Source organism: Coregonus lavaretus (assembly GCF_964263955.1).
Source record: "Coregonus lavaretus genome assembly, chromosome: 32".
NCBI lineage: Eukaryota > Metazoa > Chordata > Actinopteri > Salmoniformes > Salmonidae > Coregonus > Coregonus lavaretus.
In genome coordinates, this window is record NC_140019.1 from 35007871 (window position 1) to 35152049 (window position 144179).

At 44.3% G+C, this 144179-nt stretch overlaps 9 protein-coding genes across 11 annotated transcripts in view; 4 read left to right on the forward strand and 5 right to left on the reverse strand.

Annotated features, from left to right (window-relative positions):
- Positions 1 to 2158: 2158 nt before the first annotated feature.
- On the reverse strand, positions 2159 to 12385 carry LOC311107513 (uncharacterized protein). Its single transcript, XM_084150012.1, has 4 exons — positions 11995 to 12385; positions 4310 to 4896; positions 3394 to 3550; positions 2159 to 2901 (listed from the first exon to the last, which is right to left on the reverse strand). Exons 1-4 carry the CDS (start codon positions 12224 to 12226, stop codon positions 2816 to 2818), a joined length of 1062 nt encoding a protein of 353 aa, XP_084006138.1. The 5' UTR covers positions 12227 to 12385; the 3' UTR covers positions 2159 to 2815.
- A 16853-nt stretch (positions 12386 to 29238) lies between these two features.
- Positions 29239 to 38899, reverse strand: LOC311107577 (uncharacterized protein). The gene is made up of 4 exons (XM_084150084.1): positions 38830 to 38899; positions 37995 to 38020; positions 37110 to 37720; positions 29239 to 29828 (listed from the first exon to the last, which is right to left on the reverse strand). The coding sequence occupies exons 3-4, from the start codon at positions 37509 to 37511 to the stop codon at positions 29562 to 29564; spliced, it is 669 nt and encodes a 222-aa protein (XP_084006210.1). The 5' UTR covers positions 37512 to 37720; positions 37995 to 38020; positions 38830 to 38899; the 3' UTR covers positions 29239 to 29561.
- Positions 38900 to 40998: 2099 nt separating this feature from the next.
- LOC311107996 (uncharacterized protein) lies at positions 40999 to 45310 on the reverse strand. The gene is made up of 2 exons (XM_084150628.1): positions 45046 to 45310; positions 40999 to 42682 (listed from the first exon to the last, which is right to left on the reverse strand). Exons 1-2 carry the CDS (start codon positions 45233 to 45235, stop codon positions 41400 to 41402), a joined length of 1473 nt encoding a protein of 490 aa, XP_084006754.1. The 5' UTR covers positions 45236 to 45310; the 3' UTR covers positions 40999 to 41399.
- Positions 45311 to 49718: 4408 nt separating this feature from the next.
- LOC311107265 (germ cell nuclear acidic protein-like) lies at positions 49719 to 68576 on the forward strand (the record flags this gene model as incomplete). Its single annotated transcript, XM_084149745.1, has 6 exons — positions 49719 to 50178; positions 55633 to 55810; positions 65552 to 65702; positions 66054 to 66189; positions 67228 to 67432; positions 68122 to 68576. Coding segments are annotated over 6 exons (1362 nt in total), but the record flags the coding sequence as incomplete, so codon positions are not given.
- A 7239-nt stretch (positions 68577 to 75815) lies between these two features.
- cetn2 (centrin, EF-hand protein, 2) lies at positions 75816 to 79821 on the reverse strand. The gene is made up of 5 exons (XM_084149966.1): positions 79483 to 79821; positions 78593 to 78754; positions 78182 to 78310; positions 77447 to 77584; positions 75816 to 76686 (listed from the first exon to the last, which is right to left on the reverse strand). The coding sequence occupies exons 1-5, from the start codon at positions 79483 to 79485 to the stop codon at positions 76597 to 76599; spliced, it is 522 nt and encodes a 173-aa protein (XP_084006092.1). The 5' UTR covers positions 79486 to 79821; the 3' UTR covers positions 75816 to 76596.
- A 418-nt stretch (positions 79822 to 80239) lies between these two features.
- Positions 80240 to 91504, forward strand: LOC311107903 (sterol-4-alpha-carboxylate 3-dehydrogenase, decarboxylating-like). 2 transcript variants are annotated; one of them, XM_084150501.1, is made up of 8 exons: positions 80242 to 80280; positions 80486 to 80544; positions 80709 to 80870; positions 81036 to 81182; positions 81387 to 81515; positions 82202 to 82344; positions 85934 to 86036; positions 90478 to 91504. In XM_084150501.1, the coding sequence occupies exons 2-8, from the start codon at positions 80524 to 80526 to the stop codon at positions 90808 to 90810; spliced, it is 1038 nt and encodes a 345-aa protein (XP_084006627.1). In that variant the 5' UTR covers positions 80242 to 80280; positions 80486 to 80523; the 3' UTR covers positions 90811 to 91504. The 2 variants fall into 2 exon arrangements, with proteins under 2 accessions (XP_084006626.1, XP_084006627.1); XM_084150500.1 differs by having other exon boundaries at positions 80240 to 80544.
- An 8753-nt stretch (positions 91505 to 100257) lies between these two features.
- Positions 100258 to 130702, forward strand: LOC311107266 (uncharacterized protein). The gene is made up of 15 exons (XM_084149746.1): positions 100258 to 100334; positions 100652 to 100769; positions 101073 to 101183; positions 103384 to 103434; positions 105455 to 105546; positions 107246 to 107474; positions 107752 to 107811; positions 110863 to 110931; positions 118295 to 118354; positions 122436 to 122504; positions 124439 to 124462; positions 125244 to 125300; positions 125947 to 126075; positions 130239 to 130344; positions 130586 to 130702. The coding sequence occupies exons 1-15, from the start codon at positions 100325 to 100327 to the stop codon at positions 130682 to 130684; spliced, it is 1284 nt and encodes a 427-aa protein (XP_084005872.1). The 5' UTR covers positions 100258 to 100324; the 3' UTR covers positions 130685 to 130702.
- Positions 130703 to 131606: 904 nt separating this feature from the next.
- Positions 131607 to 135793, reverse strand: LOC311107321 (alpha-(1,3)-fucosyltransferase 11-like). Its single transcript, XM_084149806.1, has 7 exons — positions 135694 to 135793; positions 134952 to 135320; positions 134488 to 134662; positions 133968 to 134173; positions 133574 to 133720; positions 132591 to 133066; positions 131607 to 132380 (listed from the first exon to the last, which is right to left on the reverse strand). The coding sequence occupies exons 1-7, from the start codon at positions 135700 to 135702 to the stop codon at positions 132227 to 132229; spliced, it is 1536 nt and encodes a 511-aa protein (XP_084005932.1). The 5' UTR covers positions 135703 to 135793; the 3' UTR covers positions 131607 to 132226.
- A 532-nt stretch (positions 135794 to 136325) lies between these two features.
- Positions 136326 to 144179, forward strand: part of LOC311107646 (ras-related protein Rab-9B-like) — an 11793-nt gene continuing 3939 nt past the window's right edge. Inside the window, exons 1-4 of one of the 2 annotated variants that reach the window (XM_084150176.1) lie at positions 136350 to 136383; positions 138698 to 138725; positions 140538 to 140871; positions 141410 to 144179. The exon at positions 141410 to 144179 is cut by the window's right edge and continues 3939 nt beyond it. In XM_084150176.1, the coding sequence (XP_084006302.1) occupies positions 140722 to 140871; positions 141410 to 141871 (612 nt within the window). In that variant the 5' untranslated portion in view covers positions 136350 to 136383; positions 138698 to 138725; positions 140538 to 140721 and the 3' untranslated portion in view covers positions 141872 to 144179. Of the gene's footprint in view, positions 136384 to 138697; positions 138726 to 140537; positions 140872 to 141409 lie in introns of both variants that reach the window. The other variant, XM_084150175.1, reaches the window with a different exon arrangement.

Consider the following 144179-nt stretch of genomic DNA (forward strand, 5'->3'; position numbering starts at 1 on the left):
GCAAAGCTCCACAGCGGAGATTGGAGTATATGACCACTTTAAGCCGTACACTCCACAGAGCTGGGCTTTACAGAAGAGTGGCCAGAAAAAAGCCATTGCTTAAAGAAAAAAAATAAGCAAACCTGTTTGGTGTTCGCCAAAAGCAATGTGGGAGACTCCCCAAACATATGGAAGAAGGTACTCTGGTCAGATGAGCCTAGAATTTAGCTTTTTGGCTATCAAGGAAAACGCTATGTCTGGCGCAAACCCAACCTCTCATCACCCCGAGAACACCATCCCCACAGTGAAGCATGTTTTTCATCGTCAGGGACTGGGAAACTGGTGAGAATTGAAGGAATGATGGATGGCGCTAAATACAGGGAAATTGAGGGAAACCTGTTTCAGTCTTCCAGAGATTTGAGACTGGGACGGAGGTTCACCTTCCAGCAGGACAATGATCCTAAGCATACTGCTAAAGCAACACTCGGGTGGTTTAAGGGGAAGCATTTAAATGTCTTGGAATGGCCTAGTCAAAGCCCAGACCTCAATCCAATTGAGAATCTGTGGTATGACTTAAAGATTGCTGTACATCAGCGGAACCCATCCAACTTGAAGGAGCAGGAGCAGTTTTGCCTTGAAGAACGGGCAAAAATCCCAGTGGCTAGATGTGCAAAGCTTATAGAGACATACCCCAAGAAACTCACAGCTGTAATTACTGCAAAATGTGGCTCTACATAGTATTGACTTTGGTGGGGTGAATAGTTATGCATGCTCATGTGTTCAATTTTTTTGTCTTATTTCTTGTTTCACAAAAAAGAAATTGCATCTTCAAAGTGGTAGGCATGTTGTGTAAATCAAATGATACAAACCCCCCCAAAAAATCTATTTTAATTCCAGGTTGTAAGGCAACAAAATAGGAAAAATGCCAAGGGGTGAATACTTTCGCAAGCCATATACCACAAACCCCCGAGGTGCCTTATTGCTATTATAAACTGGTTACCAATGTAATTAGAGCAGTAAAAACAAATGGATACAATTGCAAGCTGTTTGACAGCGGACTTCCAAACCAGGAAGCGCCAGAAGCCTCGCCCAACACGAGAGAGTACTCTTAAATGAATTATACAAACCTTTACAATTTCAGGGGTTAAAGCAACAACAAAAAATCCCATGACTGAAACTTAAGTGAGATCGATTGTCTGGGGCAAAGTTAACCTCCCCTTTCATCTAAGAAAGTCATGACCATCATGCTTTTAGGGAAAGAGGATCATTTGGTACATGCATACAGTATGAAAATGTATGCACTCACTAACTGTAAGTCGCTCTGGATATGAGCGTCTGCTAAATGACTAAAATGTAAAAAGTAAAATGTATTAAACTGAGTTTGACCAATTCCAGTCTCCTTGCTTTGGGGGTCCGGGGTCTTCCTCCCCAGAATCATTTTTATGTAGAAAGACTGAGAAGCTCAGTTCTGGTGACTTTTTAAAAAAGGCCATTTTACTCCAAAATGAATGACAATAAAATATGCCGTCACCATCTAAAATATACTTTCCACCTCCAGAAATGGGCCAAATAACATATTGGTAAAAATTATGCCTAATTTTTTATATATATATTTTTAAGATATTGGACCATGCATATAGCCTAGGCATGGTCCGTCTATATTATCAGATGTACCATTAGCAATTAGCATCATCACCTGTAGCCAACTGATGAAGCATATAAAAATGGACATAGGCTGAAGCATGGAGTTTATAATCTGCATTTATCCCCATTGGACCAAACATCCTGATTGTTATTATTATAAATTCACTTGAAATTTTTGTTGTTGTTTCTATTAAAAAGGTATGTAATTGCCTTTTAAGAAAACATTGCCCCTTTAAGAGCTCTGTTGCACAGCTGCACCTCAACCATGCTTGAAACTCTGCATTTGTTAAACGATGCCACACACGCAATTGAAGGAGTACAGAAATAAACGTGGTAGCAATGTAAAATTGGGTTCCCCTCTATTTTTAAAGGCCAAAACTGCTTTCAAAAGTGTTCTCTCGCGATTGCATTAAGAATTGTTGCACATTGACTGCTTGTCAGAATACATGTTTCTCTTCTATGGCTCTCACAACTTGAATGCACCTCGAGAGGAATATTTATCTTGCATAGAACACACAACAAGCAGTCTAGTTAAATAGATCAACTATTCTACTATGGAGTTTTAATAACAACATTACATGGCAAGAATAGTAGCACTGGAAAGTTCCATCCTGAGGGATAAAGTCTAGGCTTTGAAATACGTTTCCAGCAGCTACAAACCGCTGTCTGAGTTGAGCTGCGCATTATAGAGACTATTTCATTATGTTCATCTGAACATCAGTGTCATTGTTGTTTATAAAGAATACTGCTAATCTTTGCTGTGAGACCAAGGAGTCCGCTTACACTGTACTTTGATTATAAAGGTTTATTTATATCACAAGATTTCAGCATAAGTTTACAGACGTCTGCAGGCATCTGGAGAACAATGACCCGAAAATAATATGTTGTTCTGACCTCCTTTGTCTCAACCAAGTATTTATAATCTTTACCATGATATGGGTGTTTTCCCCATACAGACCAATCCCATGACTCCACACAACAGACTTCCTCTGTCTTATGGGGTGCCCCTATAAAACTGCTCCCCAGATGCTTCCCTAAGCTGAATCAACATCCTCCAAGATACCATTTGAAAACGTTAGCAAAGTCATAAATTCCTCAGATACCACATCATCAACAACCATGCATGTCAGTTCAGTGCATTTTTAGTGACGGGCGTGCAGCTTAGTCACATTCCATCTCATTCTCACTGTAGTCAGACAGATGTCCTCTCCTCAGGATCTCCCTGCCCCCCCCCCCAGGCAGACAGGTCAAACTCTTCATCCTTCACACGCAGCATTTCTACACAGACAGAGAGAGAGCACATAATGCATCAATATACTGAAGCAAATTCAGGGGGAAGCCACGTCCAAGACTCGAACCTGGGTCCAGCGACTGTCAACCCAACATCTTAGCCATTAATTACGTAAAGAGATTCAAAGGCTTCAATATTGTAAATTAATAAAAAAGGCACCCCCTCCTTTTGGTGAGGTTTGGTGGTTGCTTGGGCGCTGCCCATGCTAAAACAAACTATGGTCCAAACGCACCCTTTCTCTATGGACTCGCCCTAGCCTAACGGTTAAGACCGTTTGGCCAGTAACCGAAAGGTCGCTAATTCGAATCCCAGAGCCGACTAGGTGAACAATCTGTCGATGTGCCCTTTGAGCAAGGCACTTAACCCTAATTGCTCCTGTAAGTCGCTCTGGATAAGAGCGTCTGCTAAATGACTAAAATGTAAATGGAGTCAACTGAGCATGGAATGGACTCACCCTCCATCTACCTCTATGGACTCACCCCGAGCGTGGACGTCACACTGCCTGAGTCTGCACTTCTGTCTGATCTTTTGGGGTCCTCCAAACTTCTTCATGTCTTTACAGAAATCACACAGAGCGCAGTCCTCAGTCCTCCTGCACGGCTCACACGCCCCACACATACGGATCGAACGCCTCACCTGCACACACATGGGAATCACACTGGAATCACACTTCAGGGTTTTTTCTGCCTAGAAAAGGCTTGGGCGGGTCATAAAAATATATATATATATATATATATGGAATGGACTTAACTATGGCAAAATGCATAGAATTACAGGAAATTTGCTTTAAAAACTGCAACATTTTCTCAGCTCCATGTCAGAACGTATAGGATTGCAGGAAATTTGCTTTAAAACACAAAAATACTCTACGCCGCCAAGATCAGGTCTCAAAAGTGTTCTTGCCCAGGACTTGGAAAGAATTCAGCCGTGCCGACCCCCCAGGTCACTAATGGGGACTCTTTAAAAAAGGACAATCTACTTTAAAATTATTTAAAATGAAATTGTCAACACCATGTGAAAGAATTTTCCCTTTTAAAGAATGATAACATGTAGACCAACTGATGCAGCATAGCTGCGTTTAATAAATAGACTGAAGGATGGGGTTCCCCATCTGCATTTACCCCCAAAAACTCAATTCATTAAATATACATTGCAACTTAAAAGTGCATCTCGGCAGAACTAATATATGCCGCCACTCCAAAATAAAATCGTACATTTATTTGGATTTTTTGGAGTGGCGGCAACTCTGCTAAATGAATATAGGGGTTAACCCTGTACATTCTGTGGAATTGATGTATTTTCCACACACACACACACACCGGCATTCTTTATCCTGTGTGTTTTCCATACATATTAAATAAAGAAAACATTTGACACGAAAGTCTTCCTACACACCTTGCAATAATAAGGAGCAGCAGCCATTTGACTAGATGATGTCAAACAGGGAAACATGGTCTCCGTCCTGCCTCCAGCACTGGTATGGAACCTTTCTCCATTCTTTGTCTGTTTTGTCATTGATTTGAGTGTCTTAGACCCTGACAGTAGTCCTCCTCTCTCCACCTCATCATCACTTTCCCTGTTTTCACTCTGAGCTGCAAAACAGTCTGGATTTACTTCAGAGAGGGGCGGAGAGTCACTGGTTGGTTCTGATACTCTGTAGTCCTCTCCATCTGGTTCTGTTTTGATCTCTTCAGTTGTGTAGGTGAGTAGAGAGTCCCTCTCTCTGTCCTCCACAGTTTGGGTTTGGTGAAGATGTGAGGGCTGAGGTGGGTCCTCCTGATCACAGTCACTTTCCATAAAGGGAGAAGTGAATATGGAGCCTTTGGTATCAAAGGGCCCATGAAGCTGCTCTTCCTCCTGACTGGTCCGGAGTTCCTCTTTATTCAGTGTGGGCCATGGGTCCTCCTGCCCCAAACTGGGGCTCCAGTCCTGCTTCTCAGGGGGAACCTCTTCAGATATGGGGAGAGTGAACTGCTGGGGATCTGATAGAGAGAAAAAAAATATATAGGAAATATAAAGTTGCTGATAATTCAATAAATATACTTTTTCAATCTTCTCTGGTCCCTGAAACATGCAATTACAATAAGTTGAAAAAGCTAGCTAGCTATTTTATCATTTCTGTTTAATTGGATTTAGAACCGCTAGCTAAAATGATTCAACAATACAATTGTAGCTATGTAAAATTATCTTCACAACATTAACTTGCTATCCGTTTGATTTATGTAAGTTCAGCTAACACTAACTTCCTGACTGATGTCTTGAGATGTTGCTTCAATATATCCACATAATTTTCCTTCCTCATGACGCCATCTATTTTGTGAAGTGCACCAGTCCCTCCTGCAGCAAAGCACCCCCACAGCATGATGCTGCCACCCCGTGCTTCACGGTTGGGATGGTGTTCTTCTGCTTGCAATCTACCCCCTTTTTCCTCCAAACATAACTATGGTCATTATGGCCAAACAGTTCCATTTTTGTTTCATCAGAACAGAGGACATTTCTCCAAAAAGTACGATCTTTGTCTCCATGTGCAGTTGCAAACCGTAGTCTGGCTTTTTAATGGCGGTTTTGGAGCAGTGGCTTCTTCCTTGCTGAGCGGCCTTTCAGGTTATGTCGATATAGGCCTCGTTTTACTGTGGATATAGATACTTTTGTACCCGTTTCCTCCAGCATCTTCACAAGGTCCTTTGCTGTTGTTCTGGGATTGATTTGCACTTTTCGCACCAAAGTACGTTCATCTGTAGGAAACAGAACGCGTCTCCTTCCTGAGCGGTATGACGGCTGCGTGGTCCCATGGTGTTTATACTTGCGTACTATTGTTTGTACAGATTAACGTGGTACCTTCAGGCGTTTGGAAATTGCTCCCAAGGATGAACCGGACTTGTGGAGGAGGTCTACAATTTTTTTTCTGAGGTCTTGGCTGATTTCTTTTGATTTTCCCATGATGTCAAGCAAAGTGGCACTGAGTTTGAAGGTAGGCCTTGAAATACATCCACAGGTACACCTCCAATTGACTCAAATGTTGTCAATTAGCCTATCAGAAGCTTCTAAAGCCATGACATCATTTTCTGGAATTTTCCAAGCTGTTTAAAGGCACAGTCAACTTAGTGTATGTAAACTTCTGACCCACTGGAATTGTGATCGTGAATTATAAGTGAAATAATCTGTCTGTAAACAATTGTTCTCATGGTCTGAGAGTCCTTTAGGTGCCTTTTGGCAAACTCCAAGTGGGCTGTCGTGCCTTTTACTGAGGAGTGGCTTCCGTCTGGCCACTCTACCATAAAGGCCTGATTGGTGGAGTGCTGCAGAGATGGTTGTCCTTCTGGAAAGTTCTCCCATCTCCACAGAGGAACTCTGGAGCTCTGGAGCTCTGTCAGAGTGACCATCGCGTTCTTGGTCACCTCCCTGACCAAGGCCCTTCTCCCCCAATTGCTCAGTTTGGCCAGGTGGCCAGCTCTAGGAAGAGTCTTGGTGGTTCCAAACTTCTTCCATTTAAGAATGGAGGCAGGCCACTGTGTTCTCGGGGACCTTCAATGCTGCAGAATTTTTATTGTACCGTTCCCCAGATCTGTGCCTTGACACAATCCTGTCTCGGAGCTCTACGGACAATTCCTTTGACCTCATGGCTTGGTTTTTGCTCTGACATAAACTGTCAACTGTGGGACCTTATATAGACAGGTGTGCCTTTCCAAATCAATTGAATTTACCACAGTTGGACTCCAATCAAGTTGTAGAAACATCTCAAGGATGATCAATGGAAACAGGATGCACCTGAGCTCAATTTTGAGTCTCATAGCAAAGGGTCTGAATACTTATGTAAATAAAGGTTTTTATTTGTAATAATTTAGCAAAAAAATTTTTTTTTTTAAGAATACGGCTGTAACGTAACAAAACGTGGAAAAACTTAAAGGGTCTGAATACTTTCCGAATGCACACCAGTATTGATGCATGGACCAGTTTGAGTTTTTACTTTAACGGCATTTGAATGTTTGCTTTGTTACATGTGATGCGCTACTCTGCACTGGTGTAGTACACACCGCAAGGTATTACATTTTAAAACTGCATTAAGCTTTAAAACTGCAATATGGCAGTCTCATGGCAAAATGTGTAGAATAGCAGGGAATTAGGTCAGGGACTCTTGAAAGTCAGGAAATACATGTCTGGCAAGGAACATTTCATGTATACATTGCATTCAGAAAGACGCTTTCACTTTTTCCACATTTTGGGTTACAGCATAATTTTTAAATGGAAGAAGAATTAAGAATCTCAAATATAAAATACATTGATTTGTTTAACACATTTTTGGTTACTAAATGATTCCATGTGTTATTTCATAGTTTTGATGTCTTCACTATTATTCTACAATGTAGAAAATAGTAAAAATTAAGAAAAAACATTGAATGAGTAGGTGTGTCCAAACTTTTGACTGGTACTGTATGTGTGAAATTTGTTTTGATTTAGAATTGACCATTATCACGCACCTTTATCGAAACAGGGTCAGCGGGAAAAAAATACATGTCATCTATGCACTTAAATAGCAAATGGAGGATGCTTTTCCCCGTAGTTTAGTTTCATGCCAGCCAGGTAGGCTATACCCCTGTTGTAAATATAAGCAATGTGCTTAATATTAGGAAAGTTGAGAAATAAATAGTAGGTCTAGCCTATAGAAAGCTGATCATCCTATTTTTAGTAGAGGCCATCACTCTGTTTTCTCGCACAATTGCATAGCCTATTGAAATGTTGCACAACATGAGCTCTCATTAAGTGTTTGATTAGATTTCCAATGACATTTGCATTGATGTCAGAGTGATTAGAGGAACAATAGAGTGCTGAGTACCAGGCAGTTAAGCAAGTTTGGTAGGCTACTAATGACCAGCAGCATCAGAGCTTGGAGAAGCCTAATTACCTTGACTAAACGGTCACGTTGAATTTGACTGCCTTCATGAATCATGACCGCCGGTGTGGCTGTAATACGGTCACCGCAACAGCCCTACATACACCTGTCTATATAAGGTCCCAGAGTTGACAGTGCATGTCAGAGCAAAAACCAAGCCATGAGGTTGAAAGAATTGTCCCTAGCGCTCTGCAGCATTGTAGGTCCCGAAGAACACAGTGGCCTACATCATTATTGGCTACCCGGCCAAACTGCGCAATCGGGGGAGAAGGGCCTTGGTCGGGGAGGTCACCAAGAACCCGATGGTCACACTGACAGAGCTCCAGAGTTCCTCTGTGGAGATTGGAGAACCTCCCAGAAGGACAACCATCTCCGCAGCACTCCTCCAATTAGGCCTTTATGGTAGAGTGGCCAGATGGAAGCCACTCCTCAGTAAAAGACATGACAGCCCGCTTGGAGTTTGCCAAAAGGCACCTAAAAAGGTCTATGACCATGAGAAACAAGATTCTCTGGTCTGATTAAACCAATATTGAACTCTTCCGGCCTGAATGCCAAGCGTCACATCTGGAGGAAACCTGGCACCCTCCCTATGGTGAAGCATGGTTGTGGCAGTATCATGCTGTGGGGATGTTTTTCAGCGGCAGGGACAGGGAGACTAGTCAGGATTGGGGAAAGATTAAAGGAGCAAAGTACAGAGAGATCCTTGATGAAATCCTGCTCCAGAGCGCTCAGACTGGGGTGAAGGTTCACCTTCCAACAGGACAACGACCCTAAGCACACTGACAAGACAACGCAGGAGTGGCTTCGGAACAAGTCTCTGAATGTCCTTGAGTGGTCCAGCCAGTTCATCCAATTGTTTTGATCTAAATCGCAAGTCAAATCGCAATTGCAATATTTGGTTAAAAATAAAGCCTAGATTTTTTTTGCCCATATCGTGCAGCCCTACGTGGCAGTGTAGAAATCATCTCAAATGAGGAAATGCAGAAATGTATGAAAATGCTGAAAATAATTGTTGAAGTTTGATTGAACCTTATAAAAAAATTAATCAGAATGGCGAAAGCAAGCCTAATTGAAATCACGTAGAATGTATGCGTTTACAACTTAGGGTAATGTGCTACTCATAAAGCAAATATAGAACTTTTACTATATAAAATATTGCTATGATATTTGGGCCATGTCACCCAGCCCTACCACCAAAAGCACACCACCAAAAACCCTGTTGTGGCAATAAATCACTGATGTCTATTCGGGGGAAATCTGGTTGTACAGGCTGCTGAAACTAACAAAGAAACATGGAAACTGGATATATATTTTTTAAATTACTGGTTAGAGAACAACCTGCAGAAGACAGTGAGCTACATTTTGTAAATGCATTTTGATTTGGGGGTTGCCACAACACTCATTTGTCAACAACTCAATTTGATATCACATTGAAATCAATTGCAGGAGAGGGGAGAGATGAGGTTGCACGTCCTGTTAAAACCAACATCTCAAAAACCACACGGAATCTGGGATTAATGTGTACATCACTGCTTTGTGGACAATTTATTGAAGACAGCAAGCTACATTTTGAAGTGCTGCATTTTGATTCAATGCAGTAAGTGTAATTCAACACTTTGTTTGGGGTTTAGCGCTGTTTAAACTAACACTATTCAAAGGCCACACGGAAACTTGGAATAACCTATACATGGTTGGTTCGAGGAGAACTTGTAGAAGGCTTATATCTATATTTTGGAATGTCGGATGTTGATTTCGGGAGGCTGCCATCATGGAAAAGGTAACAAACTACTTTTTCTGTAGTTAATTTAAACGAATCAAGGCGCGGCATAGGATATCAACAGTGACAACGGTTGGCTGCTTTTTAAGCGATAGTTTGACTGTCAAATTCATGTATTGAGGCCAGCGACTTTTAGATAGACCGCCATTTCATTAAAATGGTGCTACGCATAGGATTTGTATAAACATTTTGCATTGTAATTTCAGAAAATATACATAATATATCTGGCGCTAATAGTGGAATGATAGTTTTTCACAATATTACTTACCCGCCAGTGTTGTGATTAGCTGTGATATTCAGCGACTGATTTCTCCCGTAGGAGCGGCATCTGCTGTCAAACTGGGAAAGCTGTTCTAACTTTGTGGCTGTGTTATCGTGGAAATCGATCTGTTTAACCCTGGTGGCTAAAATTCTACACTGTTCACTCAATTTCTGTTTGTGAGAGAAAACAAGCATTGAATACTGTAGGGAATCATTGTACCATCTATATAGCTGTGAAATGTATTTTCAATAACATAAAATAAAGTTTTTACAGCTGTTTGAAGCTGGTGGACCAAAACGAAAGTTACTTTCGGTTTTGGTCCACCAGCTTCCGACAGCTGTAAAAACAGTTTTTTTGTCATTGAAAATGCACAACATTACCAAAGGTATGTGGACACCTGCTCGTCGAACATCTTATTCCAAAGTCAAGGGCAAAAATATGGAGTTGGTCGCCCTTTTGCTGCTGTAACAGCCTCCACTCTTCTGGGAAGGCTTTCCACTAGATGTTGGAACATTGCTGCGGGGACTTGATTCCGTTCAGCCACAAGAGCATTAGTGAGGTCGGGCACTGATGTTGGGCGATTAGGCCTGGCTTGCAGTTGGCGTTCCAGTTCATCCCAATTCATCTCAAAGGTGTTCGATGGGGTTGAGGTCAGGGCTCTGTGCAGGCCAAGTTCTTCCACACCGATCTCGACAAACCATTTCTGTATGGACCTCGCTTTGTGCACGGGGGCATTGTCATGCTGAAATAGGAAAGGGCCTTCCCCAAACTGTTGCCACAAAGTTGGAAGCACAGAATTGTCTAATGCTGTAGCGTTAAGATTTCCCTTCACTGGATCTAAGGGGCCTAGCTCGAACCAGGAAAAACAGACCCAGACCATTATTCCTCCTCCACCAAACTTTACAGTTGGCACTATGCATTGGGGCAGGTAGCGTTCTCCTGGCATCCGCAAAACCCAGATTCCTCTGTCAGACTGCCAGATAGTGAAGCGTGATTCATCACTCCAGAGAACATGTTTCCACTGCTCCAGAGTCCAATGACGGCAAACTTTACACCACTCCTGTCGACACTTGGCATTGCGCATTGTGATCTTAGGCTTGTGTGTGGCTGCTCGGTCATGGAAATCCATTTCACAAAGCTCCCAACGAACAGTTCTTGTGCTGACGTTACTTCCAGAGGCAGTTTGGAACTCGGTAGTGAGTGTTGCAACCAAGGACAGACGATTTTTACTCGCTACACGCTTCAGCGGTCCCGTTCTGTTAGCTTGTGTGGCCTACCACGTCACGGTTGAGCAGTTGTTGATCCTAGACGTATCCACTTCACAATAACAGCACTTACAGTTGACCGGGGCAGCTCTAGCAGGGCAGAAATTTGACCAACTGACTTGTTGAAAGATGGCATCATATGACTGTGCCACGTTGAAAGTCACTGAGCTCTTCAGTAAGGCCATTCTACTGCCAATGTTTGTCTATGGAGATTGCATGGCTGTATGCTCGATTTTACACACCCGTCAGCAACGGGTGTGGCTGAAATAGCTTTTCCACTCATTTGAAGGGGTGTCCACATGCATACATACATATATATTTCACAGCAATTTAGATTGTATAATGCACCTTTAACTCCGGGGTCTAAATCCTGCACAAACCAGAACATGTGACAAAATCAACTGTACAAAACCAAAGATATTGATAAGTTAAGCAATCAATCTTAGGTCATCGTGATGACTAAACTTGTATACCAACACCACCAATGAGGTAAAAGGGATATGTAATTCCACTCAATTTTATGGGGTGAAAATGCAAGCTTGTGTAAGGTAGTAACACAAACTGTCCAAATTAGGGAAATTAGCGCAATATCGATAATTGTATATGGAATAATAATTCAACATGTCAATTTAGGATGATAGTATATGTTCCCACTCACCAACTATTGCAACAATGACATCTATTTCTCACTCGGCGATCTAGACTAGCCTCCATAGAGTCTGTGCAGCCTCAATGTTTGACGTCCCTAGTTTTAGAATTTACATTTTGAAGTATCGACTTAACAGAGACTCGAGAGTTGGAGGTTCATTAAAAAAAACTTTAGTCTGCGTTCAACTCCGTGTGAGATATTTGGCTAGCTAATTACAGTAACTGGTCAATACAAACCTGCTCTGTGTAACTTTATCTCTGGTTTCAAAACCAAATCAAACCACTTTCGTAGACGGCCGTTCTCCTCCTTCAAACGGGAGATTTCTTCATTCAAACGGGAGATTTCTTCATGCAACTCTGTTGTGTCTTTGGCTACGGAGATCTCTCTAGCAACCGCTGTTTGTGGTTCAGTAACATACTCGTTCAGCAACTGTAGTTTAGGCATTTTGAACGGAATGAAAGTCGACATGTTCGTATTATTCTGTTCCGCCTGTAACGTTACATTTGATATGGACGAACAATTAAATTGAGATAGGCTATATAAATAGCGTGCAAAACCAAATATTAGCTTCTTCCTCTCTGGCAAAACACGTTTAAACGGTAACTCTCAACCCCACCTTCCGCATTTGCCTTTGCCCAAGCCCTTCATATATATATAAACAAAACAAATTGTGGGTGGGGGCAATTGCTCATTTAAAATTCATTTTGGGAGTGGGGTAACCGTAGTTGTTCCTGGGCCACATTCAGGTGCCAAACGTTATTGAACGTTGCAGATAGAAATGCCATGAATAGAGCTGATGTGATTCCTTATTCTACATGCCAGAGAGCTATGTTTGTTCTACATACGCTATTTCTATCTGAACGTTCCAAGACGTTGCGTCCTACTGAACGCAGATCCCAGATCCCAACACTTTCTCACTAAAGCATACTCACCAGCAGTCCTCGTGAACAAATGCAGGTCTGGACAGTTAGTTCACAGTGGTAAGGCGCCATTTTCCTGACGTCTGCAAAAAAATTGATGAATTATGGACTCACATTTATTGCGGTATTGTGTTTGGAAGAAAAGTGCACTCATCACCTTGAAAATGAAGATTAGGGGCTCAATTCAATCCAACCCGCATTGCAGGAATTTACGCAGTAGCTCTTTTTCCAATGGTCAAATTAACTCACAGATTGGTCTCGGGTACTGTATTAAAAAACGTAGAATTTGGTAATATGCGGAAATGTGCTACCTTGTGAATTTTGTGTAACGTCAGTAGTCTATTCAAGGAAGCATCATGCAAAATATATTGGCACGCTCCACTTACCAAGATTATTGCCAAATAAGGCGCCTGCAGTTTATCCTAAACCAGCAGCTGCTGCTAGTATAATTGACGTGTTTTACTATAACTAAGCCTAGAAACCCGCACACTGCTGTTGCTAGTATCACTGCTCTTTATTAAGCTTTGTGTAGCCGCCTCAGGGCCTTTGTGAGTGTTCATAATTTGCACCCTTATTTTACATTTTAGTCATTTAGCAGACGATCTAATCCGGAGCGATTTACAGTTAGTGAGTGCGTACATTTTTCATACCCCTTATGTAGACATTGCTCCACCCACATCCGTTCAATGCATCGAATGAGGTTGGATTCGAGGGAAAATAAAAGTGTTACCAAATATAACAATGTGCATTTCATAAGTATTCTAATAAAGTGTGTAGATAAAACGTATTAAACACGTCTGTAAAACCACAACGAGGATATCGACCTATCAAGTAAGTTTTCATAAATCATTGGGTACAATGCAAGAAAAAACGTCAGTCATCTGAAGTGGTGGCATTAGTTCATGTTCACATTTAACGTTACAACATAACATGCACGGGCATTTCATCATTATGACCTTTTGGGAATAATGTCTGGAGGGTGAAAATCCCAAAACATAATATTTTGCTCAGAGTAATATTTAAATCACCTCCCCTGTTTGATATCTTCACTTTCTCTATGCCACAACATCTAAAAGGTAGAAATGTCATGTTTTTGGTCATTAAAATGTACCGCGACTGTCGTTTCTCCTGATTTTAATTTTTATGTTCACTAATTATCTGTTTGAGAGAACGAGAGGTTTAACCTAAATAACACAGCCCACATGGACATTGATCTGCTGGGGATTTGATAAAGTAAAAATAGATAGTATAAAGTTGATAATAATTTAATAAATAATTTGTCATTTTCCAATCTAAAACTGATTACAAAGTTCTCTTCACTGGGCCCTAAACCATAGAGATATGAAATGTTAAAAAAGCTAGCTAGCTATCATTTCCATTTTACTGATTAGAATAGCTCCTGCTATAGTAGCCATTATCATGACTCCAACTCCATTGCATTGCTTTGGGCCAAGTATATTGGCACCCTTGCACTTCTCTTAAAGAATTCCCTATTTCTTCTAAAATAAGTTGAAATTGAAAGTAACTCTTGGTCTCCACACATTGTTATTGGATTTTCAACATTGCAGAGCCAATTTTTAGTTTACAATTTTAATTGAGAAATTAAAGACAAATGGAATGGACAAAATTATTGGCACCTCTGAGCTAGTACATGGTTGCACAGCCGCAAACTGTTCTAATTCTTTAATGTTTGGGGTGCGCTCCACCAACTGCTGTTTTCAGATCTCGCCATAAGTTATACCTGTGATTCAGATCTGGACTCTTCGCTGGCCACTCCAGAACCGTCCAGCATTTCTTCTTGAACCATTACCATAAAACATGTTCCAAGGTCAAATAAATGCCCCAATGCAAATCAGTGTACATGAAATCCATATTGGCTTATAGAGCAAAAACTATTCTAGATGTAGCAGTAAAAGTATGGTAGGGAATACTCAGTAGTGTCTGTAGAATGTATATATGGCGTCATGGGGCTCTGAATTATACGGAGTGTTGCTGGACTTTTACTCCATCCATTCCAATGGCAATACATGCTGTCACGCAGCATAATTAAACATTTGATTTCCAATTTTGGGATGTTGCCAAAACTTTTCAATGGCCAACTGGAACGACCATTGTCACTAATCGTAGTGTCAAAATTCTTAGGAATATGTGGAACAAGAATATAAGTAACATTCAAAGTCTTGTTAATCAGATTGAGGTACAGCTTGAGTTGACCAACTCTTTGAGCCTGTCACCCATATGTGATGAGATTGGAAATGAGGGTGACAGTACAAACTGAAGTCAGAGCAACACAGTCAAAGACAGTACACTAATTGATAGAAAAACACCAATCAAACAGAGAGTGGGGAGGAGACACCAGGCGGTGTCTGAGGAAGTCCCAAAATATTTCCAAACACTCCAGCCACCCCAGCCATGGACCATTCTCTCAGCTACTGTCCGTCAGGCGGTACCAGAGCATTGGGTCTCGGACCAAAAGGCGCCGAGACAGCTTCTATCACCAAGCACTGAGACTTTTGAACAGCCAAAGACTCCAGGCACTGAGACTTTTGAACAGTAAATCAATGGCTGCCCACCCTCACCCACAGTCTATCTGCACTGACTATATGCCACTCACGGGTCTCTACCCACACACTCACACACGCCTATACTGACACTCTTGCACATACACAGACACACACACACACACACACACACACACTGACACCAACACACATACACTCACATACAGGGGCGGTGTGTTCAATAGGGCGATATGGGCGACGCACTGCCAAACGGGAAAAGGAAGGGATTTTTTTTCTAATCAATTATATCACGGCAACAGTAGTTATCAGTGTTATAATCTAGACGTCTGATCTGCCACAGTGCCACTAAATGTCCAATCAGGCTAAAGTCGTGCTTCAAATGGCCCCCCCCCCTTTTGGGGCGATTTCAGTCAGGTTGAAAATCGCCCAGAAGTCTCTCATAGACTCCCATGTAAAATCTATTTTTTTCAAATATCAGAGCTTTCAATACAATCTCTATGGGTTTCTGAGGGCTTGCACTTACGCGCTTTCGTCATACGTAACGTAACCATGAACGTAACTAAGAAAAGAGCGGGTAGCCTCATCAATCAATTCACGTACTACTATCAAGATGGCTATAGCGTTCAGTGCAACTCGATTGTCTCTTTGAAATAAGTTACTTTTTGTCGGCGAACAAATCAAGATAAATTGGCAACGAAACAATTAGGACCTCCCAGACCAAATTTAATAATTCAACAGGTTTCTACTAAAGGGGGGAAGTCCTACACCCGAGGATTTTCCAAAAATTGGTACGAACGAAAAACCTGGCTAGCAGGCTGCGATGTAGCTAATGCAGTCTTCTGCTACCCCCTGCTTACTCTTTCACCCTGAAGGCGGCACGGCAGACAGCACCGCTTGGACAGCGACTGGTGTGTAACGGACATGCACCATCTTTCAGGAAAGATTAAGAAACATGAGCTGTCAAAGACCCACATGGATAGCTGTTTGAGATTGTCTGCTTTGGGGAGAGTGAACATTGCCACTCAACTGGATGAGGGATACAGGCTAGCTGTCCGCCGCCACAACGATGAGGTTAGTGTTGATAATCACAAGTTTACTGGAGAACTGAAACTGACAAGGCTGACAAGATAGGACCCTTTTGTCCATTGTTATTGGATAGGAACAGAACTTATAACCAGCTCCTGACCTAAATAGATCTTAGCACAACATTTTACTCAACATATCATATTCCATATTCACTATAACAAATATATTTACTACGACATTAGCAAGAACCGCCACATCCTCAGCCGGCTAATCCAGTGTGTGAAGTTTTGCGGAGTGTTTGAGTTAGCTTTGCGAGGCAAAGATGAAACTGAGGGCTCCACCAACCCTGGTAAGCCAACACTTTTGAGATCAGTCAATAAATGCTTCTGGTATTGACTTATATGCTGCCCCTGTCTTCATGTTGTTGCTGGACATATCTTTTTAAAAATGTGTGTAGGTCACCTAAATCATCAGAAAAATTGCCCCCCCTGAGAATTTTTTCAGGAGCCGCCACTGCTCACATACACACACTCATCATCACACACACACCCACCACTTATGCTGCTGCTATATTGATGATGATTATTATTATTATTATTATTTATCCTGCTACCAGTCACAGTCTCCTTACCCCTTCCTGCACGTACATATCTACCTTAACCACTCCAGTATCCCTGCACATTGTACATTTGGTACTGGCACGGACCCTGTATATAGCTTACTTTCTCATGTTTTTCTTATTTCTCGTGTAAAAAACAACAACTTTATACTATTTGATATTGAATACTGCATTGTTGGGAAAGAGCTAGCAAGTAAGCATTTCACTTCACTTGTGCATGTGACAATAAAACTTGAAACTAATTTGAAACTTCGGTGTAACTGTTGATGATCAATTTGATTAACTAACTTCCTTGTTATTCCTGTTATGAATAAAGTATAATTTTTTTGGAACAAATTTACTTGCATCTCTCTTGACTTTTTGAATAGACACATTGTATGTGTTGTATTTTTTCCCAAAGTGTTCACCAGAAGGAAGATTGTAGGATATTTGTCTTTTACATTATAAGGTATTTTGGAATGAAAATATACGAGTCCGATGACACAGTGCCAAATTTGAACCATACAACAGTAAAAGTCCAGCAACACTTCCTTTGACTTAGCTTTAGGTTCAAACTCACCCTACAGAGTCTTTTCCCACCTAACTTTAGCTGAGATAGGTGCTAGGCGGTCCAATACAGGGCTATGGAGGGGGAGGAGTTAAAAGCCAGCAACAGTCTGTAGACACAATCCCCTTCCAAAACTAAACACATTTGGTTAGTAGAGACCCTACAGAGTCTTTTCCACCTAACATTTTAGCTGAGACAGTTAGTAAACTTTTCCCTCTACAGGCCAGTATGCATTCCATATACAGGGAACTGCATTGTTCTGTTGCATGGGTATATAGTCACAAACTCTGAATAACCTAATAATTTGTATTTATTAGCAAAATATAGTAAGACAACTGCTGTGCACAGCACATAGCGTTATGGTTTCACAGAACTAGGATAAGATACACTGAACACTAATATAAACGCAACATGTAAAGTGTTGGTCCCATGTTTCATGAGCTGAAACAAAAGATCCCAGAAATGTTCCATACGCACAAAAAGCTTATTTCTCTAAAATTGTGCGCACACATTTGTTTACATCCCTGTTAGTGAGCATTTATCCCTTGCTGAGATAACCCATCCACCTGACAGGTGTGGCATATCAAGAAGCTGATTAAACAGCATGATCATTACACAGGTGCACCTTGTGCTGGGGACAATAAAGCCCACTCTAAAATGTGCAGTTTTGTCACACAACACAATGCCACAGATGTCTCATGTTTTGAGGGAGTGTGCAATTGGCATACTGACTGCAGGAATGTCCACCAGCACTGTTGCCAGAGAATTGAATGTTCATTTCTCTACCATAAGCCACCTCCAATGTAGTTTTACAGAATTTAGCAGTACGTTCAACCAGCCTCTTGTATGGCGTCATGTGGGCGAGCAGTTTTCTGATGTCAACTTTGTGAACAGAGTAACTATCCAGCAACTTTGCACAGTCATTGAAGAGGAGTGAAACAACATTCCACAGGCCACAATCAACAGCCTGATCAACACTATGTGAAGGAGATGTGTCGCGCTGCATGAGGCAAATGGTGGTCACACCAAATAGTGACTGGTTTTCTGATCCTTTTTATTTAAGGTATTTGTGACCAACAGATGCATATCTATTGTATTCCCAGTCATGTGAAATCCATAGTTTAGGGCCTAATGAATTTATTTCAATTGACTGATTACCTTATATGAATTGTAACTCAGTAAAATCTTAGAAAATTGTTGCATGTTGCATTTATAGTATTGTTCAGTATACATGAGACTAGAAGCCACTAGAGGGAGTTACTAGGATAATATACATGTGGCTATAGCTCAAGCAAACAGGAAATACATTTCAACCGTGATAGAATCTTTAACAACCAAGAAACAATTTTAAGCATAGCACCAGTCATATACATAACATGAAATGACATTAAAAACATAGCCATTTCTTAATGTGCTCCAACTTATAATCTTTATAAAATAGTAATTCTCTTTAGTTTAAATTGTTCGCTGATGTAGTAACAATTTTGTAACATAATTTTAACATTATGCACTATGACTATGCAAAGCCACCAAAAAATATTGATTTCGTATCCTACACATAGCGTTTTACCGCACTTTTATTTTATAGGCAAAATCGGAAAGCCGGAAGTCTTAATGTTTCTGCCGTGATGCTAATTTGAAAAAGCCGTCCGGAAGAGACATGTTTCCTTTCTCCAAATGACAGCTTCCGCTTCGCCAGTTTTAAATCTGCCGAATGTTTTTGTCCGTTGGCGCCATCTTGTAGTCAAACTAAAGTAGTCTCTATTGAGCATCATTGTAAGTCTAAACTCCAATGTTTCTTTTTCTAAATACTATACGTTGTGTCCAACCTCTCTTACACCAAATATTTAATCTTCAAATAGTGATGAATAGCGAGATTACAACTTTTATGTTGAGTGTATTCATGTTGTTTTGTTTTATTTAAACTTTTATGTGAAACGGCAACAGCCGTAATTTATGTGCCAAACAACAAATTTAATCTCGACACATTCACATTGGAGTCAAACTTGAATAGGTTATTTATTTTTAATTTTTAAAAACATACCCTGGAAAATAAAGGTTCATGTTTTTGAAGCGGCAATAAGCAATCTGTAGCCTAACCAACATCTTCCCAAGATGATACAAGCGTTAGCAAAGAGAACTCGGTTGAGAGACTGTTGACTGGCTGAAATGTCCTTTGTGTCAACCTGCAATGAATGAGCAAGAACTCTGGCTGCTATTTTTCATTCAACCTTTATTTATACAGGTTATTCTCACTGAGATAAAAATCTATTTAGCAAGAAAATAAACAGAACATGTAGTCCTAAACAGAAATGCACTCGTGTATCCAGAGTAGGGTTGTAGAAGATGTAATGAAAATATATAAACAACAGGTAGACTGTAGATAACTCCCACATGCTGTGCTCCTAAAGAAGACATTTATTGTATAGAAAATACAGTGCATTCGGAAAGTATTCAGACCCCTTCCCCTTTTCCACATTTTGTTACGTTACAGCCTTATTCTAAAATGGATTAACCAAACAAAAAAATCCTCAATCTACACACAATACACCATAAATGACAAAGCAAAAACAGGTTTAGACTCGAAATTGAGCTCAGGTGCATCGTTTCCATTGATCATCTTTGAGATGTTTCTACAACTTGATGGAGTCCACCTGTGGTAAATTAAATTGATTGGACATGATTTGGAAAGGCACACACCTGTCTATATAAAGGTCCCACAGTTGACAGTGCATGTCAGAGCAAAAACCAAGCCATGAGGTTGAAGGAATTGTCCGTAGAGCCCCGAGACAGGATTGTGTCAAGGCACAGATCTGGGGAATGGTACCAAAAAATGTCTGCAGCATTGAAGGTCCCCAAGAACACAGTGGCCTCCATCATTCTTAGATGGAAGAAGTTTGGAACCACCAAGAGACTCTTCCTAGAGCTGGCCGCCCGGCCAAACTGAGCAATCGGGGGAGAAGGGCCTTGGTCAAGGAGGTGCCCAAGAACCTGATGGTCACTGACAGAGCTCCAGAGTTCCTCTGTGGAGTTGGGAGAACCTTCCAGAAGGAAAACAATCTCTGCAGCACTCCACCAATCAGGCCTTTATGGTAGAGTGGCCAGGCGGAAGCCACTCCTCAGTAAAAGGCACGACAGCTCGCTAGGAGTTTGCCAAAAGGCACCTAAAGGACTCTCAGACCACGAGAAACAAGATTCTCTGGCCTGAATGCCAAGTGTCACGTCTGTAGGAAACCAGGCACCATCCCTAAGTACAGAGACATCCTTGATGAAAACCTGCTCTAGAGCGCTCAGGACCTCAGACTGGGGGCGAAGGTTCACCTTCCAAAAGGACAATGACCCTAAGTGGCCCAGCCAGAGCCTGGACTTGAACCCGATCAAACATCTCTGGAGAGACCTGAAAATAGCTGTGCAGCGATGCTCCCCATCCAACCTGACAGAGCTTGAGACAATCTGCAGAGAAGAATGGGAGAAACTCCCCAAATAAAGGTGTGCCAAGCTTGTAGCGCAATACCCAAGACGACTCAAGGCTGTAATTGCTGCCAAAGGTGCTTCGGCAAAGTACTGAGTAGGGTCTGAATACTCATAGTAAATGTGCAAACATTTCTAAAAACCTGTTTTTGCTTTGTCATTATGGGGTATTGTGTGTAGATAGACCATGGCACTTGCCTACGGAGCTGTGAGGGGAACGTCACCTCTGTACCTTCAGGCTCTGATCAGTCCCTACACCCAAACGAGGGCATTGCGTTCATCCAACTCTGGCCTGCTGGCCCCCCTACCTCTGCGGAAGTACAGTTCCCGCTCAGCCCAGTCAAAACTGTTCGCTGCTCTGGCACCCTTAATGGTGGAACAAGCTCCCTCACGACGCCAGGACAGCGGAGTCACTCACCACCTTCCGGAGACACTTGAAACACCACCTCTTTAAGGAATACCTGGGATAGGATAAATTAATCCTTCTACCCCCCCTTACCCCACCCCAAAGAAGAAAAAAAAAAAAATGGTTGTAAAGGGGTTATCCCACTGGCTATGAGGTGAATGCACCAATTTGTAAGTCGCTCTGGATAAGAGCGTCTGCTAAATGACGTAAATGTAAATGATTGATGAGGTGGGAAAAAAACATTTTAATCCATTCTAGAATAAGGCTGTAACATAACAAAACGTGGAAAAAGTAAAGGGGTCTGAATACTTTCCGTATGCACCGTACATGTTTATCTGTCATGTAGAGGAACGGATCATGTCAGATTTACATCATCCATCTGCAGGATTAACTGTACTCCACTCTCAGATGTTCTCACTCTTGTTAACAGTCCTCATGTCTTTTACAATTTGCATCATACCCCATCAGATATGCTAACCTCTCACCATTATAATAACAGGGGTGGTTAGCTATAATATCATACCCCCCAAGATATGCTAACCTAAATAATAATAATAATATGCCATTTAGCAGACGCTTTTATCCAAAGCGACTTACAGTCATGCGTGCATACATTTTTTTTTTTGTGTATGGGTGGTCCCGGGGATCGAACCCACTACCTTGGCGTTACAAGCGCCGTGCTCTACCAGCTCTCACCATTATAATAACAGGGGTGGTTAGCTATAATATCATACCCCCCAAGATATGCTAACCTCTCACCATTATAATAACAGGGGTGGTTAGCTATAATATCATACCCCCCAAGATATGCTAACCTCTCACCATTATAACAGGGGAGGGTAGCATTTTTGGGGGGCTGATATTTATGCGTCTAACTTTCTCACTCATTGTTCACAATTCATTCAGGATTATCTGTAATAATGGTAGCATCCACAATGTACAAGTGTTTAGAAACATATTCTTATTTACAATATAAGTGACTCCAAAATGACACAATACATTATTTACCATTCATTTCTATTGGGCACAAAATAATCTGAAACACAACCAAAACAAAACAGCAAATGTATCCAACAAATTTGTAGATTCACAAGCTTATAGTCATTGCATGTTAGGAATATGGGACCAAATACTTTTTACTACTTTAATACACATAAGTGAACTTGAATTTGCCAATATGATTGGTCCCCTAAAATGGGGGGGACTATGTACAAAAAGTGCTGTAATTTAATTTCTAAACCGTTCCCCAGATATGGATGAAAATAACCCTCAAATTAAAGCTGACATTCTGCACTTTAATAACCTCAGTCAATGTATCATTTCAAATCCAAAGTGCTGGCGTACAGATCCAAAACAAACAAAAAAAATGTCACTGTCCCAATACTGTTGGAGCTCACTGTATTTAATGGTTTATCTGTCAGGAAATAAAAGAGACGGTGACTTCATATGATTGGTCTAAAACCCTGTCAGTCATAATTACTTTAGACATAAGGTAGTAACACAAACTGGAATAATAATTAAACACGTCAATTTAAGATGATAGTATATGTTGCCCACTCACCAACTATTGCAACAATGACATCTATTTCTCACTCGGCGATCTAGACTAGCCTCCATAGAGTCTGTGCAGCCTCAATGTTTGACATCCCTAGTTTTAGAATTTACATTTTGAAGTATCGACTTAACAGAGACTCGAGAGTTGGAGGTTCATTAAAAAAAACTTTAGTCTGCGTTCAACTCCGTGTGAGATATTTGGCTAGCTAATTACAGTAACTGGTCAATACAAACCTGCTCTGTGTAACTTTATCTCTGGGTTGAAAACCAAATCAAACCACCTTCGTAGACGGCCATTTCTTCATGCAACTCTGTTGTGGCTACGGAGATCTCTGTAGCAACCGCTGTTTGTGGTTCAGTAACATACTCGTTCAGCAACTGTAGTTTAGGCATTTTGAGCGGAATGAAAGTCGACATGTTCGTATTATTCCTCACCCTACCTGTAACGTTATATGGACGAAAAATACAATTGAAATATATAAATAGCGTGCAAAACCAAAGATTCTCTTCTTCCTCTCTGGCAAAACGTTTGGGGAATTGCTCATAAATATTCATTTTGGGGGTGAATAAACGTTGTTGTACCTGGGCCACATTCAGGTGCCAAACTTATTCTTCTTCGATGGGGTTTAACGGCGGTTGGCATCCAATGTTAATGGGGCATTTTCATTTCCTTCTTCTTCCTTTTCTTCTTCTTCTTCTTCTTCTGTGGGTTTTATGGTGGACTACATCCAAAGGTTGTATTGCCGCCACCAACTGGACGGTTTGAAACCACAAAATATATACTAATTTACTCCACCCTAATAAAAATAGTACATTGTCAAAACAAACAAAACTCCCATTTCTTCCTTCTTTTAGTTCTCCATATCCCCCTTCTCAGGCTCTAGGACCTGATAGAGGGATATGGCTTTTGCCAATATTCCATGTAACAAAATAAATTCAATACATAACAGGGAAACTAACTAAATCCACCCAAATAAAACAGTACATTGACAAAACAAAACTTCAATTTCTTCCTTCTTTTAAATCTCCATATCTCCCTTCTCAGTCTCTAGGGCCTACGATGGTGGTACAGTTTTTGACAATATTCCATGTAACTCTTTTGCCGAGAAATCTTTCAGCCCCAGGAACCGTTCCACCGCAACCACAATTCATTCTATCTTCCTAGATCTTTTCTCCACCTTGGCAGTGCCATTAATCACAATTGCAATAATGGCCACAAAGTCCACCTTTTTAACCTTTAAAATGTCAGGATCATCTTGGTGAAAGGCAACCCCATGCAGCTTGCATTGAAGGCCTATCCACCACCAAGGACTCTTCAGGAGCGCCATTCAAACCCTTTTAACCGCTGCTGCACAGGAAATGATCTATAAAACCCTAACTTTGGCCACCTCATTTTCTTTCACCCTTGTTGGGCATTCAAAAGACGTGGCTTCATGGTTCCCAACACAATTGCAACATTTCACTTTTTCATCACTTTTATAACACATTAAATGATATTTTCCATAACTTGGACATCTCGGTTTCTCCCTTGCGCAAACCCTTGACACATGACCAAAAGCTTTACAGTGATCACACTGCATTGGTTTTGGGATAAATGCTCTGACTTTGTAGTTTATATACCCCAACTGCACAAAAGAACAGATCAACTATTCACTTTTTCATAATTCACCACTCGATTCATCCGATGTGCATCAATCACTCCAGGAATATTTTTCATCTCTTTAACATTGACTTCCCACGAGACTCCAGATATTATCCCCTTGAGGGGTGCCCTGTTCCGAAGAGACACACGACACGTCAAACTTTTCAAATCAGGAGAGCCTCAACACACATTCCTTCTGATCCACAGAAGTACAAAAAATCTAAACAAACTTCCTCTCGTAATCCTCACATCCTTCACTTTACCAGTGGTGGAAAAAGTACCCAATTGTCATACTTGAGTAAAAGTAAAGATACCTTAATAGAAAATGACTCAAGTAAAAGTGAAAGTCACCCAGTAAAATACTACTTGAGTAAAAGTCTAAAAGTATTTGGTTTTAAATATACTTAAGTATCAAAAGTAAAAGTATAAATCATTTCAAAGTCTTTATATTAAGCAAACCAGACGGCATAATTTTCTTGTTTTTTATTAATTTACGGACAGCCATGGGCACGCTCCAACACTCAGACATCATTTACAAACGAAGCATGCATTATAGTAGCATTTGCTACATTGTGTGTTTTGTGGTAACTGCAGATGGGAGACCCCATGCTTCAGTCTATTTATTTATAGCAGTATTTTGCCATGGCTAAGTTTCCACTGAAAGTCTTTTTCCATCCCAATAGTTTTTGTTGTTGTTGCACTGTTTGGATTTAGGGGGGCCCAAAAAAACCTGCTTAGGCAGCCCACCCAAAACTTGTTGTTATGTAGAAAAAACCCTGCAGTGTGATTCTAGTGTGATTCCCATGTGTGTGCAGGTGAGGCGTTTAACCCGTATGTGTGGGGAGTGTGAGCCGTGCAGGAGGACTGAGGACTGCGCTCTGTGTGATTTCTGTAAAGACATGAAGAAGTTTGGAGGACCCCAAAAGATCAGACAGAAGTGCAGACTCAGGCAGTGTGACGTCCGCGCTGGTGGTGAGTCAATTCCGCGCTCGGGTGAGTCCATGGAGGTAGATGGAGGGTGAGTCCATGGAGGTAGATGGAGGGTGAGTCCATGGAGGTAGATGGAGGGTGAGTCCATGGAGGATTATTATAATAATACATGGGACTTTTATAGCGCTTTTCAAGGACACAAAGTTGCTTTGCAATTGTAGAAATGAAAAGAAAAACTAAAACTGGAGTCAAAACATCAGACTAAACAAAAACATGAATAAAGAGAGGGGTGGTCTCAAAGAAGGGAAAGAGTGTGATGTATCAGTGGATGGGGAGGGATGGGGTTTGGATACGGACCTGGTTAGGGGTAGGGTTTGGTTTAGGTGCTGGTTGTCAAAGAGGTGGGGCTTTAGGAGGGACTGCTGAAAGTTGGTGATGAACTCCGAGTCACAGATGGCTGGAGGGAGGGAGTTCCAGAGCCTAGGAGCAACCCTGGAGAAAGCCCTGTCACAGGCACTCTGGAGCTTGGACCTGGGGATGACAAGGTGGCCTGCTGTGTGAGTTGGTAGGGGAGAGGAAGGTCTACCCCCTGTGTATTTATATGTATACAGCCTCCCTACTGTTATTTTATTTTACTGCTGCTGTTTTCTTTTCTTGAAAACTGCATTGTTGGTTAAGGGCTTGTAAGGAAGCATTTAACTGTAAGGCCTCTTGTATTCGGCGCATGTGGCAAATACAATTTCATTTGATTTGATCTGGCAACGATATTCTTCCCTTCTGCACACACTTGACACATTACCAAATCTTTTACATTTATGACACTGAAGGGGCTTGTGCACAAAGGCTCTTACAGGGTATCTCATGAATCCTAACTTTATATACTCCCGGCTATCTACCTCTCTGTCAACCGGACAGGACCTCCTAGAGTCGACACGGAGCCCCGCCGACCCATCACGACTGGTCTGCCGATGTAATCGTTTGTGGTTTCAACAGGCTTCCCGTTGCGATGACCGCGAAGATCCATCTGCTAGCCCCGGCCCGCTAGCACACGCAAACAACAGCCGTGCTTCCTGCTCGCTGTGCTTTAGCACCAATTCGAACTGCTCTCGGACTCACATATTGCTGTTCACTGGACCTTATGATCACTCAGCTGCACAGCTGATGCCTGCTGGACTGTTCCTTTACACGGTACCCTGTCCTGTTTATCTGTTTAGCCTCAGCCCAAACTTTCATCACCATTACCAGTTGTTGTCTTAGCTCTCTCTAATAACCCCTGTGATTGCTTTATGCCTCTCTCCCATGTCAATATGCCTTGCCTATTGCTGTTCCAGTTAGTTCTTATTATACAATTTCAATATAGAACCCCAAGTCATTCTCAAACTGCCTCAAATAGCTCCTTTGTCCCACCCCCCACACACGTGGAGACCGGCTCAATCGGTGCCTCCAGTGATGCTATCTCTTTCATCTTTACCCAATGCTTAGGTTTACCTCCACTGTACTCATATCCTTCCATATCCTTGTCTGTACATAATGCCCTGAATCTATTCTACAACGCCCAGAAATCGGCCCCTTTTCTTCTCTGTACCCAACGCACTAGAAGACCAGTTCTTAAAGCCTTTAGCCTTATCCTTATTCTACTCCTCCTCTGTTCCTCTGGTGATGTAGAGGTTAACCCAGGCCCTGTAGCCCCTAGTATCACTCTTGCTCCCCAGGCGCTATCATTTGTTGAGCCTTGGTTTCTTGCATGTTAACATCAGAAGCCTCCTCCCTAAGTTTGAGTTATTCACTGCATTAGCACACTCAGCCAACCCTGATGTTCTAGCAGTGTCTGAATCCTGGCTTAGGAAGGCCACCAAAGATTCTGAAATGTCCATTACCAACTACAACATTTTCATTCTAGATAGAACTGCCAAAGGGGGCGGAGTTGCAATCTACTGTAGAGATAGCCTGCAGAGCTCTATCATACTATCTAGGTCTGTGCCCAAATAGTTTGAGCTTCTACTAAAAATCCACCTTTCCAGAAATAAGTCTTGCTACAGACCCCCCTCAGCCCCCAGCTGTGCCCTGAACACCATATGTGAATTGATTGCCCTCCATCTATCCTCAGAGTCCGTATTGCTTGGTGACCTAAACTGGGATATGCTTAACACCCCGGCCGTCCTACAATTTAAACTAGATGCCCTCAATCTCACACAAATTATCAAGGAACCTACCAGGTACAACCCTAAATCCGTTAACATGGGCACCCTCATAGATATCATCCTGACTAATTGACCCTCTAAATACATCTCCGCTGTCTTCAACCAGGATCTCAGCGATCACTGCCTCATTGCCTGTGTCCGTAATGGGTCCGCGGTCAAACGACCACCCCTCATCACTGTCAAACGCTCCCTAAAACACTTTAGCGAGCAGGCCTTCCTAATTGACCTGGCCCAGGTATCCTGGATGGATATTGACCTCATTCCGTCAGTAGAGGATGCCTGGTTGTTCTTTAAAAGTGCTTTCCTCTCCATCTTAAATAAGCATGCCCCATTCAAGAAATTCAGAACTAAGAACAGATATAGCCCCTGGTTCACCCCAGACTTGACTGCCCTTGACCAGCACAAAAACATCCTGTGGTGTACGGCATTAGCATCGAACAGCCCCCGCGATATGCAACTTTTCAGGGAAGTCAGGAACCAATATACACAATCAGTTAGGAAAGAAAATGCTAACTTTTTCAAACAGAAATATGCATCCTGTAGCACTAACTCCAAAAAGTTTTGGGACACTGTAAAGTCCATGGAGAATAAGAGCACCTCCTCCCAGCTGCCCACTGCACTGATGCTAGGGAACACTGTCACTACCGATAAATCTACGATAATCGAAAATTTCAACAAGCATTTTGCTACGGCTGGCCATGCTTTCCACCTGGCTACCCCTACCCCGGCCACCAGCTCTGCACCCTCCGCTGCAACTTGCCCATGCCCCCCCCCCCCCCAGTGTTAATACTAAATTATAATTGTAATTATTTTGAACTCTGGCCTATTTATTGCCTTACCTCCATAACTTACTACATTTGCACACACTGTATATAGTTTTTCTATTGTGTTATTGACTGTACGTTTTTGTTTATCCCATATGTAACTCTGTGTTGTTGTTGTTTTTACCGCACTGCTTTGCTTTATCTTGGCCAGGTCGCAGTTGTAAATGAGAACTTGTTCTCAACTGGCTTACCTGGTTAAAGAAAGGTGAAATAAAAATTAAAAAATTAAAAAATTGCAGTATTGTGTTAGGAAGAAAAGTGCAATTATCACCTTAATAATGAAGATTAGTGGCCTTTTATTGTCCCCAGCACAAGTTGCACCTGTGTGATGATCATGCTGTTTAATCAGCTTCTTGATATGCCACACCTGTCAGGTGGATGGAGAATCTTGGCAAATGAGAAATGCTCACTAACAGGGATGTAAACAAATTTTAAACATTTGTAAACATTTTAGAGAAATAAGATTTTTGTGCGTATGGAACATTTCTGGGATCTTTTATTTCAGCTCATGAAACATGGGACCAAAACTTTACATTTTGCGTTTATATTTTTCTTCAGTATAATTTTTTCTTGAAAAAAAACATTAATTCAACATTCATAAAACCGAATAATTTTTTTTCTTGACACCTAAACTATTTCTCCCCTGTATGAGTTCTCAAATGACATTTAACCCTTAGATACCCAGACCCAGTTTTCCTTGCATGACAATTAAACTGTGATTAGGACTGCCCAAGAAGACCCAAATAACATATTACATATACTGTAACATATTTCAACAATATGTCTCTTAAATACAAAACACAGAAAACACTCAGTTTATCAAATCTTACAGCTTTATTTAAATGTGAACAAAGTATAACCCTGAGTTAAATCCTGAAATGCAAAAGAAATGTCAAAATCTTCATAAATACACAAAATCTCAATAATAATTCATATAACATATTTTACTCTGATAAAGACAGAAGACAGAGAGAGTGTGTGTATCAATGTGTAACATTGCGCTTAAATACAACAATAGCAATACAATGTAATAAAACCATTGAAATGTAAACATTCATTATGAAGCCTAACTCATTACTTCTGAAACCCAAGTTACATTGAACAAGTTGTTTATCCTGTCAGTGTGCCATTATTTCCCGCACTAAGGCATGTGGTACAACTTGTAGCAATTCCTCTCAAAGGTGAAACACAGTCTCACGTCACATTTCTGGCAGAGGGTATTTGTTACATTTTTCTGGCAGACTTTGCAGCGACCCCGGGTCTCACACTTCACTGGCCAGTGTTCAATTTGATCCGTGCGGACTTCATCACTAACTCCAGTACGGAGCACTTTGGGTGGCTTTGGAGGGTCTATGGTGTCAGCAGCTGGACGTCCTCTTGTATTAGCTTGGTTCAGGCCTGTGGTGACCTAACAAAACAATCATACAATATTATTATTATCATAATTAGTTACTATTATTATTAGCAGTCAATCAATGTCGTCACCAGTGATGAATGCAAAAGCGAGTTTCTTGGGCAGCATGCTGAAAAAAGATGAACACATATGAAATACAGCCAGCCAGAGTACACACACACACACACACTACTTTTGAGATGGTCATTGTTCAACCAGTCTGAAAATGCATTGCGTGCGCAACAAATGATTGGGATTTATCAAACTGTCGCATGCAACATATACACGTTTTCATTGATAAATCAGAGCCATACTAATTTTCTGTATGATATGGAGATGTTGGAACTGGGCCGTGACAGTTTCTAAAAGAAAACGCAATGGCAATTTTGATCACATTTCTGTAGTTTTTTTAAATCAAAAAATGCATGCTGCCTATAGTTAGTGCCAATCACTGGCTGCGCATTCTGCAAGACTGATTGTATATTTGAACAATTTAAGAGGAAATGCTACAGCTCACACTTATGAAAAATACAAATTGTTGTTCAATATTTTATTCATCAATACATGATTGTGTTTCTATCTCCTGCCTTGGCATAGGCTCTGAGATTAAATAGGCTCCTATTGCAGAACAATGCTGTAGCATATCCATACGGTCAAATATTTTAAATAGGCTACGGGTCGATTTACTTTCGAGCATTGTTGGCTATTGAATGACCCACTCCAATTTGCATACCACCCCAACAGATCCACAGATGACACAATCTCAATTGCACTTCACACTGCCCTCTTCCACCTGGATAAGATTGGACAGGGTAGGCAACAACACCTCCGCCACGCTGACCCTCAACACAGGGGCCCCTCAAGGGTGTGTGCTTAGTCCCCTCCTGTACTCCCTGTTCACTCACGCACAACTCCAACACCATCATCAAGTTTGCTGACAGCACGAAGGTGGTAGGCCTGATCACCGACGAGGCAGCCTACAGGGAGCAGGTCAGAGACTTGGCAGTGTGGTACCATGACAACAACCTCTCCTTCAATGTCAGGAACACCAAGAAGCTGATTGTGGACTACAGGAGAAAGAGGGGAGAGCACGCCCCCATCCACATCCACAGGGCTGTGGTGGGGCGGGTCTTGGCGTCCACATCACTAAGGACTTAACATGGTCCACACCAGAGGATGTAAGTGGAGTGGAGCGAGGAGCGTGTGTAATTTGGCTGGAGCGTGGAGTGGATTTTAAAATGTGGAGAGCCTGTCCATTCCAATTTTGCTCCGGTACAGCTCAGCCACGAGCTCTGCGCATTTTTAATTTCCTTCATCACGGTTCTTTTCATTATTCTGTTGTATTTATTTAGCCTACACCACCACTAATGTGCAGAGATGTTGATATGAGTCCACCGAGAAAAAGGTCACAGCCTGTGTAATATATAGCAAGACAACCAATAAGCCCGTACAGCAGCACTGGAGACGTTTTGATTTCTATAAAAGCCTGTTGTTAAAAAAGACAAGTCTACGTTTGTAAGAATTAAAAAGTTGTCCATCAACTGTAAAATGTGAGCGCAACAGAGCCAGTTACAACTGAAGTATCTGAGCTTCAATTGATAAGAGAAAATGCCAGTTGTTTTGTTGACACAGCGGTCTCATATCATCATGTAGGTCCTGGTACAATAGCCTACATGTTGTTGAAATGTTGAAGCTTCTTACGATAGCCTGTTTAAAAAACAAATGGTGTATATAGTCACAAAAGTAGATTGGGTGTTTGTTAAATTATATTTTTAAACAAAAGATGGAGTGAATTTGTGAAGGCCGTTGTAGCGGTTTCAGGGGTTGTGGTGGTTTCAGGGTTTGTGGTGGATGGACGTTATGTGCCTGCGAGGTTTCTTTGTTTTTTGGCTGCCGGGACCCACGGACAGCACTGTGAAGTATTCCCCAGAGGCAGGACCACAGACAGCACTGTGAAGTATTCCCCAGAGGCAGGACCACAGACAGCACTGTGAAGTATTCCCCAGAGGCAGGACCACAGACAGCACTGTGAAGTATTCCCCAGAGGCAAGACCACGGACAGCACTGTGAAGAATTCCCCAGAGGCAGGACCACGGACAGCACTGTGAAGTATTCCCCAGAGGCAGGACCACGGACAGCACTGTGAAGTATTCCCCAGAGGCAGGACCACGGACAGCTCAGGGGAAAACTTATAGACTGCAGCAGAACAGCCACACCTTTCTCCAGTTGTAATCAGAGCCAAACTGCAGACAGGTGAAACCAATCAGGGCCTCTACTTAACCGCGCCCTGGTTTGTCTTTTCTTTGACCCCGGCAGGTGAAGGAGGTTAGTGAGGAGACAGAACGTATGGTGGAGAAGGAGGATTAACGGAAGAAAGGAACTTATGAACCCCCAAAGAACAAGATTGGAGGACCGTCCACTGGTGACGAAGTGTTTACTCTGTCTGTTCTGAGTTTGGTATATCAGGAATGCTGCTGAAACCTGATAGTAATAGACCGGTTGAACCCTTCACTTGGACTGGTGGTGTGTGTTTGTGTGTAAACCCTGCCTTACAAAGATCTTGGCGCCGAAACCGCCATACCATTTTTTGTCTCTCCTGTGAGCGCTGAGCGATTTTTACCGGAGCAGGGGAAAGGAAGTTGAGCGCCGGAGCGGTGAGCAAAGACTGCTCTGTGAGCAATGAGTGGAATTTCCAACCGCTCAACTCCGTTCACATACTCCGGCCCACACACAACCGCACTTGTGAAGAGGGCACGACAGCGTCTGTTTCCCCTCAGGAGGTTGAAACAATTTGGCATGGACCCTCGGATCTTCAAAAAGTTCTACAGCTGCACCATCGAGCATCTTGACTGGCTGAATCACTGCTTGATATGGCAAATGCACCACCCTCGACTGCAAAGCACTACAGAGGGTGATGCGGTTAGACTAGTATATCACTGGGGCCGAGCTCCCTGCCATCCAGGACCTCTATGCCAGGCGGTGTCAGAGGAAGGGCCGAAAAATGGCCAAAGACTCCAGCACCCCAAGGCATAGACTGTTCACTCTGCTACCGTCCGGCAAACAGTACAATATCATAGGCTCCGAGACAGCTTTTACCCCCAAACCATCAGACTGTTAAATAGCCATAAGAGTGCTAAATAATTAATTAATGGTTACCCTGACTATCTGCATTGCACTGACCCCATCTTGCACAATGGAGGCTGGTGGGAGGAGCTATAGGAGGACGGGTTCATTGTAACGGCTGGAATGGAGTAAATGGAAACAGTATCAAACATATGGAAACCACATGTTTTACATTCATTCCAGTCATTACATTGAGCACGTCCTTCTATAGCTCCTCCCACCAGCCTCCACTGATCTTGCACTGACTATGCACACTCACAATAGTGATGTGCAGTTCGCAAACGATTAGTTATTTTTGACCGTCTCTTTTTACTGGCTGGAGAGTCATGATTCGTTTTTCTGAGTGACTCGTTCATTTTTGTCGTTCGTTTGACCTGCTGGCTGGCCACAATGAATTCTACGGCAGAATGAATACATGCTCCTCCAAGTCAGCGGCTCCAGAGACGTGTTCCAACCAACAGCGGTCTGTCATATGTGCGCGCAGAAAAATAGATGATGTTGCAGGCAGCATAGAGAAGACAAATACATGTTTAGAACGGATTGATCGCATGGTTCAAGAATTAATGCGATTACTTGATTATTGAATGTGATGGCCACATCTTTGTAGAACCAAAACATACACACAGCCTTTGCCTAACAAACTCGAACTCGAGAACTAACCGTTTGGGGTGCTGCAGTTCACAAACGATATTATGCTTATCACCCGGCAGTCAAGCAATGCATTCTGCCAAGAGTCTTACACAATCTAGTCCGGTTGTGGCCACAACTAGACCTCGTTTCACAGCCTGGTCTCATTGACTAAACGTAACATATTAAAATGTAAATCCAGGACACTCAAATTAGTATGATGTGTTACGTTTGGTACGGTACAACACAAACGTCTAGCAACCCAAAGGTTGCGTGTTCGAATCTCATCACTGATAACTTTAGCATTTTAGCTAATTAGCTACTTTTAAACTACTTACTACTTTTTAGCTACTTTGCAACTACTTAGCATGTTAGCTAACCCTTCCCCTAACCTTAACCCTTTAACCTAAGTCTTAACCCCTAGCCTAGATAATGTTAGCCAGCTAGCTAACATTAGCATTACATATGTTTTGCTAATTCGTAACATATTGTACTACTTAGGCAAATTCGTAAAATATCATACAAATTGTAATTTGAAACATAGTATACGAAATGGATGCTGGACATCCACAAATGAATACATACCATAAGTAACGTATCATACTAAATGGAGTGTCTCGGATTTAAGTACAGAATATTACAAAATGCTCCGAGACCAGGTTCTGTTTCAAATGTATCAAGAAATAATCGTATTTGTATGCCTAGCAATCAACAAAAGTACATTGCTTAAAGCACACTTTTACAAGTCTCAGTCACAAATGACAGCGCCAATAAGCCCCTTATGGTGAACAACGTTAACAAGAGTTTTCAGTTCATCGTTCGCTGGTAGGGGGTCCTGTGTGCTCTGGGCATTACTGACTCAAATGAACAAAATTAGTTGAAAGATTCATTATTTTGACTGAATGAGTCAAAGATCAGAGTAAGTAAAAAGAGCCCCTTCCCATCAAACTCACAAGACTATATACACACACACACTACATTGACACGCTCACACAAAACACACACATTCACATGCACTACATACGCACACACGCATACCGACAAAACACACGCACACTTTTACACTTACCATATACTGCTCCTCTTTATTATTATCTATCCTGATCCCTAGTCACTTTACCCTGTACATATCTACCTAAATACCTTATTATTATCTATCCTGATGCCTAGTCACTTTACCCTGTACATATCTACATAAATACCTTATTATTATCTATCCTGATGCCTAGTCACTTTACCCTGTACATATCTACCTAAATACCTTATTATTATCTATCCTGATGCCTAGTCACTTTACCCTGTACATATCTACCTAAATACCTTTTTGTTATCTATCCTGATGCCTAGTCACTTTACCCTGTACATATCTACATAAATACCTTATTATCTATCCTGATGCCTAGTCACTTTACCCTGTACATATCTACCTAAATACCTTATTATTATCTACCCTGATGCCTAGTCACTTTACCCTGTACATATCTACCTAAATACCTTATTATCTACCCTGATGCCTAGTCACTTTACCCTGTACATATCTACCTAAATACCTTATTATTATCTATCCTGATGCCTAGTCACTTTACCCTGTACATATCTACCTAAATACCTTATTATTATCTATCCTGATGCCTAGTCACTTTACCCTGTACATATCTACCTAAATACCGTATTATTATCTATCCTGATGCCTAGTCACTTTACCCTGTACATATCTACCTAAATACCTTATTATTATCTATCCTGATGCCTAGTCACTTTACCCTGTACATATCTACATAAATACCTTATTATCTATCCTGATGCCTAGTCACTTTACCCTGTACATATCTACCTAAATACCTTATTATTATCTACCCTGATGCCTAGTCACTTTACCCTGTACATATCTACCTAAATACCTTATTATTATCTACCCTGATGCCTAGTCACTTTACCCTGTACATATCTACCTAAATACCTTATTATTATCTATCCTGATGCCTAGTCACTTTACCCTGTACATATCTACCTAAATACCTTATTATTATCTATCCTGATGCCTAGTCACTTTACCCTGTACATATCTACCTAAATACCTTATTATTATCTATCCTGATGCCTAGTCACTTTACCCTGTACATATCTACCTAAATACCTTATTATCTATCCTGATGCCTAGTCACTTTACCCTGTACATATCTACCTAAATACCTTATTATTATCTATCCTGATGCCTAGTCACTTTACCCTGTACATATCTACCTAAATACCTTATTATCTATCCTGATGCCTAGTCACTTTACCCTGTACATATCTACCTAAATACCCCTGCACATTGACCTGGTACTCCCTGTACATCACTCCATTCTATTCCTTTTCAATATTATTTTTTAAGTCTGCATCGTTGGGAATTTCACTGCATGTGATAAATTACATTTTATTTTTATTTGATGAGCGATGGATAAAACCTAATATTAGTTGTGTAGCGGGAATAAACCAGTCATGTCAGAAAAGGAGAGACATGTCCTCCAATATGATTATGATTTAGTCCTATATAATAGAGACATGGCCTCTAATATTATTATGATTTAGTCCTATATAATAGAGACATGTCCTCCAATATGATTATGATTTAGTCCTATTTAAGAGACATGTCCTCCAATATGATTATGATTTAGTCCTATATAATAGAGACATGTCCTCCAATATGATTATGATTTAGTCCTAGATAGACATTTCCTCCAATATTATTATGATTTAGTCCTATTTAATAAGAGACATGTCCTCCAATATGATTATGATTTAGTCCTAGATAGACATGTCCTCCAATATTATTATGATTTAGTCCTATTTAATAAGAGACATGTCCTCCAATATGATTATGATTTAGCCCTAGATAGACATGTCCTCCAATATGATTATGATTTAGGCCTTTAAATAGTAAAAGTTAATTCAATATATGATATACCAACAGCAAATGCATCGGTTTTATCACTAGGACTACATTTTCTTTTTATCAGCCTTCAATTATTATAATTCTCATCAAACACCCCCATTTCCCCAAAAATAACAACATTTGCTTGCAATACAGTTGATCAACCACTAGAAGTTGTGTATATGCATGGTCTGAGATTTGGGTGGAGATTAGCACACTAAGTTCAAAATGGCCAAAATTCCCATTAAGTTCAAAATTGATAAATGCCAACCTTTGCGGGAAAACTGGTGCATGCTAGGTTGAGTATTTCTTGTGCTCACAAACTTTGATAAATGAGGCCCCAGGTGTTTAAAGACACTGTGCCATGTCACACCAGGTGTTAACAGGTTAATGTGTACTTTCTGTGTGTAGTATTTCCTACATTGCTTACGCCGATATGATTTGGCTCCTGTGTGACTCCTATGTATTTTGAGATCACTATTCTTAGAGAAACATTTGCCACAAACATGACAAGAAATGTTTTCTTCAGTATGAGTTTGCAAGTGACCTATCATACTTTCTGTAGAATTTAAGCCTTTTCCGCACATAATAAATTAAATAAAAACAGACACGAAAGTCTTCCTACACACCTTCCAACAATAAGGAGCAGCATCCGTTTGACTAGATGATGTCAAACAGGGCAACATGGTCTCCGTCCTGCCTCCAGCACTGGTATGGAACCTTTCTCCATTCTTTGTCTGTTTTGTCATTGATTTGAGTGTCTTAGACCCTGACAGTAGTCCTCCTCTCTCCACCTCATCATCACTTTCCCTGTTTTCACTCTGAGCTGCAGAACAGTCTGGATTTACTGCAGAGAGGGGCGGAGAGTCACGTGTTGGTTCTGATACTCTGTAGTCCTCTCCATCTGGTTCTGTTTTGATCTCTTCAGTTGTGTAGGTGAGTAGAGAGTCCCTCTCTCTGTCCTCCACAGTTTGGGTTTGGTGAAGATGCGAGGGCTGAGGTGGGTCCTCCTGATCACAGTCACTTTCCATAAAGGGAGAAGTGAATATGGAGTCTTTGGTATCAAAGAGCCCTTCAAGCTGCCCTTCCTCCTGACTGGTTCTGAGTTCCTCCTGTTCCTCTTTAATCAGTGTGGGCTCTGGGTCCTCCTGAACCAGACTGGGGCTCCACTCCTCCTCACAGTGCTGCTGTTCCGGGAAAACCTCCTCTTCAGATATGGTGAGAGTGAGCTGCTGGGCATCTGATGGAGAAGTATAAAGTTACTTAGACATTTTAAATCTAAAACTTAATCAATAGTTATCTTCTATGGGTCCTGTCTAAAACATGACATTAAGACATTTTAAAAATGCTACTTAGCTATTTGATCATTTCCATTATATTGATTAGAACAGCTTTATAGATTCAACATTACAATTTAATCTAATTTCTTGTATTGACTTGCTATCCGTTTGATTCATGTAAGTTTAGCTAATACAGCGGTAGCCAGAATAGATTCCGACCCTCCACTTGCTTACAGCTGCACTGGGGTAGGACAGGCTTCCTGAGGGACAAGAGATAGACATGAGAAAACAAGTTATGATCAGTCATGGAAATAAATGTGCTGAAAACTAATTGGCTCCCTTTTTAAAAAGAAGACGGAGAAAAAGCTATGAAGGAAAAATACTGGAGTTTTGGTGAAGGTACGGCCAACTAGCGCAAAAATAATATTGCTATATTGTCAAAACGATGCGATATAATAAAACAAATATTGTGATATGTAACTATATCTATTTTTTCCCCCATCACTAACGAATTACCAACTTAGTTGGATCCTTCATTTATTTTTGCACTACACAATAAACGTTTGAGAACGGTCAGCCCTTAAATGCTAGCTAGCTAACGTTAGCTTGCAAGTCAGAGTTGAAACAAGCTAGCTATCTAACGTGAGTTAGCAGGGATTTTAGGTGTCTGGTGTATTTGGTTAGCCTGCCAGCTAGTAGCCAATGCCATGGCAAGCAAGGTTAGGAATTAAACTAGCTAGCTTGCCTGTTATGTTAGTGATGACGCTAACCGTTTAGCTAGCTAGCTAGCTAGCAAGCTAAACATTTGGCTACCTGGCCGCGGCAAGCAAGGTTAGGAATTAAACTAGCTAGCTAGTCTGTTATGCTAGCGACGACGCTAACCGTTTAGCTAGCTAGCTAGCAAGGGGTAACGTTAGTTACAGCGTGGTGATGGTGAATTTAATGTGTTCTTCAACATCTTGCTAGCTAGCTAGATATCTTGCTAGTTGTAACCAAAATTGGCTAGCTAGCAACATTACATAATTTCTACATTCTAGAGGCAGTCGAAACGCAATTCGAGTTAGCCCACCTCGGGTTGACTTCAAAGTGCGAGGCTTTAAATAATGCAGTTTTCCCCCCTTGATTTCGAACAGAGGTACTCTACAACAGGTTTTGCTCTTGGTTTACGCTATTTCTATTGAAAGAACACCACGCCATAGACCAGATATAGAATTTCCCAGATTTTCCCCAAAACGGATGTCCCGCCCCGGAAGCGAGAGACAGGCCTATGGCTGCTGTTAGCTAGCATGAGGATGAAAAGGGCAGTCTACTTAACAACTAGCAGTATTTCAATCTTCTTGGTGTAACAGCTGGGATAATGGGACAACTCGGAGTACAATGCTTTTCTCATCCCTGAACTGCGATACATTTCCCGAGCCACATCTCACGCCGGCTCTGTGGGGTCTTAATCTAAACAAGAAGCCTGTCCTACCCTAGTTCTTGAAAACCCTTCTTATTACCTTCTTATTATCCACAGGGTTTCAGCGGTTAGCTTTGCACACAGTTGGCTGTGTGTGAACTACAATTCCGACACTGTGTTTTAACGTTTAGAAATTTCAAAACATTGCTTACAAAACGGTTTTCGAAACATATGCTTATGCCCCTTATCTTTCATGATCTGCAAGAAATCATATTTGTAAAAAAATATACACTTACTGTAGCAGTTTTGCACAGATCCATACGCTGTGTGCGCCTAGAGTTGACAAACTACATTTCCTTCTCAGTTATGCATACACACAGGTGTTTGGACCACGCTAGATAGCACAGGTGGCCGACTATGTCTTCCATCTGTCTTCTGTAAACAAGCGCTGTAACATGGAGATATGGCCGTGGGAACACTAACCCCAACCCTATGGTGTATAGTAATTTTGGAAATTATTTATTGTTGATATTAAAGATACGTTCCTTATGTTTCCAAAACCGTACCGCAAGCGATGCGTTTTAATGTTAAGAACGAGAGTCAGGGCTCTTATTAACAAAAGTCCCCTGACCAGAAGATATTATCATCAATTGGGCTACAGCAGCAGTTAGCGTCTTGGGGTAGTCCGACCCAGCGCAGCTTTAAGCAAGTGTAGGGTCGGAATCTGTTCTGGCTAATACAGTAGCTAGTCAATACAAACCTGCTTTGTGTAACTTTATCTCTGGGTTGAAAACCAAATCCAACAGCCTTCGCAGACGGTCATTCTCCTCCTTAGAACGGGAGATTTCTTCATACAACTCTACTACTGTTCGCTCGACCTCCACGGATATCTCTGCAACTGCCGCTGTTAGTCGTTCAGTAACATACACGTTCAGCAACTGTAGTTTAGACATTTTGCCCGGAAATAAAGTAGACAAGTCCGTATTATTCTGCTCAGCCTGCAACGTTACATTTCACATAGTCAAAATGTAGCAAGGAAGCAGCTGCTTATTGTTATTGTTCTTGTTCTTCTTCTTCTTCTTCTTCTTCTTCTTATATATTATATCAAAGACAGTACAGTATGAAGACTTGTAGGCGATGTCATGGCGACGTTGGCTAGCCAAGCTCATGCGCAGAAACACATCATTGGGTCCAACCAAATATTTGTATAACTAACCCAAGATAGACTACAGTCTGTCGTTTCCAATGGGAGCAAAATGAAAACGCGTCAGTTTGTCACTTTCACGAGGTTGGAGTAATAACATGTTCCACTACTTGTCTCGAATCTAGGTTTGCCTTTGGATTTCGAGAAAATTAACTAAGGAATAATTTTTCACTTCTCTCATTGCCTTTTCAAACCTCGGCCTGGTCTGCTTGCGATGTTGCGCGTCTGGGTTTAGAAACTCTTTGATTATATCCTGCAAAACACGTTAAAAAAATATTATCCGGAAGAGATATCAAATCTCTCACGTTTCCTTTCTGCAAATGACAGCTTCCGCTTCACCGAATGGCTTTGGCCGTGGGCGCCATCGTGTGGCCACACAAAAGTAGTCTCTACTGAGCAGCATTGTAAAAATCTAAACTCCAAAATATGATTATGTGTCTAATGCTATATATACGTGGTACCCAACCTTTCATGTTTTTGAAAAGGTAATAACCAACATCTTCCCAAGATGAAACAAGTGTAAGCAGAACTTGGTTGAGACTGTTGTCTGGCTGAAATGTCATTCATGTCAATCTGCAATAGATGAGCAAGAACTCTGATTGCTTTTTTCATTTAACCTTTATTTATACCGGTAATTCACATGGAAATACAATTAAGTTTGCAAGAAAAGAAACAGAACATTTTAACAGAAATACACACATATCCAGAGTAGGGTTATAATAATAATAATATGCCCTTTAGCAGACGCTTTTATCCAAAGCGACTTACAGTCATGTGTGCATACATTTTTACGTATGGGTGGTCCCGGGGATCGAACCCACTACCCTGGCGTTACAAGCGCCATGCTCTACCAATTGAGCTACAGAGGACCACGAGTTGTAGAAGATGTGATGAAAATATGATGTAGAAAACTCCCACATGCTGAAGAAGAAATGTATGGAAAATACATGTTTATCTGTCATGTAGCGCAGAGCACGGGATCATGTCAGTTCTATACATTATATTTTATATCTGAAGGTTTTATGCCACTCCACTGTCATATGTTCTCACTCTTGTGAACAGTGTTCATGTGTCTTTTACAATTTGCTTCATCAGTAAAGCATATGCTACAGTAGCTGCAATAATAGGATTTCTCTCTTCTGTGGATCTTTATATGTTTAGTCAGGTTTCCACGCTCAGTGAAGCATTTCCCACATTCTTGGCACTGATGTGGTTTCTCCCCTGTGTGAACTCTTATATGCCTGCTCAGGGTTCCACTTTCAGTGAAGCATTTCCCACAAGTTTTACACTGATACGGTTTCTCCCCTCTGTGGATCATCATGTGATTGGACAGGGTATTCTTCTGTGTGAAGTATTTCCCACATTCTTTACACCTAAATGGTTTCTCCCCTGTATGAGTTCTAATATGATTTTTAAGGTGTACTTTCTGTGTGTAGCATTTACTACATTGAGTGCATTGATATGGTTTCTCTCCTGTATGACTTCTAATATGTGTTTTGAGATCACCACTTTTAGAGAAACATTTGCCACAAACATGACAAGAAATGTTTTCTTCAGTATGAGTTTGTAGGTGACCCATCATACTTTCTGTAGAATTTAAGCATTTTCCACACACACCACACTGGCATTCTTTATGCTCTGTGTGTGTCTTTCGCACATGATAAATTAAAAAACCGTTTGAAACAAAAGTCTTCCTACACACCTTGCAACAATAAGGAGCAGCATCCGTTTGACTAGATGATGTCAAACAGGGAAACATTATGGCCGTCCTGCCTCCAGCACTGGTATGGAACCTTTCTCCATTCTTTGTCTGTTTTGTCTTTGATTTGAGTGTCTTAGACCCTGACAGTAGTCCTCCTCTCTCCACCTCATCATCACTTTCCATGTTTTCACTCTGAGCTGCAGAACAGTCTGGATTTACTGCAGAGAGGGGCGGAGAGTCACTGGTTGGTTCTGATACTCTGTAGTCCTCTCCATCTGGTTCTGTTTTGATCTCTTCAGTTGTGTAGGTGAGTAGAGAGTCCCTCTCTCTGTCCTCCACAGTTTGGGTTTGGTGAAGATGTGAGGGCTGAGATGGGTTCTCCTGATCACAAACATTTTTCACACAGGCAGGAGGAAATATGAACTTTATGAGATCAGCCTCCCCCAGTCCTTGAAGCTGCCCTTCCTCCTGATTGGTCCTGAGTTCCTCCTGTTCCTCTTTAATCTGTGTGGGCTCTGGGTCCTCCTGAACCAGACTGGGGCTCCACTCCTGCTCACAGTGCTGCTGCACAGGGGGAACCTCCTCTTCAGATTTGGGGAGCGTGAGCTGGTGGGGATCTGATAAAGGAAAAATAAGAAATACACTACCAGTCAAAAGTTTTAGAACACCTACTCATTCAAGGGTTTTTCTTTATTTTTACTATTTTCTACATTGTAGAATAATAATGAAGACATCAAAACTAAGAAATAACACATATGGTATCATGTAGTAACCAAAAAAGTGTTAAACAAATCAAAATATATTTTATATTTGATTTTCTTCAAATAGCCACCCTTTGTCTTTGCACACTCTTGGCATTCTCTCAACCAGCTTCATGAGGTAGTCACCTGGAATGTATTTCAATTAACAGGTGTTCCTTCTTAAAACGTATTTGTGGAATTTCTTTCCTTCTTAATGCGTTTGAGCCAATCAGTTGTGTTGTTACGGGGGGGGGGGGGGGGGGGGGTATTTGATATTTACCCTATTTGGTAAATACCAAATTATGGAAAGAACAGCTCAAATAAGCAGAAACGACAGTCCATCACTACTTTAAGACATGAAGGTCAGTCAATAAGGAACATTTCAAGAACTTTTAAAGTTTCTTCAAGTGCAGTCGCAAAAACCATCAAGCGCTATGATGAAACTGGCTCTCATGAGGACCGCCACAGGAATGGAAGACCCAGAGTTACCTCTGCTGCAGAGGATAAGTTCATTAGAGTTACCAGCCTCAGAAATTGCAGCCCAAATAAATGCTTCACAGAGTTCAAGTAACAGACACATCTCAACATCAACTGTTCAGAGGAGACTGTGTGAATCAGGCCTTCATGGTCGAATTGCTGCAAAGAAACTACTACTAAAGGACACCAATAATAAGAAGAGACTTGCTTGGGCCAAGAAACACGAGCATTAGACCGGTGGAAATTTGTCCTTTGGTCTGGAGTCCAAATTTGAGATTTTTGGTTCCAACCGCTGTGGGTATTTGATATTTACCCTATTTGGTAAATACCAAATTATGGAAAGAACAGCTCAAATAAGCAGAAACGACAGTCCATCACTACTTTAAGACATGAAGGTCAGTCAATAAGGAACATTTCAAGAACTTTTAAAGTTTCTTCAAGTGCAGTCGCAAAAACCATCAAGCGCTATGATGAAACTGGCTCTCATGAGGACCGCCACAGGAATGGAAGACCCAGAGTTACCTCTGCTGCAGAGGATAAGTTCATTAGAGTTACCAGCCTCAGAAATTGCAGCCCAAATAAATGCTTCACAGAGTTCAAGTAACAGACACATCTCAACATCAACTGTTCAGAGGAGACTGTGTGAATCAGGCCTTCATGGTCGAATTGCTGCAAAGAAACTACTACTAAAGGACACCAATAAGAAGAAGAGACTTGCTTGGACCAAGAAACACGAGCATTAGACCGGTGGAAATTTGTCCTTTGGTCTGGAGTCCAAATTTGAGATTTTTGGTTCCAACCGCTGTGTCTTTGTGAGACGCGGTGTGGGTGAACGGATGATCTCTGCATGTGTATTTCCCACCATAAAGCATGGAGGAGGAGGTGTTATGGTGCTTTGCTGGTGACACTGTCTGTGATTTATTTAGAATTCAAGGAACACTTAACCAGCATGGCTCCCACAGCATTCTGCAGCGATACGCCATCCCATCTGGTTTGGGCTTAGTGGGACTATCATTTGTTTTTCAACAGGACAATGACCCAACACACCTCCAGGCTGTGTAAGGGCTATTTTACCAAGAAGGAGAGTGATGGAGTGCTGCATTAGATGACCTGGCCTCCACAATCCCCGACCTCAACCATATTGAGATGGTTTGGGATGAGTCGGACAGCAGAGTGAAGGAAAAGCACCCAACAAGTGCTCAGCATATATGAGAACTCCTTCAAGACTGTTGGAAAAGCATTCCAGGTGAAGCTGGTTGAGAGAATGCCAAGAGTGTGCAAAGCTGTCATCAAGGCAAAGGGTGGCTACTTTGAAGAATCTCAAATCTCAAATATATTTTTATTTTTTTATTTATTTTTTGGTTACTACATGATTCCATGTGTGTTATTTCATAGGTTTGATGTCTTCACTATTATTCTAAAATGTAGAAAATAGTAAAAATGAAGAAAAACCCTTGAATCAGTAGGTGTTCTAAAACTTTTGACCGGTAGTGTATAAAGTTGCTGATAATTCAGGAAATATTTTGTCTAAAACTAAATCCAAAGTTTAAATGTCTAAAACCTGCAACTACAAAATGTTAAAAAGCTAGCTAACTTGTTTATTGGTTTTGGTACACAGAGAATACTGCTGTGGGATTCAACATTACAATTGCAGCTTTGCCTTTGTACTTGTATATTTACAATAGCTTAACTTAAGCTTATATCTTGCCAAGTTGCCATATGATTGATATATGTTAATACAGTTGCAAGTCGTCAATACAAACCTCTGTGTAACTTTATCTGTCGGTTGAAAACCAAATCCAGCAGTCTTCGTAGACGATCATTCTCCTCCGTCGAACGGGAGATTTCTTCATGCAACTCTACTACTGTTGTCTCTATGGCAACGGAGATCTCTGTAGCAGCCGCCGTTAGTCGTTCAGTAACATACGCGTTCAGCAACTGTAGTTTAGACATTGTGAGCAGAATAAAAGTCTACAAATTCGTATTATTATTGTGAACAACGCAATAATCTGTTCTACGTCGGCCTAGTTCCGCATCTAGCTACGTCATTACTACTCGTTTTCGTTCTGCCAATGACAACTTCCGGTGTGCAGTTTTGAATTTTCGCTTGTCGCTATCAGTCACTGTCCGAGACGTGGGCACAAAGTACTTAGCATAATCTTCAAAGGTAACGTTATGTCCAGATTCGCGAACATCAAATATTGCATCAAATAGAAATGCGTAGTGAGATCAAAATGTGTCTTGTTTGTATACATTGCCCAAATAGGGCTATTCAGTGGCATAGCTAGCTATCAGTGGTGTGTACGCTACCCGAGCATGTTGTTAGCAGATAATAGTTAAATTGTCCCCCTTACAGAGAAAAGGACCATGGATGACGACAATCACAGATTATTTCAAAGAGTTGCAGAGAAACTGGGGTGGTCAGAGAAGGGAGGGTTGGAAACAGCAGAAGAACAGGTATGTTGTTGTTAACTTACTTGGTCACTTTAATCAGAACCACCAGTGATTATGTTAATCAATTGCACAATATTTCATATGTAGTGCACTTCATTTGACCTGGTCAAAAGTACTGCACTATATATGGAATAAGATGAATAGTACACTATTTTTGACCGGAGTCCTATAGTCCCCGGTCAAAAGTAGTGCACTATATAGGGAAAAGGGTGCCATTTCAAACACATCCCATATCTTCTTTGCAGCTGATTAAGAGCATCAGTAAGACTTGGCGTCCGGCCACAGGCAATCACGGCTCCAGGGGTGCTCAAGACCTTCCTCCCCCAGTCCGGCTGCATCTGCCAGACAGTGAGGAAGAGGATGACGCAGGCTCAGGGAAAGAGAACCAGGTCTCCAAGGGCAACAGTTACAGGACCAAGGTGTTGATGGAGTCCAGCGAAGATGATTTCGACCAGTGTAAGTGAGAGTCAGTGGGTTGGGTTGCTAGTCTATTAGGATATAAAGGGCCTGTCTCCAAAAGGCCTGTTAGACATTTTCTCTGCTTCTGTGCTGAAGGGTGTCTCCTTGTTGCAATCTATATTAAACCTGGATTGATTTACCTACGACTGCTCTCATTTTGTTCACCTGGAAGATTCCTTTACACCTGGTCCAGAGCTGTATGTGCATTGGCCAACCCATGGTGCCAAGACATGATAGCTATGCATTGAAATACTGTAGTTTAATCAATGAATCTCCATGCTCTTCTTGTCTGTAGTTCTTGTGGAGCAGGCTACACCCAAAGCTGCTTCTCGGAAACATTGCGTTGCTGCTAAGAAAGTCAGGTAAAGTAGTGATTCACCTAGCTAGTGCTGGAACAATTACTGTGTAACGAACGGTTATGGATGAAGACCGTCATGAAAATAAAATAACCGTCATAACAGTTAAAAACATAAACAGCTGACTGAAGACTGAAGATGGGACGGCATTCGTGCGGTTGAGTCCGTTTCAAAGATGGTGGATAAATTAAGATGGTTCATTCAGGCCGTTTACCATTGAAAAAAGTGGTCAGTTCCGGTCTGCTTAACGGGGTGGTTATCCCATAGACACCAATGCAATAGCAGCTGGGTCTGGTCTGCTTAGTTAATTGAATGTAATGTAACCAGAAAAAATGAGGGAGTGGGGTGTCTCACTTTTTTTGCTCTTTGCTGAAACATTGCCTAGGCAATGCCAACCACAATGCAGCAGCAGCACACATAGAAATATAATGAATAGAACAGACTTGGAACCTCTAACCCTGGCTATTTGAGTGGTAAACTCATGGGGACACTCGCAATGGCTGCCTGGTATTGTGATGCAATTTCCATGGTAATGTAGAATTTTCATTCAAATGATGTTAACTGATTTTGCTCAGGCAATGGAATGTTTTTTTGTTGTAATGTCAGCTGAGTTGAATCAACAAATATTTTACTTTCTGCTTTGTTCCTATGGGTACACTCGCAATGGCCGCCAGTCCACACATTATGCCATCATTGACTTGAATGGGGACACCCGTTCTATTAATTCAAATTCTATGGCAGCACATGCAGTCAGGAGCGGAGGAGAGTAGAAAATGTCCCAAAAATGTTTACGGTTATTATGGTGAACGCTGTCATTTGGCTGGCCAATTACAGTCATCCAAAATTCCATGACTGTCACAGCCCAACTTCCAGCCTACATAGCCTTGTAGTCTTAGGGTTCTATTCAATCTGTATCACTGAAGCATTACAGATTGCGCAATGTAAATGTATTGTCCAATTGAGCCGACATATGCAGCGTTTACCGTGAATGCAGTACTCACTAACCTGGGAACGTTGCCTTTAAATTTAAATCACGCTGTAATGCTGAACTTCAGCAATACTGCTGAACTTCAGCGATACTGCTTGAATAGTGCCCTTAATCCCATTTGCTCTGTCTAGTCATTCAATTGGACAAAATATGTTGATGTTAATTCTCTGATTCTCTCCCCTCTAGTGAACCAGTCCTTGTATTAAGCTCAGACAGTGATGACAGCTTTGAAAACTGTAAGTACCATACTGGTGTCTTGACTTCTGCATTGGGGAAGTAATGTTTTGATCATTACTACGTCATATTCTGAAACCCAATGAGGCTTCAGAATTATTTATTGAAACAATGTTGTATGTCATTTCGAATGGGTGTTTGTCATGTCTAATTTGGTGTGTCATTTCTAAGTCAAAGAACAGTATTGTTTCTGACTGTCCAGGGCCCGGTTTCCTAAATGGATCTTAAGGCTAAGTTCATTGTTAGAATCTTCGTAGGAGCATTGTTAAATCTCAGAGCTTTTTCCCAAAACCATCGTTACTATAGTTGTACTTGAAAATGCTCATTATTTACTGACTGCGCTCAACCACTCGTAGAACAGCAAAATGCGTCGTTTGATGTTGAAATCAATTTCATGTTCATTCAATTTAGTTTTATTTTGCTATTTGGCTACTGTCTGTCATTTTTGCCTCAATATATTTCATAATGTGTAGCGTAACGTACCACATCTTGATTTAGTGCATTATTATAGGGTAAGCATTAGAATAAACCGCCTCAATATTTGCAGCCATAGGTGAGAATCTCTTTAGGAGCTGAACCGTCATCGGTATTGTGAAATAATTATAGTGTTAAGGTAAAATTTCAATGGAGAAAGCTGATCCGAGAGCATCGCTTCCTTTCTTTCGATCCTATCAGTATCGACACTTGCCTCAACGACCAACTTGTGAATGTTCTCTCTGCGTGGTGTTTTGGGAAACGCATGTTACATCTTAGGCAGTTGTAGGAAAGATGCATCATTAAAACACTCGTAAGCCTAAATTCCATCGCTACCGGGAAACCGGGCCCAGGTCCCTTCAATGTCTCCTTACTCATGTCGTTGTCCCCCATGATGAAATCGGGGAGGTGACTGTGGATCGGTCTCCGTCCGTTCTTACGTTAGCCTTAGCCACACGTGATATCTCAGACAGCACAGCACTGGCCTGATTTTGACGAAACTCTGGTGAATGATGCGTCTTGTCATAGAGATCCGGCATTTACAAAATGTACAAAATTACACTGATTGACCCAAGGCGGGAGCTATAGTAATTAACGGACATTTGTGAGTAACAGCAGAGGAAGAGGTATAACTGCGGCTGCATCATTCGTGGGGATGACATGTTTACTGTTCCCTTGTCTCTCCTCTGGTGCCCCTGAAGTCCTGAGCCATATGAAAACTCCCAAGCCTAAGCCCAAGGAAGCAGAGCATGGCAGTGAAGACAGGTACAGTGGTTCCAACCTCTCTTACCATGACTATGGTCCCTATCGTGTGTTAAATACTCAGGTTTATCTCCTGTTTTGTCCTCAGCCTCAGAAACTTCATTGTCCACAGCTTTTCCTCTGATGATGACTTTGTTGTCGAGAAGAAAAAAACACCTACCTCCAAAGGTAACATTGAGTGCATCCCTAATGGCAACCTATTCCCTATGTAGTGCACTACTTTTGACCAGGGCGCATAGGGCTCTATTCAAAGGTAGTGGACTACATAGGGAATAGGGTGCCATTTGATACTCAGACATTGACTGTCATCATACATGCTTGTAATTAACTGAAATCTGTTTCTAAGAAGTTCTTTCTGCTCGATTTCAGTTCAGCACTGTGATGACTTTTCTTTGCATAGCCAGAATTGAAGTAATACCCAGGAAGCCTTGGTTAAAATGATATATTGTCACGGCTAAGAGGAGTTGTTAGGCTGAAAGCATTACCTACTCAACAGTCACTGTCTGTTTTGTTTAACTCATGGATATATTATGATTCAGTCCCAACAAAAAGACACATTTGATCTGTCTTCTACAGGTGCGTTTAAGACCCCTAAGCTGTCCTCCTCCCAGCCCCCAGTCAGAAGACCCCTAAGCTGTCATCCTCCCAGCCCCCAGTCAGAAGACCCCTAAGCTGTCATCCTCCCAACCCCCAGTCAGAAGACCCCTAAGCTGTCATCCTCCCAGCCCCCAGTCAGAAGACCCCTAAGCTGTCATCCTCCCAGCCCCCAGTCAGAAGACCCCTGTCCCAGTGTGACTCCCCAGTTTTCCTCAGCGACAATGAAGAAGATGATGGTATCGTGATGAAGAGCACATGGAGGACGCGCCACCCTGTGCGCAAGCCGCCGTCGTCACGGACGCACAAGGTCAAAGTTCCACAAAGTAACCAGGAGGACAACATCTTCTTTCCCTTGTCCTCCCCTCCTCCTCTGCCCTCCCTCTCTCCCAGCACTCTTCCTCTCCCCTCTTCCTCCTTCACACCTTCCCCGGCCCCCCTTCCACAGCGGGCCCACTCAGCCGCGTCGAAGCTGGAGGACTCAGCCAGCTCAGAGGAGGAGTTCCTCAGCTTACTGGACAGAATTAAGAAAAACCACAAGGCCGGCAACACCCCAACACCTAAACACAACACAGGTAACACCCCAACACCTAAACATAACACAGGCAACACCCCGACACCTAAACATAACACAGGCAACACCCCAACACCTAAACATAACACAGGCAACACCCCAACACCTAAACATAACACAGGCAACACCCCAACACCTAAACATAACACAGGCAACACCCCAACACCTAAACATAACACAGGCAACACCCCAACACCTAAACATAACACAGGCAACACCCCAACACCTAAACATAACACAGGTAACACCCCAACACCTAAACATAACACAGGTAACACCCCAACACAAACAGGTAACACCCCAACACCTAAACATAACACAGGCAACACCCCAACACCTAAACATAACACAGGTAACACCCCAACACAAACAGGTAACATCCCAACACCTAAACATAACACAGGTAACACCCCAACACCTAAACATAACACAGGTAACAGAGGTAACATCCCAACACCTAAACATAACACAGGTAACACCCCAACACAAACAGGTAACACCCCAACACCTAAACATAACACAGGCAACACCCCAACACAAACAGGTAACATCCCAACACCTAAACATAACACAGGTAACACCCCAACACAAACAGGTAACACCCCAACACCTAAACATAACACAGGTAACACCCCAACACAAACAGGTAACATCCCAACACCTAAACATAACACAGGTAACACCCCAACACAAACAGGTAACATCCCAACACCTAAACACAACACAGGTAACACCCCAACACAAACAGGTAACATCCCAACACCTAAACATAACACAGGTAACACCCTTACACCTAAACATAACACAGGTAACACCCCAACACAAACAGGTAACATCCCAACACCTAAACATAACACAGGTAACACCCCTACACCTAAACATAACACAGGTAACACCCCAACACAAACAGGTAACATCCCTACACCTAAACATAACACAGGTAACACCCCAACACAAACAGGTAACACCCCAACACCTAAACATAACACAGGTAACACCCCAACACCCCAACACAACACAGGCAACACCCCAACACCTAAACATAACACAGGTAACACCCCAACACAACACAGGCAACACCCCAACACCTAAACATAACACAGGCAACACCCCAACACCTAAACATAACACAGGCAACACCCCAACACCTAAACATAACACAGGCAACACCCCAACACCTAAACATAACACAGGCAACACCCCAACACCTAAACATAACACAGGCAACACCCCAACACCTAAACATAACACAGGCAACACCCCAACACCTAAACATAACACAGGCAACACCCCAACACCTAAACATAACACAGGTAACACCCCAACACCTAAACATAACACAGGTAACACCCCAACACCTAAACATAACACAGGCAACACCCCAACACAACACAGGTAACACCCCAACACCTAAACATAACACAGGCAACACCCCAATACCTAAACATAACACAGGCAACACCCCAACACCTAAACATAACACAGGTAACACCCCAACACCTAAACATAACACAGGCAACACCCCAACACCTAAACACAACACAGATAACACCCCAACACCTAAACATAACACAGGTAACACCCCAACACAACACAGGCAACACCCCAACACCTAAACATAACACAGGCAACACCCCAACACCTAAACATAACACAGGTAACACCCCAACACAACACAGGCAACACCCCAACACCTAAACATAACACAGGCAACACCCCAACACCTAAACATAACACAGGCAACACCCCAACACCTAAACATAACACAGGCAACACCCCAACACCTAAACATAACACAGGCAACACCCCAACACCTAAACATAACACTGCTAACACCCCAACACCTAAACATAACACAGGTAACACCCCAACACCTAAACATAACACAGGTAACACCCCAACACCTAAACATAACACAGGCAACACCCCAACACCTAAACATAACACAGGCAACACCCCAACACCTAAACATAACACAGGCAACACCCCAACACCTAAACATAACACAGGCAACACCCCAACACCTAAACATAACACAGGCAACACCCCAACACCTAAACATAACACAGGCAACACCCCAACACCTAAACATAACACAGGCAACACCCCAACACCTAAACATAACACAGGCAACACCCCAACACCTAAACATAACACAGGTAACACCCCAACACCTAAACATAACACAGGTAACACCCCAACACAAACAGGTAACACCCCAACACCTAAACATAACACAGGCAACACCCCAACACCTAAACATAACACAGGTAACACCCCAACACAAACAGGTAACATCCCAACACCTAAACATAACACAGGTAACACCCCAACACCTAAACATAACACAGGTAACAGAGGTAACATCCCAACACCTAAACATAACACAGGTAACACCCCAACACAAACAGGTAACACCCCAACACCTAAACATAACACAGGCAACACCCCAACACAAACAGGTAACATCCCAACACCTAAACATAACACAGGTAACACCCCAACACAAACAGGTAACATCCCAACACCTAAACATAACACAGGTAACACCCCAACACAAACAGGTAACACCCCAACACCTAAACATAACACAGGTAACACCCCAACACAAACAGGTAACATCCCAACACCTAAACATAACACAGGTAACACCCCAACACAAACAGGTAACATCCCAACACCTAAACATAACACAGGTAACACCCCAACACAAACAGGTAACATCCCAACACCTAAACATAACACAGGTAACACCCTTACACCTAAACATAACACAGGTAACACCCCAACACAAACAGGTAACATCCCAACACCTAAACATAACACAGGTAACACCCCTACACCTAAACATAACACAGGTAACACCCCAACACAAACAGGTAACATCCCTACACCTAAACATAACACAGGTAACACCCCAACACAAACAGGTAACACCCCAACACCTAAACATAACACAGGTAACACCCCAACACCCCAACACAACACAGGCAACACCCCAACACCTAAACATAACACAGGTAACACCCCAACACAACACAGGCAACACCCCAACACCTAAACATAACACAGGCAACACCCCAACACCTAAACATAACACAGGCAACACCCCAACACCTAAACATAACACAGGCAACACCCCAACACCTAAACATAACACAGGCAACACCCCAACACCTAAACATAACACAGGCAACACCCCAACACCTAAACATAACACTGCTAACACCCCAACACCTAAACATAACACAGGTAACACCCCAACACCTAAACATAACACAGGTAACACCCCAACACCTAAACATAACACAGGCAACACCCCAACACCTAAACATAACACAGGCAACACCCCAACACCTAAACATAACACAGGCAACACCCCAACACCTAAACATAACACAGGCAACACCCCAACACCTAAACATAACACAGGTAACACCCCTACACCTAAACATAACACAGGTAACACCCCAACACAAACAGGTAACATCCCTACACCTAAACATAACACAGGTAACACCCCAACACAAACAGGTAACACCCCAACACCTAAACATAACACAGGTAACACCCCAACACCCCAACACAACACAGGCAACACCCCAACACCTAAACATAACACAGGTAACACCCCAACACAACACAGGCAACACCCCAACACCTAAACATAACACAGGCAACACCCCAACACCTAAACATAACACAGGCAACACCCCAACACCTAAACATAACACAGGCAACACCCCAACACCTAAACATAACACAGGCAACACCCCAACACCTAAACATAACACAGGCAACACCTAAACATAACACAGGCAACACCCCAACACCTAAACATAACACAGGCAACACCCCAACACCTAAACATAACACAGGTAACACCCCAACACCTAAACATAACACAGGTAACACCCCAACACCTAAACATAACACAGGCAACACCCCAACACAACACAGGTAACACCCCAACACCTAAACATAACACAGGCAACACCCCAACACCTAAACATAACACAGGCAACACCCCAACACCTAAACATAACACAGGTAACACCCCAACACCTAAACATAACACAGGTAACACCCCAACACCTAAACATAACACAGGCAACACCCCAACACAACACAGGTAACACCCCAACACCTAAACATAACACAGGCAACACCCCAATACCTAAACATAACACAGGCAACACCCCAACACCTAAACATAACACAGGTAACACCCCAACACCTAAACATAACACAGGCAACACCCCAACACCTAAACACAACACAGATAACACCCCAACACCTAAACATAACACAGGTAACACCCCAACACAACACAGGCAACACCCCAACACCTAAACATAACACAGGCAACACCCCAACACCTAAACATAACACAGGTAACACCCCAACACAACACAGGCAACACCCCAACACCTAAACATAACACAGGCAACACCCCAACACCTAAACATAACACAGGCAACACCCCAACACCTAAACATAACACAGGCAACACCCCAACACCTAAACATAACACAGGCAACACCCCAACACCTAAACATAACACTGCTAACACCCCAACACCTAAACATAACACAGGTAACACCCCAACACCTAAACATAACACAGGTAACACCCCAACACCTAAACATAACACAGGCAACACCCCAACACCTAAACATAACACAGGCAACACCCCAACACCTAAACATAACACAGGCAACACCCCAACACCTAAACATAACACAGGCAACACCCCAACACCTAAACATAACACAGGCAACACCCCAACACCTAAACATAACACAGGCAACACCCCAACACCTAAACATAACACAGGCAACACCCCAACACCTAAACATAACACAGGCAACACCCCAACACCTAAACATAACACAGGCAACACCCCAACACCTAAACATAACACAGGCAACACCCCAACACCTAAACATAACACAGGCAACACCCCAACACCTAAACATAACACAGGCAACACCCCAACACCTAAACATAACACAGGCAACACCTAAACATAACACAGGCAACACCCCAACACCTAAACATAACACAGGCAACACCCCAACACCTAAACATAACACAGGCAACACCCCAACACCTAAACATAACACAGGTAACACCCCAACACAAACAGGTAACACCCCAAAACCTAAACATAACACAGGCAACACCCCAACACCTAAACATGACACAGGTAACACCCCAACACCTAAACATAACACAGGTAACACCCCAACACCTAAACATAACACAGGTAACACCCCAACACCCAAACATAACACATGCAACACCCCAACACAACACAGGTAACTCATATATTTCTGTTCAGACAGTTTCCACCCACAAGGCTTCTGCCAGCTGTGGTCTTTAATTGGTACTTTTCCTTTTTTGTTTCTATATCATGTAATCTCATTGGCTGCTTCCTCGTGTGTGAATCCAGGGCCCAATCAGAAGCCCCTTCTGTCAGCTCCACGGCCCAAAGCTTTGAAAGAGGCGGGCCCTCGGCTGGTAGGGAGAACACCATTGGATCTGAAGACTGCGGTGTGGCCGCTCGTCACTAAACCCACAGTTTCCCAGACGGAAACCAGACTCCAGACCAGCAGCCTTTCCTCCTCCAGGTAATATTGAACAGGGCCTAGGGCAGGGTGTAGATCAATACTCTACTGAACAGGGCCTAGGGCAGGGTGTAGATCAATACTCTACTGAACAGGGCCTAGGGCAGGGTGTAGATCAATACTCTACTGAACAGGGCCTAGGGCAGGGTGTAGATCAATACTCTATTGAACAGGGCCTAGGGCAGGGTGTAGATCAATACTCTACTGAACAGGGCCTAGGGCAGGGTGTAGGTCAATACTCTACTGAACAGGGCCTAGGGCAGGGTGTAGATCAATACTCTATTGAACAGGGCCTAGGGCAGGGTGTAGATCAATACTCTATTGAACAGGGCCTAGGGCAGGATGTAGATCAATACTCTACTGAACAGGGCCTAGGGCAGGGTGTAGATCAATACTCTATTGAACAGGGCCTAGGGCAGGATGTAGATCAATACTCTATTGAACAGGGCCTAGGGCAGGATGTAGATCAATACTCTACTGAACAGGGCCTAGGGCAGGGTGTAGATCAATACTCTACTGAACAGGGCCTAGGGCAGGGTGTAGATCAATACTCTACTGAACAGGGCCTAGGGCAGGGTGTAGATCAATACTCCATTGAACAGGGCCTAGGGCATGATGTAGATCAATACTCTACTGAACAGGGCCTAGGGCAGGATGTAGATCAATACTCTACTGAACAGGGCCTAGGGCAGGGTGTAGATCAATACTCCATTGAACAGGGCCTAGGGCATGATGTAGATCAATACTCTACTGAACAGGGCCTAGGGCAGGATGTAGATCAATACTCTACTGAACAGGGCCTAGGGCAGGGTGTAGATCAATACTCCATTGAACAGGGCCTAGGGCATGATGTAGATCAATACTCTACTGAACAGGGCCTAGGGCAGGATGTAGATCAATACTCTACTGAACAGGGCCTAGGGCAGGGTGTAGATCAATACTCTACTGAACAGGGCCTAGGGCAGGGTGTAGATCAATACTCTACTGAACAGGGCCTAGGGCAGGGTGTAGATCAATACTCCACTGAACAGGGCCTAGGGCAGGATGTAGATCAATACTCTATTGAACAGGCCCTAGGGCAGGATGTAGATCAATACTCTACTGAACAGGGCCTAGGGCAGGGTGTAGGTCAATACTCTACTGAACAGGGCCTAGGGCAGGATGTAGATCAATACTCCATTGAACAGGGCCTAGGGCATGATGTAGATCAATACTCTACTGAACAGGGCCTAGGGCAGGATGTAGATCAATACTCTACTGAACAGGGCCTAGGGCAGGGTGTAGATCAATACTCCATTGAACAGGGCCTAGGGCATGATGTAGATCAATACTCTACTGAACAGGGCCTAGGGCAGGGTGTAGATCAATACTCTACTGAACAGGGCCTAGGGCAGGGTGTAGATCAATACTCTACTGAACAGGGCCTAGGGCAGGGTGTAGATCAATACTCCACTGAACAGGGCCTAGGGCAGGATGTAGATCAATACTCTATTGAACAGGCCCTAGGGCAGGATGTAGATCAATACTCTACTGAACAGGGCCTAGGGCAGGGTGTAGATCAATACTCTACTGAACAGGGCCTAGGGCAGGATGTAGATCTATACTCTACTGAACAGGGCCTAGGGCAGGGTGTAGATCAATACTCTACTGAACAGGGCCTAGGGCAGGATGTAGATCAATACTCTATTGAACAGGGCCTAGGGCAGGGTGTAGATCAATACTCTACTGAACAGGGCCTAGGGCAGGATGTAGATCAATACTCTACTGAACAGGGCCTAGGGCAGGGTGTAGATCAATACTCTACTGAACAGGGCCTAGGGCAGGGTGTAGATCAATATTCCATTGAACAGGGCCTAGGGCGGGGTGTAGATCAATACTCTACTGAACAGGGCCTAGGGCATGATGTAGATCAATACTCTACTGAACAGGGCCTAGGGCAGGATGTAGATCTATACTCTACTGAACAGGGCCTAGGGCAGGATGTAGATCAATACTCTACTGAACAGGGCCTAGGGCAGGGTGTAGATCAATACTTAATTGAACAGGGCCTAGGGCATGATGTAGATCAATACTATACTGAACAGGGCCTAGGGCAGGGTGTAGATCAATACTCTACTGAACAGGGCCTAGGGCAGGATGTAGATCAATACTCTACTGAACAGGGCCTAGGGCAGGGTGTAGATCAATACTCCACTGAACAGGGCCTAGGGCAGGATGTAGATCAATACTCTATTGAACAGGCCCTAGGGCAGGGTGTAGATCAATACTATACTGAACAGGGCCTAGGGCAGGGTGTAGATCAATACTCTACTGAACAGGGCCTAGGGCAGGATGTAGATCAATACTCTACTGAACAGGGCCTAGGGCAGGGTGTAGATCAATACTCCACTGAACAGGGCCTAGGGCAGGATGTAGATCAATACTCTATTGAACAGGCCCTAGGGCAGGGTGTAGATCAATACTCTACTGAACAGGGCCTAGGGCAGGATGTAGATCAATACTCTACTGAACAGGGCCTAGGGCAGGGTGTAGATCAATACTCTACTGAACAGGGCCTAGGGCAGGGTGTAGATCAATACTCTACTGAACAGGGCCTAAGGCAGGGTGTAGATCAATACTCTACTGAACAGGGCCTAGGGCAGGATGTAGATCAATACTCTACTGAACAGGGCCTAGGGCAGGGTGTAGATCAATACTCTACTGAACAGGGCCTAGGGCAGGGTGTAGATCAATACTATACTGAACAGGGCCTAGGGCAGGGTGTAGATCAATACTCTACTGAACAGGGCCTAGGGCAGGATGTAGATCAATACTCTACTGAACAGGGCCTAGGGCAGGGTGTAGATCAATACTATACTGAACAGGGCCTAGGGCAGGGTGTAGATCAATACTCTACTGAACAGGGCCTAGGGCAGGGTGTAGATCAATACTATACTGAACAGGGCCTAGGGCAGGGTGTAGATCAATACTCTACTGAACAGGGCCTAGGGCAGGATGTAGATCAATACTCTACTGAACAGGGCCTAGGGCAGGGTGTAGATCAATACTCCATTGAACAGGGCCTAGGGCATGATGTAGATCAATACTCTACTGAACAGGGCCAAGGGCAGGGTGTAGATCAATAGGCTGTGTTTCTGTCCTCAGTGTGTCAGCAGTGTGTTAGACTCCAGACTGTGTTTCTGTCCTCAGTGTGTCAGCAGTGTGTTAGACTCCAGGCTGTGTTTCTGTTCTCAGTGTCAGCAGCAGTGTGTTAGACTCCAGGCTGTGTTTCTGTCCTCAGTGTGTCAGCAGTTTTTTAGACTCCAGGCTGTGTTTCTCTCCTCAGTGTGTCAGCAGCAGTGTGTTAGACTCCAGGCTGTGTTTCTCTCCTCAGTGTGTCAGCAGTGTGTTAGACTCCAGGCTGTGTTTCTCCCCTCAGTGTGTCAGAAGTGTGTATGACTCCAGGCTGTGTTTCTCTCCTCAGTGTGTCAGCAGCAGTGTGTTAGACTCCAGGCTGTGTTTCTCCCCTCAGTGTGTCAGCAGTGTGTTAGACTCCAGGCTGTGTTTCTCTCCTCAGTGTGTCAGCAGCAGTGTGTTACACTCCAGACTGTGTTTCTCTCCTCATAGTGTCAGCAGTGTGTTAGACTCCAGGCTGTGTTTCTCTCCTCAGAGTGTCAGCAGTGTGTTAGACTCCAGGCTGTGTTTCTCTCCTCAGAGTGTCAGCAGCAGTGTGTTAGACTCCAGGCTGTGTTTCTCTCCTCAGTGTGTCAGCAGCAGTGTGTTAGACTCCAGACTGTGTTTCTCTCCTCAGTGTGTCAGCAGTGTGTTAGACTCCAGGCTGTGTTTCTGTCCTCAGTGTGTCAGCAGCAGTGTGTTAGACTCCAGGCTGTGTTTCTCTCCTCAGTGTGTCAGCAGCAGTGTGTTAGACTCAAGACTGTGTTTCTCTCCTCAGTGTGTCAGCAGTGTGTTAGACTCCAGACTGTGTTTCTCTCCTCAGTGTGTCAGCAGTGTGTTAGACTCCAGACTGTGTTTCTCCCCTCAGTGTGTCAGCAGTGTGTATGACTCCAGGCTGTGTTTCTCTCCTCAGAGTGTCAGCAGCAGTGTGTTAGACTCCAGACTGTGTTTCTCTCCTCAGTGTGTCAGCAGTGTGTTAGACTCCAGGCTGTGTTTCTCTCCTCAGTGTGTCAGCAGCAGTGTGTTAGACTCCAGGCTGTGTTTCTGTCCTCAGTGTGTCAGCAGTGTGTTAGACTCCAGGCTGTGTTTCTCTCCTCAGAGTGTCAGCGGTGTGTATGACTCCAGGCTGTGTTTCTCTCCTCAGAGTGTCAGCAGCAGTGTGTTAGACTCCAGGCTGTGTTTCTCTCCTCAGTGTGTCAGCAGCATTGTGTTAGACTCCAGGCTGTGTTTCTCTCCTCAGAGTGTCAGCAGTGTGTTAGACTCCAGACTGTGTTTCTCTCCTCAGTGTGTCAGCAGTGTGTTAGACTCCAGGCTGTGTTTCTCTCCTCAGAGTGTCAGCAGCAGTGTGTTAGACTCCAGACTGTGTTTCTCTCCTCAGAGTGTCAGCAGTGTGTTAGACTCCAGGCTGTGTTTCTCTCCTCAGAGTGTCAGCAGTGTGTTAGACTCCAGGCTGTGTTTCTCTCCTCAGAGTGTCAGCAGCAGTGTGTTAGACTCCAGGCTGTGTTTCTCTCCTCAGAGTGTCAGCAGCAGTGTGTTAGACTCCAGGCTGTGTTTCTCTCCTCAGTGTGTCAGCAGCATTGTGTTAGACTCCAGGCTGTGTTTCTCTCCTCAGAGTGTCAGCAGTGTGTTAGACTCCAGACTGTGTTTCTCTCCTCAGTGTGTCAGCAGTGTGTTAGACTCCAGGCTGTGTTTCTCTCCTCAGAGTGTCAGCAGCAGTGTGTTAGACTCCAGGCTGTGTTTCTCTCCTCAGTGTGTCAGCAGTGTGTTAGACTCCAGACTGTGTTTCTCCCCTCGGTGTGTCAGCAGTGTGTATGACTCCAGGCTGTGTTTCTCTCCTCAGAGTGTCAGCAGCAGTGTGTTAGACTCCAGACTGTGTTTCTCTCCTCAGTGTGTCAGCAGTGTGTTAGACTCCAGGCTGTGTTTCTCTCCTCAGTGTGTCAGCAGCAGTGTGTTAGACTCCAGGCTGTGTTTCTCTCCTCAGAGTGTCAGCGGTGTGTATGACTCCAGGCTGTGTTTCTCTCCTCAGAGTGTCAGCAGCAGTGTGTTAGACTCCAGACTGTGTTTCTCTCCTCAGTGTGTCAGCAGTGTGTTAGACTCCAGGCTGTGTTTCTCTCCTAAGAGTGTCAGCAGCAGTGTGTTAGACTCCAGACTGTGTTTCTCTCCTCAGAGTGTCAGCAGCAGTGTGTTAGACTCCAGGCTGTGTTTCTCTCCTCAGTGTGTCAGCAGTGTGTTAGACTCCAGGCTGTGTTTCTCTCCTAAGAGTGTCAGCAGCAGTGTGTTAGACTCCAGGCTGTGTTTCTCTCCTCAGAGTGTCAGCAGCAGTGTGTTAGACTCCAGACTGTGTTTCTGTCCTCAGTGTGTCAGCAGCAGTGTGTTAGACTCCAGGCTGTGTTTCTCTCCTCAGAGTGTCAGCAGCAGTGTGTTAGACTCCAGGCTATGTTTCTCTCCTCAGTGTGTCAGCAGTGTGTTAGACTCCAGGCTGTGTTTCTCTCCTCAGTGTGTCAGCAGCAGTGTGTTAGACTCCAGACTGTGTTTCTCTCCTCAGTGTGTCAGCAGTGTGTTAGACTCCAGGCTGTGTTTCTCTCCTCAGTGTGTCAGCAGTGTGTTAGACTCCAGACTGTGTTTCTCTCCTAAGAGTGTCAGCAGCAGTGTGTTAGACTCCAGGCTGTGTTTCTCTCCTCAGAGTGTCAGCAGAAGTGTGTTAGACTCCAGACTGTGTTTCTCTCCTCAGTGTGTCAGCAGCAGTGTGTTAGACTCCAGACTGTGTTTCTCTCCTCAGTGTGTCAGCAGCAGTGTGTTAGACTCCAGGCTGTGTTTCTCTCCTCAGTGTGTCAGCAGCAGTGTGTTAGACTCCAGACTGTGTTTCTCTCCTAAGAGTGTCAGCAGCAGTGTGTTAGACTCCAGGCTGTGTTTCTCTCCTCAGTGTGTCAGCAGCAGTGTGTTAGACTCCAGGCTGTGTTTCTCTCCTCAGAGTGTCAGCAGAAGTGTGTTAGACTCCAGGCTGTGTTTCTCTCCTCAGTGTGTCAGCAGCAGTGTGTTAGACTCCAGGCTGGGTTTCTCTCCTCAGTGTGTCAGCAGCAGTGTGTTAGACTCCAGGCTGTGTTTCTCTCCTCAGTGTGTTAGACTCCAGGCTGTGTTTCTCTCCTCAGAGTGTCAGCAGCAGTGTGTTAGACTCCAGGCTTTGTTTCTCTCCTCAGAGTGTCAGCAGTGTGTTAGACTCCAGACTGTGTTTCTCTCCTCAGAGTGTCAGCAGCAGTGTGTTAGACTCCAGGCTTTGTTTCTCTCCTCAGAGTGTCAGCAGTGTGTTAGACTCCAGGCTGTGTTTCTCTCCTAAGAGTGTCAGCAGCAGTGTGTTAGACTCCAGACTGTGTTTCTCTCCTCAGAGTGTCAGCAGAAGTGTGTTAGACTCCAGACTGTGTTTCTCTCCTCAGTGTGTCAGCAGCAGTGTGTTAGACTCCAGACTGTGTTTCTCTCCTCAGTGTGTCAGCAGCAGTGTGTTAGACTCCAGGCTGGGTTTCTCTCCTCAGTGTGTCAGCAGCAGTGTGTTAGACTCCAGGCTGTGTTTCTCTCCTCAGTGTGTCAGCAACAGTGTGTTAGACTCCAGGCTGTGTTTCTCTCCTCAGAGTGTCAGCAGCAGTGTGTTAGACTCCAGGCTGGGTTTCTCTCCTCAGTGTGTCAGCAGCAGTGTGTTAGACTCCAGGCTGTGTTTCTCTCCTCAGTGTGTCAGCAACAGTGTGTTAGACTCCAGGCTTTGTTTCTCTCCTCAGAGTGTCAGCAGTGTGTTAGACTCCAGACTGTGTTTCTCTCCTCAGAGTGTCAGCAGCAGTGTGTTAGACTCCAGACTGTGTTTCTCTCCTCAGTGTGTCAGCAGTGTGTTAGACTCCAGGCTGTGTTTCTCCCCTCAGTGTGTCAGCAGCAGTGTGTTAGACTCCAGGCTGTGTTTCTCTCCTCAGTGTGTCAGCAGTGTGTTAGACTCCAGGCTGTGTTTCTCTCCTAAGAGTGTCAGCAGCAGTGTGTTAGACTCCAGACTGTGTTTCTCTCCTCAGTGTATCAGCAGTGTGTTAGACTCCAGGCTGTGTTTCTCTCCTAAGAGTGTCAGCAGCAGTGTGTTAGACTCCAGACTGTGTTTCTCTCCTCAGAGTGTCAGCAGCAGTGTGTTAGACTCCAGACTGTGTTTCTCTCCTCAGTGTGTCAGCAGTGTGTTAGACTCCAGGCTGTGTTTCTCTCCTAAGAGTGTCAGCAGCAGTGTGTTAGACTCCAGACTGTGTTTCTCTCCTCAGAGTGTTAGACTCCAGACTGTGTTTCTCTCCTCAGAGTGTCAGCAGCAGTGTGTATGACTCCAGGCTGTGTTTCTCTCCTCAGTGTGTCAGCAGTGTGTTAGACTCCAGGCTGTGTTTCTCCCCTCAGTGTGTCAGCAGTGTGTATGACTCCAGGCTGTGTTTCTCTCCTCAGTGTGTCAGCAGTGTGTTAGACTCCAGGCTGTGTTTCTCTCCTCAGAGTGTCAGCAGCAGTGTGTTAGACTCCAGGCTGTGTTTCTCTCCTCAGTGTGTCAGCAGTGTGTTAGACTCCAGGCTGTGTTTCTCTCCTCAGAGTGTCAGCAGTGTGTTAGACTCCAGGCTGTGTTTCTCTCCTCAGTGTGTCAGCAGCAGTGTGTTAGACTCCAGGCTGTGTTTCTCTCCTCAGTGTGTCAGCAGCAGTGTGTTAGACTCCAGGCTGTGTTTCTGTCCTCAGTGTGTCAGCAGCAGTGTGTTAGACTCCAGGCTGTGTTTCTCTCCTCAGAGTGTCAGCAGCAGTGTGTTAGACTCCAGGCTGTGTTTCTCTCCTCAGAGTGTCAGCAGCAGTGTGTATGACTCCAGGCTGTGTTTCTCTCCTCAGTGTGTCAGCAGCAGTGTGTTAGACTCCAGGCTGTGTTTCTCTCCTCAGAGTGTCAGCAGTGTGTTAGACTCCAGGCTGTGTTTCTCTCCTCAGAGTGTCAGCAGCAGTGTGTTAGACTCCAGGCTGTGTTTCTCTCCTCAGAGTGTCAGCAGCAGTGTGTTAGACTCCAGGCTGTGTTTCTCTCCTCAGAGTGTCAGCAGCAGTGTGTTAGACTCCAGGCTGTGTTTCTGTCCTCAGTGTGTCAGCAGCAGTGTGTTAGACTCCAGGCTGTGTTTCTCTCCTCAGTGTGTCAGCAGTGTGTTAGACTCCAGGCTGTGTTTCTCTCCTCAGAGTGTCAGCAGTGTGTTAGACTCCAGGCTGTGTTTCTCTCCTCAGTGTGTCAGCAGTGTGTTAGACTCCAGGCTGTGTTTCTCTCCTCAGAGTGTCAGCAGCGTGTTAGACTCCAGGCTGTGTTTCTCTCCTCAGAGTGTCAGCAGCGTGTTAGACTCCAGGCTGTGTTTCTGTCCTCAGTGTGTCAGCAGCAGTGTGTTAGACTCCAGGCTGTGTTTCTCTCCTCAGAGTGTCAGCAGCGTGTTAGACTCCAGGCTGTGTTTCTCTCCTCAGAGTGTCAGCAGCGTGTTAGACTCCAGGCTGTGTTTCTCTCCTCAGAGTGTCAGCAGCGTGTTAGACTCCAGGCTGTGTTTCTCTCCTCAGAGTGTCAGCAGTGTGTTAGACTCCAGGCTGTGTTTCTCTCCTCAGAGTGTCAGCAGTGTGTTAGACTCCAGGCTGTGTTTCTCTCCTCAGTGTGTCAGCAGCAGTGTGTTAAACTCCAGGCTGTGTTTCTCTCCCCAGTGTGTCAGCAGCAGTGTGTTAGACTCCAGGCTGTGTTTCTGTCCTCAGTGTGTCAGCAGCAGTGTGTTAGACTCCAGGCTGTGTTTCTCTCCTCAGTGTGTCAGCAGTGTGTTAGACTCCAGGCTGTGTTTCTCTCCTCAGAGTGTCAGCAGTGTGTTAGACTCCAGGCTGTGTTTCTCTCCTCAGAGTGTCAGCAGCAGTGTGTTAGACTCCAGGCTGTGTTTCTCTCCTCAGAGTGTCACCAGTGTGTTAGACTCCAGGCTGTGTTTCTCTCCTCAGAGTGTCACCAGTGTGTTAGACTCCAGGCTGTGTTTCTCTCCTCAGAGTGTCAGCAGCGTGTTAGACTCCAGGCTGTGTTTCTCTCCTCAGAGTGTCAGCAGCGTGTTAGACTCCAGGCTGTGTTTCTCTCCTCAGAGTGTCAGCAGTGTGTTAGACTCCAGACTGTGTTTCTGTCCTCAGTGTGTCAGCAGCAGTGTGTATGACTCCAGGCTGTGTTTCTCTCCTCAGTGTGTCAGCAGCAGTGTGTTAGACTCCAGGCTGTGTTTCTCTCCTCAGTGTGTCAGCAGCAGTGTGTTAGACTCCAGGCTGTGTTTCTCTCCTCAGTGTGTCAGCAGCAGTGTGTTAGACTCCAGGCTGTGTTTCTCTCCTCAGAGTGTCAGCAGCAGTGTGTTAGACTCCAGGCTGTGTTTCTCTCCTCAGTGTGTCAGCAGTGTGTTAGACTCCAGGCTGTGTTTCTCTCCTCAGTGTGTCAGCAGTGTGTTAGACTCCAGACTGTGTTTCTCTCCTCAGTGTGTCAGCAGCAGTGTGTTAGACTCCAGACTGTGTTTCTCTCCTCAGTGTGTCAGCAGCAGTGTGTATGACTCCAGGCTGTGTTTCTCTCCTCAGTGTGTCAGCAGCAGTGTGTATGACTCCAGGATGTTTCCTCCAGTCTCTGTCTGGACCAGGCTCCAGCTACAGCCGCAACTTCCAACAGACCAAGGAGGAGCTCACCAGGAAACTGTACTGCCTGTACAACACCAGCGTGTTCCACAGCAAGGTACACACACACACACACACACACACACACACACACATTTTAATCATACATAGGCTAGACAGTGTTAAACACACAGGTTATAAGCATACATGTACTGCCATATCACTTGGAGAGTGATAAAGATGCCATCTAATACAGTGTTTTGTGTTGACCTGAACCTTAACATTATGTGATCTGGGCTTGTCTTTTACCTCTTGTTACCTTTCTAACCTCTGTGCCCCAGCTGCCCAGTAACATGTCAGTGAGCTGTTTTACCTCTGGTTACCTTTCTAACCTCTGTGCCCCAGCTGCCCAGTAACATGTCAGTGAGCTGTTTTACCTCTTGTTACCTTTCTAACCTCTGTGCCCCAGCTGCCCAGTAACATGTCAGTGAGCTGGAATAAGAAGATGAGGAAGACTGCTGGCTACTGCATCACAGGGCAGGAGAGAGGAGGAGGGAACCGATACGCCCGCATCCAACTCTCTGAGAAGGTCTGTGACTCTGCAGGTAAGGCTTGGCCGGTTGAAGAACTAATGACATGAGATTAAATGTATGTTGTTATAACGTTGAAATTAGGTTCTGGTGTAAGTCATTTAAAGTCAAACTTGAATTTGTGCAGCCCGTGTCTGTATGATTAAACCTGGTTTAACATATCTCCTTCTTTCTCTCCCACCTTCCCTCATTCTCACCCATCCTCCCTCTCCTCTCTCTCCCTCTCCTCTCTCTCCCATTCCCTCTCTCCTCTCTCTCCCACTCCCTCTCTCCTCTCTCTCCCATTCCCTCTCCTCTTTCTCCCTCTCCTCTCTCTCCCATTCCCTCTCTCCCTCTCTCTCTCCCATTCCCTCTCTCCTCTCCTCTCTCTCCCATTCCCTCTCTCCTCTCTCTCCCTCTCCTCTCTCTCCCATTCCCTCTCTCCTCTCCTCTCTCTCCCATTCCCTCTCTCACTCTACCGTCTCATCCTCCCCCCGTCTCCCCCCCCGTCTCATCCTCCCCCCCGTCTCATCCTCCTCCCCCCCGTCTCATCCTCCTCCCCCCCGTCTCATCCCCCTCCCCCCGTCTCATCCCCCTCCCCCCCGTTTCATCCTCCTCCCCCCCGTCTCATCCCCCTCCCCCCCGTTTCATCCTCCTCCCCCCCGTCTCATCCTCCTCCCCCCCGTCTCATCCTCCCCCCCGTCTCATCCTCCTCCCCCCCGTCTCATCCTCCTCCCCCCCCGTCTCATCCCCCTCCCCCCGTCTCATCCCCCTCCCCCCCGTTTCATCCTCCTCCCCCCCGTTTCATCCTCCTCCCCCCCGTCTCATCCCCCTCCCCCCCGTTTCATCCTCCTCCCCCCCGTCTCATCCCCCTCCCCCCCGTTTCATCCTCCTCCCCCCCGTCTCATCCCCCTCCCCCCCGATTCATCCTCCTCCCCCCCGTCTCATCCCCCTCCCCCCGTTTCATCCTCCTCCCCCCCCGTCTCATCCTCCCCCTGTCTCATCCTCCCCCCGTCTCGTCCTCCCCCGTCTCATCCTCCCCCCGTCTCATCCTCCCCCGTCTCGTCCTCCCAGACCGTCTGCGTGACACGTTGGTCCATGAGATGTGCCACGCTGCCACCTGGTTGATCAACAGTGTGAGGGATGGGCACGGCCCCTTCTGGAAGCTGTACGCCCACAAGGCCACGCTGGCACACCCCGAGCTGCCCACGGTTACCCGCTGCCACGGCTACGACATTAACTACAAGTACCAGTACCAGTGCAGCCGCTGCAAAAACACGTAGGTCGACACTAACTTCCTGTCTGTCCCTGGCTTACACTTGAATACTGTTTTAGCGCTGCAAATGAAATGTCGTTTTGGGATTTTAAAGATGGATTTATTTAATCCAAGGAAACTGAGTCATTCCGTCAGATTAAGTAGTTGTCCTGTGTGGCTCAGCAGGGGTCAACAATATATACTCACTGTAGTAGTGTTAATCGCTTGGGATAAAAGTGTCTGCCAAATGGCATTATATTTTTGATATATTATTGCCTGAGACTTAAATTGAATATTCTCTTTCTCCCCCTACAGTATGTATTGTCATAGCTTATACTATCAAACTAGGTAGTTCAAGCCCTCAATCTAGCATGGATTCTCATGAATTGATGGCTAAACTCGAAGACCAATTGATGGCTAAACTCGAAAACCAATTGATGACTAAACTCGAAAACCAATTGATGGCTAAACTCGAAGACCAATTGATGGCTAAACTCGAAAACCAGTTGATGGCTAAACTCGAAAACCAATTGATGGCTAAACTCGAAAACCAATTGATGGCTAAACTCGAAAACCAATTGATGGCTAAACTCGAAAACCAATTGATGGCTAAACTCGAAAACCAATTGATGGCTAAACTCGAAAACCAATTGATGGCTAAACTCGAAAACCTATTGATGGCTAAACTGTTCTCATCTTCCTACCCTCTGTAGACTCGGTCGCCACTCTAAGTCTCTGGACACCCAGAGGTTTGTGTGTGCCCTCTGTACGGGTCAGCTGGTCCTACTCACCCCCGCCAAGACCCGGGCGCCCACACCCTTCGCCAACTTCGTCAAGGAGAACTATGGGAGCGTTCGCCAGGACCTGGTGGGTCAGAGCCACGGTGAGGTGATGAGGAAACTCAGTGTTGACTTCGCCACTAAGACCAAACTCAGCCAGAGCTGAGAGGGAGAAAGAGCGGGATCAGCTGTCCCTATACAAAAACTGTATCCTTGGCTTGAGGATTTTCACTGGTCTCACATTATTTGATAGGTGTGAAAGAGATGAGGTGGAATCATTCTGATGCAGTTGGAGGGTGTGGTTGCATGGACTTGGATTAGCCCTACAGTACTCTTGTCTCCTGGACTATAAAGCACTCAGGATATTAATAATAAGACATGTTTTTTGTTCAGGAGTAGCCGTAAAACCCTCCCTGAACATGCATCATTCTGTTAATTCCTTCTTGAAGGTTTCCACTGCTCTGATTTGAAGCAATGGTGGGATCCTTCTCTTTTAACCATCCTAATGTGTAAGATTAGTGGGATCTTCAAGTTGATAGGTCTGTCTTAAATACCTCTGTGTATGTATCAGGTTTTCAGAGGCAGTCTGTTGTCATTCCTTACGTCTCTAACTGGAGTCTCACCATTACAGTGAACTGAGCCAAGAGAAACACTGAACAGTGACTAAAGGCAACGTGAATCAGTCATACAGTACCTTTGGAAAGTATTCAGACCCCTGTTACGTGACAGCCTTATTCTAAAATGGATTCAATAAAACAATTTCCTCAGCAATCTACACACAATACCCCCTTTTTTTTTTTTTGCACATTTATTTAAAACAAAAAATCTATACCTTACTTACATAAGTATTCAGACCCTTAGCTCTGAGACTCGAAATTGAGCTCAGGTGCATCCTGTTTTTCCATTGATCATCCTTGAGATGTTTCTACAACTTGATTGGAGTCCACTCTGACAGAGCTCTAGAGTTCCTCCGTGGAGATGGGGGAACCTTCCAGAAGGACAACCATCTCTGCAGCACTCCACCAATTAGGCCTTTATGGTAGAGTGGCCAGACGGAAGCCACTCCTCAGTAAAAGGCACATGACAGCCCGCTTGGAGTTTGCCAAAAGGCACCTAAAGACAAGATTCTCTGGTCTGATGAAACCAAGATTGAACTCTTTGGCCTGAATGCCAAGCATCAGGTCTGGAGGAAACCTGGCACCATCCCTACGCTGAAGCATGGTGGTGGCAGCATCAACCTGTGGGGATGTTTTTCAGCAGCAGGGACAGGGAGACTAGTCAGGATCAAGGCAAAGATGAATGGAGCAAAGTACAGAGAGTTCCTTAATGAAAACCTGCTCCAGAACGCTCAGGACCTCAGACTTCGGGCAAAGGTTCACCTTCCAACAGGACAACGACCCTAAGCACACAGCCAAGACAACACAGGAGAGGCTTCGGGACAAGTCTCTGAATGTTCTTGAGTGGCCCAGCCAGAGCCCGGACTTGAACCCGATCAAACATCTCTGGAGAGACCTGAAAATAGCTGTGCAGCAATGCTCCCCATCCAATCCGACAGAGGACAGGTGTGCCAAGCTTGTAGCGTCATACCCAAGAAGACTTGAGGCTGTAATCGCTGCCAAAGGTGCTTCAACAAAGTACTGAGTAAAGGGTCTGAATACTTATGTAAATGTGATATTTCGGTTTTTTGTTTTTAATAAATTGGCAACATTTTCTAAAAATCAATTTTTGCTTTGTCATTATGGGGTATTGTGTGTAGATCGATAAGGAAAAAAACAATTTAATCCATTTGAGAATAAGGCTGTAACTTTAACAAAATGTGGAAAAAGTCAATGGGTCTGAATACTTTACTAAGGCACTGTATATTGTTGTCAAGCCTGCCTGTGACATGGTTTCATACCCTTTAAATATCATTTTGGGGTTCACAGTTTTTTGTGCTCTAGAGATGTACATATATTGTGACCAACTGTTTTGAATTACTTGAAATATTAATCTGTGAAAATGAATCTTTTTTTTTTTTATGTATAGTTTTTTAAATGTATTTATTACATTTAATACGGTGCATAACAGGCAGATGTGGCAACATGCGGGAAATGTATGTTACATTTTTAACGGTTGTCTTAATATTTGTTTTGTTGATGACAAGCTTTTATTTTTGAATAAAGATTTGATGTTTTCTAAACATATCTGATGATTTACTGGTAGACTGAGGAATGTTATCCCACTCTTGCTTATTACAACCATTCTGTTTGCTTTTGTACATGTATTGTCTCTGCAAAATACCCTTCTCCACTGGTCTATTGACTCAGCCATCCAAATCTATCATTTCAGGGAACAATGTCAGCTTAGTGGATCCGAAACAACAGAAAAGATAGTGTGGAAGAAGAGGAGGAGTAACATCAGGTTAACGATTGCTTTCATAAATGTTGGGCAGCTCAATGGGGCACTGCCTATTGAGTCAAGGCTAGAGAAGGGTATTTATATTAACACAGATATATATACAGTACCGTGTACACACTACATGGCCAAAATTAGTGGATAAGCTACCGGTATTTCAGCCACACTCGTTGCTGACAGGTGTATAAAATCGAGCACACAGCCATGCAATTTCCATAGACAAACATTGGCAGTAGAAAGGCCTTACTGAAGAGCTCAGTGACTTTCAATGTGGCTCCATCATAGGATGCCACCCTACCCAACATGAAAGTTGGTCAAATTTCGGCCCTGCTAGAGCTGAAGTGGTAAGCCACCGAAGCTCACAGAACGGGACCGCTGAGTGCTGAAGCGCGAAGCCTAATTGCCCAACATCAGTGCCTGACCTCACTAATGCTCTTGTGGCTGAATAGAAGCAAGTCCACGCAGCAATGTTCCAACATCTAGTGGAAAGCCTTCCCAGAAGAGTGGAGGCTGTTATAGCAGCAAAGGTGGGACCAACTCCATATTAATGCCCATGATTTTGGAATGAGATGTTTTTGACGAGCAGGTGTTTACATACCTTTTGCCATGTGGTGTATGTAATTAGAGTTGGAAAATTCCCTGGTTTTCCAGACATCCTGGTCACAGGATTCCGGATTTTGTGCTTTTCCAGGAAACTTCCAACCAGGATTTCTGGAAATCTAGGGAATTTTGGTTAAAGTTACCAGAAATGTGCAACCCGATATGCAATACAATACAATACAATACAATGCTTGTACATTATACCAGCTAGTGTACCCACCATAGAGCAGCCCTGAGAGGCAGCAGAGACCAGACACTGGGCCACAGGCATGCCCTCCCAGGACATGACGGGGGCTGCTTTGGAGGTCAGGAGAAGCAGCTGGAACCAGACACTGGGCCACAGGCATGCCCTCCCAGGACATGACGGGGGCTGCTTTGGAGGTCAGGAGAAGCAGCTGGAACCAGACACTGGGCCACAGGTATGCCCTCCCAGGACATGACGGGGGCTGCTTTGGAGGTCAGGAGAAGCAGCTGGAACCAGACACTGGGCCACAGGCATGCCCTCCCAGGACATGACGGGGGCTGCTTTGGAGGTCAGGAGAAGCAGCTGGAACCAGAATAAAATTGAAAAAATGAATTTAAATTTAGCAAACGTTTCAATTCCAAGTGACAGTAAACTTAAGTTATATTAAAGCCTACTATATAGTCCATGCAGGTCTAGAACGGACCTACCACTGTGGTGTTGCAAGCTTCATGGCTGAACCATCCATGGAAACCAGATATTATATATATATATATTATGCCATTTAGCAGACGCTTTTATCCAAAGCGACTTACAGTCATGCGTGCATACATTTTTGTGTTTGTATTACAAATTATAAAGAGCATTAATACTAGATACCGCGCTTTTCAGAAGTGTCACAACTCAAAACTCCCCACCATCACTGTTACGTAGCCCTCACCTGTCTACGTAGCCCTCACCTGTCTACGTAGCCCTCACCTGTCTACGTAGCCCTCACCTGTCTACGTAGCCCTCACCTGTCTACGTAGCCCTCACCTGTCTACGTAGCCCTCACCTGTCTACGTAGCCCTCACCTGTCTACGTAGCCCTCACCTGTCTACGTAGCCCTCACCTGTCTACGTAGCCCTCGCCTGTCTACGTAGCCCTCACCTGTCTACGTAGCCCTCACCTGTCTACGTAGCCCTCACCTGTCTACGTAGCCCTCACCTGTCTACGTAGCCCTCACCTGTCTACGTAGCCCTCACCTGTCTACGTAGCCCTCACCTGTCTACATTCTGTTCATTGTGGTCAGAACTCTTTCACCAGGTCAAATTCCTGCTACATGTAAATGTACTTGGCAAATCAAGCTAATTCTGATTCCAACTCTGACCTGTATGTTGTCGCAGCAAAGGAGATGTGTGAGGATGAAGAAGCGTGTTTGGCTGAGCATGGAGGGGGCTCTGGTGATGGGAGGAGCAGAGGGATACTGAGGAGAGTGTTGAGGGTACAGCCGACTCACAGGGAGATCAGTTTTGCCAGGTGGTAGAGGTGACTGTCCATCTGGGTCACCACGTTCTGCAAGGCCATCACATTACAGTTGGGGGTTCCCATAGCGACTCCTGGAACAGAAAGAGACCCTGAATCCCAAATCAACACCTAACCTCCTATCTGGGTACTTCTCCATCCCCATGTGGGTCTCCAGGCCCTATAAGGCCCTGCTGGACCTGGAAGAGTTCACCCCAACACCAATGGGTGCGTCCCAATAATATCACTTGTTCACTAGCTTCCCACAAATGTAAAAGCATATTGGTGGAGGCATGGACAAGAGGGAGTTTCCACCATATTTCTTAAACCAGTCATTTCCTTTTTAATCAGTGAAGTTGAATTGTGAGGATTTTTACGCTGTGAGGGATTTGTATGTAAGAGATTATTAAAAGGAGAGATTATTTAAAGGAGATATTATTGGGACAACCAATGTTTTTATGGCTCAAAGTGATGAACTAAAGTTGACCTGACCTCACTTGAAATGTCATGGAGAACTCAGAACTCAGAAGTGTGAGAGTAGAATTATATTCCTGAAACCCGAGGCCGGTGTCGGTGCACGGCTGGAGCCGCGCGTCAAGGGGGGGTACTGTCACGGTTTCAGCCGAGGCTGCTCCTCCTCCTTGCTCGGGCAGGCTTCGGCGTTCGTCGTCACCGGAGTACTAGCTGCTACCGATCTATGTTTCTGTGTTCTACTTGTCTTGTCTTGATTGTTCACACCTGGTTCCCATTAGTATTGATCACTTCCCTATTTAACCCTCTGGCTCACACTGTATGTTGTGTGTGTTTGTTCATGTTTGGTTGTCATCTTGTGAGCGGGTTTGTTTCCTCCCTGCGTGGAGGTTATGTTATTTTACGTTACCTACGAGTAAAGTACGTTTTCGATTAGCTCTGTGTCCTGCGCCTGACTTCGTCCTACCGCATCACACTGACATCCTGACAGAAACACGCACCTAAATATGGAGTCAGCAGGTACATTCATTTCGTCCCGATCAATGGAGGAACGTGTCCAACAGCAGGCGACCATGATCCAGACTCTCGGTACCGCTATGGAGCACATGTTGAACACTATGGAGCGATGGGAGAGAGGTGGTGGTCCTACACCTCCTCCAACTACACAACCACCCACACCGCTGTCCACCCCTTCGTCACCTGGGTCCAGTGGGATTCGGCTCTCGCTCCCGAGGGCATACGATGGTACAGCTGCCGGGTGTCAGGGTTTTCTGCTCCAGGTAGAGCTCTACCTGGCGACCATCCACCCGGCTCCCTCGGGATACGAGAGCGTGTCCGCCCTCATGTCCTGTCTATCTGGAAGAGCGCTCGAGTGGGCCAACGCCGAGTGGGGAGGAATAGACGCAGCGTCAGTACGCTATGAGGATTTCACCCGCCGCTTTCGGGCGGTATTAGTCTATCTGATTGATTCTCCTGCGTTTCCAGTGGTGTTGGGGCTTCCCTGGTTAACGTCTCATGACCCCACTATTTCATGGCAACAGAGGGCTCTCAAGGGATGATCAAGTCAGTGCTCGGGGAGGTGTGTAGGTGTTTCCATAGGGGCAACTACGGTGGAAAGTCCAAACCAGGTCTCCACCATGCACATTCCCCCCGACTATGCCGATCTGTCTCTCGCCTTCTGTAAAAAGAAGGCGACTCAATTACCACACAACATAGAATGGACACCCTGACCAAACCAACTAAAGAAAACCGGGCTCTCAAGGCCAGGGCGTGACAACAGTAGCATCAGCAGCCAATAACTCCTACAATACTCATACCTGAGTCGACCACTGGTAGTTTATATGACAGATTAGTTTGCAAATATCCTCAGTACTAAAGTAACAATACCTATTTTGAAGGACACAACAATTACGTTTTCAATGGCTTCTTTACTGACATGTTGTCTAGCATGTTCTCTCATATTCAAATAAATAATGTTAATGTTAATCATGGTCCATGGAAATAATTACTATAAAGCCGAAAGACATGCTGACTGCAGACCTGGGTTCAAATACATGGTTGTTATTTAAATACTTATTTTCTGTCTATCTGAGTATTTTAAAATAATGTGGCCCAAATCAATTACTTCAATTGAAAGTATTTTAACATTTTCTATAAACAGCCTACTATTTGATTGTATTAAAAAAAATACTTAAAGGGTATTTGAGTCCGTCTATTCAAGTATTTTAAAATACTTTCTAAATGTCTTTTGAAAGTAATTGAAATACCTTAAATAGTATTTGAACCCAGGTCTGGTTGACTGACACTTACCTTCAGCTGTCTCTCTGTGGTCGCTCACCTTCAGCTGTCTCTCTGTGGTCGCTCACTTTCAGCTGTCTCTCTGTGGTCGCTCACCTTCAGCTGTCTCTCTGTGGTCGCTAACCTTCAGCTGTCTCTCTGTGGTCGCCCACCTTCAGCTGTCTCTCTGTGGTCGCCCACTTTCAGCTGTCTCACTGTGGTCGCTCACCTTCAGCTGTCTCTCTGTGGTCGCTCACCTTCAGCTGTCTCTCTGTGGTCGCTCACCTTCAGCTGTCTCTCTGTGGTCGCTCACCTTCAGCTGTCTCTCTGTGGTCGCTCACCTTCAGCTGTCTCTCTGTGGTCGCTCACCTTCAGCTGTCTCACTGTGGTCGCTCACCTTCAGCTGTCTCTCTGTGGTCGCTCACCTTCAGCTGTCTCTCTGTGGTCGCTCACCTTCAGCTGTCTCTCTGTGGTCGCTCACCTTCAGCTGTCTCACTGTGGTCACTCACCTTCAGCTGTATCACTGTGGTCGCTCACCTTCAGCTGTCTCTCTGTGGTCGCTCACCTTCAGCTGTCTCTCTGTGGTCGCTCACCTTCAGCTGTCTCTCTGTGGTCGCTCGCCTTCAGCTGTCTCTCTGTGGTCGCTCACCTTCAGCTGTCTCACTGTGGTCGCTCACCTTCAGCTGTCTCTCTGTGGTCGCTCACCTTCAGCTGTCTCACTGTGGTCGCTCACCTTCAGCTGTCTCACTGTGGTCGCTCACCTTCAGCTGTCTCTCTGTGGTCGCTCACCTTCAGCTGTCTCTCTGTGGTCGCTCTTTCTAGAGACTTATCAAACATGGTGACACAGTATATGGATCTCTATGGTCAGAACATGGCGACTTAGTACCATGATCTTGTCTTACGAATACACTGACACTGGAAAAACTGCTTAAAGGTATTTAATGAATTCATATCTTAAATATCAATATATCTGCACATACAGTTTATACGTACAAAACACAGAATACAGGAGATCATACTGTAGATAATTCAAAGAGACAATACAACACAATACAACAATACGAATAAGAAAAATACAGTCAACTTTCACAACTTTAGATTAGAGTTCAAATAGATTCAAGGTGGGTGTTGGAGGGGAGGGGCTGACTAGGGGTAGAGGAGGTGGGGTCTTCCCTGAAACTGATGATTCATACCCTCTGGTAGAGACTCAGGCACGAAGACAAGCAACGTGTTTAAGGGGATCAGTTTGAGCAAGGCGATTCTTTTAGGCAAATCCTTGACGTCACATAAATCTATCTACATGAAGGAGAGAAGAGTAGAGGTTCTGGAATGGAAATGATTGTTTGGCATCTTTCTGTGTGCAGTATCTGATCCTAGTCTTCTTAAACAGCTTCCTGTCCTTGTCCCATTTACCTTCACGATAACAGATATGAAAGGTGAAAGGGTATTGATAGATGAAAGCACTGTTTTGGGACTCTACCAGCATTCTAACTAAGAGACAGACAGAGCGCTATAAAGACTAACTGATGAGTGGTCGTGACAGTAAGGAAGGAGACGAGGAAAGGAAGTTGTCTAATTAAACTAGGACAGGATAACTGAGTAATGACTTGACTAGTACATAACATGTAAAACCAACCCACAGTCTCCTCTGCCCCTGTATGTCCCCAACACCACCCTCTACCCCACAACACCCTGGTCCAGTCTCAGTACAGGCTGGTCTTCTTCATGATGCGTAGGAACTCTCCCTGGTTCACCTCTCCGTCTCCATCCCTGTCTGCCTCCTCGATCATCTCCTGGAGGAGTGGAGGAAGGAGGGGAGGGATGGAGGAAGGAGGGGAGGGAAGGAGGGGAGGGATGGAGGGGGGGGAGAGGGATGGGAACGGAGGAGAGAGGAAGCAGGGAACAGGGGAAGGGAGGATGGCAGATTCACAGTAAACAATTAAACTGAAGCCTTAGCAGTAGACCAGTATATTTTTCTTGACAAAATAAAGCTCTTCTATCCTATCCCATATCATCCTGTATGTTCACGTGTGTGTACAGTGCTCTCCAGGTGTGGGGCAAAGGTGCTGTCCGTGTGTGTGTGTGTGTATACAGTGCTGTCCATGTGTGTGTGTGTGTGTGTGTGTATACAGTGCTGTCCATGTGTGTGTGTGTGTGTGTGTGTGTGTATACAGTGCTGTCCAGGTGTGTGTGTGTGTGTGTGTATACAGTGCTGTCCATGTATGTGTGTGTGTGTGTGTGTATACAGTGCTGTCCATGTATGTGTGTGTGTGTGTGTGTGTGTGTGTGTGTGTGTGTGTGTGTGTATACAGTGCTGTCCAGGTGTGTGTGTGTGTGTGTGTATACAGTGCTGTCCGTGTGTGTGTGTGTGTGTGTGTGTGTGTGTGTGTATACAGTGCTGTCCATGTATGTGTGTGTGTGTGTGTGTGTATACAGTGCTGTCCATGTATGTGTGTGTGTGTGTGTGTGTGTGTACAGTGCTGTCCAGGTGTGTGTGTGTGTGTGTGTGTGTGTGTGTGTGTGTGTACAGTGCTGTCCATGTGTATGTCTCACCTGCAGTTCCTCGTCAGTCAGGTTCTCTCCTAGTTCTTTAGCGACCCTCTTCAGGTTCCTGAAGGAGATCTTCCCCGTCTCATCATCATCAAACAGACGGAATGCTTTCAGGATCTCCTCCTTTGAATCCTTCTCAGCCTGGGTGGGTAGACAGTAACAGTTACAACACACTGTAACACAATACAATAACACAATACTGCATGGTGATACAATATTACTGCATGGTGATACAATATTACTGCATGGTGATACAATATTACTAAAATACCCTGTAATACAACAAAATACTCTATATACACTACCGGTCAAAGGTTTTAGAACACCTACTCATTCAAGGATTTTTCTTTATTTTTACTATTTTCTACATTGTAGAATAACGATGAAATAACACATGGAATCATGTAGTAACCACACTGTAAACCATTGTCTTTTAACAGTTTCACTCAATTTATTCTAATTAACCTAATAATTATGACACACTCCTCACTATTGTCATTGGTTGAACTAATTGCGCAGTTTGTCTACATAACCTGGTTCAAGCATTCATGACATCACCCTGAAGAAGGCACAGTGATGCCGAAACGGTGGTGGTTTACCCAATAAATTATTGGGTGTTTATATGTAGTGTGTGCAACTCTCTTTGTTTATGTTTTAGCTTACAATGTTAAACACTGACAGTGTAAATTATTTATGACAAAAACAGACATTATTTATTCACTATGTTGTTTTTCTTACCATCTTCTGAGTCATGACGGTGAAGAAATCAGAGAAGGAGATCTTTCCTGTTCCATCCTTATCCACCTCCATTATCATCCTCTTAATCTCCTCTTTCTTTGGCTCAAACCCCAGCGCCCTCATAGCAACCTAGAGAGAGAGAGAGAGAGAGAAACAGATAGATAGATAGATAGATAGATAGATAGATAGATAGATAGATAGATAGATAGATAGATAGATAGATAGAAACAGATGAGTTGGTTAAAACCAGGTGTGTTAGTGCTGAGTTGGAACAAACGCTTGACCACCCCGTAGCTCCCCAGGACTATCTTTGTTGACCGACACTGTATTACTAAGCATTATGGGTACTGTAGTACATCACGTTACACAAACATTGTCCCTGTGCATAACCCCTAACCTCTGACCCCTGACCTTTAACTCCTTGACGTCGATGTGTCCGGAGGCGTCGGTGTCGAACAGTTCGAAGGCCTCTCTGATCTCCTGTTTCAGCTCCTCAGTGAGCTCCGGCTTGGGGCTGGACTTCTTCCTGGGGGGAGGGACCGGACCCAGGGACGGCCTCTTTACACTGGTCGCCTAGCGATGGCAACAAGAAAACACATTAAGGCTTGATGGGTGCATCTCAATGGTCTTAAGTGGATTCCTTGTCTAATCTCCTTCAGTCCAGCTATGTCAGAATATTGAAATACAGCCAGGAGATAAAGAGACAGGGAAAGCCTTAGAAGGGTGTGATTTCAATTGATCTTTATAGACAAATCATCTTGTATCTGCATAGGGCCATTTCAATGTAAAAGTCTGATAGCCTGGGGGAAACATGGCATAAATAGGGAGATCATGACTAGCACTATAGCTGATTATTTACAGATAGCCGGCAATAGAAGGCTAGCATAGACATGGGAAAAAATGCATCATTACTTTTTTCATTCTGATTATTTACATCCCATTATTAGCCCTATCAGATAATATGCACTTGCTTCAAATGAGTGAATAATAAGCAAGCCTAGTATTCCTATCGCACAGCCAGTTACGGTTAATACCGGTTGTGGTAGCCTCAGTGTATGGAGGCCTTTTGTCATTTGTAGCAGAAGCACAAGGAGTATCAAAACAGAATGGGCCTCCTGTAGCTCAGTTGGTAGAGCATGGCGCTTGCAACGCCAGAGTTGTGGGTTCGATTCCCACGGGGGGCCAGTATGAAAAATGTATGCACTCACTAACTGTAAGTCGCTCTGGATAAGAGCGTCTGCTAAATGACTAAAATGTAAATTGCAAAACCGTTAATTGCGCTCCAGCATTAGCCTACTCACCATTTCAGATGATCATTCGCGAAGACAGCAACAAGAGAACCGTAGATTTACTGAAGAGTGCTCTGTCTAATGTGTTGCTGTCGCTCCTCTCTCTCCTCCTATCATCCAGGCAGGGATGAGATCATAGACAGAAAACCGGACCGTTTATTACAGGGTCTGCAATAACAGATATACAGTTATTATCAGTCGAGCATATCACAATGTTATAATATGGTTAATATAATTTTTGGTTACGAAATTAAGAAAATAAAATGAAGATTTCCAGTCAATGAACGCAGTATTCTGTCTGTGCTATCGTCATTTTGATCAGTGCCCGTGAATGCGCACTCGATTTAGCTCATTCTGCCTGCCGGGGATACAAATTGGCACATTCAGAATGGAAACAATTCGTATAAACGTGCCGAGCAAGCTAAATCGAGTGCATCTAGTCGGGCGAGAAGATAATTGGTTGTTGAGGACATGTGGTATAAAACTCTATACGACAATTGGCTGGATTGATCGTTGAAGCTCTGATCCAGAATCTGTTCTCCGTGCGCCAACTGATCTGAAACCGAGGTGTGTGAAATATAAAAACGGATACAGGATCAGGTTTAGGGGCGTTTACACTCCTATAGCTACCCGCTGTGGGTGTGGTCTCACTGTGACTATGTCCCGGTTGGTCAGAGCAGTGGCGTTCTTTGACGTAGCTCCACTCCATTGGCTGTTCGAGCATGTCCCCTTTCCACCCAAACTTCCGTCCACCCAACGAGAGCGCCTCTCGCGCTCAGCAGATACAGGGTTTATTATATTTGTGCGCGGGTCCGTTTATATTGTTGCAAAACAGATGAAACATTTTCACTTTTTTGAAAGCATATTAGTGTGTCTTTATATTGTAAACTTGTCTTGAAATAGCCTAAAGGTGTTTGCTTGTAGTCTTCATCATGCTTCAATTGTCCATGTGACATCTTGTCAAACTGTTTTCGAACGAGGGAACTTTAACCAAATAATCTAATTTCTCTGTCAGTTTGGCTTCCAACACCGACGACTCACCTGCAGTTCGCCATGGCCACGCGCATACGACCGGTGAGTGCGCAGTAGGTTGAAGAACATATACAATTCTGAGCTATGTGCCACATGCTTAGGCTATTTATTTGTTCTTCTCATATGTCTAATGGTTGTCAGTTTCATTGTATCATAGTGTGTCTTTTTGTGTCTGTCTGTCTTTACTGAATGTTGTCCCTTTACAGAGCAGTAAGCGGTGTGCAGTGATAGGAGGCTCTGGGTTCCTGGGTAGACACCTGGTAGAGAAGCTCTTGGATAAGGGCTACACTGTGTCAGTGTTTGACATCAGACAGAGCTACGAACTACCTGGAGTCACCTTCCACCAGGGAGACCTCTGTGACAAACAGGTGAGTCTGTCTGTCTGTATATGAAGAGTCTGTGCACTGAGCTGGTTGGGGCCTTGTTAGGGTCTATGGCCTTTGTGCCTTGTGTGTACATGTTAGGCCTGTGTGTGTCTTCGTGTGTGCTTGTGTGTGTCTGCATCTGGGCATCATTGTGTGTCCCTATCCCAGGCTCTCCTAACAGCCCTCCAAGATGTCTCCCTGGTGTTCCACTGTGCCTCTCCAGCCCCAGCCAGTGATGACAAGGCTCTGTTTCAGAGAGTCAACATCCAGGGGACACAGACTGTCCTACAGGCCTGCACCGAGGCCGGAGTACAGGTAGGGGGCAGTATAGAGTTACTACTAGACAGACAGGCCTGTCATACAATATATTACAATAAAGACAGACTCAATTCAATGAAAGAAATGCTCTGTTAAAATACTTGGACATTCTCCCTTCTTTAATGTAATTACTGATCTAGTAAATAGATAGTCAGTAAAGGGGACTAACAGTTAAGGTGTTTTTCTGCCTGTCTACTATAGAAAGTGGTATTGACCAGCAGTGCCAGTGTGGTGTTTGAAGGAACAGACATCAAGGATGGGAGAGAAGACCTTCCCTACGCCAAGAAGCCCATCGACTACTACACAGAGACCAAGATAGAACAGGAGAAGGTGAGGACACTACTACACAGAGACCAAGATAGAACAGGAGAAGGTGAGGACACCACTACACAGAGACCAAGATAGAACAGGAGAAGGTGAGGACACTACTACACAGAGACCAAGATAGAACAGGAGAAGGTGAGGACACTACTACACAGAGACCAAGATAGAACAGGAGAAGGTGAGGACACCACTACACAGAGACCAAGATAGAACAGGAGAAGGTGAGGACACTACTACACAGAGACCAAGATAGAACAGGAGAAGGTGAGGACACCACTACACAGAGACCAAGATAGAACAGGAGAAGGTGAGGACACTACTACACAGAGACCAAGATAGAACAGGAGAAGGTGATGACACTACTACACAGAGACCAAGATAGAACAGGAGAAGGTGAGGACACCACTTCACAGAGACCAAGATAGAACAGGAGAAGGTGAGGACACTACTACACAGAGACCAAGATAGAACAGGAGAAGGTGAGGAAGCTTGTTTATTTTGTAGAATAGCCTTATCAAAGTTATGTTAATGGTACCAGAGCATTGCTAGGGGGGAGAACTTGCCTACACATTAAGACATTGATGCTGACCTATCCATACATGTAACATACACTCTACATGCTCCACATCAGCTCCACATTAAATAAGTAATGTTCTCCTCTATCTGCATCTTGTCTCTCTGTGGTGTCTCAGCTGGTTCTGAAGGCCTGTGACAAAGAGAAGGGTCTCCTGACGGTGGCCATCCGACCTCACGGTATCTTCGGCCCCCGGGACCCCCAGCTGGTGCCCATCCTGGTCGACACGGCACGCAGGGGCAAGATGAAGTTCATCATCGGGTCAGTCAGTCATACACAGGACTGGAATGAAACATGGACTCTTCCCTAGACATAGTGGGATCAACCAAAGTTAAAGTTTTATGGATATGATACATCGCTAACAGACCAGACACTAACTAGAGGTAAGAGACAGAACTAGTCTGTTTGGTAACATCGCTAATAGACCAGACACTAACTAGAGGCAAGAGACAGAACTAGTCTGTTTGGTAACATCGCTGATAGACCAGACACTAACTAAAGTCTATTAATCTAAAGTGGAAGTTGGGAGAGTTCTACAGTATTTGAGTGTTTCAGTGAAACGTAAGTGAAGGAGGCCCCGCTCTCTCGCTTTCCCAGATGCTTAGTTCATTTCATTCTGATCTCCTTTGCATTATTGTAGCCATTTTCTGTAGCCTGTCAACTATGTGTCTGTCTATCCCTGTTCTCTCCTCTCTGCACAGGCCATACAAACACTTCACACCGCGTGGCTGCTACCACTCTCTAATCTGGTGGTCCCTGCGCGCACGACCCACGTGGAGTTCCAGGTCTCCGGTAGCCTCTGGAACTGCCGTTCTGCGGCCAACAAGGCAAGAGTTCATCTCAGCCTATGCCACCCTCCAGTCCCTCGACTTCTTGGCGCTGACGGAAACATGGATTACCACAGAAAACACTGCTACTCCTACTGCTCTTTCCTCGTCTGATCATGTGTTCTCGCATACCCCGAGAGCATCTGGTCAGCGCGGCGGTGGCACAGGAATCCTCATCTCTCCCAAGTGGACATTCTCTCTTTTTCCCCTGACCCATCTGTCTATCTCCTCATTTGAATTCCATGCTGTCACAGTCACTAGCCCATTCAAGCTTAACATCCTTGTCATTTATCGCCCTCCAGGTTCCCTTGGAGAGTTCATCAATGAGCTTGATGCCTTGATAAGTTCCTTTCCTGAGGATGGCTCACCCCTCACAATTCTGGGTGACTTTAACCTCCCTACGTCTGCCTTTGACTCATTTCTCTCTGCCTTCTTCTTTCCACTCCTTTCCTCTTTTGACCTCACCCTCACACCGTCCCCCCTACTCACAAGGCAGGCAATACGCTTGACCTCATCTTTACTAGATGCTGTTCTTCTACTAATCTCACTGCAACTCCCCTCCAAGTCTCCAACCACTACTTTGTATCCTTTTCTCTCTCGCTCTCCTCCAACACTACTCACTCTGCCCCTACTCAGATGGTAATGTGCCGTCGCAATCTTCGCTCTCTCTCTCCCACTACTCTCTCCTCTTCCATCCTATCATCTCTTCCCTCTGCTAAATCCTTCTCCCTCCAATCTCCTGATTCTGCCTCCTCAACCCTCCTCTCCTCCCTTTCTGCATCTTTTGACTCTCTATGTCCCCTATCTTCCCGGCCGGCTCGGTCCTCCCCTCCTGCTCCGTGGCTTGACGATTCATTGCGAGCTCAGAGAACAGGGCTATGGGCAGCCGAGCGGAAATGGAGGAAAACTAGACTCCCTGCGGACCTGTCATCTTTCCACTCCCTACTCTCTACATTCTCTTCCTCCATTTCTGCTGCTAAAGCCACTTTTTACCACTCTAAATTTCAAGCATCTGCCTCTAACCCTAGGAAGCTCTTTGCCACCTTCTCCTCCCTGCTGAATCCTCCTCCTCCTCCCCCTCCCTCCTCCCTCTCTGTGGATGACTTTGTCAACCATTTTGAAAAGAAGGTTGACGACATATTAAGTCAAATGACAGCGCTGGTCCTGCTCACACTGCCCTACCCTATGCTTTGACTTCTTTCTCCCCTCTCTCTCCAGATGAAATCTTGCGACTTGTGATGGCCAGCCGCCCAACAACCTGCCCGCTTGACCCTATCCCCTCCTCTCTTCTTCAGACCATTTCCGGAGACCTTCTCCCTTACCTCACCTCACTCATCAACTCATCCTTGTCCACTGGCTATGTCCCTTCCATCTTCAAGAAAGCGAGAGTTGCACCCATCCTCAAAAAACCTACACTCGATCCCTCCGATGTCAACAACTACAGACCAGTATCCCTTTTTTCTTTTCTCTCCAAAACTCTTGAGCGTGCCGTCTATAGCCAACTCTCCTGCTATCTCTCTCAGAATGACCTTCTTGATCCAAACCAGTCAGGTTTCAAGACTGGTCATTCAACTGAGACTGCTCTTCTCTGTGTCACGGAGGCTCTCTGCACTGCTAAAGCTAACTCTCTCTCCTCTGCTCTCATCCTTCTAGACCTATCTGCTGCCTTTGATACTGTGAACCATCAGATCCTCCTCTCCACCCTCTCCGAGTTGGGCATCTCCGGCGCGGCTCACTCTTGGATTGCGTCCTACCTGACAGGTCGCTCCAACCAGGTGGCGTGGCGAGAATCTGTCTCCGCACCACGTGCTCTCACCACTGGTGTCCCCCAGGGCTCAGTTCTAGGCCCTCTCCTATTCTCTCTATACACCAAGTCACTTGGCTCTGTCATATCCTCACATGGTCTCTCCTATCATTGCTACGCAGATGACACACAATTCATCTTCTCCATTCCCCCTTCTGATAACCAGGTGGCGAATCACATCTCTGCATGTCTGGCAGACATATCAGTGTGGATGTCGGATCACCACCTCAAGCTGAACCTTGGCAAGACAGAGCTGCTCTTCCTCCCGGGGAAGGACTGCCCGCTCCATGATCTCGCCATCACGGTTGACAACTCCGTTGTGTCCTCCTCCTAGAGTGCAAAGAACCTTGGCGTGACCCTGGACAACACCCTGTCGTTCTCCGCTAACATCAAAGCGGTGACCCGTTCCTGTAGGTTCATGCTCTACAACATTCGCAGAATACGACCCTACCTTACACAGGAAGCGGCACAGATCCTAATCCAGGCACTTGTCATCTCCCGTCTGGATTACTGCAACTCGCTGTTGGCTGGGCTCCCTGCCTGTGCCATTAAACCCCTACAACTCATCCAGAATGCTGCAGCCCGTCTGGTGTTCAACCTTCCCAAGTTCTCTCACGTCACCCCGCTCCTCCGCACACTCCACTGGCTTCCAGTTGAAGCTCGCATCTGCTACAAGACCATGGTGCTTGCCTATGGAGCTGTGAGGGGAACGGCACCTCCTTACCTTCAGGCTCTGATCAGTCCCTACACCCAAACGAGGGCATTGCGTTCTTCCACCTCTGGCCTGCTGGTCCCCCTACCTCTGCGGAAGCACAGTTCCCGCTCAGCCCAGTCAAAACTGTTCGCTGCTCTGGCACCCCAATGGTGGAACAAGCTCCCTCACGACGCCAGGACAGTGGAGTCACTGACCACCTTCTGGAGACACTTGAAACCCTACCTCTTTAAGGAATACCTGGGATAGTATAAAAGTAATCCTTCTACTATATTTTACTTTTGAGATTCTTTATATATATATATAAAACAAATAAATTATGAATTAAAAAATTAGCAAAATATTAAATTGTAAAGTGGTTGTCCCACAGGCTGTCATAAGGTGAATGCACCAATTTGTAAGTGGCTCTGGATAAGAGCGTCTGCTAAATGACGTACATGTAAATATGGGGCTGCCCTTGTTGATGTTGTCTCTCTCTCTGCCTCGGTCTTCTCTCTCTGTCTCTAGTGATGGTTGTAACCTGGTGGATTTCACTTTTGTGGAGAATGTGGTTCATGGACACATCCTGGCAGCTGAGAGTCTGAGGCCAGAGTCTCCTATCTGTGGCAAGGTAGGAACCCTCTATATGTCCTAGCTCATATGGTAGACCTGCCTGCACTGTGCAACTGTGTGATGATGACCAATAGGGTCAACTGTTCTGTGTTCGAAGAAAGAGATTCCTTTCGCACTCACACAATATTTGTTGGGTTCTAACCTATGTTCCCTCTAAACTACGCGTGGGCGCGCTGCTCTCAATCGGACTGCTGCACAGAAGAAATATCCACCCTTGCAGAGAAGCACGAGATTGAACTTCACTCACCTTTCTTGAGTTTTCCCCTTTAGTTAACACTATCAACGTTTCCCTTTACTGTGGGAATTGTGATCGAATCAACGCAATGTTAGCCAATTTCAATGTAACATACGGAAACAAAACTAACTATGCAAGAGATTTTCTTGCAGGCAGAGCGCATTGGAGTAGGATTATATTGCATTGACAGGCACGAGTCAGGCAAGTACTCTACACAGACCGGTGCGCCATAACCAATCAGCGCTGCAGTAGGCCTATATGCAAATAGCCATTGCTATATATGGATCTGTGCCTTTCACTTTGAACTGGACAATGTTTAGGCTACAGTATGAGCGGTCGCGAGGAGGTGCGCTTGTTTTGAGATCAAAACGAGTGCTGCATGTAACCACGTGTACACATTTGTTCATATCCTTTGCTAGTTAGTGAGTTATTAGCCCAGTTATAGCTCATTTCTAGTCAACAATGGGGGAATAATTGCTTCCTACAAGAGCACAAAACCTGTGCGTTTCTAGCCATCTTTGAAAAGCCAGTCAAGTAAAGAGCTTTTTTTTATGTCTTAAAGGGGCAGTGTTGTATTTTGAGATGGTCTTGAATAAGCTAAGTAGCCAAGAGGAAGAGCGTAGCATAATTTGTCTGATTCTCTGTAATAATGGTATGGGAATAATAATGCATTTTATTTTGTAAAGTGGTTTACATTTACATTTACATTTTAGTCATTTAGCAGACGCTCTTATCCAGAGCGACTTACAGTTAGTGAATACATATTTTTTTAAATACTGGCCCCACGTGGGAATCAAACCCACAACCCTGGCGTTACAAACGCCATGCTCTATCAACTGAGCTACATCCCTGCCGGCCATTCCCTCCCCTACCCTGGACAACGCTGGGCCAATTGTGCGCCGCCCATGAGTCTCCCGGTCGCGGCCGGCTGCGACAGAGCCTGGATTCGAACCAGGATCTAGTGGCACAGTTAGCACTGCGATGCAGTGCCTTAGACCACTGCGCCACTCAGGAGTTAAGGTTTCTTGCATCAAACACCATTTTCAGTCACCTCCTTGTTTAAAGGACAAGTGGATAAACAGGTTAATGTCAAGCCCTGCATATTAAAAAAAAAAAAGTATCATGGAATGTAGGCCTACATTGAACACCACACATTGGCTGCTACTGTAGGCTGAATGATAGAACAGCTATTTCCATATTTAAATGTTATGGGATGCATTTCTCTCTATTGTTTTTGATGGTAGGCCTCTCTGAACGGCCTACATTATGATCAAATGGCCACTGTTAAAACTGTAACTTAAAGCAGGTACAGCCTCAGTGTTCACAGTAATCGCGCGCCGGAAGTTGCACAGAATTTCATAACCTTCAAGTTTGCACTCAGCAGACCTTACATTTGCTCACATTTTTTTGAGGGAACATTGGTTCTAACAAACGGCGTCCTCAATTGCATATTCAGAACTTGAACAGAAATTATTTTGAACTTAACAACATAAATTGAGGTATTTAGAGCACTATATAGGTAGAGAACATTGAACAGAACAAGGTTATGTCAATTACTCAATTTCACCAAAAAATGCAGATAGAACCTTTATAGTCCCAAGCTGTCGATATAGAGCCTGGAAATACAGTGCAACAAAGTGGGACTTGAAAGGGGTGTGGGCTAAAATCGAGGCGGGAGAGGGAGAGCCTGCTACAGCTGTATTAGATGGGACTTGGAAAAATTCTGAAATTCGGCAATTCAAATTAATGTTCCATCACAGCGGCCATATTATTTATGGGTTAGGGTTATTTTTGGGAAGCTCAATTAATTGAGTTTGGGCATATAAAGTTTATATGTGAAAACTAGTTCTAAGATGCATACAGAACCAGTCAGAAGTTTGGACACCTACTCAATCCAGGGTTTTTCTTTTCTTTTTACAATTTTCTACATTGTAGAATAATAGTGAAGACATCAAAACTATGAAATAACACATATGGAATCATGTAGTAACCAAAAAAGTGTTAAACAAATCGAAGATATATTTTACTTTTTAGATTCTTTAAAGTAGCCATCCTTTGCCTTCATGACAGCTTTGCACACTCTTGGCATTCTCTCAACCAGCTTCATGAGGTAGTCACCTGGAATGCATTTCAATTAACAGGTGTGCCATATTATGGCAAAAACAGCTCAAAAAAGCAAAGAGAAATGACAGTCCATCATTACTTTAAGAAATGAAGGTCAGTCAATCCGGAAAATTTCAAGAAGTTTCTTCAAGTGCAGTCGCAAAAACCATCAAGCACTATGATGAAACTGGCTCTCATGAGGACTGCCACAGGAAAGGAAGACCCAGAGTTACCTCTGCTGCAGAGGATAAGTTCATTAGAGTTACCGGCCTCAGACATTGCAGCCCAAATAAATGCTTCACAGAGTTCAAGTAACAGACACATCTCAACATCAACTGTTCAGAGGAGACTGCGTGAGTCAGGCCTTCATGGTCTAATTGCTGCAAGGAAACCACTACTAAAGGACACCAATAAGAAGAAGAGACTTGCTTGAGCCAAGAAACATGAGCAATGGACATTATACCGGTGGAAATCTGTCCTTTGGTCTGATGAGTCCAAATTTGAGATTTTTGGTTCCAACCGCTGTGTCTTTGTGAGATGCAGAGTAGGTGAACGGACGATCTCCACATGTGTGGTTCCCACCGTGAAGCATGGAGGAGGAGGTTTGGGGGTGCTTTGCTGGTAACACTGTCAGTGATTTTATTTAGAATTCAAGGCACACTTAACCAGCATGGCTACCACAGCATTCTGCAGCGATATGCCATCCCATCTGGTTTGCGCTTATTATTATTATATATTTTTTTTTAACCTTTATTTAACTAGGCAATTCAGTTAAGAACAAATTCTTATTTACAATGATGGCCTACACCGGCCAAACCCGGACGACGCTGGGCCAAATGTGCATCGCCCTATGGGACTCCCAATCACGGCCGGTTGTGATACAGCCTGGAATCAAACCAGGGGGTCTGTAGTGACGCCTCAAGCACTGAGATGCAGTGCCTTGGACCACTGCGCCAATCGGGACTATCATTTGTTTTTCAACAGGACAATGACCCAACACATTGTGTAAAGGCTATTGGACCAAGAAGGAGAGTGATGGAGTGCTGCATCAGATGAACTGGCCTCCACAATCCCCCGACCTCAACCCAATTGAGATGGTTTGGGATGAGTTTGATCGCAGAGTGAAGGAAAAGTAGCCAACAAGTGCTCAGCATATGTGGGAACTCCTTCAAGACTGTTGGAAAAGCATTCCAGGTGAATGCCAAGAGTGTGCAAAGCTGTCAACAAGGCAAAGGGTGGCTACTTTGAAGAATATAAAATATTTTGAGTTGTTTAACACTTTTTTGGTTACTACATGATTCCATATGTGTTATTTCATAGTTTTTATGTCTTCACTATTATTCTACAATGTAGAAAATAGTAAAAATAAAGACAAACCCTTGAATGAGTAGGTGTGTCCAAACTTTTGACTGGTGCTGTACTTTCCGATTTCCTGAACTCACTTCCTTGTTTAGCCTACAGTAAATCACTTGCACTGCTTGCACTTTGATATCCACAATGTAGAGGGGAGGTTCTAAGGGTTATGCTGTATCAGGGATCGGCAACTTTTTTGGGGGAACTCAGTCGGGGTCGCAACTTACAGTTGCGAGTTAGAAAGTGCAATTTCGAAATTTGGTTGTGCATCTGCAGTTTTTCTCTTATGTCAGTCAATTAGCCCATGTCAGCTATTTTTTTTTTTAGATTGCTAAGTTAGTTTAGTGACCAGTTATCTAAACTTTTTATTACTGGCCGGGGGGGCCCTATTGATTTTGTTAGTCAGTCTGAATCAGATATTATATCATATAGTACGCAGACCCATGATGAGTTCTGATTTGTTGTGGCCCCACCCCCATCAAAGTTGCCCATTCCTGTGCCAGATGGTGATGGACTGAGAGATCAGCCAATAAACTCCCGCTAGATTTTCTTCCCGCTCCTGCCATAGGCTCCATTCAAGTCCCTTTCTGAGGCGCTGTGAAACCAGACGGTTCCAAAAAGAATGAGGTGGCTGGTGGACAAGATTAGGTTCTAGCCAATGTATGGCTACAGAGAATGAATAGGAATGTCTTACCCTAACTCTGTCAATTTTCTCAATCCGTATTGACTGGTCTTCCTCCCCCTCCAGGCGTACCACATCACTAATGACGAGCCTGTCCGGTTCTGGGACTTCATGTCAGATATTCTAGTAGGTCTGGGCTATGCTGCGCCGCGCTACCACCTTCCCTACACACTAGTCTACGGGCTAGCTCTGCTGCTGTGGCTGCTGTCTCTGTTACTACGCCCCCTAGTGGCTTTCAAGCCCACCTTCACCCCCATGAGGGTGGCCCTGGCAGGTACACACCACTTCTACAGCTGCTCCAGAGCCAAGCAGGACATGGGGTACAAGCCTGTGGTTAGTCTAAGGGACGGGATCAGACGCACGGTGGCGAGCTATCCTCATCTACGTCATGGAGCCTGATGGCTATACCTGCAATATGGTAGCCTAGAAACCATACTGATATGCTCTGTGAAACAATGGTGAAATGGATAATATCAGTTTGGATTCAAGGCTAGTGGTATGGAACCTCACGGCTAAATCCTAACTTGAGATCTATGCACATAAATAATGCACTGATGTCAATGGTTGAAAAACATTTAAGCTGGCAGTTATGTGTACAGTTCTCAAGTTAAGATTCAACCCCAAGGGACGGACTGTGTTTCATATTCTCACCAGTGTCTTAAGTCTTGTTCTTTAGGTAAACAAGTTTTCTTTCAAACTCACATATATTTTTTGGCCCATAATACTAACTGGGGGTATGAGCCTTTGAAATGAGTGTGTTCTCTCATAATGTCTGTAGGCCTGTATGAGGATCTGTGAACACTCACCTTTTCTAGAACTTTCTGTACTCCATTTTTGCCTGGCTTCAGTACCTCTCTTCACCAATAGAGAGCAGCACACATTTCTTCTCTCTGTGGAATGAGGATACACAATCTAACATGGAGATGTTTCCAGCACTTCCTCTTACCATTATTCATGAGCACTCATTTTGATGTATGAGTGATACATTTACTGTGACTGTTTTCCCTCTACAGATATCTTGTTTCTATTTTCTTATACAAATCACAATCAATCATGCAGTTTGTTCATTTCAAATAAAATATGTTATGCCTTACATTCCCTTAATCTAAACATTGTACAGTTTGTTTATTAAAACGCTAACATAGAATGTGTTTGTATATGAACCAACATTGTCAACATATAAATTACAACGTTTGTTTACCCTCATTAGAAAATAGTTAGCTAAAGAAAAATGTTTGCATGTTTTGAAGCATTTATCCACCATTACTCAGGCAAGCCCCATCCTTATTTTTTTCCAAAGCCGATGTCACAGGATTAATGTTACTATGACATATATTTAAGACAAAGACAAACTGTATTGCAACGTATTTTATAGAACAATAGTTCACAGAACAGAAAAAGGGATGGGAAACTAGTCTCTGTCTGTCTCCTTCCTCTCTCCATCCTCTCTCTCTCCATCCTCTCTCTCTCTCCGTCTTTCTCTCTGTCTTTCTCTGTCTCTCTCCATCCTTTCTCCATCCTCTCCATCGTCTCTGTCTCTCTCTCTCTCCATCCTCTCTCTCTCTGTCTCTCTCTCCGTCATTCTCCTTTTTCTACATTCCAGCTGTCTTACTGTCACAATGACATGACTTCCTCGTAAACACATTGTCACATGTAACGCTTATTAAAGCTGATTCCACTGAAAGGTATTGTTTAGGTGGGAGGGCGGGCGGAAGAAAGATGGAGGGCGGTGGTTAGGTTGAAATGCCTGACATTCCTTCTAGTATAATGAGCCACGGTGAGACTGTCACTGCTGCTAGGCTTAGCCGTTCAACTGGTTTAGCCCTCAAAGAGCGGGATGAGGGGGGTTGAGAAAAGCGCAAGGTTGTTCAATAGACTTCACAGTTTACACTGACTATCAGCTGAAGTGAAACTTGGGCACTAAAACCAACCAGTTTCCTCATCCTTACTCTCTCTACTACAGTGAACCTGTATGACTGAGTAAATGGACATCCCTCCCAAGTCCCCACCCTATTCCATTTAAAAAAGGGTGGGTGAACTTATGCACGGTATGGAACGTATGCATGGTATGTGTGTGATTGTTTCTGTAGCTAAATAGGGGTGGGGTTATGTACTGTAGACTTGGAACACTATCTGGTGTGGACACTCATTTTCAGAGTTAATCTATTATGTTGCTATTGACAACTGTGTTCATTTATTATGTTGCTATTGACAACTGTGCTTTGGAGCAGATGGTAGATGTTGGAGTACGCAGGTGCTCTGAGAAAGTGTCCACACACACACACTCATCTGTGAGCTAGCACCCTGTTCTGCCTACGTCTGCACCTCAAGGTCCCATGGTTTACCCATTCATAGGTCAGCTGACTCTGAAAGTGTTACCCAGGTCTGTCTTTCAACAGACCGCTATTAACTTAAACAGACCCTATCAAGATGAGGCATGTTTTAATGTGGCTAGAACATAATTGGCTGTAGTTTGAAAGATAAATAGAGAGGCTTATTGAACTTGTAACGTTACAAAGCAAATAGCAGTCCTGGTGTTTGCTTTGGGATTGTGAAACACTTTGAAGGACAGTAGACTTTAAAGTGTGACCCAATTGTTAGAGAATAGTCACTGAACAGTCACTGTTCTCAGATGTGTTGATCTCTCTGTTAGAGAATAGCTACGGTCACTGTTCTCAGATGTGTTGATGTCTCTGTTAGAGAATAGCTACGGTCACTGTTTTCAGATGTGTTGATGTCTCTGTTAGAGAATAGCTACGGTCACTGTTCTCAGATGTGTTGATGTCTCTGTTAGAGAATAGCTACGGTCACTGTTCTCAGATGTGTTGATGTCTCTGTTACAGAATAGCTACAGTCACTGTTCTCAGATGTGTTGATGTCTCTGTTAGAGAATAGCTACAGTCACTGTTCTCAGATGTGTTGATGTCTCTGTCTCTTTCTGATGATGCGTGCACTGTGTGTCCCTATCCAGTAAGCATGAGAGAAACAGTCTTCTAGGACCCAACGTGTGTGTGTGTTATGCCAGGTATGTTCCTGCTCACCAGGCTCTCAGGTATGTGATAAAAGAGAGGGAAATAAGTGATAAATGAAACTCACTTCTTACCCCTACACACACACCCACACACAAACACACACACACACAACCCTACACACACACACACACACAACCCTACACACACACACACACACACACACACCCCTACACACACACACACACACACACACCCCTACACACACACACACACACACACACACACACACCTACACAAACACACACACACACACACCCCTACACACTCACACACAAACACACACACACTCCTACACAAACACACACAAACACACACACACACCCCTACACACACACACACACCCCCCCTACACAAACACACACACACACACCCACCCCTACACACACACACACACACACCCCCTACACAAACACACACACACACACACTCCTACACAAACACACACACACACCCCTACACACACACACCCCCCCCCCTACACACCCACCCACCCTGGGGGGTGGCATAGCCTCTGACTGGCTGAGCTAGTCTGTGTCCACGCCCGTACCTGTTCCAACACCTATCAGTCTTGACCTATACTGTTCTCTCTCACCTGCTCTCAATCTACTGTGTGGGATTCTCTACAGTTTGGGAGACAGTCTGTGGATACAGTATCCAGTGAAAGTAGGTACTTTTTTTTACTCCTGTTACTTTATGAGGTTAGTTTGTGCCACGTTTGTCAGGGCTTAGAATGTGGATTCTCTCTCTCTTGACCCTCTCTTTTTGAATCAGCATAGATCATATATAATCAATCCTATTCTTTGCTAACTGTTTATGTTATGTTAACTGTTTATGCTATGCTAACTCCTCAGACCCTGACAGACGTGTGATGGTTGTCAGTCTGTCTGTCCTCTCAGAACCATTATTCTCTCTGCCTTGTTTCCATGGTTGTCAGTCTGTCTGTCAGAAGAGTTTCCATCCTGCTACTCCCTTACCGTAGCTTTATCATTGATCATTTAACGTGTGTGTGTGTGTGTGTGTGTGTGTGTGTGTGTGTGTGTGTGCGCTGGTGGTGTGTATCATGTAAAATGTATGGTGTGTATCATGTATGATCGATACAGTATCTATGCCTGTCTTCAGTCTAGTTGGTCTGTCATCACCGCCAGAAGATATTCGGAAAGAGCGATTCCACTGCCTCAGGATTTACATTTTACCACTGGGAGGTCATTTGCACAGTGAATTTGGCAGCACTCCATTTTATTTTGCATAAGGTTAACTTTGCATGTCGTTTAGATAAGGAAAAATCTTAACAACGTTTTATTACAATTTTAATTTGCTTCCTGAGGAGAAATGTGAGTTAGCCGTTTGTGTTTAATGTGAATTGTGTAATATATATATATATATATACACAGCTGTGGAAAAAATTAAGAGACCACTGTACATTTTTCTTAAATCAGCATCTCTACATGTATGACAGCCATTCCATTCCAGTGGCTGTTGAATTCCAACACAGGCACACCTCATTCTACTGAATTAGGTACTGATTAGATGATCACATGAACCAAATCTTATTTAACGAGGAAAAGTATAAAAACCACTGCTGTGGTCATCACTATCCTCTTGCAATAGGACCAGTTGGATGGCAAAAACAGTGCTAATAGTACCTCAAAAGTAATATTAATCAAAAAATAACTATTGACCATGCCAAAAGAGTTGAAAAGGAAAGTTTTGAGTGAGGAAAAGAAGGGTTCAATTCTGGCTTTACTGGCAGATGGTTACAGTGAGCGTCAGGTTGCTTCCATCCTTAGAATTTCAATGTGGCGGTTCATAAGAACAAGAACAAAGTCAAGCAGCAGACACTGGAGACAACAAAGCTACTGACCGGCAGAGGGCGAAAACGACTCTCTACTGACCAGGATGACCGCCAACTCATTCGAATGTCACTCAACAACCGTAGGATGACATCAAGTGACCTACAAAAAGAATGGCAAACGGCAGCTGGGGTGAAGTGCACGGCGAGGACGGTTCGAAACAGGCTCCTAGGGGCAGGGCTGAAGTCATGCAAAGCTAGAAAGAAGCCCTTCATCAATGAGAAGCAAAGAAGAGTCAGGCTGAGGTTTACAAAAGACCATAATGATTGGACCGTAGAGGACTGGATTATGGTCATCTTCTCTGATGAGTGCAATTTTCAGCTTTGCCCAACACCTGGTCGTCTAATGGTTAGACAGAGACCTGGAGAGGCCTACAAGCCACAGTGTCTCGCACCCACTGTGAAATTTGTTGGAGAATCGGTGATGATCTGGGGGTGCTTCAGCAAGGCTGGAATCGGGCAGATTTGTCTTTGTGAAGGACGCATGAATCAAGCCACGTACAAGGTTGTCCTGGAAGAAAACTTGCTTCCTTTTGCTCTGACATTGTTCCCCATCTCTGAGGATTGGTTTTTCCAGCAGGACAATGCGCCATGCCACACAGCCAGGTCAATCAAGATGTGGATGGAGGACCACCAGATCAAGACCCTGTCATGGCCAGCCCAATCTCCCAACATCAATGTGAAAGACTGGTGGAGAGCATGCCAAGACGCATGAAAGCTGTGATTGAAAATCAGGGTTATTCCACCAAATATTGATTTCTGAACTCTTCCTAAGTTAAAACATTAGTATTGTGTTGTTTAAAAATTTACATGAACTTATTTTCTTTGCATTATTCGAGGTCTGACAACACTACATATTTTTTTGTTATTTTGACCAGTTGTAATTTTCTGCAAATAAATGCTCTAAATGACAATGTTTTTATTTGGAATTTGGGAGAAATGTTGTCAGTAGTTTATAGAATAAAACAAAAATGTTATTTTTACCCAAACACATACCTATAAATAGTAAAACCAGAGAAACTGATAATTTTGCAGTGGTCTCAATTTTTTCCCGCAGCTGTGTATATATATATATATATACACACAGTTGAAGTCGGAAGTTTACATACACCATAGCCAAATACATTTAAACTCAGTTTTTCACAATTCCTGACATTTAATCCTAGTAAAAATTCTCTGTTTTAGGTCAGTTAGGATCACCACTTTATTTTAAGAATGTGAAATGTCAGAATAATAGTAGAGAGAATGATTTATTTAAGCTTTTATTTCTTTCATCACATTCCCAGTGGGTCAGAAGTTACATACACTCAATTAGTATTTGGTAGCATTGCCTTTCAATTGTTTAACTTGGGTCAAACGTTTCGGGAAGCCTTCCACAAGCTTCCCACAATAAGTTGGGTGAATTTTGGCCCATTCCTCCTGACAGAGCTGGTGTAACTGAGTCAGGTTTGTAGGCCTCCTTGCTCGCACACGCTTTTTCAGTTCTGCCCACAAATGTTCTATAGGCTTGAGGTCAGGGCTTTGTGATGGTCACTCCAATACCTTGATTTTGTTGTCCTTAATCCATTTTGCCACAACTTTGGAAGTATGATTGGGGTCATTGTCCATTTGGTAGACCCATTTGCGACCAAGCTTTAACTTCCTGACTGATGTCTTGAGATGTTGCTTCAATATATCCACATAATTTTCCTTCCTCATGATGCCATCTATTTTGTGAAGTGCACCAGTCCCTCCTGCAGCAAAGCACCCCCACAGCATGATGCTACCACCCCCGTGCTTCACGGTTGGGATGGTGTTCTTCGGCTTGCAAGTTACCCCCTTTTTCCTCCAAACATAACGATGGTCATTATGGCCAAACAGTTCTATTTTTGTTTCATCAGACCAGAGGATATTTCTCCAAAAAGTACGATCTTTGTCCCCATGTGCAGTTGCAAACCGTAGTCTGGATTTTTTATGGCGGTTGTGGAGCAGTGGCTTCTTCCTTGCTGAGCTGCTTTTCAGGTTATGTCGATATAGGACTCGTTTTACTGTGGATATAGATACTTTTGTACCTGTTTCCTCCAGCGTCTTCACAAGGTCCTATGCTGTTGTTCTGGGATTGATTTGCACTTTTCGCACCAAAGTACGTTAATCTCTAGGAGACAGAACGCGTCTCCTTCCTGAGCGGTATGACGGCTGCGTGGTCCCATGGTGTTTATACTTGCATACTATTGTTGGTACAGATGAATGTGGTACCTTCAGGCATTTGGAAATTGCTCCCAAGGATGAACCAGACTTGTGGAGGTCTACAATTTTTTTTCTGAGGTCTTGGCTGATTTCTTTTGATTTTCCCATGATGTGAAGCAAAGAGGCACTGAGTTTGAAGGTAGGCCTTGAAATACATCCACAGGTACACCTCCAATTGACTCAAATTATGTCAATTAGCCTATCAGAAGCTTCTAAAGCCATGACATAATTTTCTGGAATTTTCCAAGCTGTTTAAAGGCACAGTCAACTTAGTGAAATTGTGATACAATTAATTATAAGTGAAATAATCTGTCTGTAAACAATTGTTGGAAAAATGACTTGTGTCATGCACAAAGTAGATGTCCTAACTGACTTGCCAAAACTATAGTCAATCTCCCGAGTGGCGCAGTGGTCTAAGGCACTGCATCGCAGTGCTAGCTGTGCCACTAGAGATCCTGGTTCAAATCCAGGCTCTGTCGTAGCCGGCCGCGACCAGGAGACCCATGGGGCGGTGCACAATTGGCCCAGAGTCGTCCAGGGTAGGGGAGGGAATGGCCGGCAGGGATGTAGCTCAGTTGGTAGAGCATGGCGTTTGCAACGCCAGGGTTGTGGGTTCGATTCCCACGGGGGGCCAGTATGAAAAAAATAAAATAAGAATGTATGCACTCACTGACTGTAAGTCGCTCTGGATAAGAGCGTCTGTAAAATGTAAATGTTAACAATACATTTGTGGAGTGGTTGAAAAACAAGTTTTAATGACTCCAACCTAAGTGTATGTAAACTTCCAACTTAAACAGGTTTTTAGAAATATCACATTTACATAAGTATTCAGACCTTTTACTTAGTACTTTGTTGAAGCACCTTTGGCAGCGATTACAGCCTCGAGTCTTCTTGGGTATGACGCTACAAGCTTGGCACACCTGTATTTGGGGAGTTTCTCCCATTCCCCTCTGCAGATCCTCTCAAGCTCTGTCAGGTTGGATGGGGAGCGTCGCTGCACAGCTATTTTCAGGTCTCTCTAGAGATGTTTGATCGGGTTCAAGTCTGGGCTCTGGCTGGGCCAATCAAGGACATTCAGAGACTTGTCCCAAAGCCACTCCTGTATTATCTTGGCTGTGTGCTTAGGGTTGTTGTCCTGTTGGAAGTTGAACCTTCACCCCAGTCTGAGGTCCTGAGTGCTCTGGAGCAGGTTTTCATCAAGGATCTCTCTGTACTTTGCTCCGTTCATCTTTGCCTCGATCCTGACTAGTCTCCCTGTCCCAGCCGCTGAAAAACATCCCCACAGCATGATGCTGTCACCACCATGCTTCACTGTAGGGATGGTGCCAGGTTTCCTCCAGATGTGACGCTTGGCATTCAGGCCAAAGAGTTTAATCTTGGTTTCATCAGACCAGAGAATCTTGTTTCTCATGGTCTGAGAGTCTTTAGGTGCTTTTTGGCAAACTCAAAGCAGGCTGTTATATGCCTTTTACTGAGGAGTGGCTTCTGTCTGGCCACTCTACCATAAAGGCCTGATTGGTAGAGTGCTGCAGAGATGGTTGTCCTTCTGGAAGGTTCTCCCATCTTCACGGAGTAACTCTAGAGCTCTGTCAGAGTGACCATCGGGTTCTTGGTCACCTCCCTGACCAAGGCCCTTCTCCCCCGATTGCTCAGTTTGGCCGGGCGGCCAGCTCTAGGAAGAGTCTTGGTGGTTCCAAACTTCTTGCATTTAAGAATGATGGAAGCCACTGTGTTCTCGGGGACCTTCAATCCTGCAGAATTTGTTTGGTACCCTTCCTCAGATCTGTGCCTCGAAACAATCCTGTCTTGGAGCTCTACGGACAATTCTTTTGACCTCATGGCTTGGTTTCTGCTCTGACATGCACTGTCAACTGTGGGACCTTATATAGACAGGTGTGTGCCTTTCCAAATCATGTCCAATCAATTTAATTTACCACAGGTGGACTCCAATCAAGTAGTAGAAACATCTCAAGGATGATCAATGTAAACAGGATGCACCTGAGATAAATGTCGAGTCTCATAGCAAAGGGTCTGAATACTTATGTAAATAAGGTATTTCTGTTTTTTATTTTTAATACATTTGCAAAAAAATTCTAAAAACCTATTTTCGCTTTGTTATTATGGGGTATTGTGTGTAGATTGCTGAGGGGAAAAAAGTATTGAATCCATTTTAGAATAAGTCTGTAACAAAATGTGGAAAAAGTCAAAGGGTCTGAATACTTTCCGAATGCACTGTGTGTGGGAGAAAGAGCAAGCAGACAAGGTTTTCATGAACATCTCGAACCCTGCTTCTAAGACCCTACGTTGAGAAATTATGTTTGCTCCAGTTTGTGTGTGTGTGTGTGTGTGTGCATGCGTGTGTGTGTGCGTTCATGCTTGTGTGTCCATCTATCTTTGGCTGACAGAGGGTATGTTTGGTAGTTTGGCAGAAAGTGGTAGGACCGGCTCACCTGCATAGTTGAAGGATGACTGTGGAATGCCTATCACATGTTCCTGTTCCTTAAGGGAGGTGAGGGATACTGTGGCCCTCCTTTTGACCGAGATTTAACAGTTCTAGAACAAACTAGAGGGGATAGCCCCAATGGGCCTCTAACCTGCAACCCTGAGTGTGTCAGTCCAGCACCTATACCAATACTGTACACCAAGAGATCCAATCCTATCAGATATACACAAAGACCAAGTGGGACAGAGACTAGGGGTTGTTTGTGGACCGGACCTCTCTTACTAACCTGTGTCTGTTCTGCTGTCTGTGGTACTCAGGGAGCCAGTAGAGGAGTCATAGGAACCAGATTACAAACGGACGACTATGTCAAAAGGTGAGTTTACTGGGTTACTGACTGACTGACTGAGGGGATTTCAATATGATGAGTGTGTGATAGTGTGTTTCCTACCATTGTAAGGTGTGGTAGTAGATCAACTTCATGCCAATGGGATGAGGTGATGGATACCATGTTTATTACAAAATAGTTTCCTCCATTCCATCTGTGTGCTCAATGTGAAGTATGTATCATGAAGGTGTGTTCTTATTCAGATGGCGTGTGTGTGTGATTGTTTTTTATTATGTGCATTTGTGCGTGCGTGTGTGTGTGTGTGTTTATGTCTAACGTGTGCACTGTGTTTGTTTGTGTTTCAGAGGGGGACAGAGCATCAGTGTTCAGGGCCACTAAGGTTCGGACCAAGCTGAAGGGAGATGCCAGCTGGATGCAGAGATGCAGTGAACCCCAGTCTGAAGCAGAGGAGGAGAAACCATGGTGAGACAGACATGAGAAACCATGGTGAGACAGACAGACAGGAAAAACCATGGACAGACAGACAGACAGACAGGAGAAACCACAGTGAGACAGACAGACAAACAGAGAAACTAAGTCATTAGGATGAAGTTAGTCATATTAGTCTCGTTTACCAGCCAGATCTCTCTACGTGCGGTAGCAATTAACCTGGGGATGAGGTTAGACTCATATGGACCGTATTCAACGTCCCCCCCCCCCCCTCTCTCTCTCTCTCTCTATCCCCCCCCCCTCTCTCTCTCTCCCTCCCTCCCCCTCTCTGAGCAGGATGGCAGAAGTTAGAGTGAATCGTCTGAATGGAGCCCCTATAGACACCAGCCCAGTGCAATCCCCCACCTCCAAGTCCCCTCCCTCCCCCACCAGACCTGCAGAAGACAGGTAAACACTAACACCTCACCTCAACACTACACACTGACACCCCACCTCAACACTACACACTGACACCCCACCTCAACACTATACACTGACACCCCACCTCAACACTACACACTGACACCCCACCTCAACACTACACATTGACACCTCACCTCACCACTACACACTGACACCCCACCTCAACACTACACACTAACACCTCACCTCACCAACACTACACACTAACACCTCACCTCACCACTACACACTGACACCCCACCTCAACACTACACACTGACACCCCACCTCAACACTACACACTGACACCCCACCTCAACACTACACACTAACACCTCACCTCACCAACACTACACACTAACACCTCACCTCACCACTACACACTGACACCCCACCTCAACACTACACACTGACACCCCACCTCAACACTACACACTAACACCTCACCTCACCTCAACACTACACACTGACACCCCACCTCAACACTACACACTAACACCTCACCCCACCTCAACACTACACACTGACACCCCACCTCAACACTACACACTGACACCTCACCTCAACACTACACACTGACACCTCACCTCAACACTACACACTGACACCCCACCTCAACACTACACACTGACACCCCACCTCAACACTACACACTGACACCCCACCTCAACACTACACACTGACACCCCACCTCAACACTACACACTGACACCTCACCTCAACACTACACACTGACACCTCACCTCAACACTACACACTGACACCCCACCTCAACACTACACACTAACACCTCACCCCACCTCAACACTACACACTGACACCTCACCTCAACACTACACACTAACACCTCACCTCACCAACACTACACACTAACACCTCACCTCACCTCAACACTACACACTGACACCCCACCTCAACACTACACACTGACACCCCACCTCAACACTACACACTGACACCCCACCTCAACACTACACACTGACACCCCACCTCAACACTACATACTGACACCTCACCTCAACACTACACACTGACACCCCACCTCAACACTACACACTAACACACCACCTCAACACTACACACTGACACCCCACCTCAACACTACACACTGACACCCCACCTCAACACTACACACTGACACCCCACCTCAACACTACACACTAACACCTCACCCCACCTCAACACTACACACTGACACCTCACCTCAACACTACACACTAACACCTCAGCTCAACACTACACACTGACACCCCACCTCAACACTACACACTGACACCTCACCTCAACACTACACACTGACACCTCACCTCAACACTACACACTGACACCCCACCTCAACACTACACACTGACACCCCACCTCAACACTACATACTGACACCTCACCTCAACACTACACACTGACACCTCACCTCAACACTACACACTGACACCTCACCTCAACACTACATACTGACACCTCACCTCAACACTAACACCTCACCTCAACACTACACACTGACACCCCACCTCAACACTACACACTGACACCCCACCTCAACACTACATACTGACACCCCACCTCAAAACACAAACAACAAAACATGTTCTTCATCATAAACTGACCATAAACTTTTCTTTCCTAAATCTAGAGCACCATCTGCAGGATACCTTATCAGGTAAAACAGACCTCCACCATTGCATCACTTGGTCAACAGCTTATTCAATGTATTAAATTCATTAATTATGAATAATCTAAAAGGTGAATAATCTTATTTATTTTTTCAGAGGGATTTTCACCAAGACAGACACCAAGTCTGCTGCCATCTCATCTACATCCAATGGCTTCAGGTAAATAAAGTAATGTCAGAGCTCTACTGGCAGCAGTGATGTCAGAGATCTACTGGCAGCAGTGATGTCAGAGATCTACTGGCAGCAGTGATGTCAGAGATCTACTGGCAGCAGTAATGTCAGAGATCAACTGGCAGCAGTAATGTCAGAGCTCAACTGGCAGCAGTAATGTCAGAGCTCAACTGGCAGCAGTGATGTCAGAGATTCTACTGGCAGCAGTGATGTCAGAGATCTACTGGCAGCAGTGATGTCAGAGACCTACTGGCAGCAGGGACTCTATTAAATAGAGTAGAGTCTATTCTGTGTACTCAGTCTGTCATTTAGACAGCCAATGCCCTGTTAGATGGCTTGATTACATGGTGTCCCTCTATTTGCAGTGGGTCACCATCCAGCTTCACCAAGAGGCCTTCAGAGAGCTACAAGAGAATGTGAGTAAACCTTATGCAATTCTTATGAGTAAACTCAGTGAACGTGTTTGAGTGTATGACACTGTGTGTGGTAAAGGATTATCAGAGATAACTGTAGTGACTTCAGGGGATGTGTTTGATAAGTACTGTGTGTGGTAAAGGATTATCAGAGATAACTGTAGTGACTTCAGGGGATGTGTTTGATAAGTGCTGTGTGTGGTAAAGGATTATCAGAGATAACTGTAGTGACTTCAGGGGATGTGTTTGATAAATACTGTGTGTGGTAAAGGATTATCAGAGATAACTGTAGTGACTTCAGGGGATGTGTTTGATAAATACTGTGTGTGGTAAAGGATTATCAGAGATAACTGTAGTGACTTAAGGGGATGTGTTTGATAAGTACTGTGTGTGGTAAAGGATTATCAGAGATAACTGTAGTGACTTAAGGGGATGTGTTTGATAAGTACTGTGTGTGGTAAAGGATTATCAGAGATAACTGTAGTGACTTCAGGGGATGTGTTTGAAAAGTACTGTGTGTGGTAAAGGATTATCAGAGATAACTGTAGTGACTTAAGGGGATGTGTTTGATAAGTACTGTGTGTGGTAAAGGATTATCAGAGATAACTGTAGTGACTTAAGGGGATGTGTTTGATAAGTACTGTGTGTGGTAAAGGATTATCAGAGATAACTGTAGTGACTTAAGGGGATGTGTTTGATAAGTACTGTGTGTGGTAAAGGATTATCAGAGATAACTGTAGTGACTTCAGGGGATGTGTTTGATAAATACTGTGTGTGGTAAAGGATTGTCAGAGATAACTGTAGTGACTTAAGGGGATGTGTTTGATAAGTACTGTGTGTGGTAAATGATTATCAGAGAACTGTAGTGACTTAAGGGGATGTGTTTGATAAGTACTGTGTGTGGTAAAGGATTATCAGAGATAACTGTAGTGACTTAAGGGGATGTGTTTGATAAGTACTGTGTGTGGTAAAGGATTATCAGAGAACTGTAGTGACTTAAGGGGATGTGTTTGATAAGTACTGTGTGTGGTAAAGGATTATCAGAGAACTGTAGTGACTTAAGGGGATGTGTTTGATAAGTACAGTGTGTGGTAAAGGATTATCAGAGATAACTGTAGTGACTTAAGGGGATGTGTTTGATAAGTACTGTGTGTGGTAAAGGATTATCAGAGATAACTGTAGTGACTTCAGGGGATGTGTTTGATAAATACTGTGTGTGGTAAAGGATTATCAGAGATAACTGTAGTGACTTCAGGGGATGTGTTTGATAAATACTGTGGGTGGTAAAGGATTATCAGAGATAACTGTAGTGACTTCAGGGGATGTGTTTGATAAGTACTGTGTGTGGTAAAGGATTATCAGAGATAACTGTAGTGACTTCAGGGGATGTGTTTGATAAATACTGTGTGTGGTAAAGGATTATCAGAGATAACTGTAGTGACTTCAGGGGATGTGTTTGATAAATACTGTGTGTGGTAAAGGATTATCAGAGATAACTGTAGTGACTTCAGGGGATGTGTTTGATAAATACTGTGTGTGGTAAAGGATTATCAGAGATAACTGTAGTGACTTCAGGGGATGTGTTTGATAAATACTGTGTGTGGTAAAGGATTATCAGAGATAACTGTAGTGACTTCAGGGGATGTGTTTGATAAGTACTGTGTGTGTGTGTCGTTCCTTCCAGAGCTCCTCACACAGTGCGTCGCACCTCAAACCTCCCAGTTCAAACTGAGGACCAGCTTTCCCCAAAGGAGAAGGAGAAACGGTGCGAGACATGCATTCAATTCCCTTTATAGAGCTCTACTTTTGACCAGGGCCCTGTATAGGGATTAGGGTGCCATTTCAGATGCAGAAACTCTTATTTTACCTCACAAAATAGACGTCACGTCAAGGAAAAACAAGTCTAATCTCTTTCTACCCCCCACCTCTCTCTCTCTCTCTCTCTCTCTCTCTCTCTCTCTCTCTCTCTCTCTCTCTCTCTCTCCTCCCTGTCTCCCTCTTTCTCTCTCCATCTGTCCATCAGGGAGGAAGCAGCCATGAACGTGCTCAGGACCTCTTCAGTCCGACAACGCTCCTACGTCCTCTCAGCCGCCAACAAATATGAGTATGTAATTGGTTAAATACCCCTCTCTCTCTCTCTCTTTCTCTCTCTCGCTCTCTGTCTCTCTCTCTCCCCCTCTCTCCATCTCTCTATTCCTCTGTTTGTGTCTTATCTCCTGTTCTCCTGACAGTTCTACAGAGAAACCACCAGAAACCTCCCCGACCACAGATGTTCCATATTTTGTGGCTAAAAGGTAACTGATGCCTCTCAAAGGACTGTCCTGTCCTGTTTTGTCCCTCATGGAAAATGATGACGTTGTCTGAAATAAAATGAAATGTTGTTTCTTGTGTGTCTAAAGGGTGGTGATCACAGACAATGATGACTCTGTCTTCACTGAGACTCTCTCTGTCCCTGAAGAACCAGCTGCACCATCTGTGAAAGACGTCCCTCCTGTATGTGTGAAAGATGTCTCTCCTGTATGTGTGAAAGATGTCTCTCCTGTGTCTGTGAAAGATGTCTCTCCTGTATCTGTGAAAGATGTCTCTCCTGTATCTGTGAAAGATGTCTCTCCTGTATCTGTGAAAGATGTCGCTCCTGTATCTGTGAAAGATGTCTCTCCTGTATCTGTGAAAGATGTCTCTCCTGTATCGGTGAAAGATGTCTCTCCTGTATCTGTGAAAGATGTCTCTCCTGTATCTGTGAAAGATGTCTCTCCTGTATCTGTGAAAGATGTTTCTCCTGTATCTGTGAAAGATGTCTCTCCTGTATCTGTGAAAGCTGCCTCTCCTGTATCTGTGAAAGCTGCCTCTCCTGTATGTGTGAAAGATGCCCCTGCTGTATCTGTGAAAGATGTCTCTCCTGTATCTGTGATAGATGTCTCTCCTGTATCTGTGAAAGATGTCTCTCCTGTATCTGTGAAAGATGTCTCTCCTGTATCTGTGAAAGATGTCTCTCCTGTATCTGTGAAAGATGTCGCTCCTGTATATGTGAAAGATGTCTCTCCTGTATCTGTGAAAGCTGCCTCTCCTGTATCTGTGAAAGATGTCGCTCCTGTATCTGTGAAAGATGTCGCTCCTGTGAAAGATGTCGCTCCTGTGAAAGATGTCTCTCCTGTATCTGTGAAAGATGTCTCTCCTGTATCTGTGAAAGATGTCTCTCCTGTATCTGTGAAAGATGTCTCTCCTGTAACTGTGAAAGATGTCTCTCCTGTATCTGTGAAAGATGTCTCTCCTGTATCTGTGAAAGATGTCTCTCCTGTGTCTGTGACAGATGTCTCTCCTGTATCTGTGAAAGATGTCTCTCCTGTGTCTGTGAAAGATGTCTCTCCTGTGTCTGTGAAAGATGTCTCTCCTGTGTCTGTGAAAGATGTCTCTCCTGTGTCTGTGAAAGATGTCTCTCCTGTGTCTGTGAAAGATGTCTCTCCTGTATCTGTGAAAGATGTCTCTCCTGTGTCTGTGAAAGATGTCTCTCCTGTGTCTGTGAAAGATGTCTCTCCTGTATCTGTGAAAGATGTCTCTCCTGTAGCTGTGAAAGATGTCTCTCCTGTATCTGTGAAAGACGTCTCTCCTGTGTGTGTGAAGGACGTCTCTCCTGTGTGTGTGAAGGACGTCTCTCCTGTGTGTGTGAAGGACGTCTCTCCTGTGTGTGTGAAGGACGTCTCTCCTGTGTGTGTGAAAGACGTCCCTTCTGTATGTGTGAAAGATGTCCCTCCTGTATTTGTGGAGGACATCCATGTATGTGTGAAAGACGTCCTCCTTCCAACCCCTGTCATAGTTGACACCTCATCAGTGATTGACCCTTATGAGGGCATGAAGCCAGGGCATACCAAAGTGGCCACTGAGCTGTCCCCAGAGAGTAGTGTCCTGTTGAAAATAGTCCCCCCAGTGGCCCCTGTATTAGTGTCCCCTGTACCATACAAACCAGTGAAGACGGATCCTGCCCCAGTGGACACACTAACCGCCCTGTCGGACACGCTCATCTCCTTCGACACAGGTTCATCCAGGTACAGTATTGATTCATTAATGTATCTATGCATTTGAATAAGTATAGATAGAAACATTTTGACGTATTAACTAAACAATTATCAGATATGTTGCACCACAGTGTGTGTAGTGTTGAGACCAGACCATTTTATTTACATTATGGGTAGTGCTCTGGGTGAGACTATTAAAGTTGGTCCACCCCATTGTCTTTAGAGAACCTCCAAGAGTCAGTTGTAAAGTTTGAATCCTAGATAGCTGTAGTCCAATAACACAAAGTATATCTCCTGTCCCCCATAGCTCCAGAGTCCCTGACCCAGTATGCACCGAGACAGCAGAGCCTGCAGAGCCAGAGGACAGGTAGGAAACCACAGAGAGACACTTCCTCATTCACGTCATAGTGGGTGATATGAAACCGGTTACAGCGGGTTACAAACGGGGTGTATTAATTAGGGCACACCGTACCAAACCGTTACAAAATGTTTTGCAATTGAAAATGTTTTGCAAAGAAAACGAGTGTTTTTTTTATTGGACACGTTCAGGTTAGTCCCTCCCTGTTTCGTCCGGTTGCTTACGTTTGGTTTCTAGTGAATACACCCCTGCTGTCAGCTGTCATTGTGTACTTCTGCACTGAGTGAACAAAACATTTGGAACACCTTCCTAATATTGAGTTGCACCCCTCTCAGAACAGCCTCAATTCGTCGGGGCATGGACTCTACAAGGTGTCGAAAGCGTTCCACAAGGATGCTGGCCCATGTTGACTCCAATGCTTCCCACAGTTGTGTCAAGTTGGCTGGATGTCCTTTGGGCGGTCGACCATTCTTGATACACATGGGAAACTGTTAAGCGTGAAAAACCCAGCAGCGTTGCAGTTCTTGACACAAACCGGTGGAACCTGGCACCTACTACCATACCCTGTTCAAAGGCACTTACATATTTTGTCTTGCCAATTCACCCTCTGAATGGCACACATACACAATCCATGTCTCAACACTTAAAAATAATTATTTAACCTGCCTCCTCCCCTTCATCTGCACTGATTTAGAGTGGATTTAGCAAGTGAAATCAATGAGAGATCATAGCTTTCACCTGGATTCACCTGGTCAGTTTATGTCATGGAAAGAGCAGGTGTTCTTAATGTTTTGTATACTCAGTGTATATTAAAACACCATTCTGCTGGCGAAGTACCTTAATAAGAGCCAAAAGAGGAAGTGATCAGTCAACTATTGACACACAATTAAATGTGGTCTTACACAGGTGTTGTGAAGTGTGTGTGTGATGGCTAGCCAGCTGCTGCTATTATAGTCTGTTAGCTGCTGCTATAATAGTCTGTTAGCTGCTGCTATAATAGTCTGTTAGCTGCTGCTATAATAGTCTGTTAGCTGCTGCTATAATAGTCTGTTAGCTGCTGCTATAATAGTCTGTTAGCTGCTGCTATAATCGTCTGTTAGCTGCTGCTATAATAGTCTGTTAGCTGCTGCTATAATAGTCTGTTAGCTGCTGCTATAATAGTCTGTTAGCTGCTGCTATAATAGTCTGTTAGCTGCTGCTATAATAGTCTGTTAACTGCTGCTATAATAGTCTGTTAGCTGCTGCTATAATAGTCTGTTAGCTGCTGCTATAATAGTCTGTTAGCTGCTGCTATAATAGTCTGTTAGCTGCTGCTATAATAGTCTGTTAACTGCTGCTATAATAGTCTGTTAGCTGCTGCTATAATAGTCTGTTAGCTGCTGCTATAATAGTCTGTTAGCTGCTGCTATAATAGTCTGTTAACTGCTGCTATAATAGTCTGTTAGCTGCTGCTATAATAGTCTGTTAGCTGCTGCTATAATAGTCTGTTAGCTGCTGCTTTAATAGTCTGTTAGCTGCTGCTATAATAGTCTGTTAGCTGCTACTATAATAGTCTGTTAGCTGCTGCTATAATAGTCTGTTAGCTGCTGCTATAATAGTCTGTTAGCTGCTGCTATAATAGTCTGTTAGCTGCTGCTATAATAGTCTGTTAGCTGCTGCTATAATAGTCTGTTAGCTGCTGCTATAATAGTCTGTTAGCTGATGCTATAATAGTCTGTTAGCTGCTGCTATAATAGTCTGTTAGCTGCTGCTATAATAGTCTGTTAGCTGCTGCTATAATAGTCTGTTAGCTGCTGCTATAATAGTCTGTTAGCTGCTGCTATAATAGTATGTTAGCTGCTGCTATAATAGTATGTTAGCTGCTGCTATAATAGTATGTTAGCTGCTGCTATTATAGTCTGTTAGCTGCTGCTATAATAGTCTGTTAGCTGCTGCTATAATAGTCTGTTAGCTGCTGCTATAATAGTCTGTTAGCTGCTGCTATAATAGTCTGTTAACTGCTGCTATAATAGTCTGTTAACTGCTGCTATAATAGTCTGTTAGCTGCTGCTATAATAGTCTGTTAGCTGCTGCTATAATAGTCTGTTAGCTGCTGCTATAATAGTCTGTTAGCTGATGCTATAATAGTCTGTTAGCTGCTGCTATAATAGTCTGTTAACTGCTGCTATAATAGTCTGTTAGCTGCTGCTATAATAGTCTGTTAGCTGCTGCTATAATAGTCTGTTAGCTGCTGCTATAATAGTCTGTTAGCTGCTTCTATAATAGTCTGTTAGCTGCTACTATAATAGTCTGTTAGCTGCTGCTATAATAGTCTGTTAGCTGCTGCTATAATAGTCTGTTAGCTGCTGCTATAATAGTCTGTTAGCTGCTGCTATAATAGTCTGTTAGCTGCTGCTATAATAGTCTGTTAGCTGCTGCTATAATAGTCTGTTAGCTGCTGCTATAATAGTCTGTTAGCTGCTGCTATAATAGTCTGTTAGCTGCTGCTATAATAGTCTGTTAGCTGCTGCTATAATAGTCTGTTAACTGCTGCTATAATAGTCTGTTAGCTGCTGCTATAATAGTCTGTTAACCGCTGCTATAATAGTCTGTTAACTGCTGCTATAATAGTCTGTTAACCGCTGCTATAATAGTCTGTTAACTGCTGCTATAATAGTCTGTTAACTGTTACTATTATAGTTTGTTAGCTGCTGCTATAATAGTCTGTTAGCTGTAAACCATTGTGCTCTTCTATTCAAGTCCTCTCTGTCTTGTCTACAGAGCGCAAAGTGAGCCGATCCCTCAGCTCATGATTGATGATCTCCTCTCTCTCACTAACGGGTTTGTTCAAAATACTTTATTATTTTATAACTTTTCAAATAACTTATTTAAAACGACAATGCATCATGACTGACTGTTGTCCACAAACTTGGTGGCACTTTAAGCCCTGTAATTATATTCATCCTCTCCTCTCCTCTCCTCTCCTCTCCTCTCCTCTCCTCTCCTCTCCTCTCCTCTCCTCTCCTCTCCTCTCCTCTCCTCTCCTCTCCTCTCCTCTCCTCTCCTCTCCTCTCCGTGTAGTGAAGAGGAGTTGGCGGATCCCATCCCTCCCAGATCTTGGAGTCTGGAGTGTCTCAGTGGATCAGACAGGTAGGAAAAGAGGAAACCCCTTATATCAGACACTCATTCATTCCTCCATACATCACAGTGCATGTGTGTGTGTCTGACTCGGGGGCAACTTACTGACCAACTGTGTCTCTGGTTCTGATGGACCAGAGGTTAGGGGGCAACCTACTGACCAATCTCTACCCTAGCATCTACTTCTCCCCCCAGTCTCTAACCTCTCCCCCCTCCCCCTCTCTCCCCTCTCCCCCTCTCTCCCCTCTCCCCCTCTCTAACCTCTCCCCTCTCCCCCTCTCTCCCCTCTCCCCCTCTCTCCCCTCTCCCCCTCTCTCCCCTCTCCCCCTCTCTCCCCTCTCCCCCTCTCTCCCCTCTCCCCCTCTCTAACCTCTCCCCTCTCCCCCTCTCTCCCCTCTCCCCCTCTCTCCCCTCTCCCCCTCTCTCCCCTCTCCCCCTCTCTCCCCTCTCCCCCTCTCTAACCTCTCCCCTCTCCCCCTCTCTAACCTCTCCCCTCTCCCCCTCTCTAACCTCTCCCCTCTCCCCCTCTCTCCCCTCTCCCCCTCTCTCCCCCCTCCCCCTCTCTAACCTCTCCCCCCTCCCCCTCTCTCCCCTCTCCCCCTCTCTCCCCTCTCCCCCTCTCTAACCTCTCCCCTCTCCCCCTCTCTCCCCTCTCCCCCTCTCTAACCTCTCCCCTCTCCCTCTCTCTAACCTCTCCCCCTCTCTCCCCTCTCCCCCTCTCTAACCTCTCCCCCTCTCTCCCCCCTCCCCCTCTCTCCCCTCTCCCCCTCTCTAACCTCTCCCCCTCTCTCCCCTCTCCCCCTCTCTCCCCTCTCCCCCTCTCTAACCTCTCCCCCTCTCTCCCCCCTCCCCCTCTCTCCCCTCTCCCCCTCTCTAACCTCTCCCCCTCTCTCCCCCCTCCCCCTCTCTCCCCTCTCCCCCTCTCTCCCCTCTCCCCCTCTCTAACCTCTCCCCCTCTCTCCCCCCTCCCCCTCTCTCCCCTCTCCCCCTCTCTAACCTCTCCCCCTCTCTCCCCTCTCCCCCTCTCTCCCCTCTCTCCCCTCTCCCCCTCTCTAACCTCTCCCCCTCTCTCCCCCCTCCCCCTCTCTCCCCTCTCCCCCTCTCTAACCTCTCCCCCTCTCTCCCCTCTCCCCCTCTCTCCCCTCTCCCCCTCTCTACCCTTTGCCCCTCTCTCCCCTCTCCCCCTCTCTCCCCTCTCCCCCTCTCTACCCTTTGCCCCTCTCTCCCCCCTCCCCCTCTCTAACCTCTCCCCCTCTCTAACCTCTCCCCCTCTCTCCCCCCTCCCCCTCTCTCCCCTCTCCCCCTCTCTAACCTCTCCCCCTCTCTCCCCTCTCCCCCTCTCTCCCCCTCTCTACCCTTTGCCCCTCTCTCCCCTCTCCCCCTCTCTCCCCTCTCCCCCTCTCTACCCTTTGCCCCTCTCTCCCCCCTCCCCCTCTCTAACCTCTCCCCCTCTCTCCCCTCTCCCCCTCTCTAACCTCTCCCCCTCTCTCCCCTCTCTAACCTCTCCCCCTCTCTCCCCTCTCCCCCTCTCTCCCCTCTCCCCCTCTCTAACCTCTCCCCTCTCCCCCTCTCTCCCCTCTCCCCCTCTCTCCCCTCTCCCCCTCTCTAACCTCTCCCCCTCTCTCCCCTCTCCCCCTCTCTCCCCTCTCCCCCTCTCTACCCTTTGCCCCTCTCTCCCCTCTCCCCCTCTCTCCCCTCTCCCCCTCTCTAACCTCTCCCCCTCTCCCCCTCTCTAACCTCTCCCCCTCTCTAACCTCTCCCCCTAACCTCTCCCCTCTCCCCCTCTCTACCCTCTCCCCCTAGCCTCTCCCCTCTCCCCCTAGCCTCTAACCTCTCCCCCTAGCCTCTAACCTCTCCCCTCTCCCCCTCTCTACCCTCTCCCCCTAACCTCTCCCCTCTCCCCCTCTCTACCCTCTCCCCCTAGCCTCTCCCCTCTCCCCCTCTCCCCCTAGCCTCTAACCTCTCCCCTTTCCCCCTCTCTACGCTCTCCCCCCTCCCCCTCTCTAACCTCTCCCTCTCTACCCTCTCCCCCTAGCCTCTAACCTCTCCCCTCTCCCCCTCTCCCCCTAGCTTCTAACCTCTCCCCTCTCCCTCTCTAACCTCTCCCCCTCTCTAACCTCTCCCCCTAGCCTCTCCCCTCTCCCCCTAGCCTCTCCCCTCTCCCCCTCTCCCCCTAGCTTCTAACCTCTCCCCTCCCCCTCTCTAACCTCTCCCCCTCTCTACCCTCTCCCCCTAGCCTCTCCCCTCTCCCCCTAGCCTCTAACCTCTCCCCCTCTCTAACCTCTCCCCTCTAACCTCTCCCCCTAGCCTCTCCCCTCTCCCCCTAGCCTCTAACCTCTCCCCCTAGCCTCTCCCCTCTCCCCCTAGCCTCTAACCTCTCCCCCTAGCCTCTCCCCTCTCCCCCTAGCCTCTAACCTCTCCCCTAGCCTCTACTTCTCCCCCTAGACTCTACCCTCTCACCCTAGCTTCTAACCTCTACTCTCTCCCCCTAATCTCTACCCCTAGCCTCTACCCCTATTCTCTACCCCTAGCCTCTACCCCTAGCCTCTACCCCATCCTCTAACCTCTACCCTTCCCCCTAATCTCTACCCCTAGCCTCTACCCCATCCTCTAACCTCTACCCTTTCCCCCTAATCTCTACCCCTAGCCTCTACCCCTAATCTCTACCCCCATCCTCTAACCTCTACCCCTAGCATCTACCCCTAGCCTCTACCCCTCTACCCCTAATCTCTACCCCTAGCATCTACCCCTAGCCTCTACCCCTAATCTCTACCCCAAGCCTCTACCACTAATCTCTATCTCTAACCCCTACCCTTTCCCCCTAGCCTCTACCCCATCCTCTAACCTCTACCCCTATTCTCTTCCTCTAAGCTCTACCCCTTTCCCCCTAATCTCTACCCCTAGCCTCTACCCCCATCCTCTAACCTCTACCCTTTCCCCCTAGCCTCTACCCCCATCCTCTAACCTCTACCCTTTCCCCCTAGCCTCTACCCCTAGCCTCTACCCCTAGCCTCTACCCCTAGCCCTCTTTGTGCTTCCTCTATGTGGACATCTGAGAGGAGTAATATGATCTTGCACTACTAGGAAATTAAGTATGTCACACACACACACACACACACACACACACACACACACACACACACACACACACACACACACACACACACACACACACACAGGGTCTGACAACACAACAGTTATCTTTCCTAATGCCACAGGCTTTCCGGACATCAGTTTTGGTTGAACTCAAGTCTTCCTCTCCCATGTCTCTCCATATGTTTTTCATTCAAACAGCATAACATTGCACCCTTCTCCTTCCATCACATCACAAGTCAATGAGATGCATACTATCTCTATAGCTCAGCCTCTTTGGCCTGCTCCAGGCTCTCTCAGTCCACTACTCCACCTTCCCCAGGTACTGAAGTGGAGTCTACACGGAAATCCTCTGCCACTAACATACTAACCACTTCAACTGCTATTACTACTACTACCTGTTACTACTAAATATATTACTACTACTACTACTACTACTACCTGTTACTACTAAATCTATTACTACTACATCCACTACTACTACTACTACTACTAAATCTACTACTACTACTACTACCTGCCACTACTAAATCAATCAAATGTATTTATAAAGCCCTTTTTACATCAGCAGATGTCACAAAGTGCTATACAGAAACCCAGCCTAAAACCCCAAACAGCAAGCAATGCAGATGTAGAAGCACGGTGGCTAGGAAAAACTCCCTAGAAAGGTAGAAACCTAGAAAGAAACCTAGAGCCAGGCTCTGAGGGGTGGCCAGTCCCCTTCTGGCTGTGCCGGGTGGAGATTATAACAGTACATGGCCATTAAGGCCGGATTTTTCTCCAAGATGTTCAAACGTTGCAACAGGTCAGTACCTCAGGAGTAAATGTCAGTTGGCTTTTCATAGCCAGGCATTTAGAGGTTGAAATAGCAGGTGTGGTAGAGAGAGAGAGTTGAAAACAGCAGGTCTGGGACAAGGTAGCACGTCAGGTCAGGGTTCCATAGCCAGAGGTAGAAGAGTGGGAACTGGAGCAGCAGCACGACCAGGTGGACTGGGGACAGCCAGGAGACATCAGGCCAGGTAGTCCTGAGACATGGTCCTAGGGCTCAGGTCCTCCGGGAGGGGAGGGAGAGAGAGAGAATTAGAGGGAGCATACTTAAATTCACACAGGACACTGGATAAGACAGGAGAATAACACCAGATATAACAGACTGACCCTAGCCCACTATTGCAGCATAGATACTGGAGGCTGAGACAGGGGGGGTCGGGAGACACTAAATCTACTACTACTACTACTACTACGACCTGCCACTAATAAATCTACTACTACTACTTCAATGTGTTTAATTCTAACAGTATAACATATAATTATATTATTTCAACAGAGATATTGTCTCGAAAGAGGTAGTGTCCCCTGACAGTCCGACCCCTAGTACTGACTCCAGGTGAGATATACTGTACCTGTCTACTGAGAGAGACCCCCTGTTAGATATACTGTACCTGTCTACTGAGAGAGACCACCTCTGTACCTGTCTACTGAGAGAGACCACCTGTTAGATATACTGTACCTGTCTACTGAGAGAGACAACCTGTTAGATATACTGTACCTGTCTACTGAGAGAGACCACCTGTTAGATATACTGTACCTGTCTACTGAGAGAGACCACCTGTTAGATATACTGTACCTGTCTACTGAGAGAGACAACCTGTTAGATATACTGTACCTGTCTACTGAGAGAGACCACCTGTTAGATATACTGTACCTGTCTACTGAGAGAGACAACCTGTTAGATATACTGTACCTGTCTACTGAGAGAGACCCCCTGTTAGATATACTGTACCTGTCTACTGAGAGAGACCACCTGTTAGATATACTGTACCTGTCTACTGAGAGAGACAACCTGTTAGATATACTGTACCTGTCTACTGAGAGAGACCACCTGTTAGATATACTGTACCTGTCTACTGAGAGAGACAACCTGTTAGATATACTGTACCTGTCTACTGAGAGAGACCACCTGTTAGATATACTGTACCTGTCTACTGAGAGAGACCACCTGTTAGATATACTGTACCTGTCTACTGAGAGAGACCCCCTGTTAGATATACTGTACCTGTCTACTGAGAGAGACCACCTGTTAGATATACTGTACCTGTCTACTGAGAGAGACCCCCTGTTAGATATACTGTACCTGTCTACTGAGAGAGACCCCCTGTTAGATATACTGTACCTGTCTACTGAGAGAGACCACCTGTTAGATATACTGTACCTGTCTACTGAGAGAGACAACCTGTTAGATATACTGTACCTGTCTACTGAGAGAGACAACCTGTTAGATATACTGTACCTGTCTACTGAGAGAGACCCCCTGTTAGATATACTGTACCTGTCTACTGAGAGAGACCACATGTTAGATACAGTGAGGGAAAAAAGTACGTTTGATTTTGTACGTTTGCCCACTGACAAAGAAATTATCAGTCTATGATTTTAATGGTAGGTTTATTTAAACAGTGAGAGACAGAATAACAACAAGAAAATCCAGAAAAACGCATGTCAAAAATTGTATCAATTGATTTGCATTTTAATGAGGGAAATAACTATTTGACCCCCTCTCAATCAGAAAGATTTCTGGCTCCCAGGTGTCTTTTATACAGGTAACGAGCTGAGATTAGGAGCACACTCTTAAAGGGAGTGCTCCTAATCTCAGTTTGTTACCTGTATAAAAGAGACCTGTCCACAGAAGCAATCAATCAATCAGATTCCAAACTCTCCACCATGTCCAAGACCAAAGAGCTGTCCAAGGATGTCAGGGACAAGATTGCAGACCTACACAAGGCTGGAATGGGCTACAAGACCATCGCCAAGCAGCTTGGTGAGAAGGTGACAAAAGTTGGTGTGATTATTCGCAAATGGAAGAAACACAAAAGAACTGTCAATCTCCCTCGGCCTGGGGCTCCATGCAAGATCTCACCTCGTGGAGTTGCAATGATCATGAGAACGGTGAGGAATCAGCCCAGAACTACACGGGAGGATCTTGTCAATGATCTCAAGGCAGCTGGGACCATAGTCACCAAGAAAACAATTGGTAACACACTACGCTGTGAAGGACTGAAATCCTGCAGCGCCCGCAAGGTCCCCCTGCTCAAGAAAGCACATATACAGGGCCGTCTGAAGTTTGCCAATGAACATCTGAATGATTCAGAGGAGAACTGGGTGAAAGTGTTGTGGTCAGATGAGACCAAAATGGAGCTCTTTGGCATCAACTCAACTCGCCGTGTTTGGAGGAGGAATGCTGCCTATGACCCCAAGAACACCATCCCCACTGTCAAACATGGAGGTGGAAACATTATGCTTTGGGGGTGTTTTTCTGCTAAGGGGACAGGACAACTTCACCGAATCAAAGGGACGATGGACGGGGCCATGTACCATCAAATCTTGGGTGAGAACCTCCTTCCCTCAGCCAGGGCATTGAAAATGGGTCGTGGATGGGTATTCCAGCATGACAATTACCCAAAACACACGGCCAAGGCAACAAAGGAGTGGCTCAAGAAGAAGCATATTAAGGTCCTGGAGTGGCCTAGCCAGTCTCCAGACCTTAATCCCATTGAAAATCTGTGGAGGGAGCTGAAGGTTCGAGTTGCCAAACGTCAGCCTCGAAACCTTAATGACTTGGAGAAGATCTGCAAAGAGGAGTGGGACAAAATCCCCCCTGAAATGTGTGCAAACCTGGTGGCCAACTACAAGAAACGTCTGACCTCTGTGATTGCCAACAAGGGTTTTGCCACCAAGGACTAAGTCATGTTTTGCAGACGGGTCAAATAATAATATAATAATATAATATGCCATTTAGCAGACGCTTTTATCCAAAGCGACTTACAGTCATGCGTGCATACATTATTTTTTTTTTTGTGTATGGGTGGTCCCGGGGATCGAACCCACTACCTTGGCGTTACAAGCGCCGTGCTCTACCAGCTGAGCTACAGAGGACTTATTTCCTTCATTATGCAAATCAATTTATAACATTTTTGACATGCGTTTTTCTGGATTTTTTTGTTGTTATTCTGTCTCTCACTGTTCAAATAAACCTACCATTAAAATTATAGACTGATAATTTCTTTGTTATTGGGCAAACGTACGATATCAGCAGGGGATCAAATACTTTTTTCCCTCACTGTATACTGTACCTGTCTACTGAGAGAGACCCCATGTTAGATATACTGTACCTCCTCACAGATCATCACTTATATACATCCACACTGCCACCTCCCAAGCTCCTAACCAAGCCCACATCAAACCACCCATCCGTCCAGTACTAAAATCCTTTTATGTTTTTACATTTCAGTGAGGATGAAGAGCCTGAGGAGCAGAGTCCACAGGTGTCCCTGGACACGGTTCAGAAACAGTAAGCCACCTCTTTATCAAAGTCTCTGTTAAAGCATCAAACGCACACACACCACTGCACTGAATCACTCCTCACACCCACCCTCAGCCTTTTTCTATATCCTCCATCAGTAACACCCTCAGCCTCTTTCTATATCCTCCATCAGTAACACCCTCAGCCCCTTTATGTCCTCCATCAGTAACACCCTCAGCCTCTTTCTATATCCGCCATCAGTAACACCCTCAGCCTCTTTCTATATCCTCCATCAGTAACACCCTCAGCCTCTTTCTATATCCTCCATCAGTAACACCCTCAGCCTCTTTCTATATCCTCCATCAGTAACACCCTCAGCCTCTTTCTATATCCTCCATCAGTAACACCCTCAGCCTCTTTCTATATCCTCCATCAGTAACACCCTCAGCCTCTTTCTATATCCTCCATCAGTAACACCCTCAGCCTCTTTCTATATCCTCCATCAGTAACACCCTCAGCCTCTTTCTATATCCTCCATCAGTAACACCCTCAGCCCCTTTCTATATCCTCCATCAGTAACACCCTCAGCCCCTTTCTATATCCTCCATCAGTAACACCCTCAGCCTCTTTCTATATCCTCCATCAGTAACACCCTCAGCCTCTTTCTATATCCTCCATCAGTAACACCCTCAGCCCCTTTATGTCCTCCATCAGTAACACCCTCAGCCCCTTTCTATATCCTCCATCAGTAACACCCTCAGCCTCTTTCTATATCCTCCATCAGTAACACCCTCAGCCTCTTTCTATATCCTCCATCAGTAACACCCTCAGCCTCTTTCTATATCCTCCATCAGTAACACCCTCAGCCTCTTTCTATATCCTCCATCAGTAACACCCTCAGCCTCTTTCTATATCCTCCATCAGTAACACCCTCAGCCTCTTTCTATATCCTCCATCAGTAACACCCTCAGCCTCTTTCTATATCCTCCATCAGTAACACCCTCAGCCTCTTTCTATATCCTCCATCAGTAACACCCTCAGCCTCTTTCTATATCCTCCATCAGTAACACCCTCAGCCTCTTTCTATATCCTCCATCAGTAACACCCTCAGCCCCTTTCTATATCCTCCATCAGTAACACCCTCAGCCTCTTTCTATATCCTCCATCAGTAACACCCTCAGCCTCTTTCTATATCCTCCATCAGTAACACCCTCAGCCTCTTTCTATATCCGCCATCAGTAACACCCTCAGCCTCTTTCTATATCCTCCATCAGTAACACCCTCAGCCTCTTTCTATATCCTCCATCAGTAACACCCTCAGCCTCTTTCTATATCCTCCATCAGTAACACCCTCAGCCTCTTTCTATATCCTCCATCAGTAACACCCTCAGCCTCTTTCTATATCCTCCATCAGTAACACCCTCAGCCTCTTTCTATATCCTCCATCAGTAACACCCTCAGCCTCTTTCTATATCCTCCATCAGTAACACCCTCAGCCTCTTTCTATATCCTCCATCAGTAACACCCTCAGCCTCTTTCTATATCCTCCATCAGTAACACCCTCAGCCCCTTTCTATATCCTCCATCAGTAACACCCTCAGCCCCTTTCTATATCCTCCATCAGTAACACTCTCAGCCTCTTTCTATATCCTCCATCAGTAACACCCTCAGCCTCTTTCTATATCCTCCATCAGTAACACCCTCAGCCCCTTTATGTCCTCCATCAGTAACACCCTCAGCCCCTTTCTATATCCTCCATCAGTAACACCCTCAGCCTCTTTCTATATCCTCCATCAGTAACACCCTCAGCCTCTTTCTATATCCTCCATCAGTAACACCCTCAGCCTCTTTCTATATCCTCCATCAGTAACACCCTCAGCCTCTTTCTATATCCTCCATCAGTAACACCCTCAGCCTCTTTCTATATCCTCCATCAGTAACACCCTCAGCCTCTTTCTATATCCTCCATCAGTAACACCCTCAGCCTCTTTCTATATCCTCCATCAGTAACACCCTCAGCCTCTTTCTATATCCTCCATCAGTAACACCCTCAGCCTCTTTCTATATCCTCCATCAGTAACACCCTCAGCCTCTTTCTATATCCTCCATCAGTAACACCCTCAGCCCCTTTCTATATCCTCCATCAGTAACACCCTCAGCCTCTTTCTATATCCTCCATCAGTAACACCCTCAGCCTCTTTCTATATCCTCCATCAGTAACACCCTCAGCCCCTTTATGTCCTCCATCAGTAACACCCTCAGCCTCTTTCTATATCCTCCATCAGTAACACCCTCAGCCCCTTTATGTCCTCCATCAGTAACACCCTCAGCCTCTTTCTATATCCTCCATCAGTAACACCCTCAGCCTCTTTCTATATCCTCCATCAGTAACACCCTCAGCCTCTTTCTATATCCTCCATCAGTAACACCCTCAGCCTCTTTCTATATCCTCCATCAGTAACACCCTCAGCCTCTTTCTATATCCTCCATCAGTAACACCCTCAGCCCCTTTCTATATCCTCCATCAGTAACACCCTCAGCCCCTTTCTATATCCTCCATCAGTAACACCCTCAGCCTCTTTCTATATCCTCCATCAGTAACACCCTCAGCCTCTTTCTATATCCTCCATCAGTAACACCCTCAGCCTCTTTCTATATCCTCCATCAGTAACACCCTCAGCCTCTTTCTATATCCTCCATCAGTAACACCCTCAGCCTCTTTCTATATCCTCCATCAGTAACACCCTCAGCCCCTTTATGTCCTCCATCAGTAACACCCTCAGCCCCTTTATGTCCTCCATCAGTAACACCCTCAGCCTCTTTCTATATCCGCCATCAGTAACACCCTCAGCCTCTTTCTATATCCTCCATCAGTAACACCCTCAGCCTCTTTCTATATCCTCCATCAGTAACACCCTCAGCCCCTTTATGTCCTCCATCAGTAACACCCTCAGCCTCTTTCTATATCCTCCATCAGTAACACCCTCAGCCTCTTTCTATATCCTCCATCAGTAACACCCTCAGCCCCTTTCTATATCCTCCATCAGTAACACCCTCAGCCTCTTTCTATATCCTCCATCAGTAACACCCTCAGCCTCTTTCTATATCCTCCATCAGTAACACCCTCAGCCTCTTTCTATATCCTCCATCAGTAATACCCTCAGCCTCTTTCTATATCCTCCATCAGTAACACCCTCAGCCCCTTTATGTCCTCCATCAGTAACACCCTCAGCCCCTTTATGTCCTCCATCAGTAACACCCTCAGCCTCTTTCTATATCCTCCATCAGTAACACCCTCAGCCTCTTTCTATATCCTCCATCAGTAACACCCTCAGCCTCTTTCTATATCCTCCATCAGTAACACCCTCAGCCTCTTTCTATATCCTCCATCAGTAACACCCTCAGCCTCTTTCTATATCCTCCATCAGTAACACCCTCAGCCCCTTTATGTCCTCCATCAGTAACACCCTCAGCCTCTTTCTATATCCTCCATCAGTAACACCCTCAGCCTCTTTCTATATCCTCCATCAGTAACACCCTCAGCCCCTTTATGTCCTCCATCAGTAACACCCTCAGCCCCTTTATGTCCTCCATCAGTAACACCCTCAGCCTCTTTCTATATCCTCCATCAGTAACACCCTCAGCCTCTTTCTATATCCTCCATCAGTAACACCCTCAGCCCCTTTATGTCCTCCATCAGTAACACCCTCAGCCCCTTTATGTCCTCCATCAGTAACACCCTCAGCCTCTTTCTATATCCTCCATCAGTAACACCCTCAGCCTCTTTCTATATCCTCCATCAGTAACACCCTCAGCCTCTTTCTATATCCTCCATCAGTAACACCCTCAGCCCCTTTATGTCCTCCATCAGTAACACCCTCAGCCCCTTTCTATATCCTCCTTCAGTAACACCCTCAGCCCAGTGAACCAGAACATATAGTGAATGGGTGCTGCTGTATATAGGACATAGTTCAGATATAAACCTGTTACCACTTTCCCTTACATCTCTAGTAAACGGATCTCTTTACATCCATCACTATGTACATGATGTTACTGTGTCTTCCTATGGGAGTGGTATGTATGATGTCTTAATGGTTTGTGTTTGTTTGTGTGTGTGTGTGTGTTGTAGGTCATCTGAGAGTGATTCACCATGGGATAGATGGAGTGCACCTACTGTCAATCAAGAGAAGGAGGAGAGGTATGACCTTTTTTATATTACAACCCCTATAGGACTTATTAGTCCTATTTAAATGTTTATATTACAACACAGTCTTTAATCATTGACTAACATAATGTTAGAAGCATGTTAGAGAGAGAGAGGAAGGAGAGAGAGGGAGGAAATACCAGAGAGAGAATGAGAGAGAGAATGAGAGAGAGACCAAAGAGAGCGAGAGATCAAAAGAAAGAAAGAGTGAGTGAGGTAATGGTTAACTGCAGTATGACTAGAAGGGGAGGAGAGGAGAGGTCGGTCAGGTAAGGTAAGGTAAGGTAAGGTAACACTGTAGTAAAGAAGTGTCAGACCACACCTTTCTTAGCCAGTAAAGCAGCCAGAGAAACATAATCCCTGCCATTCACCTACATACCCTCTGGAAGGGGGAACGACTGGCAGAAGGAGGCATACGTAGCTTACTACAGATGAGAAGTGATTAAAGTAATGTTAAAGAAACATGGACAAGAACACAGAGCTAAGTGTGTTTCTTAGACATCAGAAAGGCTAGCTGGTTGACTATTGGACAGTCCCTCTTTATACGGAGACATACAGCTTAGCATCACAGTTGAGAAGTGACAAGTTAGAAGAAGAAGTGACAAGTTAGAGGAAGAAGAAGGGACAAGTTAGAGGAAGAAGAAGGGACAAGTTAGAGGAAGAAGAAGGGACAAGTTAGAAGAAGAAGGGACAAGTTAGAAGAAGAAGGGACAAGTTAGAAGAAGAAGGGACAAGTTAGAAGAAGAATGGACAAGTTAGAAGAAGGGACAAGTTAGAAGAAGAAGGGACAAGTTAGAAGAAAAAGGGACAAGTTAGAAGAAGAAGAAGAAGGGACAAGTTAAAAGAAGAAGAAGAATGGACAAGTTAAAAGAAGAAGAAGGGACAAGTTAGAGGAAGAAGAAGGGACAAGTTAGAGGAAGAAGAAGGGACAAGTTAGAGGAAGAAGAAGGGACAAGTTAGAGGAAGAAGAAGGGACAAGTTAGAAGAAGAAGAAGGGACAAGTTAGAAGAAGAATGGACAAGTTAGAAGAAGGGACAAGTTAGAAGAAGAAGGGACAAGTTAGAAGAAGAAGAAGAAGAAGAAGAAGGGACAAGTTAAAAGAAGAAGAAGAATGGACAAGTTAAAAGAAGAAGAAGGGACAAGTTAGAAGAAGAAGAAGGGACAAGTTAGAAGAAGAAGAAGGGACAAGTTAGAAGAAGAAGGGACAAGTTAAAAAGAAGAAGAAGGGACAATTTAGAAGAAGAAGAAGGGACAAGTTAGAAGAAGAAGAAGGGACAAGTTAGAAGAAGGGACAAGTTAGAAGAAGAAGAAGAAGAAGAAGAAGGGACAAGTTAGAATAAGAAGAAGGGACGAGTTAGAAGAAGAAGAAGGGACAAGTTAGAAGAAGAAGAAGGGACACGTTAGAAGAAGAAGAAGGGACACGTTAGAAGAAGAAGAAGGGACACGTTAGAAGAAGAAGAAGGGACACGTTAGAAGAAGAAGAAGAAGAAGAAGGGACAAGTTAGAAGAAGAAGAAGGTACAAGTTAGAAGAAGAAGAAGGGACAAGTTAGAAGAAGAAGAAGGGACAAGTTAGAAGAAGGGACAAGTTAGAAGAAGGGACAAGTTAGAAGAAGAAGAAGAGACAAGTTAGAAGAAGGGACAAGTTAGAAGAAGAAGAAGAATGGACAAGTTAGAAGAAGATGAAGGGACAAGTTAGAAGAAGATGAAGGGACAAGTTAGAAGAAGAAGTTACAAGTTAGAGACTTGGATGAGAACCCACTGTCAACACACTGGTTGAATCAATGTTGTTTCCACATAATGTCAATGAAATGATGTTGAACCAACGTGGAATAGACGTTTGTGCCCAGTGTGAAGACAGTTGTTGGCAATTGAAAGACAATTTCTAGAAGTGGATGCACTGACTGATATTACTGTCTCTCCATCACAGAGACCCAGAGCCTTCAATGGACCGGTGAGTGTGTCATGTTATGTCTTACACAGCAACATCTTAATATCTCTTCATTGTTTCCTTCATGTCTGTCATAGCATACCTTCCCATTGTCCGCTTTAATCTAACATCTTTACCACGTTCTCTTTGCTGCTGTGGTAAGGAAACCTAACGCATGTTGTAGTTGGAGATACCTAAGTTATGGACTCTATGATAGTAAGGAATCTATTGGTAGTAAGATAGGAAACCAAATACGTGTGATATTGGGGGTACTAAAGGTATATCCAGGAGAAACTGTCAGGGTCATAGTACATACAGGTTATCCAGGAGAAACTGTCAGGGTCATAGTACATACAGGTTATCCAGGAGAAACTGTCAGGGTCATAGTACATACAGGTTATCCAGGAGAAACTGTGAGGTCATAGTACATACAGGTTATCCAGAAGAAACTGTGAGTTCATAGCACATACAGGTTATCCAGGAGAAACTGTGAGGTCATAGCACTAGTCGTTATCCACTAGTCTTACCTGTTCAGTACCTGGTGAATGTGTAATATAGTAATGGTGGTAATAGGGGGACCCATTTAAGAGATTTAGGCCAAAGCAGCTGTATTAGCTCTCTGTACTGGATCTAAGGTTACCTCTGACTGTTATGTTGAGCTCTGTATTAAGCCTCTCTGGTACTACTTACAAACATACCAGTATAGCCTGTCCTGTGTTTTTCTGTCCCATTCAATTTCTCTGCTATGTTCTATTTGACCCATAATAACACATCATCTGATATACGGTTTTATTTCCTACTCCAGGACCTTGGACAGTTCTGCCAACCAGAGACCCAAGTCACCAGACACTGAGTCCAATAAGTGAGTGAATCATGAGAATGATGGGGGTATAACTTTAGAAGTACAGTGAGTTATAACCATTAGCCTAGTAGTGATGGTTACTATTTGTGATGGTTACAATAAGTCTCTCTCAACCTTCTACCGCTCTTCTCTCTCTCTCTATTTCATTGCCTCTCTCTCTCTATTTCATTGCCTCTCTCTCTATTTCATTGCCTCTCTCTCTCCATTTCATTGCCTCTCTCTCTCCATTTCATTGCCTCTCTCTCTATTTCATTGCCTCTCTTTCTCCATTTTATTGCCTCTCTCTCTCTCTCCATTTCATTGCCTCTCTCTCCATTTCATTGCCTCTCTCTCTATTTCATTGCCTCTCTCTCTCCATTTCATTGCCTCTCTCTCTCTCCATTTCATTGCCTCTCTCTCCATTTCATTGCCTCTCTCTCCATTTCATTGCCTCTCTCTCTATTTCATTGCCTCTCTCTCTCCATTTCATTGCCTCTCTCTCTCTCCATTTCATTGCCTCTCTCTCTCTCCATTTCATTGCCTCTCTCTCTATTTCATTGCCTCTCTCTCTCCATTTCATTGCCTCTCTCTCTATTTCATTGCCTCTCTCTCTCCATTTCATTGCCTCTCTCTTTCTCCATTTTATTGCCTCTCTCTCCTCTCTCAGGTGTTTTGTGTACCTGAAGGAGTATGTGAACGCTACAGACCTAACCAAGCACAACACTAGAGACGATCCTGACTATGTAACGTCTAGTTCTAGCAGCCATTCCAACAGCAGCCCCTCCTCTTCCACCAGGTAACAATACTTTGTCCACTCCTCCATTGAAAACAACTCCTAGGCCCTTGTTGTTCAAATCTGAAGGAACCCAGATAGGTGTGATCAACACGGCAGAAGGAACCCAGATAGGTGTGATCAACACGGCAGAAGGAACCCAGATAGGTGTGATCAACACGGCAGAAGGGACCCAGATAGGTGTGATCAACACGGCAGAAGGAACCCAGATAGGTGTGATCAACACGGCAGAAGGAACCCAGATAGGTGTGATCAACACGGCAGAAGGAACCCAGATAGGTGTGATCAACACGGCAGAAGGAACCCAGATAGGTGTGATCAACACGGCAGAAGGGACCCAGATAGGTGTGATCAACACGGCAGAAGGAACCCAGATAGGTGTGATCAACACGGCAGAAGGAACCCAGATAGGTGTGATCAACACGGCAGAAGGGACCCAGATAGGTGTGATCAACACGGCAGAAGGAACCCAGATAGGTGTGATCAACACGGCAGAAGGAACCCAGATAGGTGTGATCAACACGGCAGAAGGGACCCAGATAGGTGTGATCAACACGGCAGAAGGAACCCAGATAGGTGTGATCAACACGGCAGAAGGGACCCAGATAGGTGTGATCAACACGGCAGAAAGAAGCTACAAGGCTAGCTGGGTGGAGTGGGATCATCAACATATTCAAATCAAACTTTATTGCTTACACCTATCCGGTTCCTTCAGATCGGCAAACACCAAATAGAAGTGGTATGGACACCAAGGTTATTATAGTAAACTAAAACTAAAGGTGGAAAAACTATTTAGTAAACTGAAATAAATATTTCAACGAAAAATATTTGAAAAACTAAAACTATACTGTGACTATCTTTGACTGCAAAAAAAACAAACAAAAAAAAAAAACATCAAATTATGTTTAGTTTTAGTTGTTTTCTTCTTAACCTTGTGCAAAAATCAAATGGGGTTTTTAAGCTTTTTTTTCCAAATGGGTTTTTCGAGCTTCTGAATCTGGCGGGTAAAAGCTTCCAGTAGATGTCAATGTTTCAAATAGGCCTAGCTTGTGCATCACTATCACTAGCTAACAGGGAAGAAATCAGAGGGCGAGCACGGAGCGTGACTGGGCCAAGCTAGAACTGTGTGTGAAGTTGCTGGAGCCGTCCACACGACCAACTTCAAACTGACAGCCAGTCACTGTCTGATGTGGTGCCGTGCCTTCTCAACCTTGAGGCACACTTGCAGTTGCTACTATTGCAAAACAGTTGGCACAGGTCCTCCTGAAGTCACTGCGTGAGCACTTCACATGCATACTGAATCCTCTGGCAGCCAACTTCGATCCAACCCCTGCAGCAGTTTGCCTGATGGACCCAACAGTGTCTCTGGCACTTCGCTCAACAGAGATGGAGCCACTGATGAGGGAAGCAGAGCCTTTTGTACTTCAGCAAATCAGAGAGTACAGCCGTGGAGCAGCAGGACCCCAGTAAGATGCCAGCAAGATGAATCCAGCAAGCATCTCGACCACAGTGCATCAGAAAAATAGCTTCCTTGCATCGAAGACTGTGTCTGAGGTCACTGTCCAGCCGGAGGGTCAACCTGGCAGGCATTAAGTGCCCTGTGTGAGCTGCGGAAATACCTGGAAGAGTTAAAGGGGGGCCATGTTTACAGAGTCTCCAGTTCTGGCAGGCAAGGATGGCTGTTTATCCATGTATAATATTACATAAATATGTCAAATGTGCCATGACTTCCTTTGTTGATTTTTCCTCTCTCTTTCTGTCAGATAACGGTAAAGGTACTTGATTTTTCTTACATCTACTACTAAAGTTAAAAAAGCATTGGATTGGTGTAAACATCGGCAAGAGCGTTTCCTTCCACCATATTTCTTGCACCAGTCTAGGCGTTTGTCCTTTCAATCCAAGTCACATTAGGATTGTTTTAATATTTAAACCTAACCAATCCTACAGTATGTCCTGGCCAAGGTGTTGTATGGAGGCCTGTAGTGGCCAAAAACCTGTGTTAGCATGGGCAGCGCCATTGAGGATTTTCTCCATTTTGATTTAGTCAACTGGGCGGGACTTCCAACTTCATTGGCTGATCCCTCCTGATGACCCTGTTGGCATGACCTGATGACCCGGTCGGAGTCGTGACAGCCAGGTCAACAGGCGTGATCAGCCAATTAATTTTACTTGTGAACAAGAAAATGTACTATTTCAAGATGGAGATGGCCTCAATGGTGCTACCCATGCTCTCACAGACGCCATCATGACACAGATACAGAGATGTTACATCTATCCAAGTCTATGGTCCTGGCCCATCACCTAATGTATTATTGCCCCCCAGTGGCAGGAAGTGACACATAAGCTTTCTGTCCCTAAAACACTAAAACCACGGCCGGCCCGCTCATTAGGCAGGATTAGGCGGCAGATTGATGAGGGCGGCATTTTCTGAGCTAAACTGACCGACAAACACATAAAACCAAACATAATTCTGCCCAATGACAATTTCTCTCAACCAGTGGCATATGGCCTTTTTAGGTGAGCGCTGATGCCGCCCTGTGATAAAAAGTGCCCACTTTGTCAAAGGGGCGTTTCTCCAGGGTGCAGTTGGAGAGACGCTTCGCTGCCATGCACCACCAACGTTCCGTCAAAAAAAAACATCTAACATAAATCATGTAGCAGATATAGGATATGGTAGAAAGAGGAAGATGTGGCCTACAGGCTGGAGATAAAATGTATGACAATGTAATGACACAGACACTTTTTACATCATGCCGGTTTCTCCGATCTAAATGAATAGCCTAACCTAAACGGCGCCCAATCAAATAAAGAAATGCGCTGTCATGTTAACAAACAACATATCTTAAAAACAGGATGGGTCAAAGTAAAATGGACAATATGGAATGGACAATCACAACTGTTGTCCAGGAGTTTCACCCCATTGTCATGATCAGTGGTTTCTAGTTTGTATCCGTACATTTTTGACAAGCTGATCATAGCGAAAAAGAAAATACTTCTGCATTTCCTGCTGTGTAAATACATTGCAAATAGGCCCAGGATAACTCCTGATAAAGTTGGGTAGCTGATATTCAGAGCTTAAATAGCCAAATTGATTATTTACAGGAATCAGGACTAGTAAAGCCAATGCAACACCTGTTTTACAAACAGTAGGCCTCACATGGAAGGACATTCATAAAATTCAATTTCAGGCAACACTGTAGGCTACACCTCAGTAAGCACGGGCCGACACTGATGCCTTTTGGAAATCTTTTTTTGGTGCAGTCTGGACCGGCCTTGATTTCCACATCCACGGACATTGGTTTTTGGTCCGGTCCAGACAAAATCTGAACCAATATAGACGTCTATGTTTGGTTCAGATTTTGTCCGGTCTGGACCAGCCTTTATTTGGCCCAAACATAGACGTCTATAAATTACGTATTTTCAACTTTTATTCAGAACCAAAAATTATAAACTTGGATTAGCAAACACAACATGCCATTGGAACACAGGACTGATGGTTGCTGATAATGGGCCTCTATACGCCTATGTAGATATTCCATTAAAAAATCAGCCGTTTCCAGCTACAATAGCCATTTAAAACATTAACAATGTCTACACTGTATTTCTGATCAATTTGATGTTATTTTAAAAATGGATAAAAAAATTGCTTTTCTTTAGAAAACGAAGACATTTCTAAGTGACCCCAAACTTTTGAACGGTAGTGTATATATGTATTTTAAACGTACGGAAAATGTATTTTCACCTTTTATTCAGATCCTAACTTCAACGTCTGGAAAATACCTATTTTACACGTCTTTTCAACGTCATTTTGCTTACTGGGAGTATTCTAGTTTTTTGGGGGCTGCATTTTTTGGTCTTGCCTAGCCAGGCAGAACGACAAGGACCGGCCCTGACTAAAACTAAAACTAAATAATATAGAAACATTTTTATCAAACAAACTAAATAAAGATGAGTAAATCAAGTCTGAAGACTAACTGAAACTAAACTGAATTTCCCCAAAAATATGAATACTAATAGAAATTAAAACTAATATTAAATCACAAAACTATAATAACCTTGGACACACATGCCATTTTGTAATGCCTTGGCTGGAAACGTGTAGATACAGGCTTTGACCGAATAGAGCTGTGTCCCATGCTGAACACCCCCCCTCCCCCCTCCCCTAGGACTACCATGACGTCTGCCTGTACGTACTGTGGAGAGCAGGTGGGCAACGATGCCAAGATCACCATCGAGCACCTCAACATCTCCTGTCACTCGGCCTGCTTCAAGGTAACTAAACCTGGTTATCAACAGGTTATATGTTATACTCTGGTTACAATCATGTTATAGGTTATACACTTTGACCCTGTATCAGCTGTGGTGGCTGCGGTAGTGGTAAAAGTGTTTGTTTCAGTGGTATAGCAGCAGTGTTGCTCGCAGGTAAAATTATTGCAGACTAGAACTAAGCTGAAGCCTTCATATAGTCTTGGCTGTGTTACATTAACAATATGCTATGTTGTTGTTGTTGCAGTGTGGTGTTTGCAGTAAGCCAATGGGAGACTTTCTGTTCAACATGTTCCTGCACAAAGGGACTGTCCACTGTGAGAGCTGCTATGGCAACGTCTTCTAGGATGCTTCCTTTCCTTGTCTCCTTTCCTTCATGGCCACAGAGGTGACAAGACTGGATGGCTGATTTAACTGCTCTCACCCAATCAAGACCTGTCGTCTGCTAACAGACAGGGACACTGCACCTTGAGTTTGACATAAATTTCCATGTGTGAGATTTTGTTTTCATACCTTTGTATGGATCCTACTGAATTGCATGAGGTTAACACTGGAACACTATGGAAGTTATTATGTGGTTTAGGGTTGGTAAAGAGAATAATATGATCATATTACTGATATTGTCTTCCGTCCAAATTAATGAACACTTTATTATTTAAAAAAAAAAAAAAATCTTAAAGGTCCAGTGCAGTCAGAAATGTGATTTTCCTGTGTTTTACATATACTGTATTTCCACGCTATGAGGTTGGAATAATACTGCGAAATTGTGAAAATGATGATAATTCCATTTAAGTGTGTAAGCGCCAAAGATGTCAGCCTGTTTTGGTGGGAGGAGTTTTGGCCTGCCTGGCGGCATCACCAGGTAGTATTGCGAATAACAACTAGTTTTCATGTTACATATCCTCCCCATTAGGCTCGTCCAGTTAGGACTCTCACTCAGACCTAGCAAAATTCTTTTTCGAGAAATTGCTTGTTGTTTAAAAGCTATTTTTATTTCTTTTTGACCATTTTAATTGAAAATAATCACAGTGAGGTACTTAATTACCTAGAAATGGTTTGATATTGCGATTAAAAACGGCTTCATTGGACCTTTTAATGTCGTAACTTGGTGAATTTATTGTGAAATATGAAGGAACTGTATGTAAAAGTCTCTAAATATGATTATGTAATGAAAATATTTAACTGGGAACTGGCTCTGTAGATTAGCAGTTGGGTACAATTTTCTACTTTCAGGCTTGACTATGCAAAGTAAATAACTATAATATATATATTTTTCACATTTTCATTTTTAATTGTCTTATGCTTTTTCTGTCAATAAACAATAAAACAGATATACATAAACATGATATAAATATAGAGTATAAAAAATGTTGTACATGATTGAGTGTTGCAAAGATTGTCGAAAAAGGCAGTTATGGCGACAGGTTTGAGACCTATAGAACAAGATCAAATATATTGCACAAAGGTTTTCATTGCAGAGAGGGGTAAAAAAAGAAACCATCTACTGTAACTTTGACATACATTAGGCCCTTTGGTACCACAGATACGGCTACCAGACACCTCAAGTGGATGGCATTTTAAAACAATTATGTATTATAATTTTTTTGTACATCTTCTAGTTCAGTAACAGTTGAGCTTCTCTAGTTCAGTAACAGTTCATCTTCTCTAGTTCAGTAACAGTTAATTAACATTGTGGTAGATTCTCCAAGCATTGCTGGTCCATATCTCTCTGGTTTGCCCCACTCACTGGTTTAGGGGTGCAAGTCTCTGGACATGTCCAAATAGATGGCTTTCTTTCCTTGTCCTCTTTCAGTCAATAAGGAACTTTCTCAGTTACCTCTGGCTCTCCTCCTGTATGTGGTTCCTCAGCAGTGCAGGGTTCGACTAGTTATGCCTGTCCTCCTCTGGCCCTCCTCATAGCCATCTCCTGGATGTGATGCCAGAGCAGTGCAGGGTCTGACTCGTTATGTCTGATGAGAGACTCCAATCCTTCAGCCTGATCTAGGCTCTGCCAGTAGTCCTGGGGCCACATCTGGACCCAGCTGAAAAAACACACACTAATAAATAAGGCTAATAAGCACAGCAGTTTCTGAAATGTTAGGAGAAAAACGCTTGTGATGTTAAGACACTCACTCAATGGAGGAATATCTCTCATTGTAAACAGTACACTGTCATAAAGTACTACATTTATAAGGGTAAAGCAATTTATACAAAGAACAAAGCCCTTCATTTCAGAGGCTGGTGGTGCCTACCTGTCATTGGTGTGTAGGTCCTGAATGTCTCCAAACCCTGGGCTGGGTAGAGGACATCCCATATGAGAATTATTGGCCATCTTAGGCTGGGGGGGTGGGCTCTTCTCTGGGGCTTTCCTATAAGCCCGTTCAGCTGCCAGTCTGGTATTTTCCTGGTCACAGACATAGCACTCGAAGCCGTTGAGGTAGTTGGGTTTGCTCATGTCGTTCACGCCCCACTCCCTGCTCTCCAGTGCCTCCAACAGGCCAACGTTGGTAACACGGCTCGGCTTCTTAAACTCTAAATACTTAGCATACTCTTCATCGTTCTCATCCAGCGCCTTGAGGAACTTGGCTAGGTCCTGAGGTGATGGGAAGTCATCGATAAGGATGACAGAGTGGTCGTTGGGCATCCAGTCGGCTACTGAGGAGGAGCCGCGGTAGACTGGTACACAGCCCTGGTGGAGAGGCCGCCATAGCTTCTCTGTCATGTAGTCCTGGAGCAAATCAAATCAAATTAAATCCAACTTTATTTAAAGTACATTTAAAATCAAACATGCTTTACAACAATGAAATGAAAGAGACGAAAACAATTAAAGGCAATTCGCTATGAAAGTAAGCAGGAAGTTAAATTAAAATAAAAGTGACTCCAAAATGACACAATACATTATTCACCATTAAGTTCCTATTGTATAAGAGAGTTTAATAAAATAATAAAACATAAAGGATGTCTAAAACAACGATAAAATCATTAATTTAGTATTTCCCTCTCTCTCTCTCTCTCTCTCTCTCTCTCTCTCTCTCTCTCTCTCTCTCTCTCTCTCTCTCTCTCTCTCTCTCTCTCTCTCTCTCAATCTCAATCTCAATCTCAATCTCAATCTCTCTCTCTCTCTCTCTCTCTCTCTCTCAATCTCTCTCTCTCTCTCTCTCTCTCTCTCTCTCTCTCTCTCTCTCTCTCTCTCTCTCTCTCTCTCTCTCTCTCGCTCACTCACTCACTCACTCACCTGACACAGGCCGTTCTCCAGAGCCAGGTGGAACTTGTAGCGTGCCGTGAAGCTCATGAAGCCGGCGTCCTCCCCTGTGGCCGTGCTTGTGTCCTCCAGGTACTGGGGGAGGGGCTTATTGTTAAGACATTTTCCATATGAGTCCACCTGGAGGGAGGGGGGGGGGGGGGGGCGAGACAGTGAAAGATAAATAAATATAGAGAGACAGTGGGTGGGGGAACAGGGGTCAAAGAAAGAAGTATTTGGGAGAAAAGTTAGGACTAGGGTAGAGGGCTCAACTCACACAAATGGTTGCCAGTCCACCAAATCATGGGATACAACAATAAAAACCAGACAACATTCCTTTATATCAAAACATCTAGGCTAGGAGGGAACACATTCCATACCACTGTACCTCTATGTACTTCATGAGTTTCTGTACGTATCTGTCCCTGTCAGAGGGGACGTCACAGTGTGACTGCATGTACATGATTGGGGCCAGGCCCTCTCTCCTCCAGTGGTTCTTCTGCTCCAGAGACACGGCTACGGGTTGGAGCAGGTATCCCAGGGAGGGCAACCACTGCAGGGTCAGAGGGTAGTCTGAGCCCCTCCTGAAGGTGGCTGTGGAGTTGAACATAGGGAGTGTTTGGTCTGTTAAGACATGTTGCTATGAGAAAAATTAAATTAAAACAAAGCTTTGATTGCAACTTATATTCATTCAAGTGAGTGCTGGCCTTTGTTTGAGGCTGCGTCCCAAATAATACTATATTCCCTAGATAGAGCCCTATGTGCACTGGTCAAAAGTAGTGCAATATATATGGAATAGGGTGCTATTTGGGACGCAGGCTTAATTTTTTTATGTGAGCGATTGTTGGCTCCAAGTACCCTTTAATTTATTTACACAAGATAAGAGTTGACACATTGTCTCCCTGTACCTGTGTAGTTAAACAGCCTGATGCCTGGGCTGTGGGACAGGACGTAGTTGTTCATGGGGGACTCCTCGTGGAATAAGGCCCAGGTCTGGTGAGAGGGTCTGGGAAGAGGAGCCTCGTAGGCCCTGAAGTCTGTCCCATAGAAGATGATGGAGGAGGTGCGTCGGTACAGTTGAACCTGTAGAGATCAGGATGGTTCCAGTTTATTCATATCCACATTGCTGTCAATACAAACGGAAATCCATGGTCATGAAAAAGACAGGGCTATTATTAATAACATATTATAAACAACGTGTATTAACAGATCACAAAGATAACAATAGCCTGGTCACAGATATGTTGGTGTGACAATGGCCATAGCCATAGGAGTTGGCAAAACAGCACAAACAGATCTAGGACCAGGCTAAGATAACACACAAAATAAAAAAACCACTGGAAGACCAAGCTATAATACTAGAACCACAGACCTTCCTATTGCGTGTGACCAGACAGGAGGAGGAGTGACAGTCGATGCGTTCTGTGTCTCCGGGGAAATGAGGGAAGAGTCCTGCACTCCACCACAACAGGATGGGCAGCTCCTTGTTGCCACGTGAGTCATTGTTGCCGGGGCCGCGGTAGGAAGCAATGGAAGAGAACTCCATGTCAGACAGGGCACTCTGCGGCTGGAAGGCACCCCGATCTGCATCCATGGGGTCCCCAATATCCATGGGGTCGCCAACGTAAAGGGGGTCCTGGGACCAGGAACAGGGCAGGGTGGACAGGAGACACAGCAGCCCCAGACACAGCCACACACAGCAGGGCACCAGCCTGGCCCCTAGCCTCCCCTCCACAGACATCTAAGAACCAGAGAGAGACATTATATAGATCAGACATCATGCATTTATTTGGATTCTGTCTGCTTGTACACTGCACACTAGTCAAGCCATAGAGCCATAGTCTATGGATGTTGTTGGCCCATAGATATGCTTCACGTTGGCACGCAATAGATGGCTCTGGTCTGTCCATACCAGGTTCACTTACATGATGGCTACACGGTGATATTTCCCTATATACAGCAACTAAATACACTGATCTACTGTAACTAGCCAGCCAGCCACATCGTAGTAAAGATCAAAGCCATCTCTCTGGCTAGATACTGAAGAAACCACTCATGAGGGACACATAATCAGACACATTACAAAGGTCATAACAAACCGCACGTATTCTTACCGTTATCATTACAATAAACACATGAATGTAGGTGCGTTCCTCTCTTTTTTTCTGTCACAGAACTCAGGAATTTCCTCTGGAAATATTTATTTGGGCGGAGACAAAGACCTGAGGAAGCAGTAAAGAAAGGGAAATAATCTGGGATCTGCCTCTGGTACGCGTCTCCACGCTAAATCAACGTTTAGTGCATTACTACCATCTACAGTTCTGGAGTGGAATCACATACTGACTGTGCACTTACACATTATTTTCTTCAGTGATAAAAAAAAATAATAAAAAATAAGATAATATGTACAGTCAAATAGCCCTACAGCAGGGCTATTTGAACATGTCGAAGTATCCAGACTCACAGAGCATGGACCAAATTTGACAGCAAAATAAATAGATGGACCAGGGATGGACAGGCTCAACGTGGGCTTTAGGACCAAGCGTCGCGACTGGACTCAGGGGCATATTCATTACGCCAATTCAGTTGCAAAACGTTTCTTAAACGAAAGCAAACGGAATGAAACGGGCGCGACCTACCTGAATTTGTCCAATAGAAAATCTAGTTTTTGTTGCAAAACGCAACTGTTTGAACTGGAAAATACTGGGGACGCGCCTCAACCCCAACAAGCAAGTGTTCACAGTACGTCAAATCTCAGTTGCAAGACTGGGCAAGCTACGATTTATATGACGATACAAAATGAGGTAACGAAAACGATTTTACGCCTTAAATTAATGCAGTCACATGTAGTAATATTGAATATGGCACATGTTTGCTCAAACCGGTCTATTTATTCGTAGTTTAGTTGAATAATTCAGAACAATTGATGTCAACAACACAACCCATCCCAGTGGATAGCTAGCTAACGGTAACAGGCTAGCTGGCTACTGTTTGGCTTTTTCTTATCACCATCACCATCATTACATAGTCGCCATTTCATTTGCTAGCTATTCATCCCCAGATCTAGCTAGATGTCCTGTGTAATATGTAGCTACATTTACGAAATGGGAACCCTCAGATTTCATTATCGACAATAAAATGGTATCAGAACAACAGTATAGCAGGGAGTTGGGGTTAGCTACTAAACAATTGGGTGATTCTCATGAAACCAGTTTTAGTCATCGCAGTAGCAAATTGAGTTAGAAAACCATGATGCATCTGCAACAAACAATCATTCTGAAGACTAAGATGCCTAGTTTATGCCACAGTGACTGTTTAAAAAGAATTTTCATTTTTTTGCCTGAATTTTACAGTGGTGGAAAAGTATCCAATTGTCATACTTGAGTAAAAGTAAAGATACCGTAATAGAAAATTACTCAAGTAAAAATGAAAGTCAACCAGTAAAATACTACTTCAGTAAAAGTATTTGGTTGGAATATACTTAAGTATTGAAAGTAAAAGTATAAGTCATTTCAAATTCCCTATATTAAACAACCCAGATAGCACCATTTTCTTGTTTTTTAAATTACGGATAACCAGGGGCACACGAAGCATGTGTGTTTAGTGAGTCCACCAGCTCAAGAGGCAATAAGGATGACCAGGGATGTTCTCTTGATAAGTGGTGAATTGGACCATTTTCCTGTCCTGCTTAGCATTCAAAATGTAACAAGTACTTTTGGGTGTCAGGGAAAATGTATGGAATAAAAAGTACATTATTTTCTTTAGGAATGTAGTGAAGTAAAAGTAAAAGTAGTCAAAAATATAAATAGTCAGTCAAGTAAAGTACAGATACCCTAAAAAACTACTTAAGTAGCACTTTAAAGTATTTTTACTTATGTACTTTACACCACTGGAATTGTATACATTTTCACCCCACATTCTCATTACTGAAATGCATCCGGATTAAATTCTCGGGTCATTTTATACAATTTTATTTGAGAAAAAAACAAACTTATTTGAATAAAACACAAAATATGTTGCTGTAGTTTGTCCATAAATCACATTTTTTTTATACATGAATAGAAGTTTACATTAAACTATAATAATTATTATATAAAAACACTCATTACCATAACACTTTATCAAGTTGCTGTAAAAACTCCAATCTTTCTTAAAAGAAAGTTGAATTCACCAATGATGCATCATCTAGAGGAACAGTCCTTAGATGAGCACAAGTTCATTTAATTTCTTCACTTATATACCTTCAGAATGAGGATCTTATTCTCAAACACCCTCTTTACAACACTTAACTTACTCATTACCGAAATGACTAAAATGATCAAATTGGGAAAAACTTAAAGAACCATTACCTTACCAACATGGAGGTATGGATGGGCTTTACGGACTAGGATATGTTCTGGGTTTTCCCTTACCAACATGGAGGTATGGATGGGCTTTACTGATGTGGTCAATTGTTTGCTGATTCATAATGGCAGTCTTCTATTACTTGCAGATTGAGCTAAGGGCCTCTTATTACGAAACATTTCTCATTACTGCATCATTTTTAGGTCCATTTCGGTAATGAGATTCTTAATTTCGGTAATGATAATAAGCTCATTCTAATGTATTGTCAATGGGTGTGCTGTGCTGGTAACTTTAATTATTTACTAGGACCATTGCTTACACCTATTGTATAGATTTTTTGTAAAACAGTTATTTGATTAAGTAGGGGTTAGTCAAGAAATATGGGTTTATAAACCCCATTTAATTTACTTACAATCTGGAGTTTGTGTTTCAGGAAAGCGAAACCACCATTCAAAGGAGGATATTCCCCATTTTGACACGTGTACCTGTTTTAGCACTTACTTATACTGTTGTTTGATATCCCAAGACAGTTTCTGGTCCATATCCCACATATTTAGATACTTTATAGGCATATCATGTTATGCCATTTGCCCATAGGATCCCATTCAATTTACAAATACATCTAAAATACCTTAAAACCACACATATTCATGTCCTAATACACCAATATTACCTGTAAAGACATTGGACATTTTACATTTGAAATGTAAGTCACTTTTTTTTATGCTTTGGCAAATCAGATCACACCTCCATTCTGCTCCTCCCTTCCTATAGGCAGAAACTGAAACAGGAAGTACCCGTGGTAAGGACTGTTCAATGTTGGTCTGACCAATCGGAATCTATGCTCCAAGATTGTTTTGATCACGCGGACTAGGATATGTTCTGGGTTGTCTCTGAGAATAGCATTGACATATACACTAACTCGGTGACTGAATTCATCAGGAAGTGCATAGAGGATGTTGTTTCCACTGACGACATGAGTAAGACATTTAAGCGAGTTAACCCTTGCAAGGCTGCCAGCCCAGACGGCATCCCTAGCTGCTTCCTCAGAGCATGTGCAGACCAGCTGGCTGGAATGTTTACAGACATATTAAATCTCTCCCTATCCCAGTCTGTTGTCCCCACTTGCTTCAAAATGTCCACCATTGTTTCTGTACCCAAGAAAGCGAAGATAACTGAACTAAATCAGTGGTTCCCAAACTGTGGGGCGCGCCCCCTAGGGGGGACGTGAGGGGTTTGCAGGGTGGGTGTGTTTTTTTTTTTTTTTAAAGGAACTCAGTCCGGCTTTAAACTTACTCTTGAAATTTGTAATAGTAGAATGCACAAGGTGCAATTTCGAAATTGGTAAGTGCATCATCAGTTCCTCTTGTCATGTTAGTCATTGTATACCTTAGAGACTTGTCAGAAATGTCCAGATCAACTAGCCCATGTCAGCTAACGTTGTTTTATTTAGGTTTTTTAGCCCATAGATATTGTGGTCATTTTTTTGTCACTCAAATATCACATGAATACACATTAGACATGGCAAAAAGTATAGAATAGCAAGAAAATGTGCTTTAAAACTTCAAAATTATCTTTGCACCCCATGACAAAATGTGTAGAATTGCAGGAAATAAGCTGCGCGCGCAGGGAAGGGTGTGGGATGTTCCCCAATGCTGGAAGGGGAGCCCCGAGTGAAAAAGTTTGGGAACCCCTGAACTAAATGACTATCGCCCTGTAGCACTCACTTCTGTCATCATGAAGTGCTTTGAGAGGCTAGTTAAGGATTATATCACCTCTACCTTACTCGACACAAAATAATCTCTCCCTCAACGTCAACAAAATGAAGGAGCTGATCGTGGATTTCAGGAGACAGCAGAGAGAGAGCAGCTTCAAGTTCCTCGGCTTGCACATCACTGACAATCTGAAATTGTCTATCCACACAGACAGTTTGGTGAAGAAGGCGCAACAGCGCCTCTTCAACCTCAGGAGGCTGAAGAAATTTGGCTTGGACCCTAAGACCCTCACGAACTTCTCCAGATGCACCATTGAGAGCATCCTGTCAGACTGTATCATCGTCTGGTACGGCAACTGCACCGTCCGCAACCGCAGGGCTCTCCAGAGGGTGGTGCGGTCAGCCCAACACATTCTACAGCACCCGGTGTCTCAGAAGGCCAAGAAATTCATCAAGGACCTCAGCCACCCAAGCCACGGCCTGTTACTAGCCGGCTACCACCCGGTTCTCAACTCTGCACCTTAGAGACTGCTGCCCTATGTACATAGTCATTGAACACTGGTCACTTTAATAATGTTTACATACTGATTTACCCACTTCATATGTAGATACTGTATTCTAGTAAAGGCTCATCCTATATAACTACTGCTGTACACACCTTTTCTATTCATACACTGTCTATACACACCATCATAAACATATATTTATATTCCGGACTCTGACATTGCTCATTCTAATATTTCTATATTTCTTAATTCTTTTCTTAACATTTTTGGGATTCGCATGTATTTTTAGGTATTACTGCACTGTTGGAGCTAGGAACATAAGCATTTTGCTACACCCACGATAACGTCTGCCAGATATGTGTACGTGACCAATATCTCTCTGCTCATCCTTCAGGTTGCATTGACCCTGCTAGTACTAGCCCAGTAGCCTAGCATCGAGGTGGAGGCTGGGTCACAGTGGTCAGTAACCCAGCTAGGAGGCTCGGCTCCAGGCAAGCCAGCCTGCTAGTGGAAGGAGGGGGCCTTACCCTGGAACGGCCTGGTGAACTGTGGCGCCTAGCAGTGGAGGGAGGGTTGTGATGAGCGGGAAGAGCTTGCTGTTAAAGGTGATCCTGCTGGGGGACGGTGGCGTGGGGAAGTCTTCCTTAATGAACCGCTACGTCACGGACCGCTTCGACACCCAGTCCTTCCACACCATCGGGGTCGAGTTCCTCAACAGAGACCTGGAGGTCAGATTATAGCTCTTTCTGAATGAAGCTTTTCTTGATCTCCTTGCCTTCTTCTCAAAATGCAAAATGAGGGGAGGGACCTTGGACCTTCTCCTCCTATAAGATTGAGAAGGAGATAGAGCCAAGGTCTGTGTCTGAAATTGAATAATAATAATAATTATTATTATTATTTGTGTCCCTTTCGGGAAATTTGTCTTGCATCTCAACAAAGCACAGCATCACAACGTAAGTACATGCAATAACTACAGCAGACAACACGTGGATACAGTTCACAGTTCGTAATTGTGGGGGGGGGGGGGGGGGTTGAACAGTTATTTGTTCTATTCTATATACAGGCTAGTGCAGTGGACTACTTTTTGACCTCACAAAATGTTTTTTATAAATGTATTGTTTTACTGTATGCTGTACTACTGTCATTGATTCTTCCTGTCTACTGTTTTATAACTTTATGATTGCTGTGTACATATCTAATTCTCTTTGGGGGCGAAAAGGTTTCTCTTCGGGACAATGAAGGTTTTCATTCACTTCCTCCCTTCAGGTGGACGGGCGCCTGGTGACCCTTCAGATCTGGGACACGGCGGGTCAGGAGCGCTTCAAGTCCCTGAGGACGCCATTCTACCGTGGCGCCGACTGCTGCCTCCTCACCTTCGCTGTAGACGACCTGCACAGCTTCCAGAACCTGGCCGCCTGGAAGAAGGAGTTCATGTTTTACTCTGACGTACGAGACCCAGAGAGGTTCCCCTTCGTTGTCCTGGGCAACAAGGTGGACAAGGAGGAGGGGAGGGAGGTGGGGGAGGACGAGGCTCGGGCCTGGTGTGAGGAGAACGGCTGTTGTCCCTACTTTGAGACCAGTGCTAAGGACGATACTAACGTGGGAGTGGCGTTCGAGGCGGCGGTACGGGAGGTTCTGGCGGCGGAGGATCAGATCGACCACACGTTGTTGAGTAGCACTATCGATCTCCATGGCAACCGTAAAGTACAGCGCTCTTCTTGCTGCTGATTGGTTGAAAGGACTGGTCGGAGCTAGCCCCTCCCTGAGTCCTCTCTGTCTAGCCTGAGCACCCTGAGAGCCATAGAGGTGTTCTGCTCTCCACTGATCTCTATGGTTACCTACATGATGCAGGTACAAGCTACTGAGACTGCCGTCGGGTTAAGAAAATGATCGGGTATCAATACAGCTGATAAGAAGAGAATCAGGCTATCAATGCAGCTGATTTTAAAAAATGTCGGGTTGTCAGTATCAACGCATCTGATTTGAAAGATTATCAGGAGACAGCAATGTAAAGGTACAATGTAACAGCTACACCATGTTTTTAAACTCGGTCTGCTTTCAGCAGTATAGCACAAAACTGCTCTCTACATCCATCCAGCCAGCTTCAGCTTCATGTACCTGCCCTGTGCAGTGTTTTCACCATGTAGGCCTAGCCCTCCTACAGAACAGTCATTTTAATCTGATCATATTAATATCCTTCCAGTTCTCCTCTCCAAGAGCGCAGGCTGCTTGTGGCACAGCAACATTCTCATCCATTACTATCTCTGTCTGTCTGCTAAGTCTTTTAAGGTTTCATAGGTACTTTGACCAGAACGTGACCATCACACAGTCAGATCTCATAGGTACTTTGACCAGAACATGACTCTTATCACACTGTCAGATCTCATGACAGTGATTGGGTGGTTGGCTGACTGACTGGTGGAATATAATTGAATATAATGCACTGACATAGACATGGTCTGTTGGCTGACTGGTGGAATATAATTGAATATAATACACTGACATAGACCTCTAAGTGAAGCGGGACTTTATCCAGTCACACATCTTGTTTAAGAACTGACAACATTGATTACACACATTACTGTACCAGGACAAATGTTTACTGCACAAAAAGGAATTGTTTGATTTTCTCCAAAGGGAAATATGTTTATCATTTAACACTGGATACATATATATTTGAGTTTATGTTCTGTCATGTCTGTTAACACTGGGTACATATCTATTTGAGTTTGTTCTGTCATATAATTTAACACTGGATACATATCTATTTGAGTTTATGTTCTGTCATATCTGTTAACACTGGGTACATATCTATTTGAGTTTGTTCTGTCATATCATTTAACACTGGATACATATCTATTTGAGTTTGTTCTGTCATATCATTTAACACTGGATACATACAGTCAGGTCCATAAGTATTTGGACAGTGACAATTTGCATCATTTGGGCTCTGTACGCCACCACAATGGATTTGAAAGGAAACAATTAAGATGTGCTTTAAGTGTAGACAACATCTTTAATTTAAGGGTTTTGTCAAAATTATTGTACGAACCGTGTAGGAATTACAACCATTTTTATACATTGCCCCCCAATTTCAAGGGCTCAAAAGTAATAGGACAAACTAACATAATCATAAATTAAATTGTGAGTTTGAATACTTGGTTGCAAATCCTTTGCAGTCAATGACTGCCTGAAGTCTGGAACCCATAGACATCACTAGATGCTGGGTTTCTTTCCTGGTGATGCTCTGCCAGGCCTTTACTGCAGCTGTCTTCAGTTCCTGCTTGTTCTTGGGGCGTTTTGCCTTCAGTTTTGCCTTCAGCAAGTGAAATGCATGCTCGATTGGATTCAGGTCAGGTGATTGACTTGGCCATTGCAGAACATTCCACGTTGCCTTAAAAAAGTATTGGGTTGCTTTCGCAGTATGCTTCGGGTCATTGTCCATCTGCACTGTGAAGTGCCGTCCAATGAGTTTTGAAGCATTTGGCTGAATCTGAGCAGGTAAAAAAAGCCCTAAACACTTCAGAATTCATCCTGCTGCTTTTGTCAGCAGTCACATCATCAATAAATACAAGGGATCCAGTTCCACTGGCAGCCATACATGCCCACGCCATAACACTACCTCCACCATGCTTCACAGATGAGGTGGTATGCTTCGGATCATGAGCAGTTCCTTCCCTTCTCCATACTCTTCTCTTCCCATCATTCTGGTACAAGTTGATCTTTGTCTCATCTGTCCATAGGATGTTGTTCCAGAACTGTACAGGCTTTTTTAGATGTTTTTTTTGGCAAATCTGGTCTTCCTGTTTTTGAGGCTTACCAATGGTTTACATCTTATGGTAAACCCTCTGTATTTACTCTGGTGAAGTCTTCTCTTGGTTGTCGACTTAGACACAGATACGCCTGCCTCCTGGAGGGTGTTCTTGATCTGGCCAACTGTTGTGAAGGGGTTTAATTATTCTGTCATCCACCACAGTTGTTTTCCGTGGTCTTCCGGGCCTTTTTGTGTTCCTGAGCTCACCAGTGCATTCTTTCT

Coding starts and splice junctions, on each gene's coding strand:
- LOC311107513 (XM_084150012.1), bottom strand. CDS start 12,226: ATGTCGACTTTCATTCCGTTCAAAATGCCTAAACTACAGTTGCTGAAC. Junction 4,897..11,994: donor GATAAAGTTACACAGAGCAG/GTTTGTATTGAC, acceptor TCTCTCTATCAG/ATCCCCAGCAGTTCACTCTC. Junction 3,551..4,309: donor CTGCTCCTTATTATTGCAAG/GTGTGTAGGAAG, acceptor ATGTGTGTGCAG/GTGAGGCGTTCGATCCGTAT.
- LOC311107903 (XM_084150500.1), top strand. CDS start 80,524: ATGGCCACGCGCATACGACCG. Junction 81,183..81,386: donor GCACCGAGGCCGGAGTACAG/GTAGGGGGCAGT, acceptor TGTCTACTATAG/AAAGTGGTATTGACCAGCAG. Junction 86,037..90,477: donor AGTCTCCTATCTGTGGCAAG/GTAGGAACCCTC, acceptor CTCCCCCTCCAG/GCGTACCACATCACTAATGA.
- LOC311107996 (XM_084150628.1), bottom strand. CDS start 45,235: ATGTCTAAACTACAGTTGCTGAACGCGTATGTTACTGAACGACTAACG. Junction 42,683..45,045: donor ACAGATAAAGTTACACAGAG/GTTTGTATTGAC, acceptor TTCCTTTATCAG/ATCCCCACCAGCTCACGCTC.
- LOC311107577 (XM_084150084.1), bottom strand. CDS start 37,511: ATGGAAAGTGACTGTGATCAGGAGGACCCACCTCAGCCCTCGCATCTT. Junction 29,829..37,109: donor CTGCTCCTTATTGTTGGAAG/GTGTGTAGGAAG, acceptor TTGTTTTGTTAG/GTCACCACAGGCCTGAACCA.
- cetn2 (XM_084149966.1), bottom strand. Junction 78,311..78,592: donor TCGACGTCAAGGAGTTAAAG/GTCAGGGGTCAG, acceptor CTCTCTCTCTAG/GTTGCTATGAGGGCGCTGGG. Junction 76,687..77,446: donor TGACTGACGAGGAACTGCAG/GTGAGACATACA, acceptor CCACTCCTCCAG/GAGATGATCGAGGAGGCAGA.
- LOC311107266 (XM_084149746.1), top strand. Junction 107,812..110,862: donor CCTGCAGAGCCAGAGGACAG/GTAGGAAACCAC, acceptor CTCTCCGTGTAG/TGAAGAGGAGTTGGCGGATC. Junction 118,355..122,435: donor CTGGACACGGTTCAGAAACA/GTAAGCCACCTC, acceptor TGTGTGTTGTAG/GTCATCTGAGAGTGATTCAC.
- LOC311107321 (XM_084149806.1), bottom strand. Junction 134,174..134,487: donor CAGGCTGTTTAACTACACAG/GTACAGGGAGAC, acceptor TCAACTCCACAG/CCACCTTCAGGAGGGGCTCA. Junction 132,381..132,590: donor GACCTACACACCAATGACAG/GTAGGCACCACC, acceptor GTGTTTTTTCAG/CTGGGTCCAGATGTGGCCCC.